The sequence below is a fragment of the Astyanax mexicanus genome, chromosome 6, assembly GCF_023375975.1.
Source record: "Astyanax mexicanus isolate ESR-SI-001 chromosome 6, AstMex3_surface, whole genome shotgun sequence".
Taxonomy (NCBI): domain Eukaryota; kingdom Metazoa; phylum Chordata; class Actinopteri; order Characiformes; family Acestrorhamphidae; genus Astyanax; species Astyanax mexicanus.
The window spans coordinates 29,388,765-29,510,660 of NC_064413.1; the positions used below are offsets into that span (position 1 = coordinate 29,388,765).

A 121,896-nucleotide genomic window follows, 5' to 3' on the forward strand; every position below is an offset into this window, starting at 1 on the left:
ACATTTGTAAATGATTTATTCACTACTTATTAGGCTTTATTCTGTGTAAGTGTTATTGGTGCTTAATTAGGGGTCTGTTATGTGGAAATGATTAACAATAGCTGTATTAGTTCTTATAGTGCACAATAAACAGTTATGTTACATCTAATAGAAAATAAAACTGCTTGATTTCAATAGAGAATAAATGTGATAAAATGTGTTTTTTTTTTTACATGGTGCACTTCTTGTTCTATTAGTGACTTATTAACCCCTTATTAACTCAGTAAACTCCAGCACAGCCATAACCTTGCCAAACTCACATATAGATCAAACTGCTGCCTATTATACACTAATAACATGTAGAATTAGCTAATAGTTAATGCTTAATAATCTGCTTAACAGGGTGCTAAAATAACTGTTTATTGTGCATTATAAGAACTAATACAGCCATTATTAATCATTTCCATAGAATAGACCCCTAATCAAGTACCAATAACATTTAAACAGAATAAAGCCTAATAAGTAGTGAATAAATCATTTACAAATGTCTAAATAAGGCTTTATTAAGCAAGTAAAAAGACATTAATTAGCGCCTAATTTGTGTTCCTTAAAGTAAAGTGTTACCAAAATCTGATATCCTGCAGTATTTCACCACGAACACCAATCACCATCCAGCATACCCTTAACCAAACTATAGTTTATAAGCACATGCTTTGTTTGTCAGTGTGCAGCAGAAGTGGTCAGATTTAGAGGTCAGTGGCTCTGTGGTGAAGTGTTCAGAGATCTGTACAGCCCCACCACAGAACACTGCAGTTACAGGATCAATTTCATCCCACTCTGCAGGAGTTGATATCCACGGAGGATTGTGGGAAATATATGTTTACTGTTGCTGACAGGTGGCTTCTCTGACACTCTAAGCATTCTAATGCAGGTCAGCCCATTAAAGCTGAGAAGACTCTGATGCTGAATCTCAACTTAATATGACTATATACTAAGCACAAATTACATTACAAGGATATTAGAGATTCTGGTTCTTGGGAAATGTAAATATTAACATTAAAATTAACATTTATAGTAACTCGACATATTCGCCCAATAATTACTCACATTCAGCAGTCGATCAACACACACCAGTGTGAAGTGGAAGCCATTTGTGAACTGCCTGCTCTCTACTGGAAACAACCATTCACCTGGAGGACTGCATCGGGAAGTAAAAATGCATAATTTTTTCAAACATTTCTCCCACAGCTGCATTCTCCACTATCTGCTCTAATTTAAACATCTAAAAGCATTCTCACACTGGTTGATGACCATTATTTATTTTCATACCATATTCTTATTCTCGCCTAAACCTGCCTCTTTTAACCCTTGTGTGGTGTTCGGGTCTGTGGGACCCGTTTTCATTTTTCATCAAATGATACAAAAAAATATTTTTTCTAACTCAAACTTATTGGCATTGGCTCATTTTTTGTGAAAAACATATATCAAAACACATTTTCAATAAACACACACTGTAACCCCCCCCCCACACACACACACACATTTATATTACATACAGTATGTTTGGCCAAGGGCTATTAACCATTGCTTCATTTGTAAATTTGAAACTAAACAAATTTTCTACTCATATCTTGAGTTTAATTCATTTTCTTTTACATTTTATTAAAAACTAATAAAAAAGAGTAGCACTTTTTAAAAGAAATGTAACATAAGAAAGGTAAAGGGCAAATATTAACCATGTAAGCTGTTTATATTGCTTGCAATTTAGGTGAAGCAAGCATGTGTACAGCATTTTAATGTAAAATTGCTTAATTTTGCTGAATTAAATACAAATAACGAAGTAAACGAGTAACAAAAATATGAACACCACACAAGGGTTAAAAAAAACAATCCAATGGCTGATTGGCCGGCCACAAACAGGTAATTTAAAAAAAAGAGACATTTCTGTCAAAAAGGACTTAACAACAGACTAAACAGACTATAACCATGTGTGGAAATTAGACTACAGCATATATATATTTTACAATGAAAGATAATTTAAAGATCAATTACAAAATAAAGTGGCCACAAAGAGTTAATGTATCTTGTTGGTGTTATATGTGTTATATGATGTTATAAGACATTGGCTGACACTGGCTGATAATGTCTCTATAAGCTATTAAGACATGCACATAACACACACTTACAGCAATGACAGTATTTGCATTAAAGATCACCTTTCTGAATGACAAATCATGACTTTAATTTTAATAATTAAAGATTTTTACTAGTATTAAGTATTAAGTGTTTGCTACTACTTCATGCGATGCAACATCTTCACCAACAGAGGGCAGAATTTAGTTACTTTTTTTAACATCTTTACCTGTTCAAACTCAAATGCCTCATGCCTCATGACTGATTGATTCATACATATTCTGACTTTTTTATACTTTACTAACAATAGTTACTAATCATGATAATAGTATTTCACTTAAAAAAAATCCAAAGGTGGACTGAAATGAATGAAAACATCTGATTCTTATCTTAAATACCTTAAATCTTGAGCGCTGACACGAGGCTGACCACTACTGCACAGTCCAGTGCTGTGTTTTAAATGTGTTTTAATGTTTAATACAGGCTATAAACATACAGTTCTTAGACCAAGCTCTTTAAAATGCTTTATGTGTCTGACAAAACGCAGTTAAATGCATCTGTGTGATAGAGGGGTGTGCTGGGCCGCTGGCCAGGCTCAGAGCTCTGATTTCCGCACAGAGCCGTGTGTTTCTGCTGAGACCGGCCCGGACCTGGCCTGCGTGCTCCGGAGATCTTGGGAGGCCTTCCGTGAAAGCGAGCTCGCCATCAGCTGTTGAGGGAGCGAGGGAGACATGGAAAGCATCCACCAGAGGATTTTCACCCGGTCACCCCAGGAATGCGCCTGACATGGCAAATGTCGGGGATTTTCCCAGCTCAAATGATTTTTCCCTCCAAACTCCTTCTCAGTGAGAATAAAACGCACAGTCATCACAAAACACTCGCAATGGACGACGTCCCGTTCTCGTCTGAGCTACTTGAGATGGAAATGTATAGGGGAGATATATATATATTGTGGAATGAACGTGGATTTATTGTGGCTACAACTTCCTGTACATATGGAAAGTTGTGTGGATGACAAATGGTGCAGTATGACTTAAATACACTTTTATTAATTTTAACTCAGCAAGAGTTCATTTGCACTTACACTCATCATCGAACAATATTAAACATTTTACTGACATACATACAAATGTAGTGTGAAATGCATGTGTAAAGCATAGCACGGTTTTGTAGAGGTTCCTAATTGTGCCCTGTAAAAATCTGTCTAATATCTAAATATATCAAATATTCATACAGTTACTCTAGGTTTTGCTGTAGGTATAGACAGTTTATTGCATGTCCAGTACTATCCCACACATTTTCAATCATGGATATGTCTGGAGATGTAGCTGACCATGGCACAATATCTGTGGGCCCTATTTTAACAATCTATAGCACGCCGGTCAATTGCGTATCACGCAGCTAGATTTAGGGTGTGTCGGTGTACCTTTGGGTGCCAAAAATGCACCTTGCGCAAAAAAAACGCAAAAGACATTCAAAAGGCATGATTAAGCATGGGTATGTTTTGGGCATAACATAAAATACACTATATATAAATAAAATCAGTTTGCCAGTCGTCATTCCCTTTAAGCGCCAGGTGTGCTCTGACTTTGGCACGTTCTTATCTTAACAGCACGGTGCTTTTGTGTGTCTCAGCAAAGGAAACTGACCTGCGTGTTCGCACTGTGAAGGTACGCCAGCAGCTTATTTAAGGGAACAGCAATGTTATTTTATTTTTATTCTGTTTATTGTTGATGTATAAGTATTAGCATGCATTTATATGTGAGTGTAATGAGCAGGGGTGTACATGCACTGAGCGCACATAGCAAGCACAGCGCACCTGACTGTTGACTGTTGTCAGGGTTTTAATCAGACAGTGGAGCACCTGTGTTTTCCACCACCCAGATAGAAAGAGGCCTGAAATTAACTGAACACACCTCGCTTCCAGACCATTACGCCCATCAGCGCAGATTTATTACTTAACTCTGAGGCTATTTTAATGGCGTAGTTGCTGTTGATGGGGTGTAAGATAGGAATGAGCACCACAACATGCCTTGCTCTTGAGCTTTTGAGACTGCAGCAGTATGATGATGAGCATTGTCCTGTGTGCATTCAGAAAAAGCTACTGATTGCTGGACCTTCTTGTATGTAACGTTGGGCTTTTGGTTAATTCCCTCTAATGCTAATGCTAGTTTTCCTTCATTTTAGAATACTTACTTTCTCTCCCTCTAGTCCTCTATGTCTTTCTGTCCACAGTAATCTCAGAAGAGAAAATATCGCTCTCATGCAGCCCCTCACAGACGATCACACTAATCCTCTGGCAGCCACTTCTTTCATGCTAGCACTCATTAGCTAATTAGCCCCTCAGGTAATGGAGACCAGGCAAGAGGTGGACTGGTATGCGGCTCTCTTCAGAAGGGTCTGTGCTTCACTAAACCCTGTACTCCACTCATCAGTCCATCAGTCTGGTAATTAGCCTGACTTACATAAAACCCTCCTCAGACACGGGGGGAATAAATTAAGATGCCTGATTGATAAAGAAGAGTGAAGAGTTACTAAATACTCCTAACTTCCCATTCAGGAATTTCACTGTAATGCTAACACTGTAATGAGCTAATATTAGCATACTAAATGTGAATCTTTAGCATTCATTATTTATATACTAAGTCAAAACTTACACAATGCGCAAGGTGTGTTGCAATGCTTATTATCTTACACCCTGCCAACAGTCTCTATTTTATGTATGCTGATTTAATTGGGTTAAGTATAACCTAAGGATTTTTTTTATAGAAGGAAAAAGATGTCAAATATTTACTGATGTGGGAACATGCAGTTTATAACAAATTACTTTCTGTGTTTTACTCACTACTTCTAGTGAAGCTAAGCTAAGTAAACATAGCTGTAAAAAAAAGACTTTTTTAAGTCAAACCAGCGCTGGATGTTAATCTATACATATTTCTCTCCCGAAAATATTTCTTTATTTGGGTGAGTAAAGTGCTTCAGTTTATTTACAGTAATCTTAGATCCCCGAATTTCTCCAGCACTAAGGCTGGAGCATTAGCATTAGTGGCTAGTCCCACGTAGCTTGTTGTAACACAATAAAAATGTGCAGGCTACAGTCCGATACATGACCTCCCATCTGAATGACGAAAGAGCTAGTGCAGTTAGCAGCTAATGCTAATGCTGCTCCAGCAGTGCTAGCCAGGGTTAGCAGCAGGCTACAGGCCTAGAGTATAATACTCACCTCTGAATGGGAAATAGCGGTTAGCGGCTAATGCTAATGTTACTCCAGTCTTGGTGCTGGAGAACTAAACTGAAACTCCTGTATAACGCTGCACTTTAGCAAAGTGGCTTTACTGCCCCTTATAACCTGACTGGTAAAATTCATACATAAGGTGCACCAGATATATGTGCCAGCTACAATTGTAAAACCTGTATTTAGGGAGCAAAGTTTAGTGCAAGGTATGATGGTATGAACTGGTTTGTTTCATTAGATAAACATGCATTATTCATTAATATAGTTTAGTTTTCTTCTACTATTATTTCTCGAGTAACAGTACCTTTTGAGTCTAGCAAAAGATAGAGGATTTTAAAAGGACATTTATATGGAAATGGAAGTTAATGGAAGTTTTAATGAGAAACTAATAAAGTTGAAGTACTTACAGTAATTACACCAGTAAATCCCTCCATTACTGTTTATTCCAGTGACCGAGAGTAATCATCTCTCATGCCTTCATTTGGAGGAGTCTTTAACCTGTTTTCTCACGAGGTTCCCCTTCTCTACACCCCCTCCATCCTGCATGTTATCAGTTGCTTGGCTGGCTGGTTACACTGGCGTTCCCCCTCTAACAGGCCAGGCTTTGTGATGCCAGTAAAATCAGATTTGTTTTTTTTTTCCTGTAGGCTGGCACAGACAAGCCTGTAGCATTCCCCCCACAACACAGGAAAGTCATGCAGCATGCCCTCCTCCGGAATGTGTATATCTGTATTACTGTACACAGCGATTGTGTATGTGTATACATGTATATTTGTTTAAGAAAGAGTAAAAAGAAAGAAGGAATTGTGTGTGTCTGTGTGTAGATTGCACATCTCCATGTCTCCATCTAAGACTCATCTCAAGGTGGAGGAACTGCGGTGCAATCGGAGTCGCTGCAGCTGCTGCAGGCCGGATGCTGAGAGCCGCACTCTCAGGGATTAGAGCTGCAGTTGTCACAGACGCACACAAGCGCCCCCTGTCACTAACCCATACAGTCAGGCTAAAGGACTGAAGTGTACACACACACACACACACACACACACACACATATAGATGTCTGCTTTCCAAACCAATACAACATTGCTTTTGGACTAGCAGTGTGGACACGTGGCAGTCATCCATGGACTTGGTTGGTTCATTCAAATCAAAAATACTTGAACAAGGCACTTTTGGCTGTTTATAGTGTTTTAGTTATTTTTATGTTTATTTAATTAAACCATGAGGTCAGGAGCGGAGTCACAGGTCAAATACTAGCACTTCACTTTTATGTATTATGTATAAAAATATCTGGCAGAACACAGAATTACTGCACAAGATCTTTTAGATTTTTGCATTAATAATTTAAATATAATCTAGCTTAAACATATATTTTAAAGCAGATTTTTGCGAGCATTACTATTTTTGCACCAGGGCTCCCACTACAGTTGTAGAGTGTATTTCACTTTTACACCACTGCTGTAAATACATACTTACATACTTAAGATGAATGCAGTACAATTGCAGGATTTGCACAAATACGTCTTGAGCATTACACAGCATTACATAGGTTTCATGAGAGGTAACATAATGCAGTAGCATCATCTGCAGCAATATCAGGTAAACTTGCTACATAAAATGAATTTAATAAAATGCAGCCCATTTATTAAACAATACATATGTGTGAAAATGATGATCTCATGCTCCCTGATTCACTCTTTCACAATTCCAGCCCCATGAATCCTGACATTGTCATCTTGGAATATGCTCGTGCCATCAGGGAAGAAAAAATCCATTCATGGTATAACCTGTTCTATATTCAGTATATTCAGATAGTCAGCTGACCTCATTCTTTCAGCACATACTGTTGCTGAACCTAGACCTGACCAACTGCAGCAATTAATCCCAGATCATTTACTTTTTATTTCTTTTTTTTTTTTTGTGGACAGGCATGGTATTTGATAGACATAGTAGTATATGGACTGGGGGCATTTTGCATATCGTCGCTGTGCAATAAAAAAAACATGTATCTAAAAAACAGCAGCTTTAAAAGGAGAGAAATAAAACCTTCTCAATTTTCAATGGAAAAAGAGTTCATTTTAGGTCACTATGGAGAATTTCTGTTGGTCCATTTATCAAGAAATTTTGTAGTTAACAAAAAAATGACAAAAATTGTCATTGGAAAGTGATGATATGAATAAAACTATCCTCAGTAGAATAGAGGCACATGGCATTTTTACTTTCCTGGACCGTGGCCTTACTGGCCCGATCAGTAATCCATCCCTGGGCACAGCCAGCCAGAACCAGGGTGTACGATTTTGTCTTAAATGAAGATTTCATCGGTTGTAAATTTCCTGCGGACTCCAGGACACTGAGTGGGATTGTTGCTGCTCTCTTTTTTCCCCTCATTCTTTTGCTTGTCCAGCGATGTGAAAGGTCTCATTTTTCCCCTCGTTCTCCCATTGCTGAGTCTGCTGGGCCTATTCTGTCCCCGAGCTCCGGCGAGCCCTTAATGCCAAAGACTAATGGTCTGCCACTCCAGATAATGGGGTTTTAGTTGCCTCAGCCATTTAGCCAATGTGACAGCGACGCGGGGACTGCCCACACAAGAATGGAGACCTTTCACACGGGCTGTGGGATGGTGTGCCACCCAGCGCGGTGTGAGAGAGGGAGAAAAAGAGAGAGAGAGAAAGAAAGAGAGCTCAAAGATGTCACTTAGGCAAAGATAGAAAAGAGGGGGAAGGGAAATAGAGGAGAGAGTAAATTGGCTCGGTCACTCAACTTCAACCAATATTTAGTTTCTGTATAGACTTCAGATTTCAGGCTGTACTTTGGTCTGTTTATGTTTGTTTTGATGTTAAATTACTAAAACTGGCAAAAAGGTGAACCCTAACAACACATAAATAGACATTTTTCCTAAATCATTGTAAAAGATCAGATTTTCTTGATTGGACGTTTAGAATCCACTTGTTTTATGTAGTATAAGTAAAGAAAAAAAATCTATTTCAAAAAACATGAACTGCGCCATATAAGAAATAACAACACTAAGACATCACTAAGACATTTCTAAGAAGCTTCTCCAAACCAGCTTAAAATAATTCAACTCATGCTTATTCTCCAGTCTGTAGTGCTCTCCTAAAGCCTGTTCTACTTTGTATTCTCATACTGTGTTGTGGTGCTGGAGTGCCCTCTTCCCCACAGTAGATGGACCTCAAGTTTTTAGTGTGATGCAGTCAAGCAGAAAACAGGCTCAGCGTGTTGGCTGCGCAGGGTGTGGGAGTTAGGAAGGAGCTTTGGGAGATGCTATGGGTCACTTGGTTCCTCTGTGCTGAATATAGAAAAAGGCAAAACACTGTTTTACCATGTGCAGAACAGTGCAATAGTTAACACAGGTAATACGAAAAAAAGAGGTGTCTTTATGTGTACATACATCTTAATAAAAGTATATTGATCAGTAGAAAACACTTACCGTATTTTTCAAACATAATGTGCTACAGATTATTAGGCTAATTAGGATTATTAGGATTATTAAAGCTAAGCTAAGTTAAATAAACAAAACTCTAATTCTTAAAAAAAATACATTTTCTTTTAAAGGCAAACGAGCACTGGATGTTAATCTACACAGATTTTTCTCCTGAAAACTGTTTATTTGAGTGAGTAAAGGCCTTCTGTTTATTTACAGTAATCTTAGATTTCCAGATTTGGGTGCAGCAGCATTGGTATTAGCAGCAGCTAATGCCACTTGATAACGTTACTCTAAGGAACCCTGAGTGTTCCGGTAAGCCAAGGCAATATCAGCTAACAGTTCTTTCCATGTAGCTTGTTTTAAACACACAGGCTATAGTCCGATATACTCACCTCTCAACGGCTAGCGAAAGAGCTAGCGCTTAACAAGGTTAGTAGTTAATGCTAATGCTGCTCCAGCAGTACTAGCCACGGTTAGCAGCAGACTACATGCCAATTATACTCACCTCTAAATAGCAAAAGAGCTAGTGCTAAGCCCGGTTAGTAGCTAATGTTAATACTGTTTCAGCAGTGCTAGCTGAAGTTAGCAGCAGGCTACAGGCTGATAATACTCACCTCTGAACAATGAAAGAGCTAGCCCTTAGCAGCTTTGGCGCTGGAGGACTAAACTGAAACTCCTGTATAACGCTGTACTTCAGCAGAGTGGCTTTAATTTTCCTTACAACCTGACTGGTAAAATACATAAATTCATAAGGTACACAAGATTATTAGGCAGACTGACAATTTTTGGGAAAATTAAACGATTTTAAGTGCGCCTTATAGTAAATTATAGTGATAGATTTTTTTTTATTAAAAAGGGAAGTTAAATGTAGTTTAGTTTAAGCTAATTAATTCTAAATATTGTTTAAAATAAATATATTAGATTATTTAAAATTATTATATTAGAAAACCATAAATATTATATGGTTACAAGTTGCAAATAAAAACATTACTGAATGTCAGAATCTTAGTGAAAACTGTGTGAGTGGGTTTAAAAAATAAATGAAAAATGTATAGTGTATTCTCTAAATTGTCCCACTCACACACAATCAAAAACTCTAAATAAAGATGCTAACTTAATAAAAAGGGCAAGACAAAAAGAGTAGTCAATACACAAAAATAGATGGTAGTGGTAAACTAACGATACACAGGGAAGGGGCGAGAGTAAGAGAGAGTCAAAAATACAAAATGAGTTGTAACAAGGCTAAAACAAAGGAAAAACATTGTAGAAGAGCTAGCTAAATAGATTCAATACTTTGTAATAAACTAAGGAAACTGAGGGGTATTTATACTGAACTGAACAGGTGTTGACAATCAGAAGCTAAGGAGGAAAGTCTGGTCTGGGTGCATGCTGGGAATTGGAGTCAAGAGCAAGCAGACTGACAGCGTCAGAACTGACATAACTGCAGTATTTCTATAAATAAACATACTTATGTGAAGCAGATTTGAAGCAAATCAACAACCACAATAACTATTAAATAATTACTTTGTTTCTGAAGTTTAAACACACGTAAATCTCAAAATCAACCACCATATAAAAATATAACAAACTCTGCTGGTGTCCTTTCACTAAAGTTCACTAAAGTCCATAGCATTCCCTGTCCCCTCTGTGACCACTGAGCCTGATCTAGAGTGATGTGGCTACTGACCTGAGTGCTCAGCCTCTCTTTGGTGCAGTCAGAAAAGGCCATGTTTGTTTAGCCTGTCACCCTTTGGCATTCAAGATCAGGCAAGGAGCTCCTGAGTGGACATGAGGGAGAGAGAGAGAGAGACAAGAACAAAGGAGCATATCCTGGACATTAACCCAGAGATCCAGTCACCCTTAACTAGCCCTTTCGGCCAGTGGACAAATCCCCCTGGCAAACACCTCCAGGGTAAACGTGTTCTCTCGCAAATCTTCCCAGAGCTTTGTGCATGTTTGTGGCCTAATTTCATGAGGTTGGAGTATGTCCGGCTTGCACAGATCCACAGAGTTCCATTGATTAGACACGGCTAATGAATGCATTTCCACTTCGTTCATAATACTACAGGGCCCTGAGGGGAAATAGGAGTTTTATTACTGTACAAAATATGCATTTCTTTGTTACTGTGGCCGGGTCAAGCATTTAGTCTGAATGCATTACACATGTAGAGCATTTAAAATTGCAATCAAATGTATTGGAACTTTTGCAGCTCCCACCATCTATTTGTAAGAGCAGTGGGAAGAGTAAGATTTTGGAATATTTTTGGAACAATTTTTTTATTGTCACAGAATTAAAACAAGACACTGGCACCCTGTCCAGGAGTGTTTTAGCCTACAAAGCGTTTTGTCTCTTGCTTTTTTTCTCTGTTTTTTTTTTCCGTATTTTGGCCCCTTTTGTGTTTTTTGACTTATTATCCCCTGGTTTATTATCTGGTTTGACCCTTGCCTGGACTCTGTTAACATTTAGGATTTTCTGGCCCTTCTGTCTCCTGTAGATTTTTGTATATCGTCGTTGTTCTATGAAAAACACTTATCTCCATTTTTGTCGATTTTTAGTTTACTACATAATTTGAATAGACAAACTGTCCCTTACACTGTGCCAAAATTTCTTAATGAATGGACCAATAGAAACTCCTCAAAATGACCTGACATAAAATATTTTTACATTGACTTCCATTGAAAGTTTACAAGGTTTTTTTCTCTCTCCTGTAAAGTTACTGTTTTGGAGATCAGTGTTTTTCATTGGACAGCGATGATATATGTAAATAAAATTCTTTTGGCTCAACCTCCACCTTCATCCATGGTTCCATGAATGAAAGCCTCCAAGCCAAGATGCAGGCTGATGATAAAGAATGCAGATCTAAAACACTATGCTAATCTAATTTCAGCAATGCGCAAATGCACATACAGTATAAAAAAAACTTCACTCTGCATCAAATCTGTGCTGACCCGATGTAAAAATATAAACCAAGTATTAACTTTATTGCTTTACTTTCATACATACAATAAAAATACTAATTCTTAGTGGGCACCGATTGGTCCAGTGGTGTAAAGCGCTGCCAGTATGATCAGGGGGGAATTGCTGTTTCGAATCTCAGTCATGCAGCTTGCCATCAGCTGCCAGAGATCTGAAAGAGCACAATTAAACTCGCTCTCTCTGGATGGTAAGATGTGCTTTTTCAACTCATCACTCCTAGGGTGATGTCGATCAGCACAAGGCGTCTGTGAGCTGATGTATCGGAACTGCGTTTTCCTTCGAGCGCTCTGTGACGCTACACTGCAATGCTGCATCAGCAGCAGTTGGAAAAGAGGTGGCTGACTTCACATGTATCAGAGGAGGCATGTGCTAGTCTTCACCCTCCTTGTGTTGGGGCATCACTAATGATAGGGGGAGTCCTAATGAGTGGGTTGGGTAATTGGCCGTGTAAATTGGGAGAAATAAAACAAAAAGTTTAAAATGTTGAGCCTGTATTTCGCTTTTATTAGAAATACAATTTAACACAGTCTTTGCTGTTGTCAAAGTAATGTTTAACTGCACTAATAAAAGCTAATTATTAAGAATAACATCTTCCCAATTATGATTAGTCAACTAGTAAAAATGTAATCCATGCATTCCACAGACAAAAGCATGACATGATGGAGCTCTATAACAGCTGCTGGAGTTGATACTACAACTCATAGCAAGCATCCGTGTTTTCATGGCATGCATGCATTTCAAGTGTTGCTCTTGATCTCCAGGCCAGACAATGCTGTCATGTCATGATGTCACCGTTCTCGTCTTCATTTCAGCACTTGTCCACGGATTCCAGGCCCCTGATTTGAGCACGGAGTGTAAGTGCTCTAACTGAGCATGAAGCATGCAGACAGGGGGGATGAAGGCCTAGAACAGTAGCAGGCCAGACTCAAGCTGAGAGAAGAGTCATGTGATATGGGGTAGGGAGAGTGAAGAGAAGAACAAAAGAACAAAATCAAAGACATTAGGAGTGAGAAATAAGAAAAGGGGTTCAGAGATGAAAAAAAAAAAACAGAGAAAGAGTAAGAAATTATGAACGCATGGGAATAAAAACATAGATGGAGGATGATCTCACTTTAGATATGCATGCTGAGTTACAGAACCAGCTGGGTCCACCTGTTCGGCCCCACAAATTACTAACACAGAACTTTTGAGATGTTACTGGACGTTCAGTATCCATATGAGAGCATAATGTACCACATGATAGTTGGTAAGGCCTTCATTTTTTGCTGTGGTCACTACAATTTTACCTTCAGATGGAAAGTCCTGGAGATGACACTCAAGAGTTTGACTCAAGCCTCTCTGCAGCTCTTAAATAGTGATGACTGCAATGCTTTTCCATGCCACTGACAGCCTTTACATTCTTGCTTAGGATCTTTGCCTGGAGCGCTGTAAAATTATAGTAAAAGGTGATTAACAAATCAAGCTAAAATGGTAGTAATGTGTTTGAGATATCTCTTTTCATCCTGTGATTTTGTAAGCAAATACCAAAACATAGAGATGACAAGATGTTACAAATATGTATTAATTAGCTCAATATTTGCCCCATTGTTGACCCAATGCCAGATTCTGCTTTATAGCCAAGTTCCTATCCAAAGAACAACATGACATTATGCACCAGTCCATTCTTGGCAACACACATTAAAAAAATACACTGACATGGCACACTGCAGTGATACAGTCGTATGAAAAAGTTTGGGCACCCCTATTAATCTTAATCATTTTTATTTTAACCATTTTTGGGTGTTTGCAACAGTCATTTCAGATTGATATATCTAATAACTGATGGACACAGTAATATTTCAAGATTGAAATGAGGTTTATTGTACTAACAGAAAATGTGCAATATGCATTAAACCAGAATTTGACCGGTGCAGAAGTATGGGCACCCTTATCATTTTATTGATTTGAATACTACTAACTAATTTTTACTGACTTACTGAAGCACACAGTTGGTTTGTTAACCTCATTGCGCTTTGAACTTCATAGCCAGGTGTATCCAATCATGAGAAAAGCTATTTAAGGTGGCCAATCGCAAGTTGTTCTCCTATTTGAATCTCCTCCGAAGAGTGGCATCATGGGCTCATCAAAACAACTCTCAAAATGATCTAAAAACAAAGATTGTTCAACATAGTTGTTCAGGGGAAGGATACAAAAAGTTGTCTCAGAGATTTAACCTGTCAGTTTCCACTGTGAGGAACATAGTAAGGAAATGGAAGACCACAGGGACAGTTCTTGTTAAGCCCAGAAGTGGCAGGCCAAGAAAAATATCAGAAAGGCAGAGAAGAAGAATGGTGAGAACAGTCAAGGACAATCCACAGACCACATCCAAAGAGCTGCAGCATCATCTTGCTGCAGATGGTGTCACTGTGCATCGGTCAACAATACAGCGCACTTTGCACAAGGAGAAGCTGTATGGGACAGTGATGCGAAAGAAGTCATTTCTGCAAGCACGCCACAAACAGAGTGACCTGAGGTATGCAAAAGTACATTTCTGCAAGAGCACACCTTTCTGCAAAAGCACACCTCAGGCGACTCTGTTTGTGGCGTGCTTCTCCTTGTTTGCTTGATTTGCTTCTTTGTTCACACAGACACTTTTAACCAGGTGCCACAGTTCACAATCATTACCACCCTCAATTTTACAAGTAAACTATCAAAATGGTGCATATCAAAAAGCTGTGAAATCTGTAATTTACTTCGCATTTTCAGACAAAAACATCTTCACAACACCTTTTACTTGAAAATTGAATTGTAAGATGGCTGTTTTGCCACTAGGCATGGATATCTAAAAGTTACACTTTAGGTTTGTGTACAGAGTGGTTGGATACCAGTGTTTTAAGTGTTTAACTGCTTAAATCTTTGCACCAGGAGTGGCATAAAGTTATCCAAAAGCAGAATGTCAGACTGGTGGAGGAGAACATGCCAAGATGCATTAAAACTGTGATTAAAAACCAGGGTTATTCATTTTATTAATATTAAACTTCTTTTCTTTGCATTATTTGAGGTTTGGAAGCTCTGCATCTTTTTTTTATTTCAGCCATTTCTTATTTTCAAATAAATGCTCTAAATGACAATATTTTTATTTGGAATTTGGATAAAATGTTGTCCATAGTTTATAGAATAAAAAACAATGTTCATTTTACTCAAACATATACCTATACATATATAGAGGCCTAAATTATATACTAAATCAGAGAAACAGGACATGCAGCATAAATATAAACTGTTCGATTGAATTTCATGTGTCTTTTTGTCTGTATACTAATTTTAGAATTGTCTGTAGTTGGAGCCAGAAGTGATGTGGATGAATTTACATTACATTATTAACAGAAACATGTTACAGATACATGTTAATTTTATCAATGGACTGTCAAGACAGCTAAATCCAATCTGAGCAGAAAAGAAATGTGACGTATCCTTAGAAAGTCAAAATGGAACTGCCAAGGGTTTTTGAAAGCTACACATGATTGACACGGTACCAAGCTCTGCCATGTCAGTGGTGGTCACAGAGGTGACTGGGCATACAGGAATCTCTGTCAAGTCAGGCTGCAGTAGGTGTGGGTGGCCTCTGCCAGACAGTCTGAGCAACCCGGTCTCAGTCCAGAGGGAGGCTGAGGTGCAGGCCAGAGAGACTCTGATCAAGAGGTTCTTTCTTATGCCCTCTCTCTCTATCTGGCACTCTGTCTGAGAGTCTTTGGCTCTTAAAGGTTGGGTCAGTGGGATCTGGAAAGACTTTAGTCCCCCGTCCACCTCTACACCTCACCCGCGGTGGCACACTGCACTGGAATAACGGAATCGATGCAGAGTGCAGAGCGTTGCTTCTTCCTGTGGAAAAGTCCTGAAGAGCTGACCTAAAAGGACCTTTCATGCAAAACAGCATGCTGGGCACACAGTCAAGGAGGCTACTGTACTGTCTTTTGTCCTAAGGCTCAGCCTGTACTGCAGCATTAATTTTATATCTTATTCTGGTACTGTTTTTCTATTGCAGCTAATGACACAACCAACACCAACAATCATTCCCCAACAAATGCTTATTTTCCACATTTCTTGTTCCAACTCCAATGTGGGAGGTTATAAATATTACACATACATGTTAGCCAATGTAGAGAATGCACAAATCACTGCACAAATCACCAAACACACATGTATTTTACAGTATTTACCTCCTTGTACAAAAAGTCTACCACAGTCTATCCACAAACTGGATAGCACTGAAGAACAACATAACACAACCATTCTAATATAAGCTAAATGCAGTAGGCTACAAGATAAAGCATACATACACATCTCTGGGGTCTGTTGTTTGATTGTTGTCTAGGTTTATTTCAGTCAGTGGCGCACCTGTGTTTTCTGCTGCGCCAGATATTGACCTGAACACACCTCACTTCCAGACCACCACACCCATCAGTGTAGGTTTATTCCTAAACTCCAAAGCTTTTTTGACGGCATGAACATTTTGTGAACATGTGAACATAGCAAAGGTGCAAGATAGCAAAAAGCATCGTGATGCGCCTTGTGCAAGGTGCAAAATAGGGCCCAAAATGTTCAAGCGAAATAAGGAAAAAACAGCAGTCCTCTACCTATCATCATTCTTCAAGAAATCCTTATTTTTATGCTTCAAAAACCATTTATTCACTAAGTAATCATTACACTCTACCATTCCTTATATTCCACCTGAAAACACTAAATTCTCAAATGCTTATACTCTCTATAGTAAATATCATTGTTATTCTTTAATCAACACATTATACATTGATCAACTGTTTTCATAAACACTATTTACTTTTTAATTGACTTTTAAATTGTAGACGAACCTACTACGGCATGTCTGCATTAGTTTTTGTCCAATAATTCCTTTTTAGAAGCTCAATAATGGGGAAATGAATTCCTGAATTCATGCTCAGAAAAAAAAAACAATTCTTTTTATATGTTACACATGTGATTACACTTTGGAACACAGTTTTAGTTTAACTATGATTTTCTGGGTGCCACGTGGCATCATCAAGGCACCATTAATGGACATTATTGCAGTGAGGAGAGTAATCAGAAGGTAAACAAAATAGTTTAGTTTAGAGTCTGCAGAGTATAACTATTTGAACTATTTGAATTATGAAAAACAAATTATATCTGGATCTGGATCAGGTGATACACAGCATTGAGAAACTTGAATCAGTTTGGGACCTGATCAAAACAAGAGAATTTACTCATTTCATGCATAAATACAGTACACTACATCCCACCACCATCGTCTTTACAATCTACATTTTTTTTTGTTTTTACAACTTGTCCACTATCTCTAACTCTCCAGTACAGGCCAGCAGGCCCAGATTCTCCCATAAGGAACACAAGGAGTTATTCTAACTGAACTGTGTTCATAACACAAAGGTGCCAACCTCTTCACTGTAAGCGCACCCCTACGGAGCGTCATAAGACTGGACACACCAGTGTTCGCCTGCCCTTTCTGCCCTGCTGCTCAGGTAGACATGAAAGAGGATAATTAGAGCCTTTACTCCAGGCTGGGTCTAGCAGGAGCCCCTGAGGGGTCAAGTTTGATCCAGAGATGTATCAGGAACGTGACTATCATGAGAGAAGTGCTTTGGGCACAGTGTGAAGTCTAAAACAAGTACTTCTGCTAAGGTGCCGCTCTAACAGAACATACCCAGTCCTTTCTACACTCTCTGTGCTCTGTTCCACATTACATTCCCCTTCACTCATTCATCCTTATTTCTTCATGCCAATCAGAACGCGTGTTCTTCTCTCCCAGATCCCTCCTTTCCTGCTTTCTATCACCACACACTGTTTTCTCCTCCCCTTGTCTGTTTCTCATCAATGCTCTGTCTTCTTCTACCTTTTCCCTGCTCATGTAATGCACCACTCTTTTCCATTATTACCCCTGTCCTCATCTCATCTCCCTTTTCAGCCTTTTCTCCAATTTCCATTTTCCCTCCTCCCGCTCCAGTTGGCTCTTTTCTTTTCTTTCCTCTCTGAGTTGCTCTCCCTGGTGAGTGCATGTCTTCATTTTTGTGTGGTTAATAATCAGATGTATGTATTTGTATAAACCAGGGCTGTTTGGTTTTGTGAAGATCTGCAAAAAAACATCATGGATACAAAGTCAATTAATTAATTAATTTTACAAAAAGTTAAAGCCTTAAATCATGGTCAAAAATGATATAAGAAATATCTGGCATGTTTTTAAACTGGTGGCGAGAAATACAGATATTCCCTTGACTGATTAAAACCATGACAACAGTCAGCCACCCGGAGAGACCTGTCATCTGCTGGTGTTGGTCCACTGTGTTATATCAAGTCCAAAGTCAGTCCAGCTTCTAGATTTTAAAGCACTTCATGCTTCCCATTGCTGATGAGCTTCATGGAGATGCGGATTTCATTTTTCAGCAGACCCACACTGTCAAATGTATCAAATCATGAACCTATAAAATATATAAGGTTATACTTTTTGAATTTAATTACTGAAATAAATTATCTTAATACATAACTTGATATTCTAATATTTTGAGATGCACCAGCACTTTGGTTCACAGTGGTACTGAGTGCTGAATTTTTACAGCAGTGCTGAGTTCGCATTTTTATAGTGGTACTGAGTACTAAGTTTTGTAGTGGTACTAAGTTTTACAATTGTACTGAATGTTAATATTTACAGTGGTGCTGAATACTAAATGTTAAAGTGATACTGATAACTGTGGTTCTCAGCAGTACTGAGTGCTGGGTTTGACAATGGTACTGAGTTCTTAATTTTATAATAATATTGAGCACTGATTTACATTGATACTGAGAACTGATTTACAGTGAAACTGACTACTGAGTTTTACAGCAATACAGTTTATTCAGTGGTACTGAACACTCAGTGATGAGTACTGAATTTGAGAGTGATAATGAATCACTCTAAAGGGTGATGTCGATCAGCACAAGGTGTCTGTGAGCTGTTGTATCAGAACCGAGTCGCTGCGCTTTCCTACGAGTACACTGTGATGCTACTCAGCCATGCTGCATCAGCAGCAGTTTGAAAAGTGGTGGTGGCTGACTTCACATTATCTTAAATGATCTTAATACCTAATTTGATATTCTAATTGTTTGAGATGCACCAATTATGCTAAAATTAAATTAAAAAATAAGGAAAAATGTAAATGTATTACAATTGCATTGAACTGCATGTATGTTACTTTGCCTTTTGTTTGTAATGGGTAGTCAGTTCTGAGAAGAATTTCAGCAGCAGGGTGAGTGTGGGCCTGATGGCTCTGTGCCATGGTCCATTCTGACACTGGCTGGCCTGAAATTCTCAGACAGTTAATTAAACTGGAAGAGGGAATGAAGCTTGCTGCATGTGTGTGTGTATATGTGTGTGTGTGTGTGTGTGTGTGTCAGCACAATAGGAGTTCATTTACAGCTGGGAATCTTTTCAATAAAACATTCCCTTGAGGCAATGTTTGGTTAGTCCTCATTATTTGTGAAGAATACATGGAAATGCTAAATATTATCAGATTCACTGAACTAAAAGAAGTCTTTTACAATGTTTATTTTACCATAAACGCAGTCAGTAGTGAAAGATGTCTGAGGGTTTCTAAGACTACAAACAAAGTTCAAGCTTTCTGTCACTTCTTCCACTATCCTTAGCTATTGAACCAGTTGTTGGTCAGGTGCTTGGTGATGTAGGTGTGCAATTAGTTGTAAGGTAACTGGAACATTTGTAAAACTAAAGTAAATCAGCACTCATGGGTGATGAATAAAAAAATATTAATATAAAGCTTTTATACAGCATTTGGATTTGTTTCTGAGACCAAGTAAAAATACTACCAAGTCAAGCCTACCTAACTACACTAGCAGTAGCAGGTTTTTATATATGTTAGTCATTTTACACTAACATCAGACCTATCAGTAAAAAGAACTTTGTAGAAAGCAACCAACAGCACAACAACAAGGGCCTTATTTTAGTGATCTATAGCACACCGGTCAATTGTGCATTGTGTAGCTGGAATTAGAACATGTCGTGTATCTTTGGTATCATAAGAGCACAAAAAATATGCCTTGTGCGTCTCAAACATTTTTTTAGTTCATTATGGGTGTGTTTTGGGTGTAACGTGAAATAAACCAATCAGTGTGTCTGTCCTCATTCCCTTTAAGAGCCAGGTGCGCTATGACTTTGGCGCATTCATACCTTAAACTTTTTGCCTGTCACAACAGAGAAAACGGACCCGCGTGTGCACGCTGTGAAGGTACGCCAGGACCAGCAATGTTATTTCATTCTTTATTCTGTTTATTTGAGATCACCGGTTCGAATCCTGTTCATGTAGCTTGCCATCAGCTGCAGGAACCCTGAGAGAGCACAATCGGCCTTGCTCTCATTGGGTGGGTTGATGGCACTCTCTACCCTCATCACTCTAAAGGGTGATGTTGATCAGCATAAGGCGTCTGTGAGCTGTTGTATCGGAACGGAGTCGCTGTGCTTTCCTCTGAGTACACTGTGATGCTACTCAGCAATGCTGCATCAGCAGTGGTTTAAAAAAAAAGAGGCAGTGGCTGATTTCAAATGTGTTGGAGGAGGCATGTGCTAGTCTTCACCCTCCTGGTGTTGGGGCATCACTAGTGATAGGTGGAGTCCTGATGAGTGGGTTCGGTAGTTGTCCATGTAAATTGGGGAGAAAATGGAAAAAAATAAGAAATAAAAAATATTTTTAAAAAGTTGTATTGTGCATTGTAGTTTTGGAACAGAGTAAGGAGATGCCCATAACAAACATCAACACCATTATCATTATTGAGTTTATGACTTAAAACTATCTCAGCTTAATTCATTTCCTTTGTTCTATTACAAATTGCTCTTCTTTTCTTACTCTGTATTCTATACACTCCTCTTTTGTATGGGCATTTATTTCATTCCTAGGACTTATGTTTTATGGAGGTGTGGGGTTACATGTAATATACAGGACAAGCACAATATATGAGCATGTAACGTATTGACACGGTAAGCTCCTAGTGGCCATGTTTCACTGTTTGGCACCAGAAACAGATTCTTTACTGTCTGCCACATAAAGCATTATCCTAAAGGGCAAGAGCTGCATCTAATATATCCATGTCGAAATCAGCAGGAGCTGAAATGAAACCAGTCAGACAGACATTCTGAATTAGGGAGGTCTGGAGGACAGTAAGGCAAAGCATTTTCCTTTCCATAATAAATCTGGCATGAATATGAATCTATCATTACCATAACATAATTACTATGATCATACAGCATGTACATCATGTACCAGGTGGCTGATTGTCCTGCAGCAAAACAACAAAAAAAGAAAATCCCATGACGGTTCACCCAGTCCTGACATGCCATCATCTACAAGGAGGTTCAACCTATGAAGCTAAATACATTCTAAAATATAAATATTATGTTGCTGGGTATCAAGAAAGGATCGTGTGTTGTAGTTTCATATTCTAAACTTTTTGTGTGATGTCACAGAAGAACCACTTTTAGTTCCTTTAAAATTGACTTAGTGGTTAATGAGCTGGATGTTTCTACATAGAAACAGAATTAATCATTTTAAAGTTTAAAGATTATCAACATACTGTACACTGAAAAAAGTTAAACAACTATGGCATTTATTTAAAGTGCATTTTTACATTGATATATTCAAAAAGTATGATTTTTCCATGATTTTATCCATTAAAACAATCTAAAAGCAGTAGTGTTGCTCAAAAATATGTTTTCCTCAAGCCAGATGTTTTCATATCATGCTTAGACAGGGTACAATTTCTGGGTGTGTGTATTTTTAAGAAGAAAGCTTGTTTTTTATATTAGAAAAATGTGGTTAGTAGCAGGAGAGACTGCATATTTTTACTTTGTAGACTGTCTGTGTTTTTCTTTGTTAGCCTGTAATCCCAGCTTGTGTTTTTTTTTTACCCAAATTATTAAATAAAATATTGTTGTATGTAAAACTGAATACATCACATATATTTTTTAAATGTTTTTAGTTTTAGATTTAAATTGTATCTTTGTGTCACACCTTAGTGTCACACCTTTGTCTGTCTTGTGTTTTTTTTGGTCCCATGTGCTCCTGTCCTCTGTTCACTTGTCTTAGGTTCCTAGCCATATGCTTTTTAAGCACATGGCCCTGTTTTGTTATTGTCCTGTCTCTGCCTTAGACCCACCTGTCTTGTTTGTTACCCCGCCCCCTTGTTACTGGTCCCATGTGTTCCTCACTCTTATCATGTACATAAGCCCCTTTGTTTCAGTGTTCCTTATTGAGTCTTTATTTGTTTGGTGTGTGCACCATGTCTGGTTTGTGTATTTATTTATTATTATTATTTTTTTTTTTTATCTATAATAGTTTTTTTAAATTGTGTTTTTTTTTTGAGTTGGTTAATTTTTTTTGGGTTTTGTTTTCTTAGTAATGTTGAATCTTTTTAATCTTCTTAGTTAAGCTTAGTCTATTTTTCATACTTGAGTTATCCCAGGCTTGCTTTTTTTGCATTGACCCATGTTTGCTTTCAGTTTTGCTTCTTTTTTGCTACTGTTTATCTTGTTTGTTTAACAAATAATTATCTACAATTATGGCCTTCCCTTCCATCTTTGTTTGTCACACTTTGATTTAAATCCCATTTTAATAATCAAGTTTAGTCGGATGCCATTGGCACATTTTAAGAAGGTTCTACAAAGAACCCTTTAAATAATAATTTAAATAAACAATAATTTGCATTCTGGATTTTTTTTGTATCTCTTTTAGACTCGGTTCTAAGGGTAACTCAAAGTTTTTGCTTTTTTTTTCATTCAGAAACCACTTTGTGTGGAGTTGATCAACAAATAGTTATGAGCTACAGGGATTTCTAATAGTAGTTTTGTGTTTTTTATTTAATTAAGCCTAATTTGAACTCTTCATGATCTACAGGACAGAGTTTCACCCTAATTTCTAGTAAAAATGTCTACTGAAATGTGATGACAGGCTCAGCACACATGAACCCTGTAGGATCTGTCGACACGTTTGTTGATTTGTTTTGCCCCTTGGACAACATGCATGCTTGCACAGAGGTGGCATTTAAATGTGTTAGAGTTGGCAGTTAGTCCACAGTGGCAGACATGCTGAAATTTAGCCCAGACTGCACAGTGAACAGTGGATGAATCCAGCTCACATCACTGGAAAGTGAATGAATGAATGGATAAAATGTGACTATAAAATATGTGAGTGTGTCATTGGTTTTTTTTTTTTGCTGTATTTCTTTTTTTAATATAATCTTATAGTTGTTCTTTAGATTTTGCCAAAACGTCAGGATGAACTGTCAAATAGAAATGCTTGGAATATTCTTACAATTTGAAGTTGTATGTTTAGTCTGTAAAATCTAAGCATTTATTTTAATTTTGAGATTTAACGATGCATTCAAATAAAATCAGTCTAAGATTTATGACTGTACATATTCATGAGCTCAGTTTCAAGTGAAAATCATATCATCCACACTCTTTATTACCACAGGCAAAATAAGTATGATAGCTGCTATAAGATCATCTCTAATATTCTTGAGGTTAGCGGTTTCCAAACCTCTAACTAACTAACAAGTCTATCATGATTTGAAGTTTGTGAATTATTGCATTATTTTAATATGCTACTCAACCTGATGCTACTCATGTTAATAACAAAATAAAGAATTGCAGGCATGAATTAGAGGATCTATGGTCCAAAATAGGGTACATAGTGCTTATATATAAAAAAATAACTAATATGGTAACTTTACCCCCTAAAAGTGTCCCTAAGTGAATCTAGATGGAGCATGAAAAAAATAATATGCCTAGTCATTAGTCAACAACATGTCCAGTAAGAAATATTTGATTAGAAGAATGTTTTGTGAACAGTTTTGATAGAAAATTCAATTTGTCGTGTTTCCCAGATGTTTATTTGTTTATTTCCACATTTGATTGTTGTTTTTCATATTTGTTCATTTGATGCGAGTTCATTGTAAATCCATTCAGTCCATATACTATACTCTTTGTAAAATAAATGAATGACACATACATTACATGTTATTCATTAGTGTGATATCATCATAATTATGTATAAGTTTTATTAATGTTTATTGTATTTTGCTTTGCTTTAATATTTAGCTTTGGGAAAGATTTTTTCTAAGTTTTTGCCTAACTGGACATAGTGTGAATGTAATGTTCCAATAACTGTCAGGTTTGCAGGAGGTTAAAGCAATTGCAAATAACATTTATTAATAAAATTTATACAATTAAGAAAACAAATAAACAAACAATAAACCAAACCTAAAACAACAAGGAAACATGGAGTAAACTTTAAACAAAGAAACATATACATATATATACATATATACTGAAGGGGACAAGAAACAAGGGGGCGGAGCTACAAAAGACACAAGTGGGAGCATTGCAGACAGGGGCAGAGACAAGGAAAACACAGAGAGCCATGTGCTAAGGACCACATGGCTAGAAAAACTGAAAATAAATAAGCACTGAGACAGACCAGGAAAGACACACTAAAAATTATGTGTAAAATTTACTTTAAAAAAGTTTCACAACTTTCTGCATTTGCTTTTTTTAAGTAAATTTAATTTCAGATAAATTTAAGTAACTTCAACTTGGTTTCAAGACTTAGATGTTACATATATTTAATGCTGAATCTTTTAATAACCTTTTCTTAATTTCTGCACACAATATTACCTAATTACAGTTACTTAATTTATACAATATTACTCAAATAATTTATGATACGTAATAAAATTCCTGAAATCTAAATATTTTTAGTTAAAACACACATATTACACTCAACACACAGATGGCATGTAATACAGAATGTTCTTCAATAACTTTTTCTGCTGTGTAGCAAAAAGAATGATCAGAGCTTATATCAGATTGTCAGCAGTGTTCACTGATGATTTCTGGTGTTCTGAACAGAAGCATATGCAGAAGGATCCTCATACTCAGAGCAGTAGAGCACTTATGGCCTCTGACCAGCTGGTGCACAGAGGGACGGGTAGGATTTGCAGAGCTTCTGAGCTGCCTAAATGAAGTTTGTCAATGGTAAATCTAGCAGTAGCTGAGAGAGTGAGAGACGGGGGGGCCGGGGGTGTTGGAACTGACCCAGACTCAGAGACAATCCCTCCAGGCACCCGGAGAGAAGCATATGCCCTTATCGTTTGTTCCACTCAGCAAACAGGTCTGAGGTCCATTCCAACACTGGCTGTAATCTGTGAGAATTGAAAACAGAGACTCGTCGGTTTGATGAGTGGTGACAGGTGGAGAAATCTGTACAAACACAAATCTTTTTTTTTTTTCTTTTTGTTTCTCAAAGGGTTATGCCTGTTTATTACATGACCTGATGTTTAGGATTACTTGTTACTACATGTCATTTTGTTACCTTAATAACAGGTCATTATCGTAAAAACGGTGCATTTTAATTTGTATTTTTTTATTATGTGACCAGATATTTTTTTACTATTAATCATTTTAAAAGACTCAAGCCAATAGTGAAATCATATTTTTCCAGAGCACTTTTTTGTTTTTACTTTTTATGTCCTGTTATGCGTGTGTACACAGTATCATGGCAAGCTGGACAATTAACACAAAAGCAAACAAACAAAAAAAAAAATGATGAAAAAATTAGTTTTTAATTGTTCATTTTGACCTTGTTCTCTTTCAAATATACTAAATATTTTATATTTTCTAAAATTCTTTGAATTACTGTCATATTTTTCCCATGACAGTGTGAACAGCTTAGGCTTTACATCGTTTTTTCATTTATTTTAAAATGTCTAGTTGTGGTCTCTAGTATGAATGAAAGAATGCCATGTGAGCCATTTTTTTGTGAAAAAAGTACTCAGGTGTTTCTATTTAGCCCTGCCTTATTTCACTGACTAGAAGTCTCTGAAGAAAGACAGGTTTTGACAGGTCATGAATATTCATTCATGCAAATATATCACCTCTGACTGGCTAACAGCACTGCAGCAGAGAACGCCTAACTGCCTCCCCCACAGAAAATTTTACAGCTCTAGAACTCAAAGAATCCCACTCCTCCCTGCCAGAGATCCGATTTAAAAACTACCTTTAAGAATTAAATTAATATTATTAATTGCACAACATGCAGCAAGTCTCTTCCGTCCCTGGAAATTAAAGCAAGGTAAAAGTTGTGATGTCACTGTTGTCAAAGATTACTTTCTTAAAGTAAAAGAGTTATCCCAAGATGACAAAACGTCAGGGAATTATTGGACACATTTAAAAACCCTGACATATTTTATAAAAATCTACAAATATTCAAAATATCTGTAAACTGTATAAGTAAAGTATATAAAATGTACAAAATGTTACAGTTATTTTAAACATTACATTCCCCCCTATTTGTAATAATGTGTTAATTCAGAGTAAATCTTGAAAAATGTATTCTCACTTAGTGTTTGTATGAAATTTACAACTATGCTGCAGACACAGAATTTAAGTTATTATTCAAGATATTGTTATTGATTGCACCTTAATACTTACATGGTCGTAGAAAGTGTTCCTCGCTTGTTCTTCAGACTCACACTCTCACTTTCTTATATCACAAAAACAGTTCTTCTAAGAATTTGCAACAATTCATTGAAAGCATTTTTAAGGAAACAAAAAGTGGTCCTTCTATGGCATTGTTCCAAAGAATACAGCAAGTGCAAGTGAATTAAATGAGCCACTGTTTTACTGACATCAGTACTTTGTCATTCCGGAGCGTTAAGTTGATGTAGTTACTGTAGTTACAGTGTTTTCCACTAAGCATGGCGTTATGATGGAATTGGTCTCAGTCTCACTGCATTACATGCCAGGATTACAGCGCAGGAAGCATTTATGCACTGCCTCCTTCCGGGCAATGCAGTGAGAGTTTACGATGGAGCCCTAAACCCTTCTCAGTTCCGTAATGAAAGCCCAAAATCCATCTCTCCACATTCACCATGGCCACTATGGAAACCCCCGTCGGTGGTGATGGGGACCTCGATTGTTCCTGTCTAACAGAGGCTGATTCACCATGACTGCTTGTAAAAGGGCAAGTGATGAGCTCATGCCAAGTGAACTATGACGAAGATTGTGTCAAATGAAGTGTATATGTGAATGTAGATCAGTAGGTAGAGCTTTAGTTTATTTTGTTTAGTGATGCACTGAAATTTAACATTTTTGCTAAAATCCTTTCTGACATTCCAGGAGAAAAGAGTTTCATTATGAAGTGTCTTCTATGCCACCCCTACTAGACAGTAACCCAAAAGATGTCCTTTCCAGTAGAGAAAACTGGATGCAGAACTAAATAGGCTTCTCCTACTGGTAAAATTATTATGACAAAGCATCTGGTTAGATAATCCTCTAATGTAAAAAGTGGATCAACTCTGTGATAAACTGTATTTGGTTTTAAAATCCACATGATATTGTTGTCAATAATGGCAAAAAGTAAAAAAAAATGCATTCCTATTCTTATGTTTACTTTACTATTCCTATTCTTTTTTACTTTGTGCCATTATTGACAACAATATCATGTGGGTTTTAAAACCAGTTTACGGTTTATGTTTTTACCTCAAGGATGAACAGGCTCCGTATCATGCATTAAGTGCCTTTTTTAATTTTTCACCACCTACCCATCAAACTGCCCACAAGTCCACCACTGTGCCTTTTTTTTTGCGGATTTGCCAAATATTTGGTGCATCCCTAATCCCTTTATAAATATCTAATTCCCTTCAGTCTGTTCATCAGTTACGCTGCACTGATAATTCACTTAAAAAAACATATCTATAAATGTTGTGCCAAGTGGTTAAACACAACTATGTGAAGATGCTGGATTAAGTAATACATACTTAACAACTTTATTAATTACACATAAGTGATTTGAGTGCAATGAAATGAATCAAATTAAGACTGGGCATCTTCCATCAAGCATCATGCTGAATCTTCTCCATAATAATTTAATGATCTGTTGTTGTTTTATTTTATGTAGAGTGAATGTGGAGTGTTTCACTTTCTTTGATTTTGCTATTAGGTATATGTTTGAGTAAAATAAACATTGTTGTTTTATTCTACAAACTACGAACAACATTTCTCCCAAATTCCAAATAAAAATATTGCCATTTAGAGCATTTATTTGCAGAAAATGAGAAATTGCTGAAATAATGCAAGGAATGCAAGAAAAAAACTTGTTTATATTCATATTTAGTTTTAAGAGTTTAGAAAACAATATTTGGTAGAATAACCCTGGTTTCATGCATCTTGGCATGTTCTCCTCTACCAGTCTTACACACTGCTTTTGGATAACTTTATGCCACTCCTGGGGCAAACATTCAAGCAGTTCTGCTTGATTTGATGGTTTTTGATCATCCATCTTCCTCTTGATTATATTCCAGAAGTTTTCAATTTGGTAAAATCAAAGAAACTCATAATTTTTAAGTGGTCCCTTTTATTTTCAGTGCTATATATATAAATGCTAACATACTCCACTCAGAACCAATGAAACTACTGTCTACTGTTCACAAACCTTTCCTCTGCTTTTTCCCCTTGTCTCTCTCAGGTGTAGCTCGTGATTGGCTGTTGGGGCGGAAGGGGGCGGTACGAAAGGGTGTGTGCGTGTATGGCGGGGGGAGGGGGGGGGGGTGAAAAGTTGCACTGTCCGCAGCGCAGTGAACATGGCATTAGTGCACGCTGTGTGGAAACTGAGGAGAGGAGGCAGAAACATGCGCTCTGCGGAGCTCGAGCTCTCTTTACTCTCCTCCACTGTGTTTGGGCATGCTGAGGGATGGATTCAGGAGTCTGGAGTGTGCGCGGGGTTTGTGATGATTAAGTGATGAGAGAGTGAAGATGAGCTGAAGGAGCTGCAGGAAGGACACTGCTGTCATTCACTGCGGTCAGGAGCGCGTCTGGAGAAAGGCGCTTTGCTGGGGACATGGCTTACATGCACTTTCTGCTTAATATGAGGATTTATACACGGACCTTCATAGCACTGGCTTTTATTTTCAGTCTGGGATTCCATAAGGTAAGAAAGAAAAAGGCTTAATTGACTTGAGTTACCACTGATGCTCTCCCATCACAGTCCTTATACACATTATAGATGTGAATAAAATGAATGTATTTCTATTTAAACCCTATAGAGCACACAGCTGAGCTCGACACAGCCACACACAGCTCATCGTGGAGATGATAAGACAACTGCTGCTGCTGCTGCTGCTGCTGCATCCTCACTACTGGAGTCCCTCCGTTTACCTTCCAACACAGGTAAGAGTTCCTGATTAAGACTCGGGTCTGACGGACAGCAGCACCACCACAGCTTAACTGTGCAACAGCAAACTCGCCCTGTTATAATTAGACAGGAAAATCCGTCCTCTCTCGGGTTTCAGAGCGTGCCAGGTCTGCAGGCAGTGTTAGAGTGTTAAATGCTGGATTTGGATCAGACACTGGGGTGGAGGGCTGTAGCAGTGAGGACTGGGGCCAGCAGGGGGCGCAACAGCCAAAGCAGCGTGAGAAAAAGCTGATGCTGCTGGATACAGTAGAGCAGTCTACCTGATAAAAGTCTCATTACTGTATTTTAAAGATTAAATTTGACCACCAGATCTTTAAAACCCTGCTCAAGTACCTGTGTAACAGTTAAGTAACTTAAGTTACATTATTATATAAAAAAGTTTTCTTTGTGTCTGAAACGCAATAAATGTTGCCTTGCTGCCCAAGGTGTAACTTAAATAATGATAACCTAAAGGTTTTTGTATGCAAATCAAAAGCCAACTATACAAAGCTACTGACTTTTCTCAAGCTAGTTAAAGAAAAGTGGCTGTGTTTAAAAATGCAACAACTGCTGACTTTACGCCCTCCTGCCCACTGCTAGCTAGTTAGCGTTTAGCATTTTAGCCCACAATTAACTTGTTAGCGTTTAGCATTTTAGCCCACAGTTAACTAGTTACCGTTTAGCATTTTAGCCCACAGTTAACTACTTAGCGTTTAGCATTTTAGCCCACAGTTAACTAGTTACCGTTTAGAATTTTAGCCCCACAGTTAACTAGTTACCGTTTAGCATTTTAGCCCACAGTTAACTAGTTAGCGTTTAGCATTTTAGCCCACAGTTAACTAGTTAGCCCACAATTAACTAGTTAGCGTTTAGCATTTTAGCCCACAATTAACTAGTTAGCGTTTAGCATTTTAGCCCACAGTTAACTAGTTAGCGTATAGCATTTTTGCCCACAATTAACTAGTTAGCATTTTAGCCCACAATTAACTAGTTAGCGTTTAGCATTTTATCCCACAGTTAACTAGTTAGCGTTTAGCATTTTATCCCACAGTTAACTAGTTAGCGTTTAGCATTTTAGCCCACAATTAACTAGTTAGCGTTTAGCATTTTAGCCCACAGTTAACTAGTTAGCGTTTAGCATTTTAGCCCACAGTTAACTAGTTAGCGTTTAGCATTTTAGCCCACAGTTAACGTTAACTAGTTAGCGTTTAGCATTTTAGCCCACAGTTAACTAGTTAGCGTTTAGCATTTTTGCCCACAATTAACTAGTTAGCGTTTAGCATTTTAGCCCACAATTAACTAGTTAGTGTTTAGCATTTTAGCCCACAGTTAACTAGTTAGCGTTTAGCATTTTAGCCCACAGTTAACTAGTTAGCGTTTAGCATTTTAGCCCACAATTAACTAGTTAGCGTTTAGCATTTTAGCCCACAGTTAACTAGTTAGCGTTTAGCATTTTGGCCCACAATTAACTAGTTAGCGTTTAGCATTTTAGCCCACAGTTAACTAGTTAGCATTTAGCATTTTATCCCACAGTTAACTAGTTAGCGTTTAGCATTTTATCCCACAGTTAACTAGTTAGCGTTTAGCATTTTATCCCACAGTTAACTAGTTACGTTTAGCATTTTAGCCCACAGTTAACTAGTTAGCGTTTAGCATTTTAGCCCACAATTAACTAGTTAGCGTTTAGCATTTTAGCCCACAGTTAACTAGTTAGCGTTTAGCATTTTAGCCCACAGTTAACTAGTTACCGTTTAGCATTTTAGCCCACAGCTAGCTAGTTAGCGTTTAGCATTTTAGCCCACAATTAACTAGTTAGCGTTTAGCATTTTAGCCCACAGTTAACTAGTTAGCATTTAGCATTTTAGCCCACAGTTAACTAGTTACCGTTAAGCATTTTAGCCCACAGTTAACTAGTTACCGTTTAGCATTTTAGCCCAAAAAACCAGAAGGCTATATTAATATACTTTAATTCAAACATGAATGCTCTTTGAAACAGTCAATATTTCTTATGTTTCAAACACAGCCGCCAATGAAAAGAGGGAGAAAAACAAGGGCGATTAAAAAAAGGTTCGCTATTGAGCTGTGGCTATAGCTAATGCTAGATACTGAAGCATTTATTAGTTTTGTTTTACAAAACTAGGTTTATTTCATGTTTTGTTTGTTTGTTTTTTTGTTTTTGTTTCCTGTTCTTGTAAAACTACTAACACATAGCAGTGAAGTCAGACTTTCTAAAACATTGTGGAAACATTAAGGAATCCTTTGTGTATCATCAACAGCTACAAATTAAAAGTCCGTAACTATCTTCATGTGCAGGACATTTTTAACAGTCACCTCAAGAACACAAGTACAGAGGACACCTGTTGAGATGCTGTGTACTTAAAATTTTATTTATATTAAATAAACGTTCTGTAAAATATAGTTGTAGAATCTGCCTTTCAAGGCAGTGAGTATTACCAATAAATGAATTCACAATGTATGTGATTGGTGTTGTGCAGTGGATAACACCACCGCCTGCCATGTGGAAGAAGAGGGTTCAATTCCAGGTCTGGGTGACTATGCTGTGTTACAGCAATAAGAGTCCTTGGGCAAGACTCCTAACACTAAATCGGCCCTCCTCTGTAATAGAAATGGTAAATGTGTTCCCAGGTTTTGGAATGAAATTTGTTCTGTAGGATATAGAAATCCATAGATATACAAATACATATAAAAGTAATGTGATGATGGCAACCAGTACATTTTTTTTAGTCAAAGTCAAAATAAGTCACTTTATATGATTTCTCCTCTTTTTCTCATCACAACCATGCACTGTCAAGTATGATACAATGCATACAGCAGACCTGGTAATGAACTGGAGATTCTGGCATTGTTAGGCTTTTATATTTTAATATTAGACCAACCATTTCGATATGTTTTCTCTTTTGACACATAAACTGAAGCAAAAGGTGCAGAATGACATATAGAAAACTCACAAAAGGCACCCTTGCCCCCTACCTCAAAGAGACCTTGTTAGGTCATTGAGAGTGTGCGCCTTAATAATGTTCTTTAAGGAAAAAATATTTTAATCTGTTGGGAATTTCTCTCCTCCTCTCTCTCTCTCTCTTTCTCTCTCTCTCTCTCTCTCTCTCTCTCTCTCTCTCTCTCTCTCTCTCTCTCTCTCTCTCACACACACACACAGACCCACAAACAGGAACACACACAGCCTGTAGATTGGCATGCACTCAACTGTGAACAAAGACAGACACTTCAAGAAGCTCTCCATCAAAGGCTCTAAATTGCTGTGTGCTGCCTAACAATATTGGTCTAGGGAACTGTATGGTTCACGTATGTGGTTGAGAGAGAGAGTGAGGATAGAAAAAGGGAGAAGACTTGTGACTGTAGTTGGATTAGGTATAACACAAATACAGCAATGTGCAATAGTGTGTATGTGAATGCATATGTGTGAGTAAGTTTTACACCAATGAACACTGTGTTCTGTTTGTTAAAGTGCTTCTAGTTGAGTTTAGCAGACCACCTTACAGCTGCACAGCTGAAGGGTCAATACATTTCAACTGTACCTAATTTGTGGACTGATGAACCAGAACGTGTACTCTACTTTCTTGGCTTCTGCATCCAGTGTTCCTGTGTGTTATTCTTATGAGAACTACACATGGTTTTCTACACATGCACGATACAGATCAAACTGTGCAGTCAGCCGTGTAAATTAAATTACGATTTCTGAATGAACTTTGTAAACCTGCAGGAGGGTGTGGGGGAACACACTGAAATGTTGATTTTTGGTTCTGCATCATTATTGGCCAAAGCTAGACATCGTTCTGCTCTCTGAGGAGGATGAAACAGTCATTTAATTTTACATGCTGTTTTGAATCGTAATTATGCTGTGTATGTACTGGCTACTGCCTGTGACTGATGTCTGCTAATTTAGTAAACACTTATGTTGTCATATTTATGATTTCAGCTTAAAACATCCAGCTCATTTCAGAGAAATAGTTACATTATTCACTAAACAGATTAGATTATGTTATAGATTAGAGCACAAATAATTGTTTCAATATAATACAGCAACATACCATAAATCACATACTTAGGTGGCAGTATGTATTGATCACAAATTGTTACCTCAGGAGATGACTTTGTTATGAGGTTGTGAGGTGTTATCTCGTTGGGTATGATAGTGGGTTTATTTACCATTCCTCAACCCACAGTGTCTTCCATGGAACATGACAAAAGTCATAGGACACGATACTAGTCCAGTATGTCATGTTATTTGTGCAGTATTGTTGACAGTAAATGTGTGATAGTGTAGGATTGAATATGTCATTTACATACTCTATAATCAATACACATTCTCTCTTCACTATTCGCTTTCTTTGTAGAGTATGAAATTGTGGCTCCATATGAGGTGGACCATAAAGGCCAGTACATATCCCATGCTGTGGCTCACCATCATCGCAGGAGACGCTCGTTGGATGGCCAGGGGACTGACCTAACCGCCACCGCTCATTTTAGGCTTCATGGACTGGGCCAGAATTTCCACCTGGAGCTGCTTCCCTCCAGTAGTCTGGTTGCCTCTGGATTTACAGTCCAAATTCTTGGGAGAAATGGCACCAGGAGTCTCCAGCCATTGGCAAAAGATGATTTTTGCTTCTACCAAGGGTCACTCAGGTCAATGGCCAACTCTTCTGTGGCATTGTCAACATGTGCAGGGATGGTGAGTAGATTATGAAGTAAACAGTTACTGTTTTTTTGTTTGTCCAGTGCATGACACAGTACACTCTTACACACTTTACATTGACATGCCAAAAGTAATGGGACTTGCATTCCCAGGTCATCCTCTGGCATAACACTTAATGATCAGTTTGCATACTGTATCCCTCGAATTTTGTCATGTCAATATACAGCTCTGAAATAAATTAGAGACCACTTAGTGACGATGTTTTTCCTAGATTTTACCAAATTTAAAACCTCGAATAAAATCAAGAGCAATATGGATGATCACAAGCCATCAAACCACTTCTTGAATTTTTGCACTAGGAGGGGCATAAATTGGTCCAAAAGCAGTGTGTAAGACTGGTGGAGGAGAACATGCCAAGATGCATGAAAACTGTGATTGAAAACCAGGGTTATTCCACCAAATATTGATTTCTTAACTCTTAAAACTTTATAAATATGAAATTGTTTTCTTTGCATTCTTTGAAAGCTTTGCTTTTTCAGCCATTTTTCAATTTCTACAAATAAATGCTCTAAATGACAATATGTTTATATGGAATACCAATAAATAGCAAAATCAGAGAAACTGATTCAGAAACTGATCTGGTCTATTATTTTTTTGCAGAGCTGTATTAGAAACCACTACCTTATGCTTTCACTCTTTGACCACTTTGTTGGTAGTGTGAGTGGTATTAGTGTAGGACAGCTTTGTTGCTGGGGGGGTTTATACAGGTCTGTGTCACTCCCAGTCACTTAGTCACAGCTTAGAACTCTGCCTGAGAAACAGATCACGAAACATTACAAACGTTCAAATTAATGAATACTGTTTATTTATGTACAAATAGTTCCTTGCTTAAATTAATTTGTGTTATTACCGATAATTACATCTGGTTAAATAGTTGTGGCCATTTAATAATACATAAAAAGAGTTGTGGCAGCAGCTGTTTTAAATATTGTACATGAGCAGCTATAGTGGTACATTGTGTTCTGGTTCAGTGGTCTTTTTGTTGAAAGGACAAATTTTACATCTCTCCAGCTCTCATGCTCGACTAGATGCCCACTCAGACCCCTGGCAGAGTCCTTATCCATTCAGACCCATGCCCTCCAGGGGATCTGCCCTGTTCTTGGGAGAGTGGGAATTCTCAGGCAAAGAAACAATTCAGGCAAAGAAACAAGCACTTTTTGGTAAAAAAAAAATTCCCCCTTACCCTAATCATAAATCCATAATTCAAGCTGTTTAGTGTTCAATGTTTGCTTTTTTAATTGTACATTGGAGCTACAAGGCTATAATAGCTAGCAAGTCATGGAGGCCTACACTTGTCTCAAACCACAGTGAGTTATTAAGTAATATCAAACACAGCAGTCCCCATGTTTACAGTCACCTGACTACTGATCATGTTCACCTGCGTTTCCTTATAAAAAGTAATTTGTTTCTTTCATTCATTGCAAAGTATTGCCAACACATCTTGTCGTTGCGTACTGAGTGTTTTTATGTCTGTTTGCTTCCTGGTTTACTCTCTTTTATCTCTGCGTTGATTGTTTACTATAACGATTCTCGCTAAGCCTAGCCCATGTTACTCCTGTACTGATTAGACCCTGCTGTGTTATCTGCCAACTCTGTCATTAAACCAACTTACATCTTGTTATTTTTCCATCTGTGAGCATCTGACTTATCCTTAAAACCCGACACATACTTTCTTATGTAATTCCTGATACTGCATGCAGTAATATGCTTTGCTATTTGTAAAAATGGGGGAAAATAATATTTTGCATGTTTTATAACAATGGTACCAACCCAAGTCTTGCAGTCTTGTAGTTTTGTCTATTTTTGATGTGCCTGGGAATGAAGGGAGAATGTGCAGTATGGGTCTCACAGTATATCAAGATATAAAAATGTTATATGCTGCTATATGAAAGTGTGTTGTTGGGCTTGGCATCATACTGAGCCGAATTCCAATTCCAATATGAGGCGCACACTGGGATTTAAAGGACCAAAATTGGAGAACATAAAAGCAAAACAAATTTAAATAGTGGCAATGTGGTCCCAGGAAAACTTTCCCCTTTCCCCCTATCAGACAGCGGTTTGGTCCACTGGGTCTTGTGGCTCATCGGGTCCTCCGCACACGGTTCCCAGTCAGCCGCTGGAGCTTGGATTCTCATGACTCCAGGCTGATCTTTATTCTCCCCTGTAGATCAGAGAAATCTGTCTGCCTGCAGAGAAAAATCCCTTTAAACCAGTGACTCACTAGCCCACATAAATTTGGGTCAGGGAATGGCAGAGTTTCTTACTGGAAAAACAGAGGCTCCATTTATAGTCTGAGAGATGGTTTCGAGTGTCCCTCCTAGTCCCTGACAAGAAATGTTTATCATGTTTGTATAATTAAGAGTTTATTAAGCTCTTTTTTGCAGTTCTTAATTTGTTTTGGATGGAGCTCACGGTGGAGGAGATGATTAAAAACCCAGCAGGGAGAGGTACAGCGCATGCAGGCCTGCTCCAAGGATTTCCTATCATTCTTACAGCTTTGCCTGTCTTCCGTAATGTTATATAACATTGTTATTTCTGTATGCTCTTGAAAAACCAAACATGAGCCTGTGGCACAGTTTCATCCAAAGCCATCATGTTTAACCAGCACTTAGCATTTTAAGTAAGCATATCACAAATCAGACCAATAGAAGGAGGGTTATTTGTAGCTCTTGCCTAGTCTCCTGGATCCTCTGAGCCAGCACATACTACGTATTCACCACTGTTTCTGTTGGTTTGCAGTTTATAGCATAGCTGAATGCTGTTTCTTTTTGGCCAGGCCAGTTACCAGCAACAATTAAAGCTTGCTATAGTCTTTTTATATTAAAATGATTGTGGTAATTTACATTTAATTTATAATAATAATAATTAATTTGTATTCATAATTTATCAAATTTATGTTTAATTAGCTAGAAGGTTGTTCTGTCATAACATTTTGGGAATTTTGGGAATTTGTATATATGTTCCTTCACCTACTTTAGTTCACGGAGTGAGGTCATGTTCATTTACTGTACGATAAATCGATATTGCAATTATTGTGATAGGCCTATACACAACTACACAATAATCACAAGATATGTATAATTTTTAGCAAATCAATATTAGACACAGAATGTTGAGCACAGATTGAAGAGTTTTTCTCTTGGCTTAATGTTCCAATCAATAACTGGACATAATGTACAGACAGTATGCAATACCTATAGACTGATACAGAAAGTATGTTTTTTGTAAATCATGCAGTATATACAGTCAATGGTTTGTATCTGCTGTAATTGTAGAAAATAATTTCCATGTTCATTTATACGGCTTGTTATACAGGAGGCTCTTGTTAACTGGAACTCAACTGCTGTTGTTTTTGTTAGTTTGTTAGAATGGTCTAAATGGTGTTGTTGATACTGGAGAGCAGCACATCACCTCCAAACACTTCTGGTTATGGAAATTCTGGAGTTACATTGTTGTTATGTGAAACTTGGTCAGAGTAAACTGGGATCTGTGATAGGCTAAAAGCTAATTTTGGGAGGGCTTATATTAGTATTGGCCAGATGTTTCATTGCATACCTTTTTTGGTCTGATTTTGGAGTCTACGCTTTTAATCATCACATGTGCACACTTTTCACACAGCAGTTTACGGGCCTCTGGTCTTTGTTCAGACTGGTTTGTAAATTTGACATCATGGCAGACATTTTTAAGTCATTGTGTAATTAACTCTCTTATTAATTAAATAATTATGACATTACATTTCAACAATTGTGTAATGTACATTAATGGTTCCACAAAAGTAATATCACTAGACTTTGCCAGGAAATAAAATGTGAATCAGAAAAATTTGTAAGCTTGTCAGACCTTACCATTTGTCACAGTAAGGCTTGAAAGAAAGACACATCACCCATGAATCAGACAGACTGAAAATGAACTTGTTGCAGCCCTTGAAGGGTTTTTCCTAGCGCTGACACAGATCCCCACTTTAAAATCACTTACAGCAGACCAATTTACTAAGAATCCGACTTCATGCACGCATCACTGGCACTTCTTCTGTCTCCTGATGGGTGATGATGGGGGGGTGCTGTTTTTCAGTCAGAAATGAAAACCTGGGTGATTCAGATCAGCAGTAGATAACTGTTGTGAATGACTGTCACACTGTTGCTGTTGGTTTGATGAGTCTGTGACTAACTTAGATCTGGCAGCGGAGCGCCGTCACCGTCTTCAGCTGGAGGTGATTAGGAGCTCAGCCACGCACTTTCGTCTGTTAACTCCTTCTCTTCAAGGGCCAAGCGCAGTGTCAAGTTGTGCCATGTTTTAAAGTCTGCGCATAAATTTGATCCGAATGACTGCAAGGGAGCTTGGCAGGGTCTTGGTGAAGCTGGCGTGGGTTTGATGACAGTAGGGAGTTTGTCATAAAAAATAAGAGCTTGGACTGGGGTCTGCAGAACAAGGAGAGGGTGACTGGCTTCATAAGCCTTTGCCGTTTTGCCGGTGAGTGTCTTACAAAAGGGTTCTTGTGGCAGCTGCGAAGCCAGTCACTTTAAGTGGGTGCATTTGGAATTGTGCACTTAAGGACTAAGGCTGTGTTCAGTCTGCAGGCAAATCATATTTGTTTCTCAAAAAACACTGTGATTTGTAAGCGATATGATCCGATATGATCGGATTCTTGACATCACAAACCTTGATGTCCAACCATCTTCATGGGTTTCTATGAAGAAGACGGAGGCATCAGTTATTGTGTTGCCTTGTTGTAGGGTCCCCACACTTCAGTCACTGTGGAATGTGATGTAGTTATATTTTTAATAGTGAGTTGTGAGTGTCCTAGCAAACACTTTGAAATCCATTTTATGTACTAAGTCTCAGATCTGTACAAATCCAAATTTCATACTTATTTCTAAATATGCAAAAGTCACAGATTTTGGTGGGCAATCTGAACATAGCTAAAGTGTTGACCACAGTATAGTTTGATAGATAGTAGGACATCTATCAAACACAATGTTTAGACGTGGCTCACTGGGTATGTCAATCAGGAGCATCATTGCTTTATTGTCAGGCTGGCTCAAAAGAGTTCCAGAGCATAAACTTAACCAGGAACAAATTCCCCTCTGAAGTGTCTGCATAGCTTCTCCATCACTAACACTAGGCTAACTGTGAATGATGTCACCTGTGAACTTTAGTCAAGCCTGGAAAATCCACCATTGAATGGTAACTGAATCCTATTCTTCCCCGCTCCATAATGGGGATTGAGAGAGAAGCATAAAAACAGTTAAATATTATGGGCAATAGTTGAGTCTGGTCAAGAGAGAGTTCTAAGCACCTTCGGCATCATTAGTACAGGAATTTCGGCGTGGACACGACTGGAGAAAACACAGGAGGGTCATGAAGGAAATGCTCCATGATGGAGGGAAAGACTATGGCGCTACAGAGCACAGTTTTGCGGTTTTAACAAGGACTTGCCCAATTGTGGCCAGCAAATTGCAGGAAGTGTTCAGTTATGATGTAATCTTATGTCGCGTACACTCAGGTTTCAGGCTGTCTGTACTGAGGTTTGGGAAGGATGGTAAGAAACATGCTGAGCTTTGGTCACAAAGCCTGCATTTCAGATGGAATTTAAATTCAGAATAGCTGATGCCACTGTAATCTAGATATAACTATCAGTGTTGTCTCTCTTAATGGAATAATATGTTGTAAATTTGGTGTCTTTTGCAAATGATTGTTTCATTTCAGTGCCCTATCGTACACCCTGTACAAGGTGTGTGGCGTGGCGTGTTGCCATTGTACACCCCTTCAACAGTCATTTTTCACGCCTTGCGCACGTGTCCTTAAAATAGCTTTAGACTTTAGGAATATATTAACGCTAACTGGTATGGTGGTCTGGAAATTGTGTGTTCAGGTAAATTTCTGGCTTATTTCTATCTTGGCGGTGGAAAAAAGACTTGCGCGACTGATCCGGTTAAACCCTGACTAAAATCAACAGTTAACCCTGCACCAAGAACTGGATCACGCACCGGTATTTTAATGTTGTGGGTACAAGGTGTAAAAATAAACTGTTGATGAGGTATAAGATAGCAACGAGCATCGCAACACGCCTTGTGCAGGGTGTACCATTGGGCCCAAAGTGTATATTAATACATAGTTCTTCTTTAGAATCTTGGTTTTTCTGAAGGTTTTACTATAAGCTTTTGACACCTTTTTGATGCACCATTTGGACTAAAATACATCAAAGGATGTAGCATTAGCATTATCACCACCAGTGGACAGTGCAGTGGGATAGAATGGTTGTGACCAGCATGAGAAAATACAAGCTTTCCCACATGTATTTTCCACAGGTCATTGCAGAGTTTTAGTTGCCACGGGATATTGCAAAAATCATGGGATACGATGCTAGTTTCTGTCCTGTGGCATGTCAGTGTATAAGCATTAATTAAACTTAACCTTCTTAGTTACATTAGTCTGCTGCCTTAGCTTCCATGCAATTCAATGCACCGAGCACTGGCTAAATGGCAAACCCAGTTTAAATTATGTGCCTTCAGGGTATATTTTGCAAATTAGATTTTCTCCAGATTTCTTTAATAAAACTACAACTTAAAAGAATAACACATGCCAGCCACCCACAAATCATTGTCTTCCTTTTTTATGTGAGAGGTGTTCCCTCTGCCTCAGAGTCTGAAACGGGCTGGTTTCACCTCTTCCCAGGGATTTTCCAGAAGCGCGTGTCAGTTGGCATGCTTCATTTATGGGACGGAGCTTTGAAAACATACTGCACAGTCCCAATAGATCCTCAAATAACAAGAAAAAAATAAGCCTGCATCCAAAAAATATACATTAATATAATTTACAAAACTAAATATGTGGTTGTGACCTGAATGGGTTGATTGAATTATGGAATAACATATTTATGATCAACTCAAAGGCATGCTATGCTATTAAAACCTGTATAGCATGATTTAAATAGAGAAAAATCAATAAAGTATGAGAAAGCAAATGAAAGCAAAGCTGGAGTAGCAGTCAGGTGACGACTAACTGCTGGCAGTAAGGCAGTGGGCTATTAAGAACCAGAACATAGCAACTTACATAAACCTTTTAACACTGCCTTATAGTCGTGATAGTGAGTGGCGATCTCTATGTGTGGTGTGCACAACTCCAGGCTTGGAGGACCAGTCTTGAGCAATTAACTTGAGCAATTACCAGTCTGGTAATTAACTGATGAGTTCAATCAGGTGTGTTTGATTAGGGCAACTACCAAATCTACTTGCATGTATGGAATTGTGCACCCATGCTCTGTGCTTACTCTATTGTAAAGGCCTCCCCATACTTTTTATGGAGACCACGTTTGCAGAAGACAACACCCATGATAGGTGAAAAAAAAGGCATGCAATTAGGGCATGTACACAACATTAGAATTTTGCATTGTATATAATGTTTCATGCTCTGCTATCTGGGCATAATAGTGTGTAGAGTGTCAATGTTTATTCTAGCTTTACTCTTAGCAGTGTTTTGGGATGGCCACCAAATTTGGTGGAAGTTACAGTTCCTTTCATCAGACTGGCTTCACCACTCACTACAATTTCATCATAGCAAGAAATAAGCAGCCGTCAGCAGCTCAAGTGATGTAATGCTAAAAAGAAGCAACCCCATCATCATCTCTCATAAACAGCATACTGTAGCTAGCTTCCCTTTTCATTGCCTGTATTGAATTGCTCTGTTCTCACTTTCACTTCAGTTCTAAATTCAGTTTCATTTGCATAGATTAACTCTAGAGCTAAGGTTAAACTCTAGAGAGATAACTTTAGAGAGGATAACTTTAGAGAGACAGATTCATTATTAAATCTGGTAGAGGGTACACTGTTTAACAAATGTTTGTGGACACAATTTCTATTTAAAATTTCTAATTCAATCAGCAAGTAGTGTTACAGGTGTGCAATGTACAAAGTGTTGCCATTAAAATAGGACTTTCGATACTTTTGTGATCTGTTGTAGGCCCGTCACTATAATTACATCGATAAATATTGATTTATCATACAATATATGGAAATGACCTCAACAAGTTTTGCTAAACACTGTATTTATTTGTGTATTTGAGCAAAGGTTTGGGCAAATCATCAGACAGACTTATTATTATTATTATTTTTGTTATTATGTTAACAAAGGTTCAGTGGCATTAAATAGTCTTAAATTGACCAAATTAAATTCTCACAGCAATTCATCAAAATCTAATAGACATCTTTCCTTGAATAGTAGCTACATGTTACTCCTAAAAGCAGGATAAACTCTTCTTTAATACCTTGTTAATTCAGAAATTAAAAACAGGGAATAAACTGGTGTCCCAATACTTTTGTACTTTATTGCTTAATTTAGTCTGACTGGACTCAGCCAGTATTTGAAGTGCATGTGTTATATCATAGAAATAAAAGTGTGATGTAATGCAGTTAAAACAGAAACATCATCATCTCTTTTTTAAATAGCCAAGTGTCTGTGATATCTTTTTATGACCTGGATTGAATTACTCCACACTCGCCAAACTTTAGTGAGAAGAGGAAGGTGTTTCCCATAGGTTTCCCTTTGCTTTATTATTACGGGTCTGAATCCATAGTACTATTTGTACTTTCACTGAGTGAGCACTATGCACTAAGTGGCATGTTTTTTGCAACAAGAGAGAAATGAGGATTCTTACATTGACCACTGTTATATTAAAGTTCATATGTGAGATTTTAATCCAAGAGGCTTTTGTAGCTTCTGGTTTGCAGAGCTTCATTTAAATACAAAAAAATCCCAATATCTGCTTGATTCGCTGACTGTGTTCGCTAGGTCATGTCTGGATCTGCCCCATACTGCTAGAAGGCACTTCAAATGATCGTTGCAGTTTTTACAACTGCTATTTACACCTCCTAGCTCTTGGCATGTAATTTGATGATCTACAGACATTTGTTTTTGGGTAAGGCCGCCAAGGAACTGCTGAAAGGAAATGCTGATTTGTGGAGGGTAACTACCAGTGGTGGAAAGTGGGCTAAAAACTGTGCTGTTGTACAAGTGCTGTTGCCTTCAAGGCAATCGACTTGACAATAAAAAAAAAACAGTCCTCTTAGAAACTCTTAGAAAGTTTTTTTGTCCTTGGCTAACTATGCTGATTATCTTAGGACAGGAATTAGAACTGCAGTTTCTGAGTGATCATTAGATGCTACACTCAAAGACAAGAGGACATTAAAGTGCTTTTCCTGCTGTTCTATAACAAAAGACTCCCAGAAGCTGGTTTTGGGTAGTGTACCTCTTGGTGAGAAATCATTGACTGATAGACATGCCTCCCGATGCACTTAAAGACGTTTTGCTCAGATGATAGAATTTGATTGGGGCATATCATTGGACTTGAGCTTAGAAAATCACAATGTTCTTTTTGACAAATAACCTGTCATTGATGCCTTCTGTCAGCCAGTCATGGAGCATTTGACAACCTATGAGTGTGCATGATCTACAGGCCCAGTTGCAACATCTCTTGGCAAGTGTGCCACAGAATGCCATATGGAACCTGTATTTCTCCTCGCACAACTGTAGCCCATCTAGAATGCAAGCAAGAGGCGGCCCATTAAATTAATAAAACCTTACATTTGTACAGATTTTCTACTAAACGTATCCTTTTGCCCTAATCCTGTACTAACTTAAATATATCATCATGACATTCACACACATAACAACTTTTCATTGGTGCATTATTTATTTTTGTCAATGAGTGATGTAATTATGGATATAATTATAAAATTATAAGGAGTGGCAAGGGAGACATCATTGTCTGGGTTTAAAAGGTGAAGCAATTACATTAATAAAGTTCCAGAAACTCATTCATTACAGCATTTCTCAAGCCCAGATTTAGTATAACAGTGAATGAGGCCTGACATTCTATAGACACTCCCATATTGTGGAATAGAAAATATTAGTCCAGACAACTAGAGCCACAAAACTGAAAAGCTTGTCTTAATTCCAAAGCATTATTTTATGTATCACCATAAAAAGGGAATCAAAACTGACTTCTCTTCAGAAATACAGAGCAAAGACTGAAAATATTACACGGCACCCTGTTAACAGTAAAAGTTCCTTGGAAAACCTTTTTTTGCAGTTCTACAATTTAAAACTATGGAAGTACCTCTTAAGGTGCTTCATGGAACCTTCACATTTTTCTTAAAAAAACTTTTCTTGAAGGTTCCTCAAAGTGTTTTAAGTGGATTCTCCACAGTTTCAAACTGAAATATTTGCGATGATACAGAACTGACCTTAATGGTTTACACAAGATCTCTAGTTTAGCAAGGAAACTGTATCTCACTCACTAAAAGCATGTAGAAGTGATGGTCTGAAGAATTTTTGACCTCGGACTGCAGGTCTGATCGGGTTAATGCAGCTGTCATAACATCTACCTTCAAGACAGATTTACAGTGTGAGTCATTGGTTATCTTTCACAAGAGAACATAAGAGCCTATGGATATACGACCGTAAACCCCTGAAGAGTTTTAAATGTTATGTCTTTCAGTTACAAAGTTCACAGAAAAGAGACCCACTTGCTGGAAAGGCCAAAAGATCAGGGGCAAAGAATTCAAACAAAAGTCATCCACAATTTGCGGTTTTACTGTAAAAGAGAACAACACCAGCGCTGCATAGTAAACAACAGGTCAGTGTTTGGAATAGCCACGCTGAACTTGCTTACAGAAAACCATAGTGCATTTGGGTCATCAGACTCTCAGTCTCTTTTGCAGTGCCCCCAATTACGAGTTCCAGGGATCCTGCAAAGCTTCGCATTCCATTGCCAAACCTCAGCGTTTTCATCTGGCTGATAAAAAGACATCAGACACACAGAAGTCAATTCAATGTTTTATAGTAATTCAAGGCTAACCTTTCAAACCCTAAGCCTAAAACTAACCATTCAGGGTATATCTTTATTTGTCTAACATTTGTAGGGGTGACTATAAACAATTTGACATACTGTTTAGAAAAAATTATACAGTGGGCTTAAATTGTTATGTCAGTTACAGAACAGATATGAGCTGTAAAACTAGTGGTTTGGATCGATTGCAGGGCTGATTTTTTCCAAAAATGGGTTGAGTTGAATAGTATTGTGTTGAGGCCTCACTTTCATGTCCATCCAGTCCATTCAGACCTTAGACCATTGGTTAGTTCATTTAGTCTACTTGTTAACTAAGGATACAGACAGCTAGCTTAATCCTAATGTGGGTAATTCTCTATTTAACTAATTAGTCATTTGATCCAGTTATTAAAAAAAACTATAGTGGCCTAAAAATGTTTAAACTAAAATTCAATAGTTTAATATGCTAAAAGCAGCAGTATGTGAGAATCTCAATTTTTTGCTCCTGCCGTCCTCCCATAGACAGGAAGCGCAATTCGTAAGGACACACTTTACACATGCATTTCTGGACAAGCTGAGCAATACAGAACCATAACTGAAAGTGAAAGAGGCATGTGGACGAATTTTACAGTACTATTACTTTTAATTACGCTTTACGTTTCATAGTTCTCTTGCAGCATTTTCCTGCCTAATTAACCATTTTAACCAGAGTTACATAGTGCAGTACAGAGTAGAAGCTATTCTCCTAATTACAGTCTGTGGAGTATATTAAAAAAATATATGCTTCAACATGTGGCTGGTTCAATATTCCACTATTGGTAAAACCTGTCTGTTGTATACAGACAACATTGAAAAAAACATTGCTATAATTACATTGAGTTCATTGCTGTCCTACATGTTGTTCTATACTGCACAGAGTCTCTGCCTGTTTACTCACTCTCCGCCTACATTGCATCACTAAGATCTTTCTCTAAGCAAAGGCTGCAATGGGTCACTATTGACAAAAACTTGGACCAGATGTAATTCTTGATACACAGCAAGACAAAAAAGGCCATGACATAAAAGTGAAGTTCCACAAAATTGGCTTTGATAGGATTAGGTTTGACAAGGACTCTCAGACCCGCCCAGACTCAGGGCCCGGGGACAGCGCCTGGCCCCAATCACGTGGAGCTGCCAGTCACGCTTCTGCTTCTGCCTCTGCCTCAGCTATGGTCCAGAAGGCTCAGCACTCTTTAGCGGTGCTTCTTTAGAGTGCCCACCTAATCTGCACCGGTAGGAAAAGAGCGTGGTTCAAGGGCTTTGGTGGTTTTGGGCCTGACCAATCAGATAATTGGACCGCTTTGAAGTTCTGGCCGTTTTGTAGAAGATCAAAAGCATGGATGTTTGACCCTTTCTCTCTCTCTCTTGGGTCTTTTTTGCTGATCATGTGCACTCCCCGCGCAACATTCTTTATTAATCTGCTTAAACCTGTTAATGATATCAAAGTTAGCAGGTGGCTCATTGACTGTGGTCCAGTCATCAAAATCGTTCTTTAAAGGAAAAAGCAAAAATATGACGTAATGTTCCTTTAGCAGAATTTGTTCAGTATCCCGCCACGTTACCTGTCAGTCCTGTCATTGTTTGTTTGCCTGCCACAGACTAAATTGCTCCAGTTAAAGACTCCACTTCCCATGAAACAATCACACCTTATACTCCGAACGTTGGCGTTCCAATTCATCCTCCTTCTAATCACACAAACCTGGATTCTGGACTATAAATACCACTCACTTTTACTCACCCATCGCCCGGTATTGAACCTATTTCTTATAGCCCTTCTACCCAACGTTCCTTTTGTGTTTTTGATGCTTTTGTTGCTAGCAATTAGGGGTGGGACAAAATAGTAATATTTTGATACATTGATACAAATATCAATATTTTTTTATAGGAATAGAGTCGTTCTAAACTCCAGTGTATCACCGAATCACAGTATCATGATATCATCGTTATTGAATGTAACTAACTATTGACAATATCATATGGTGAGATGCTCTGTAATTCCCAACCCTACTAACTAAGCTTGATGATTGCAAGCTTTAAAGGAACAGCAGTTAAGTCCCAAATGTAGGCTGCACCCTAGGTGGGCTGCATTTCTTAACTTCAAAGTCTGCTCCAAGATGTAGGACCCTTTAAATACAATAAGATTAGCCAGTGCGTTATCTGTCTTGTAGTCCTTCTGGGCTTCGAACGTTTTTCCTGCATTAAATACATTGCCAGTATTTCTAAAATCTCATCTTTTACTTCATGTTCATGGTCATGAAACATTTTGATAGATACAGAGGCGTTTATGGTTGGGTAGCATATGTGTTCCATACCTGGCAACCCAACTTGTAGAAATAGGACTGCGATGTGGGACTGGGAATATCTGTCTGTTTTGTAGAACAGGCCTGAATGTTTGACCCTTTCTCTTTAGTCATTTTTGCACATTACTGTGCACATTTCTTTATTAATCTGGTTAAATCTGATAATGAAATCAAAGTTAGCAGGTGGCTAAATGACTGTGGTCAAGTCTGCAAGATAAGTCTTGAAATTGTTTGATTTGTTCTTTGTGGAGGTTTCCCTTTGATAAGCTATTTGCGTGTGTCGCCATAAATTTTACTATTAATGCTGGTTGCCTTTTTTTCAGCCCTATAAAATCATCAACTGGAGCAGCATGAATGTCCTGCCAAGGACCTGAAATTAAGTTTAATGGTTGTGATCTAATGTGGCAAGCAATGGATAAATGATTAACTCACACTGACTGAGCCAGCCAAACATATCCTTCGGACTGACTGAGTGGATTAATGATGCAGTCATGTTTTTCAGTAATATTTAATATACACTGACATGCAGCAGAATGGAAAAGCCGTATGTAAATTGATCTTGAAGTGTTACCTTAGTGCCAGATGGATGGGACATTCCGTTTCCAGAGTTAAGTGGGCAAATCTGATTGTAGAAGGCATTATCACCCACAGTGGACAGGGTGGTAATAATTGTGACCCGCGCCGTCTGACTAGTGCGAACCACATCCACATTCAATGCAGCATTCTTTAGACTTAATGAGAAATGGAATACTAGTTCTAGTTCTCTCTTGACTTTTGGCATGTCAGTGTATGATAAATGTTTCTGGACCTCTCCTCTAATGAATACATTTACCTACTTTAAATTTCCCTAATTTCTGACAAAATTTGCAAGTGCATGCATACAGCTGGGCTAGTCTTTGCAGAAAAGTATTGCCAATAGAATAGGATGCTATAAAGCACGTTCACATTACAAGCCACATTGCTCAAATTTGTTTTTCTGCTCAGATCGGATTTGGCTATCCCGACGGTTAACATTCATAAATGTAAGTGACCTGTATGTGTGTGTAAATTTGCTCCTGAAACATGTGTATGTGTATAAACATTGCCTTTTTAACAAACAACAAAAAAAAAAGACTATTTGAGAGACGACTCGTAGCTTCGTGTGTGTAGTGCATGCGTGAAAGCAAAAAGACGCATGAATTCCGATTTGACCGTTCACATTCATGTCGCATGTCCATAGATCTGATACGTATCGGATTTAGAACCAAATTTAGAATGATGAAAGTGACTCAAAAATGATGAAAGTGACTCAAATCTGATTTGAAAAAAAAATGAATTTGGTACGTTCACACAATAATGAAAAAATCTGATCTGAACCACATTGAGCAAAACATCTGATTTGAGTCACTTCAGCCTGGTAATGTGAACGTAGCTTTAGGATGAGTTGAGGATGGCTGGTTGGGGATGAGGTAGAATAGGGATCATTCTGGACCACATTTACACTCTTGTCGCAACCAAACCCTCACAGCGATGCTCCAAAATCAAGTAAAAAGTCTTCCATCGACAGTAGAGACAGTTCCAACAAAAGCAGGATCAACTCATTTTTTTAAACCCTTGAGAAAAAAAATTAAACGAGCAGGTGTTCCAATACTTTTGTCAATATAGTGTATGTGGAAATGTGGAGTACAGTTTTGCAAAATGGCTCTGTTCCAATAATGAAATGTCAGTGGTGACTGAGTGAATCTCAGTCAGCCAAAATGAATAAAAATAACATACCCACGCAGATATAAATATGCATGCATACTTAACATGAACAATCTCTCTTTCTCTTTCTCTCTCACACACACACCACACACTCTGCTGTTGTGGCTGGAACTTAGACCACACACTCACAGAAAGCTTTGTGCTTGTCTACGTGGCTTGCTTGTTTTTCCCCCACATACACACACACACACACTGCTCACCCCCTGCTGTAAGAGCTTTTTGAAGTCATCATATGATTAAGAAGTGTTTGAAATTGCTTTGACTCAGTCCCAGATTTCCTTTGTTCTAAATAGAAGTGTATTTTACAGGCCATTGTGAGTGTTAATGCTCTGCGGTTGATAATAAAAAATTATAATTGGACCCACATTAAATTCAGAGGACTTGTTTAACTCAGCAAAGCGCTGTCATGAGTACAGAAACGGTCAGAGAGTGGAAGACAGGGGTCAGTGGAGTTCTGCCTCTGACCTCGCCTGCCCCCCAGCTAGGGGTGTTCAGAGTTCTTGGGAACTGAAACAGACCCAGAGCCAAAAAGGATGATTTCATCCTGCTGTTTATAAACAATGCAAAATATACACAGACTACTCAGCAACTTTAAATAAGGCTGTTCATCCATCAATGCTAGTTTTTAGAGCTTCGTCTATAGGGAGATTTTCTTCTAACAGAAAAGTCCTAATAATGTAGTATGTTGTTGTTCTTCAATGCATATTTCAGTTTAAAAAATCCAGGAATATTCACATTTTTTTTCAAAAGTCAATTACCTAATGCTCATGATTTCAATATTTCCCTTGTGTATCAAAGATGAAGTATTTAATTATTTGAAATGTACTGAAATAAATTATATTAGGCACATTTAATCTCCCTTTTTTAGTTTATTTATTTATTTGTATTTTATTATTGTGTTTTGTAAAAGTTTACTTTTTTTTTGTATTAATCCTATCTTCTTTTTTTTTTTCGGCTACATTGAAAATGAGGGCTGCCCTCAATGTTCTTCCTAGTCAAAATAGAGGTTCATTGATACTTCTGGTAAATGTTATGGGTGGGACAAGATATTAATATTGCGATATTGCATTACATTACTTTACATCACAATTGGCAGATGCTTTTATCCAAAGCGACTTACAATAATGATGTATATTTAGCAATAGAGGACAATAGAAATTCAATGCAAAACACATTTTCGACAGGGCCTAAAAGAGGCCAAAGGGGAATAGTGGATTGAGGAGAAAAGGAGGAGAAAAAGGAAATGAGGTTAGAAGTAGAAAGAGGTGTTAGGAGAGTAAATGCTCTTTGAAGAGCTCTGTCTTCAGGAGGCTCTTAAAGATAGCAAGGGACGCCCCTGATCTGGTCAATTTTATAATAGAGAATTGTCTGGCAAATCACAGTATTGATTATCGTGGCCATTGTATTGTGATAATATTGTATAATTAGATGTCCTGTGATTCCCACCCCTACTGGATATGTCATGCAGAATAAGAACAGAATGAAATTTCAAGTTGTAGCATGATGCATCTTAAGATGTGACCAGAGAGTGGATTTAGAAGCTAATAGTTTGTGACCAAATAACAGAACTTAAACATGGAATTAAACCGGTGTGAACTGCAAGACTCTGACCCACATTTATGTGTGTGTGTGTTTCTTTGTAGTCAGGCTTGATCCGGACACAAGAGGCTGATTACTTTCTGAGGCCGCTGCTTCAACATCACCTGCAAACGGAGAACTACACAGCACCAGCACACCACCAACCTCACATCCTCTACAAGAGACACACACTGACACACACAGCCAGAGAAAGAACCACAGATTCTAAAGAGCTTCAGGAACCCAGCAGAAAAGACGAGGAGGCTGCTGAACTGCAGAGTAACAGCAGAAGATACAGACGTTCTACAAACATACAGACAGACCCGAGCGACCACCGGCAGCAGCTTCACCATCACCATCACGACTATCAGCACGGCACTCAGCAGAGGCAGCACTACTGTGGAAGAAGGAAGAAATGTATGTAAGGACATTCTATATTATGCTGCACTGTGCTGTTTTATATTGTTAGCGTCAGTACCGTTCTTGTGAGCTAGCACACTCTTTAACCAATAATCAATCACTTGATCAATTTGATTACTTCAGGAGTGCTTGGTCAGTTGAATTTAATTCTATGTATTGTTATTATTCTGTTAATGCTTAGATACTGTATTTTTCGCACTATAAAGCACACCGAATTATAAGTTTCACTAGCAATAAACATTTATTTTCTAGTCTAATTTTTACACATTAGGTGCCCCAGATTATAAATTGCACTAGCAAAAAACATCTATTTTCTAGTCAAATTTTTATATTATAAAGGATTATAAGGCACATTAAGCAACACTAGTAAGAAACATGGGTGTTGCTATGTTTTTTTTTCTAATTCAGACCTGTAAATTTAGGCGAGACCTAAATTTTAAAGTCAAACGATTTTTGAGAAAAACGAGATTTTTCTCCTGAAAACTGTTTATTTGGGACAGTAAAGCGCTTCCATTTGTTTACAGTGGATAGATTTCCAGATTTCCATTTAGGCTGGGTGCAGCAGCATTTCCGTTAGCAGCTAACCGTCCTACGTAGCTTGTTTTAACATGGTAAACATGCAGGCTACAGTCCGATATACTTACCTCTGAATGAATGCCGAAAGAGCAGCTAATTCCAATACTGCTCAAGTTGTGCGATCCATGGTTAGCAGCAGGCTATAGGCAGATAATGCTTACCTCTGAACGGCGAAAGAGCTAGCGCTTACCTCAGTTAGCGGCTAATGCTAATGCAGCAGTGCTACCCAAGGTTAGCAGCAGGCTACAGGCCGATAAAACCTACCTCTGAATGGCAAAAGAGCTAGCGCTTAGTGTTGTTAGCGGCTAATGCTAATACTGCTCCAGCCCCGAGGCTGAAGAACTAAATAAAAACTTCTGTATAACCCTGTACTTCAGCGGAGAAGCTTTACTGCTTCTTAACTGGTCAAATTTATACATAAGGATGCACCGTATTATAAGGCGCACTGATTTTTTTTTTTTTTTTTTTTTGAGAAAATTTAAGGATCTTAAGTGCGCCTTATAGTAAGAAAAATACGGTTAATGTAAAATACTGTCACACCATGATACCATAATTTTTTCGGAGACAATAATCATACTGTAAAAACCTGATACCTTTACAACCTTAGGCCAGACCTAATCTAGATCTTCGAAACTGACACACACACACACTGACACACTGCTGACTCGGGGTCACACATGCTTACTAAGTGTTGCCCTTATTTCATTAAGGTTGAGAGCGATGAGGGCTCAGCTGTTCATGTTTACATTCCATCCTGATGACATCATCACCCACCTGTGCCGTGTTTAGTCAAGGTCACATTACTCTCACCTGCTCCGAGCTCGCTCCATGTCAACACACTGTGTTTGAAATCTGAGCCTCATTCTGTGCTGCCTGACCTCTCAGCACTGAGTTAAGGCCACATTCATCACATCAGCACTTATTAAAGCTAAGGGTGTTTAGGACGAGGAGAGTGAGAGCCCTATAGAAGAGTAGATGAGGACACGTGGAGAATATAGGCTGGTATGTGGACATTTTAATGTAGTCTGCTGTTTTTATATCCAGTTTTAGTCCATCTTAGTGCTTAAAAAGCAACAGAAAGTGCCGGCAGGGATCAGCTGACCTTGCTGAAAGTCAGCTTTAATGAATGTGTGATGGGAGATAGATGGGAGATTTGAAGTTTGTATGTGTGTTTGTGTGATTAAATGTAATCCTACTGGATTAGATGGAGGATTTGTCTCTTATACTCTGGAAATAATGTGTTTGAGTATGCATGTCCTTGTAGATTACGGCAGGGCAATATGACAATAGTGTCGCATATTATAATATACAGTATGTTGTTAACATGATACATAATATACTTCTTTTAGCATATCATATTTTTAGTTTTTTTGTCAGTGTTTAAATAATATTGACCAAATATATGTAGGTTTTATTACAAATTGTAGGGCTCCACAATATTCAGAATTATCATTGTTTTTTCTGCTACAAGTGGACTCTCTTGCACATTTTTCTTTTAATTGGCCTGTTTTTTAGCTTTAAAAAAGTTTTGTCTGTGGTACTAAAACATTTGATAGTTCTGTGTTAAGGACAAACATACATACATACTTCCGTATAAAATTTAACAGACATTTATAAACTGTGATTTTGCTCAGTTGCTTTATATGAACAAATTTATTTTGGACTTTGGACTTAAAGTGGGTATTCTCTTTAGAGATTTTCTGGCTTGACATGGCTAGTTCCTGTCTGTGTGTTTAGTTCTGTCATTTTCTCGTCACGAAATGCATGTCTGGAGAGCAAATAAACTAAAAAAATGGAAGTTCTTTATTGTTCTTGGTATACAAGTATAAGTATAGAGCTGGCCTGAGGACTCTTATTACGAAACTCACAATGACTGACAACTATCTGGCGATGCTAGCGATATTTCTGAGCTAATTGCATTTTATTTACCTACGTCACCATCGCCTACCAAAACGAGGCTGTGGGGTACAGAAGCAAAATTGGACGGCTAGTTTCCCAAATGCACTTCTTCAAAAATAAAGAAATATTTTAAAGATGTTGATGCTTGCCATATTAATATTACCCAACCAGCCAATCTAGCCAGATGAACGTTAGCATAGAGACAGCAAGCTAGCTAAACCTGGTTCTCCAACTATGACTTATTTTCTTGGTTTAACAGCAAAACGAGTGGGAGGTAACATGATTTACACTCTTACAAGAGTGTACAGTTGCATGCTTAGCTGGACTGTATCAAAATCAAATATTGTTTAAGGCACCTTAGATAAACTAGGTTTATCAGAGCCTTTTTGTATTACTATAGATGTATATATCATATTGTTACCATTGGTGTGTTGACCTAAAAGTCTACTTTTATCTCCAGCATGTCCATTTGTTGCATTTTTATTTTTGAATATTTTTTATTTCTTTCTCAGATATGCCCAAGCCGCCTGAAGAGGACATCTATATCCTACCTGATGAGTACAAATTCCTACCCAGAGGCAAGCGGGCAGTGATGTCTCAGAGCACTCAGAATCATAAGCTGAATGTGGAGACGCTGGTGGTGGTGGATCGGAAGATGATGGATAATCACGGCCACGAAAACATAACCACATACGTCCTGACTGTGCTTAACATGGTAAGTCATGGAGTCGTCCTAAAATAACTAGAACTGCTGTGTTTTAAAGGTAACTGAATAAAACAATTGTGGGTCATTTAATACAAATTTTTACTGCTACAAAAAATTTAATTAAATGTTTTTTTTTATGCTTCAAAAATTAGTTAATGCTTAGGGTGGGTGAAACGGTCCTATGATATAACACTATATTTCAGGGTATTTGCATTAACTGTTCTTAGGGCAGTGGCGATTGCTCTAAGACTGCAAGGGAAGCCCGGCTTCCCCTAAAATGTAAAAAAAATAAGTGATTAAATATATACTCTTGTGTGTACATGTCACTGATTAAATATGCGCTACACCACGCTTAACTTAGTGCAGAATCAGCTTCTTATCACTGGTAACGCCGCGGCTTTCCTGTCCCTCATTCCCGCAGCTTCACAGCGCTGCTTTAAACAGTGCGGACGCTCAGCGTCCACAGAGCTCAATAGCGGAGCAAAGCGCGCGGCGAAACGAGACGAGTCATTGGATAAATGCTTGGCTTTGTCCCGCCCATCGGACGCTCAGCGTCTCTGGGGTCTATGGGACAGTGGGCTGGCCTCGGCCGGCCCGGACGCTCAGCTTCTGCATGATGATTGGATGATCTGTCTGAGGCGGAGTCCCTTTTTGATTGACAGCGAAATGAGCGAGTCAGCGATCTTTTAGTGTAAAAATCCGTGATGGGTAATATCAGACAGTTTTAATGTTGTGGACCGTTTTTTGGAGAAGCCATTTGATAGTCTTGCTTACAAAGAAAAACTTAAGAGTTAAAAAGCAGGGCGGGGAAAAGTAACAGGTATTTTCAGCTGTTCTGGTATGATAAAGTGAGTGGGCTGACTGGAAGTGCTGTAACAAATAAAATGTACTGATGGCCATTCCTCTTGATGAAACTCTCAGGACATAAATGAACAGGAGCAAGTAGTAAGTATTGTGTCATTGTGTGTATCATTAAAAATAATTTAAATAATTTAAATTAATAAAGGGATTATTCGAGGAAATTAAAACTGTCCAAAAAGGAATTAAATTTACCTGCATTTTTTCCTTTACCAACTTTAAAAATTTTGCGGAATGTTTTTTTTTTTACTGATCATTTTATGTTTATTCATGTCATAGCGTCTTTTTTTATGTAATTGTTCAATGTAAAGAATGGGTACCTTTTTGTTGTGTAGTGAAAATTTGAAAATAATGCCTTTTGTTTACAAAAAAACATCTCAGGGAGAGTAGATTTTTTTATAAATAAAACTACATATGTTAAGATGTAGGCCGAAATTAAGCTTCCCCTCCTTGAAAGACCAGCATCCGCCACTCTCAGGGGGGTATGACAAAACACTGAAGTATTGAAGTATTGTAACATATAACATTTTCAAGCATTCAGTAGATACAAAAATTGTCTAAAACGTTTAAAAGTAAAGTAACTTTACAAAAAACTACTTCAATACTAAAGTGCAGAATATTTATTGCATGGAATTAAACTTCAAACATTCACAATTATACATTATTGATCAAGTAAATAGCAAAAAGAATACTTAAAAATAGACTTCTTTGAAACAGACTACCTGTATTATATCTTTTAAAAAATAATAACAATATTATCGTTCACCAAAATATATATCACTCCCCTACACAGGCATTAGTTTCACTATTTAAATTTGAAGCACATTTTACATTTTTGGGTATAGCAAAAAAATATATATGCTGTATCAGGTGTGTCCAAAGTTTGAATGGTACTGTACATCCGTGACTATAAATCCATTGATCCCATTGATTCACTCCCTCACTGACCCACAGACCCATCCATCCATGTGTACATTCCTTAGAGTAATGCAGGACACGTTTGACTTGGTTTGAGAAATACAATCACCGTCAAGGTGAGGTGACTCCATGTGCTTTCACTTGAAGACCCAGTTCTGCTTAATAACCTGTGGGAACCAGAACCAGCCCTGTCTGTGGTAAATACAGCGCAGGAGACACACTGGCACTACACAGAACTTCTCATCTCATCACACCCTCAGGGCTTAAAACATGGAAAATACTCATATCGCATTTCGGGCGGTGGACACAATCAGCAGTGTAAAGGCTTAGGTGTCTTGAGCACCCCGCATGGCCTGGGCGCTCAAAAGACAAAACAAGCAATGTGAAAGAGTCTGCGTTCAGGTCCAGTGACCACGGTTATGATACCTGAGCCTCTTAAACCTCTAAACCCTAAGCCTGAAAGTGGCCCCGGTGGGTATATCTTTGTTGTTGACTGTCAGACTCTCACTCTAGCATCTAATCATGTCTGTCTGCTGATTCAGCAAAAGCTCAACTTTTCAGGTGTACCACTTACTGAACCCAAGTGTTCAACAGAAAAGATTAAATCCTATGTTTACTGAGAGATGGTTTATTTAAAGCTGATGTCCATAAGTCCATAAGCCCTCTTTGGTGAGAATTGGTCATTTGAATCATTTTAAACTGTGCGGGTGTGATGCGGTCTCCTTTAGAGCAGCTAAATCCGATTCCAGGTTATGTTCAGTCAGAGAGAGAGAGAAAGAGAGTGAGCACGCTCTCTGTCAGAAAGTTCACTCTTTCATTTCTTTGTTTTTTCTATGGGTGAATGAGCCACTGAGCTCTGAGTTTCCGCTTCTGAAGTCTCCATTGCTCCACCAGCCGCTCACTTTCAGTAAAACTGAGCCGTATCCTCTTTTAGAGACTGTACGGGTGACTGTACGCGGTTTGCACAGTTACCTCCCAAAGCACAGCTCGATTGACTAGTGTGATCGCTCTGAAGCATCCCTGTGCACGGTATGCTGAATTCAGCACCCCCCCCCCCCCCCCCCCCCTTGTTAGTGATACGACGTTCCCGTAAACAAACATGGCGGGGCCAGGGCACGGTTCACTTGGACTCACACCACCGCCAACGTCATCTTGTTCCGTGCTTGGGCACGGACAGCACTCACACTGCATGCATACCATGCCCGAGCATGGAACAAGATGACATTAGCGACGTGACGTTCCCCTAAACAAACATGGTGGGGTTGTGCCGAATTCAGCACCGCCATCAGGAAAAGCACCCTATCGAGTGAATGTGCACTATGCCACTATGTATGTATCCGTGACTAAGATTTCTAAAGTTAAAGTTAAAGCAGAATATCTTGGCATTTTTTAAGAAGATGCGCTCCCGAGGGATGGTGCTTTTCATGGTGGGGGTGCTGAATTCAGCACAACACCAGCAATCCACTGAGCAGTGGGTAATGACGTAAGCATGCTCGGGCACGGATTGTTTAAACGAATCGTTATCATGATAATCATGGCAACGTATCGTGTTAATATCCTATCATAAGATGCCCTGTGGTTCCTACCCCTAATGTTATCTTTTTTTGTGCAGGTCTCCACCCTTTTCAAGGATGGAACGATAGGAGGGGATATCAATGTAGTGATCGTTGGCCTGATACTGCTGCATGAAGACCAGGTGAGGGAATGACATAATTCAGTCTTATTGAGTTGACACAATTATTAGATTTCACTACACATCCTCTTTACAGAGTTGTTCTGGGCAAGTAAACCAGAGGCTGCTTTATAGCAGCTGTGTATTTCAGTGTTTTTTTTTTTTCCTTTACCTTGAGAGACTCGTCTTTTTGGCCCATGTAGCCAGACAGATCTCATTTTACAGTGACAGTTTAATTGGACAGGCAGCATACCTCAGCCAGATGAGTTTGGTGTCTGGGCCAGAAATGACCGTTACTGATACACCTGCAGTAACACAGATGAAGTACAAGAATGCAGAAAATTACTGTCGTCTCCTATTTTGACTGCACAATTAGAGCCACTTGCCCTGGCTGACTTTGGCTCACCCTTCAGAATTAATTGGCTGTAGCCTTATGAACTGAAAAAAGGGGGTTAAGAAGGTCAGGAGGTAACATAGACACTAAATCTCATGTCAGTCTCATCCTCTCTTTTATTCTCTTCTTTTCTTAGGACGGCTTGGTTGTCAGCCACCATGCGGATCACACTCTAAACAGCTTCTGTCAGTGGCAGTCGGGTTTGGCGGGTCGCAAAGGCCGTCGCCATGACCATGCTATTCTCCTCACAGGGTTGGACATCTGCTCGTGGAAGAATGAGCCCTGTGATACTCTGGGTGAGATTTTAACCACTAATTCATGTTTAACTCATGTTTAGGCCATGTATTAAAAACATATCCTGGGTACGCATCTTTCAGCCAATTTTGGGTGGTAAAAAAGTGATATTGACCTGAGAAAGGCTGGGTCACATGACTGTTCTCAATGTACTGATGGCAACAGAGTTGTGCTGGTTTACTCACCAATGTTACTCAAATCTGTAGGTGTACAATAAGTCTATCCAAATCTGAAGAAATGAAAAACACCAGACATTTCTGCATGGAGTTTTAGAGGATTCAAATGGGGTTTAGTGATCATCCATCTAATGCAGCTCAAATATTTACGTAGTTCTTGCAGATTTTGCATTTAGGGATGGAGTGTTGGTAGCGCATACTGCAAATTTTGAATCACAGTAACTTCTGGCGATGCGAATGGCCATGGTAATGGTATACAGGGTTTCCGCCACGTTCATTTCAGTGCGGCGGTCCGCCACGCCTTCGTTCTTCCCCGCCACCCTTCGTGAAAATTCGGAGCCCGGCGTTTTTCCCGCGCTTGATCAGCGTTGCCCCGCCCTCTCTCGTTTCTGACACTGGAATTTGATCATCTCGACAGGACACCGGCTGTCAAACTGGACAACTGAATCCGAGGTATGTGGCGCTGAAATGATGTTTTTTTATATTTGTGAACAAGTTGTTGAACATTGTTCAAGGGTTATATCGGTAATATGTTGTAGACGTAGCCTACACAACACGGCTGGTTTCGCATGTTGCATCTATTTCGGGAGGCTACAGGTGAGGGCTTCTCTAGCCGTAATTCCTAAACGCACAGCTGTGTTCCAGTCCTGCACATGTAGCAGGGTGGCCGCGGGTCCTTAAAAAGTCTTAAATGGTATTAAATTTCATTTTTGTCAAATAAGGCCTTGAAAAGTCTTATTTTGTCTTAAAATTTCAACCAAAATGTCTTAAATTTGCCGGAGCTAAATTTAGGGGGGAATAATTCCGTCAGCCATGTGTTGAACTTCGGGGGTGGAAATCGGTAGTTAGTCATGCAGTGCCAACATAACGCGCGCGCGAGAGAGAGAGTGTGAGTATAGGACACAGCGAGAGAGAGAGACTGAAACATAACGCGAGAGAGAGAGAGAGAGCGAGAGCGCGCCTGTAAATAGCGAGAGAGAGAGACTGAAACATAATGCGAGAGAGAGAGAGAGAGAGAGAGAGAGAGAGAGAGAGAGAGAGACTGAAACATAATGCGCGCGCGAGAGAGAGATGAATTAAACAGTGATTAAACAGCTTCAACTTACGCAGGTGTCCACTCAGGCTCACTCACCTGGTGGAGTGAAAATCACGCTATGTTTCTGTTTCTGGAGCTGTCATAAAGCAAGGATGTAGGGCCCTAGAATAGAGGCACCCTAGAACAGCTCTGTGATGCATTTGTTTTCACGGTCCAGTAAACATTTTATTGTAATTAAATTAAAGATTAAAGATATTGATATGTATAATTTAACATTTTGTGTTGCACACTTTTACGTTTACCGTATCTGAAAAAAGAACAATAAGGATTTATTTTAAAGAAACCTACTTTTTGCAACTTTTTGTTTTAAGTGGGCATTTTTCAGTGACAGTTGGAAATAAAGGAAATAACTGGAAACATGTGTAATTGTGTTATATCGTGATATCATTAACGTGATATAAATTATCGGTTCCCAACCGGGGGGTCCTGCCACCGCACCTTCAAGGAAATCCTGGGGGAAACCCTGGTATATGTCAGATGACAGCAGTATGTGGACAAGCATTGTCCTGTTGGAATAGCACGCCCAATAGCGTGTGTTCAGAAAAGATGAGGTCACTGGTTGCAGGACCTCAATAACATAAACTTGATCTGTCAACGTTCCTGTAATGAACCTCAAAGTTAATTTGGCGGGAATCTCTACTCAAGATACTCTGCAACCATTTCGACATAACTACCCACCAAGTTTTATTCCTGTCACTTAATTACTTCTGGGTGCAACAGTCATTTGGATGAATGAAATGGCAAAACAAAATCCAGACCAGTTTGATGATTAATGGTCCAAAGATTTTGCACAGTCTTTAATAAAAGTGGTCAAATAAATATAATGTTTCCATGCACTGTTTGTCTGGAAGCTATTTTAGCTCTTTTTCTATTGGACACCTACGGTATACCGTACACCATAATACTCAGTTTCCTTTCCTTTTGTAATATCAGAAGATTAGGTGTGCTTATCTATCAGTAATTGCTGTGCTTTGTTTTCCTGTGAGAACCGTGTTTGTCCCACCTAGTTCCACCTCCTTCACTTCAAAGCCGCTGGTCTCGGTAAACCAATAAGCTCCATTAGCCTGCTCACCTTGCCTTCAGCCACCAGGCCACGGTTCAAAGGTGCTGGGAACCTGATGGTTGGGGCTGGGGCTGTGATTAACTCCTCCCCAAACCCTAGAGCTAGCAGGCCAGAACCCTCAGAAGTTCAGGTGAGGAGGAACTAATGAGAATCTCACGCCAGCCAGAGGTCAGAGGAAGATTAAAGACCAGTGCTACAGTGTTAAGTGTCAAGGCAGGAATACAATAGAAGAATCGTCTGAAATAAATGCGAACAGCACTGTAGGGGTGTAGTTTTGATTTAAGAAGTTCAGGAACACTAAGAAGTTGACCTGTTTTGCAGAAATATATGCTTCTTCATGTTTACATAGGACAGGTGTATTCTTTGCCAGAAAAGGGTGTAATGTCACTATAAAAACTGGTTTAGGTCTAACATAACCAAGAAAATGAGTGTACAATAGATGCACTGCATATTTGACAACAAAAATATTTGAATTCAGTGTTTTACTGAATAAGTGAAAAGACTGTCTGATTTATACTTGATTCCAAGACACAAAACAGAGTCAGAGTTAGCTAAAAAAAAAAAAAAAGATAGGAGAGCTTCCTTTAGCCATCGGGCAAAGTAAAAACTCAACTCACACAGGGAATTCATTTTATCAACTCAGTGATTAATCCAGCTTGAAAAAACAGCTAGCTAGTTTCACAACTAAAGCGCTCATTTCCCTGACCGACTGCTGTCTGTCAGCAACAGCCAGATTTTAAAATGGCTTTTTGTTTTAAAAAATGTTTTTATTTTTATTTTTTTAATTATGATATTAATCCCAAAATAAATAAAAAAGGAAAAAAAGTACAAAATATGTTTCATATGTTGCGACATATTATGATACTTTAATCAAGACAATATATTTATTATATATAGATAGTAAAAAAAAAGGAAAAAAAGAGTTCTCTTTTTAGCCAATCAGAACAACAAATCTATAGACAAATTATAACTCTGACATCTCACGGTTGTGTTTAAACACAACACAAAATTAACCACTGTCTGACACCAATCTATACAAGTAAACTAATGATTAAAAATAGATGTTGAATGTTTGAGAACCAATAGAGTAATGCAAATAATACCACAGTTAGTTCCGACCCTTCAATGCGATTGGCTAAGAGGCGTTCTGTGAGTGCCAGTATCAGCTGGTAATGCACTGTAACCGAAGCTCTTCATGTATTACTCCACCACATACAGATAACCTAGCAATGATGCAGGGCCTTTAATCCAAACAGCGCAGCTACAAACAGAGCAGCAATGAAACTATTTTAACTCGCGAAGTGTTTATGACGAAACAAATTGTATTTTCTTATCCTCTTAAACTCAAAATCTTTCAATAAACAGCAAAAAATGGAACTGTGGTATAGTTGCAATAATACATAGGATGTTCGTGTTATAAGGTGTAATATTGGCACTTCTGTGCTGTGGTCGTAGGCACGAGAATGCAGCTCGAGTTACACATTATAGCACATTATAGCACAAACCTCAAGTGTATTATTGCTTAAATATAATATTGAATATACCGTAGCTGTGGTATAGTTGTAGGTGCATTACTATGGTAATGCGGGTAGCAGAATTACTGTATGTCTATTGTAGTTGGATTGTCATCAGTCTGTATGCCTTTATTCAAATTCTATATTCTATGTTTTTGTATGTTTTTTTGTGATTTTCCTCGTAACATTAAACTAACTTTAGAAACGTGGGTGTGTGATAGAAAGCATATGGAAAACTGTTCTGTCCCCTAATAGCAGAGTGTAAATCAGCTTTATAAATCCATCCCATGCTCTTCGTACTGTTGCTTTTCCAGAGTGTTTTGATTTGGACCCTATTTCCTTGTCAGTCTTGTGTTATTTATGAGCTCAATAACATTATCTCTCACACATGTCGTGAGACTTTCATATTTTTTCATAGTTCTGATAAAAAGCAAACAGAGCAAACTGTAAAACAGTCTGTGCTCCCTCGACACCAGCCACACCAGCCAGAGGCCTGCAGGCCAGACTGTGTTGTGGAAGGTGTTCTCCGCTTTATCTGATGAAACACACATCAGTGACCTTGTTTTAGCCTGGCTTTCTAGGATCTGGTGTAGAAAAGAGGGAAATCAACTGTGATGTCTTTAATTTTGATGTTTATAAAAAGTAAAAAATAATGTTTATAATCTTGAGTATTCATCTTCAGCAGATGGAATGAAACTGGGCTGATCCCAGCATTTACTGTTATTTGATATCTGTAGTATTTGGTGTTTTATTTTTTTAATAGTATGGGTTTGTTGGAGCTATACAATGTACTCTGGATGGTTTTCCAATGCTACCCTGTATACACCTACATTAAAGGTCTCATTTTAACATTTTTTATGCATTTAAAAATTTCTGGTTGTGATCTCTAGTATGAATAAATGCCATGTGAGCTGTTTTTTGTAAAAAAAAAAAGGGCTCCGGTGCTGCTCCCCCCACGGCATTGATAACATTTCTTTCAGTTAGACTAATGCTACTAAACTCTTACCTCAGACTTGGTGATTCGGTGCTTGGGAAGCCCCAGAGTCCGCTCTATATCCTAAAAACTGGTGCGTTGCCTGGGTTTCTGTCGAGTTGTGCTACCTTTTCAAACTGTGCTTCCCTAGTGAATATTTAAAGTCTCAGTAAAACACGGAATCCACCGGAGATCCGATTCAAACCTATAGTTACTTATACAAGATAGCTAACATTAACTAGCTGGTGTAAACAGAAGCTGTAAGCTCTTTAGCTAGCTGACAGTGTCGGCTCTGCTGTAGCCTGGCGCTGCCTGTGGGCGGTCCAAAGCCAGGGTGTGAGAGGCCATGAACTCACTGGTTAACGTAGACACAGTGCTTTTCCTGATGAGGATTTTCTTTTATTAGCTACTGCAGACAAGGGAGGTTAAGGAACAGTTTCATATGCAGCATAACTATACAACTCAGAGAGACCTATAGTATTTCACAAAGAACAAGAAAAAGTGGATTTTAGCAGAAAGAGCTTTCACAGAGCTTTCAGTGATAGCAGTATGTAAAGGGATCATAAAGTATCACCTCAGGAAATGCCTATACCTGTATAAGTATTGATGTGTTATCTTGTGAATAAAGCTAAATAATTTTCAGCATGTTCATGGCAAGGGAATGTGAATTGTCAAACAGACAAAGAGAAATAAAATTTTAATTCTACTTTTAATTCAGGAGCTCCCACATGTCTATTCTGCAGGCCAATGCAGTGTTTATTACCTTCCATGTGGACTTGCTATTTAGTGTTATGTGTCTCTACTCAGGCTTTGCTCCCATCAGCGGTATGTGCAGCAAGTACCGTAGCTGCACGATCAATGAGGACACGGGCCTGGGCTTAGCCTTCACAATCGCTCACGAGTCTGGCCACAAGTAAGTGTTCCTCTGTGTTAGCTGTGAGCTGTGTGTGTTAACTGTTATCTTTCCTGAGATCAGTCTTCCTGCAGGAGTTTGGTCCAATTTCTAAAGTAATACTTCAGACTTTTGATCTCTGTTTGCAGCATCGGTATCATAAGCTTGATTACTACGGACAGTATGCTTAATTTACCTAATGGTAATTAACCTTATGCTACAGATGTGGTGTAATTCATTTGAAAAAAAAAAAAAAAAAAACTGAGATATTACTTTAAACTGTCAGAACTGATCCAGTTTGTAAGTGTATCTAAAGATCACACTAATTAGTTGGATTGGAAATAAAATAGTACTATATACAATGTGTCATTTGTGTCATTTATTAATCACAAAATTGGCCTTTGCAATACTGATATCACATAAGCATTTAATTAGCTAATCGTTGAATATCCAAAGAAAATCATAAGACCTGAAAGCTTAATAACCCTTATTGTTTTTTTTTTATTAGAAATTCAGTACAACATAGATACACCAATTTTAATTTCTTAATAAATCAATATAATCATGGTGCATAGTTTTGCCCATATCGTGCATCCTTAAAATGACCTCTACAGGAAGATTGATGTCCAGTTGGATTGTGTTGACCTTTTTTAATAACTGACATACATTGTGTATACAGTACGTTTTATCAAATATGTTTGTTTATGTTCTTTCGCTCCAGTTTTGGAATGGTCCATGATGGTGAGGGGAATGTGTGTAAGAAGTCTCTTGGCAACATCATGTCCCCCACACTGGCCGGCCACAATGGTCTCTTCTCTTGGTCGTCCTGCAGCCGACAGTACCTCAGTCGCTTCCTTAGGTTGGTGCCCATTCACTCTCTAACATCCAGTTCAATTCTTTTGAGGTTTGTCCAAATTAAAGTTAAATGTCTAAGGAAGACATAGAGAGCAAAACCTGAGTTTAACTTAGCATAGTTGAGTAATAAACAGTTGAAGAGTACATGAAATGTGAAATGTGAGTATGAAAAGTATAAAGTAAGCTGTAAACCAGGCCAAACTCAAACCCTTAAAACTGTTATGTAACAATCTTTAATGTACGTTTACCCATACACCCTGTGCTGATCGACATCACCCTAGGAGTGATGAGGGGAAAGAAGACCATCTACCCACCCAAAGCGAGCAAGGCCAATTGTGCTCTCTCATGGGTTCGGCAGCAGAGGGCAAGCTGCATGAACGGGATTCGAACCAGCGAACTTCCGATCTTAATGGCAGCATTTAAACCACTGGACCACTTGGTTCCCCCTATAAATACATTATTTGTCAAATACATTCAACTACATGAAACAAGAATGTGCTGAAATTTGCTTAATAAGGCTGTGAAAAAACTTTTTGGACATTTATTCTCTTCTTGCAAACTTGCACCTTCTATAAATAAACACATTTATTAAAACAACAGTTGGCTGATCCCCAATCAGCTAAATGTTTCAGCAATAAAGAAGTAATAACTATATACTGCTCACTTCTAGTGATGGGTTTCATATAAACCACCCTAGCAGATTCTTCATTATAAACTCATATGACCAAAAATTGATGTTTACTCCAGCTTTTTGTTTTTTAACCTGATGCAATGATCTTGCTATCTACCCACCCAGACTATGTTTTGCTCTCCAGTAGTAATCCAGAGACTAACATAACACTAGACACCCTTCAGAAAGACTAGCCACCAGTCACATGCTACCGCTATTAGCAGCCCACGGCAGGAACAAACAGACTCGTGCTCGAAAACTGTCCACTCAAATTAACATCTCTGCCCTTTACACAGAGTCCTCTCGACCATCCGTCATACATTTAGGATCACAGGCCGAGGTGCCCAGTGTCTAGACACAGCATCATCCTTTATAAGTGCTATTCATGGGGGTGTTGTGTGGAAATAGAGCCAAAATGGCCACTGTTCTAACATGCAGCGTCGGGCAGCTCAGGCCAGTCTCAGGTTTCATTCGAGCCAGTTCTATGCCTGTGTGTAATGTGACCATGCCTGCCCCGCCAGCCCTAAATGAACCTGCTAGTGAAATGAAATTCAAAATATCTACTTCCTCACTGATGGGACTGATTTAGTGAGGCTCTTATTAGTTCATACAAACGCCATGACCTCACCCTCGTTAGAGCATGTCAGGGGTCTGGTCTGTGAGCGGTAAGTGGTGTCATTGAAATACTGGCTGGGGATGAGGATCATGTGTCGACCTAAAGTGTGTGTGTGTGTGTTGGCTGGTTATAAGCGACATCCATGCGTTAGCCTCTAGACTCACTACTTTATAGGCCTCGTATTGACAAAAAACACTTACTCTTCTAACACCTCTAACAACCTAACAACTTCTAACCCCATCCCCTGCTCACCCCCTCTCTTCCTTCTCTATCCCACATTTCCCATTTGACCTCCTTCAGGCTCTGCTTAAAATGTTTTGCCTTAAACTTGTATGTCCTCTATTTTTAATGTACCTAATTATTTGTTAGTTGCTTTGAATAAAATAACCCACTCAATGAAAATGTAATGATCAGCCATAACATTAGTACCAGGTGAAGACAGGTGAAGAAAAAACATTGATTATTATATGCCATGTTATATAGTTTTTGAATAGCTCTTAAATAAAACAAAAAAAATATTGTCATTATTAATATTGGCAGTAAGCCAATAAAAAAGTATCCATCAGCTCTTGAGCATGTGAGGTCTTGAGTAGTGAATGAAGTGAATGAATGAAAGGATGTTAGAGCAGTGCAATGTGTGAAATGTTACTCATCATTTTTGATGGTTCTTTTTAGTCGATTCCAGCCTACTAAATGTCAAAAAATATCATCAGTATCATGATGTCATATTGATGGCATATTGCCCAGCTTTACACTTGAATGATCTACACTGAAAGGGTGTCTGGGCAAACTAGGAGTCTGTTCATTCTCCTGCACTGCCCACCCAGAGCGAAGGTAAAAAGAGGATAAAGAGAAAGTGTTGGCCAGGCCAACACAGTGTAAACTGCTTAAACAACTGCACAAGAAGAAATCATTACAGTTCACAACACCCACACTCACGCACACACACATGCACTGCCTCTCTTTCATCTCTGACTCTCACAAAAGGAAAGCAGAGAAAGCCTAGAAGGAGAGAAGAGAGTGTCTCAGCTGACTGAGGCCTGTGCTCCTGCTGCGTGTTGCACCAGCACTTTAGCGTATCTTTAATGTGGGAAGCAGCTGAAGGGAGGTGACAGAGCAGAGCGAGGATGCGCGGCTCTGTCAGATCCAGCTCCAGATGCAGCTGAGCCGGAGGAATCGGGGCTAATTGGAAGCAGATAGGGAGCTGCGTTTAGAAGAAGGGATTCATAAATCAGACGGGGTTTCCGCAGAATGGAAGCGGGGTAGCCAGACCTGTGTGTATATGCAGCAGTTTTCTCAGGCTCAGAGCATGTGCACAACAGAGTGTCACTTCCCTGCATAACCCGCTCTGATGCTGTCCGACATATTGTTAGCTCTTAAAACTGGAAAAGGCCTTGACGGAATGAATGCTTTGTGAAGCTGCTAATGTTAACATTTTTTTAGCAATTATACCAACATTGATGTGTTGATTTTGATTGTAGTTAACAAGATCTGGCCTAGTTGCTGTTGTTGACTCAGTTGAGAGCTTACCCTGGTTAGCTAAACCAGACTTAAAGGGGGCGATGTAAAGAGTGGTCAGACAGAACAGGGTCAGTGCCGATAAACAGGAGCCAACAGGGAATGACATACCATGAACGATGTAACAGTCCAGGGTCAAAAACACAGGCAAACACAACCAACGAAGGGCAGACAAAAGACAAAAGTCAAGGTACACTGGAAAATAGGTCAAAAACAGGTAATCAAAACAAAGCAAGGAAACGCATGGATAAACCAAACAATACCCGGCCAGGAGTAAGTGAACTGAGAGGGTATAAATACAGAGTGGAACAGGTGAGGCTAATCAAATTGATTACTTCCTTAAAGGGCCATGTGCAGAGTCATGTGATTGGGTGAGTCATTGTAATCCAAGTGTGGTGCGTTCTGAGTACTGTAGTTCAGTGACTGAAGAGTGCAGAAAGACCTGAGTGCGAGGGAGACAGAAGCGTTATCAGTTATTTACTTAATAACAGAACATGGAGAATTCCCAGTGGCTCAGCAGGCAAAAGCTGTGTTTGGAATGGTTCACTCATTAAGATAAGGTAAACCTTTATTAATCCAACAGCGGGGAAATTTACAAGCAGTTACAGCAGTGCAGAAGACAGGAGAGAAGTGTCAAGAAAATATATTAGGCACATTCCACAGAATTGGTGCCACACACACATCAGTTTACACAGACACTGTTGTGTGAATACTACAAAGGTAAAATGTGTACCATTGAAGCCCCATTTTTTGTCCCACAAAAGTACAAATACATGAAAATGTTCACACACAGCCCCCCCACACACAACTTGGCCCTATATCCCAGTCAGAAGTTCTGTTAAACTCATCAGATCCCTGACAATACAATACAGTATTTCTGATCATGTAAACCGTAGCATATTAAAAGCCATAAAGCGTTTCCTCATGATCCCCCACTATCATGTGACGCTGCAGGACCCGACAGCCGGCCCTCTCCCAGCAGCGTTCAGTGACATACATCATAATAAACTGTCAGAACGGGTTTGGGAGAAAAATTGCTAGCCCCGTAGCAAAGTGCTGAAGGTAATGTTTTGTTTCCATGGCCACTGCCCCGCACTGTACTGTGGGAAATGTAGTTTTTTTATGATGTGAGAGAGTGATGAGTAGTGGTTGTCCTTTCTGTGTCCAGCACGGCCCAGGCCACCTGCCTGTCAGATGAACCCAAAGCAGTGGAGGAGTACAAATACCCAGAAAAGCTTCCCGGAGAGCTGTACGACACCGACACACAGTGCAAGTGGCAGTTCGGAGAGAAGGCCAAGCTCTGCACACTGGACTTTAAGAAGGCAAGATTCACTGGTTTTCTACACTTACTGTTTACCTTGTACTTACACCTTAGTTGGTACAGTACAGATAACTTATCAATTGATGCATAAAAAACATTCTATAGCTTGTCATCAAGTTGCTCCAGACTGGATACCTTTGGGTAGTAGACCACTCTTTAACCACCAATGAGGGTGGGTTGATAATGATTTATTATCATAACAATATATGGTTAACAGAACTGACTAATGATTAATGATTAGCCTAATGTTACATGAACAAGGTCCTCCAATTTGTGCTATCAGATTTATTTTTTCTATTGGTTTTTATTTTTGATTACAGTTACAGACATTGTCTTCTGGGTGCAACTATTTTTGCAATGATGAGTGTATTTTGTGGATATAAAGTCTTATATACAGCTCAACAAGTTCATATTCATAAAGTTTCAGAAAAGAGTTCAGAAATCAATATTTGGTGGAATAAAAACCCTGGCTTTTAATCGCAGTTTTCATGCATCTTGGCATGTTGTCCTCCACCAGTCTTACACACTGCTTTTGGATAACTTTATGCCACTCCTGGTGCAACAATTCAAGCTGTTCAGTTTGGTTTGATGGCTTGTGATCATCCATCTTCCTCTTTATACATATTATATTCCAGAGGTTTTCAATTTGGTAAAATAAAAAAATCATTTTTAAGTGGTCTCTTTTTAGTGTCACATGAAAACAAACTTTTTCTGGCCTATTGTTTTATTTAAGCACAGATGAATTCCGAATGGTCCATATCCTACATACAAGTTAATTATTTGTCTGCTTATAAATATTTGTTTGGATTCATGAACTTTAAACAGAGCAACTACATTTTTTTATATTTTATAACTTAACAGCTTCTCAGATTTTTTGTTTTTTATCAAGCTGATTTGTGCCTTCAAAATGTGTAAATGTATTCAGTTCGGACTTGAAGCCTCATTTAAGTCAAGCAATGCTAAATTAACTACTTAAATATACAGATAATGCATGTACTATGCATTTTAAGTATTTAAAGCCTGATTCTAAAATCCTGATTCTAAATCTGGTGTAGAGTTTCTCTTTGCTGCAGCAGACAACGGATTCTATGAAAGCGTCACAGACAGATCACACATCTGTTTTGTGGCTACTGGAGAAAAACACAGACAAGGATTTGGCTCACCACTGGACAAATAGTTGTTTGTGTAATGTAAAGTATTTGTATCCAAATGGCACTCTCATAAAATACTCTTTTGGAGCTGGCCCTGTCTGCCTCATACAGTAAATCAACAGTTTTTTAGCATCAGTTGTAAGATGAGATTAATAGGCAGATGAATGTAATAAATAAATGGTTGATTTAACCATTTAATGCAAATAAGAATGTATGACATTTAACTGGCTTCAGAAGAGAATGGGACATAACTGAGAATAAAACGCAAACATAGTCTGTAGGCATTGCTTGCTGTGTTGGGAACATGTCAGCTGGACAAATCCGAATTTGACATGGTTGACTTTGAGGAGCACTTCGAAAAAACCAATTCACCAAAATTATAATGAATTTTTCATGAACTTAAAAGGTAAAACACAGAAGTATGCTTACTTATAAGGATGCAAAGGCACCGTTGGCTTCATTCAGAGCTTATGAACATTTCACAACACGTATACTGAGGCCTTAAGGTGGAGAAACTTTTGAAACATTTTACCGATGGTGGCATTATACCACAGCCTAAAACACTTTCTTTAATAACAATAATTACTTGTTTAAATGCAAACAGTTTTGCTATTAGAACCATTACACTCCAGAGATCAGTTACTGTTTGCAGAACTGAGCCAAGTGAAGGGCTAAGGGGTTCTGGAAGTTGAGTTTTGTGTGAACAAGAAATCACTTGCTTAGGAACTCTCACATTAATGTAATTTTATTGTAATTCTAGTTAAAGTGGTGGTCCATATTATTTTGTCTATAAACTAAAAGTGGAAATAGGATAAAATATTGTGTTGAATGGTACCAGTGTGCTGGAACGACCATTCCTGCTAAGCCTAATATATTACTTCTAAGAACTGGGGTGTCGGGTCGCTTTTCACGGGAGTTCTCCTGGCCATGTCACACGTTTTTATGTACTTACGTCACACATACAGCCTCTAAAAGAGGATCCGGCTCAGTTTTACTGAACACTAGCGACTGGTGTAGCAATGGAGACTTCAGAAGGGTTAATTTACCCATAGTAGAAACAAAGAAAATAAGGAGTGAAGCAAGCTCTGAAGCCAAAAAGGAATGCAATAGAGTCTGCACTAAAACCAGGATTAATATCGGATTTGCCTTTAAACGGTGGAGAGAGCTCTCTCTCTTTCTGACTGAACATAACCTGAAATCGGATTCATCTGGTCTGAAAGGAGACCGCATCACACCTGCCCAGTTTAAAATTATTCTTCCGCATGCTCCATGCAATTACCCATTCTCACTAGAGAGGGCCCTCAATCCCAAAACCTACGGACATCATCTTTAAACAATGTAATGAGCAGTCAACTGCTCTCTTAATCAGTTTGTTCAGAAAGAATCAGTAAATCCAACAATTAGGAAAGGTGGCTAACTGTTCTCTAATACACAGAAATCTTCACCTTTACATGCTGATTCATTCCACTATGGCCAGAATTGACACCACAGCTGCTGAGTCAGCACATTAGGTACAGCAGGGTTATCATCATAATCACCAGCCTGTTCATCCTGCTGATGGATGAATTTATTGATATTAGGGCTGATATGGTAGCTGCAAATTCAGCATATTAAACAGCTGTGGAAGCTCCAGCTCCCATAACTAACAGGAGGAATCAGCCTCTCCTCAGGCTTTTGGCAAAGGGGAGAGAGAGAGAGAGAGAGAGGGGGAGAGAAAGAAAGACAGAAAGAGAGAGCTTCAGCTTTAAGCATACGCTCTGTGCTCTGCTGGAGGTGATGCATGCGTAAAGTTGGGTAAATACTATTTTGGAATGTCACGTTTTCTTTCTCTCTCTCTCATAGTCTGGAGCTAAATGAACTGTGACTTTAACAGGCAGCTGGGTAAGCACACTGTGGGATTTGAACCATAATCACTTTGGCAAGCGGCTGCCCTACTCTCCATCTGGGCTCTAAGTGTTGTCAAAATAGCATCCAATAATGCAGATGTGAACATGTTAAGTATCAGATCCTGGCTGGAATAAGCTTCACGCTGTCCAATTCCATATTTAGAAAGTAAGAAATGACGCTAAATACAGTGTAACACACTGATGCTGTTTTTCTGTTACAGTTAAATGTCATAATTAATTATCTAGCTATTAATGCTAGGCAATTTGACCTCAAACATATACAGCTCTGGAAAAAAATAAGAGACCACTTCAGTTTCTGAATCAGTTTCTATGATTTTGCTATTTATAGGTATATGTTTGAGTAAAATGAACATTGTTGTTTTATTTTATAAACTACGGACAACATTTCTCCCAAATTCCAAATAAAAATATCTAATTTAAAGCATTAAGAAAATGGGAAATGGCTGAAATGACAAAAAAGATGCAGAGCAGTTCAGCTTGGTTTGATGGCTTGTGATCATCCATCTTCCTCTTAATTATATTCCAAAGGTTTTAATTTGGTAGAATCAAAGAAACCCATAATTTTTAAGTGGTCTCTTATTTTTTTCCAGAACTTTAATATCACTGTATATTGAGCTGGTAAAACATTAAATATCTTGTGTTCTTACAATCTGTCACTCCCAACTTTTTCTGCTTTAGCGTTGTACAGTATTTACACTCCACAACATTCCATGTAAACTACAAAAGATAATAAATCCAGTTGATTTAAATTAAACCCCAAAAAGCAGGATCTGATAGTGAATCCACAGCCATTTGTCAAACACAACAGCTGATTCATTAAAGCACTTTATGAGTGTCAGGTCAGAACTCCACTCTTATCTGATCTGATGTGGTTCAGATGAGGATACATTTTCCTCTTTTAGACTCGGTTCCTCTCAGCATTTTTCCTTTCTGCTCTTTGGGACAACATATGTTGGAAGAAGCACTGAAAGAAACCTGAACTGAACTCACCACTGCATAAAGCCTGTTTTTGGGGCATATTTATGAGCAACATGTTACTGTGTGTGTTGCATCTGTAATATATATATATATGTTTACAAATAATGAACAAATTAAATAACAAAAAATAAGAGACCACTAAAAATAATGGGTTTTTTTTATTTTACCAAATTAAAAACCTCTGGGAAGTAATCAAGAGGAAGATGGATGATCACAAGCCATCAAACCAAACTGAACTGCTTGAATTTTATACTGCATAACTGCATAAAGTTACATTACATTACATTACATTACATTTGGCAGACACTTTTGTCCAAAGCGACTTACAATAGTCAAGTACAAAAGTAATAGAAGTTACGATAAAACATTTTTTAGATAGGGCTTAAGGAGGTCGAAGGGAAAAAAGGGATAGAGAAGTGAAGGAGGGGAAGAAGGAAATTAGGTTAGAAGTAGTTAGTGTGTTAGAGGTGTTAAGAGAGTAAGTGTTCTTTGAAGAGCTCATTCTTCAGGAGTTTCTTGAAGATAGCGAGAGATTCTCCTGATCTGGTAGTGGAAGGCAGTTTGTTCCACCACAAGTTATCCAAAAGCAGTGTGTAAGACTGGTGGTGTAAGACTGGTGATGCCAAGATGCATAAAACCTATTGTAAATGCCTTCATGACGGAAAAATGCAAGTCTGAATAAAGGATTTAGGATTTAAATGTTTTATTTACATTTTTTTTAAGAAAAAATGCTTGTTCTTATGCGTGTCCATCACAGAGCTAGCATTGTCTCTATCACAAGGATGAGCTCTTAAAAATCTCTTTCTCTCTCTCTCTCTCTCTCTCTCTCTCTCTCTTTCTCTCTTCCAGGACATCTGTAAAGCCCTGTGGTGCCACCGGGTCGGCCGAAAATGCGAGACCAAGTTTATGCCAGCTGCTGAGGGCTCTGTATGTGGGCCAGAGATGGTGAGGCACAGTCACAAGATCCACCATCTTCACCTAAAAATACAGCAAGTCTTGCTCTTTATTCACAGACGCTGCAAGGAGTTTTAAGAACTTATTGGGGTTAAAGGGATTCTCAGGGCACTGAATGTTTTTGCACATTTCTCGTCTTTCTGCAGTAACACACTGTATTTAAGGCCTTTTTGGCCTGAGTCAATCTAGTGACCTGGTGTGAAATACGCAGCTATACAGTATGGACAAAAGGAACAGCTTCTTATTTATTACTTTTGTGATATTAAAGGTATTAAAAAGAGATGATAGTATTTATGCTTAAGTAACTGTTTCTAATGTCCAGGGAAGACTTTTCTACTAGATTTTGGAGCATTTCTGTGACAATTAGTAAGGTCAAGATTTTGAAGATCCACAGCTTGATTTTATACACCTCTGTGATGGCACAGTAATTTTGAAAAAATAATCTGGTTACACATTACTGATTACACCTTTAAAATGTAATGTTTGTTACTTTATGGATCAGTTGCTTTTAAAAGGGACTTGGGAATTGTTCTCTATGCATGCCACTGCTCCAAACGTTTATTCAAATTTAATGGTGTGTTTTCAAAGCTAGTTAGCACCTGATTACCAGCACAGAGTGAACAACCAACCTTGATATTATCTTAACATCTTTAGCTGATACAAACTCAGAATAGTGTCAAGGAAACGCACATCTCTCTCCTCCCTCCAGTATTTTAGTTTGTGTGGCTGAGTGGTGTCACATGTGTTATGCATAGGCCAGATGTGACACTCGTTGTGTGAGTGTGTGTGTTCAGCCCGAGTGCTAGTTTTAGCCTGTTAGCTTGTAAGCTTGCTAGCCTGTATTAATTTTGGTGTGGTTGCGGCTGACAAGAACCATTGTAAGTTTAAGCAGTAAAGCTGTAAACGACTGTAAACATCTTTTATGTCCATCCTTTCAACGCGTCCAGTTAGACGCAACAATATATTTTTAATAAGGAAAATGACACAAACGTAACACACTGACTTGTATAAGTAACTTTAAGTAATCTGATTACTGCATCGGAAATAGTAACACATTAGATTACTCGTTACTGACATTACTGCTCTAGACCATGTCTGGCATTGAGCATAGTGATAGTATGTTCCTGTTTATCTGCTTCTCTACAGGGCCTAAAAAAGTTAATATGGATGGCGTGTATCCATATCTGTGTCAGCAATAAGAGCATCTTAAAATAGCTAAAAAATAGAATTTATTAGAAGGACTGCCCACCAACGTTTAGACATAGAGTTTATGTTCTGCAGTGCTGTGGTCTGTATCTAGTCCCATTCAAAAACCCATTCACAAAATAAGCAAAAAGACGCTTTGCTTTAAAGATATCAACAGTTGTTTGTCATTTTGTAAAAGTAATTACTCATCCCTACACATCAGTGCCTATCAATCATGTAACCAGTATTTATAATCATATTCATAAGGATTGGAACTGATCCCAGCTCAGCACACTTGCTCAGTTGAGCCCCTTGATCTTATGAACTATGAGAGTGCAACCTCAGCCTCCCAGAATTCCTTTCCTGTGAGTCAAGCTCGAAGTACCTGTGTGTTTGATGACCTCATGCTAGAGGGGTGAACAGTCTCCTGAACTCTAGTAGGGGACTTTTCTTAGGACATAAAGGTAATTGGTGTCCAGTTCTGGGAGGGATCTCCCCAGATGAATACATTCCTTCCCCCATGCACCAGATACACAGGCTGTATTTTTTTTAAAATACAGTTAAAGAGTATGAGCAATCAGTGTGTGTGTGTGTGTGTGTGTGTATGTGTGTGTGTTTCTGCCCTTTTCCTGCCCTAAGTTTAGGGTTTGGTTTGAGGATATATTGGATATGAAGGCTTAATCTGGTCCACTCCCACTGAGGGCTAATTACGCAGCTCCAGGATGTCCAGCCATGCACTCTTTGGAAATCTCAGCAACAGAGCAACTGGTGGACACAGTCCCGAAAGAGCTGTTATCCAGATTTAAAAGTTAATGTGAATTGTAGTCTGGAATAGAGTTGTGTATGTTCAAGAACTTAGCCATATAACATGTAGCACACAGGGCTGCTAGCAAATTCAGGTGAGCTTTCACTCTTAACCAACACCAACAATAGATCTTCTTTAGTGTCCATTAAAGCAGAAGCGTAATTAGTAGCGTTAAGTGGTTTCCAGTTGTGTTCTAATCAGTAGCTGGCAGTTTCTACTGTAAAATAGGCTTATATTGGGTTTATTCATCTCATGTCTCAATGTTTTCCATTTATCATTTTTGGGGTTATTTAAACTAAACAAAAAAAAACAACTCACTTATGTGTGTCGCATACATACCACCCCCTATCCCTGCCTACCTCCCAGCCACTGTAATGTATTATTATTTGCTGTAGATAAGACAATATATGGCAATTTTAAATCATTTTAAATAAAATATTTGGAAAATTCTCATGGTATAAAAACATCTCACCATTGGTTGTCCATTGAACCTAAATAAAATAAATGGAATCTTTATGCAGTTAGGACAATGGAATTGGACATCAGACACAGTGCAACACTGCTATGTAGCAGTTGAGGGGTTTAAACACAACACAAAAAAAGAACCAGTTACCATTAATCTTTATATGTAAACTAATAATAAGACACTAATACTGGTGTTTCGGGTACAGATATGTTACTAGTTTGTTTACACACTGTGGACTACTGTGGATATTTGATATTTATTTTTATATATAGTGTGTTCATCAGATTTTTTTTCGTTCAAGGAGACTTGCTAAATAAGTGCTATAATATTCAATGTGCATATCTTTATATTCTATATCTATACTTTATGTTTTGGTACTCTTGCAGTGGTGCCGTCGTGGGCAGTGTGTGAAGCAGGGAGACGATGGTCCGCACCCAGTGCATGGTCAGTGGTCCTCCTGGTCCAGCTGGTCTGACTGTTCCAGGACCTGTGAGAGTGGAGTAACATACAGAGAGAGACACTGCAACAACCCCAAGTGTGTACTAACTGGAAACATTAAGAGACCACTTCAGTTTCTGAATCAGTTTTGCTATTTTGATTTTGCTATTTATAGGTATATGTTTAAGTAAATTAAACATTGTTTTTTTCTATAAACTACGGACAACATTCCAAATAAAAATATTGTCATTTAGAGCATTTATTTACAGAAAATGAGAAATGGTTGAAATAACAAAAAAGATGCAGAGCTGTCAGACCTCAAATAATGCAAAGAAAACAAGTTCATATTTATAAAGTTTTAAGAGTTCAGAAACTAATATTTGGTGGAATAAGCCTGGTCTTTAATCACAGTTTTTATGCATCTTGGCATTTTCTCCTCCACCAGTCTTACTAATAACAGTGATCAGGATCATCTCAGTATTAAAATCTGGATTTTCTGGCTGTTGTATCTGAAATCTTCAATGTGGTAAAGCTCCAGGACCAGGATTGGGCATATCTGTTGTAGAGTGTTCTATGCATCCTGGAGGATGTGCTATGTGTCCTGTAGCCTCTGTTATGTGTCCTATAGTGTGTGATGTGTCCTGTAGAGTATATTATGTGTTTTATAATGTTTTGTGGTCTGTATTGTTATTATGCTGTAATGTGTTACCTTTTTCTTAACCTTTCTCTTTTTCTTAGTTTTTCTTTCTTCTTTTAATTGTCTCTCTTCCTCTCTCTTTCTCTCGCTGCCATCCAGGCCGGCCTATGGGGGCAGGTTCTGTGAGGGCCCGTCTCGCACCTATAAGCTGTGTAACACAGAAGACTGTCCGCAGAACGCTGTGAACTTCAGAGATGCCCAGTGTGCAGAGTTCAACAGCAAGCCCTTCCGTGGCTGGTACTACAGCTGGAAGCCCTACACACGAGTAGACGGTGGGTGGCCTTGATTTCCACAAGCACACAGACACAAATACACTCCACATGCAGATGAAAAGTAGGCTTTTTGTTTAGTAAGCAGGAACAGTTATAGAGGAATATCACAAAGCTTCAGAAGAAAGAAGAAAATGTGAATTTATTCCTAGAATATGTGCACATGCTTTCAATAGCAGTGAGGGACTGCAAAGGCTGTGTCACATAAATGAACCATGAAATACAATAAGTCTTTGAGTATAAACAGTTTTGGCCAAAACTGAGTTCTACAAACTCTTTACAGAGCTTTTTTTTACGTAGAAAGAAGCAAAGTGAAACCTGGTGATATGTGCACTAACCTAAACAGGTTATTTTTTCTTTATTCATGTTTCTAGTATCTGAATTGTATCCTGATAAGATTTTAGTCACATGCAGTAAAACACTTGGCAAACTTGGCAGTCAAAATCAGTCCCAGATGTGTAACTGTGTATAAGTGTGTGTAGTTACTGTGTACAGGTAACCTAAAAACCTTGTTTTTCCCAAATGTTCCAAGAATTTAAGCAAGAAAAAAATATTTGTAATTCAAAGTAAAAAAGATTAACTTACGTAACATACAGAGAAACAGAAGGACTACAGTCTTTCTTGTAATTATGGATTTACAAAGTGTCCTATGTGACCAGTGAAGCCAAACAAATGATGTTTTCTTTAACATGACGGCAACAATATGTGTTTATTCCCAGATCAGGATGTGTGTAAGCTCTACTGCTTTGCCGAAGGCTACGATTTCTTCTTTGCCCTCTCCAGCAAAGTCCGGGATGGAACACCCTGTACCCAAGACAGCTCAAATGTTTGTATTGACGGCATATGTGAGGTAATCGTCTTGTTCTTTAAAGGTCTCATCTATCTCGTCTATTGTTTTTTAATTCATTTTAAAATGTCTGGTTGTGCTCTCTAGTATGAATGAATGCCATGTGAGCTGTCTTTTTGTGAAAAAGAGTGCTCCAGTGTTTCTGTTTAGCCCTGCTTTAGTTTACTGAATAAGTGGTCTCTGAAGAAAGACAAGATTTGGGCTCTTGTTCGTGAATATTCATACATACAATCATATTGCCTGTGATTAGCTAACAGCACTGCAGCAGATCTGAGGCAAACTGCCTCCCCCCTACAGTCAATTTTGCAGCTTTAAAACTCAAAGGACAAAATGTTTTCAGGCGATGTTATTAATGCCACGGGGTGAGCGGAGGCTCAGTTGACGTAGACACAGTTCTTTTCCTAATCAACTTGTTTTTCTGAACATTTTCTTTTATTAGCTACTGCAGACAATGGAGTTTGAGGAACAGTTTAATATGCAGCATCATATACAACTCAGAGAGACCTACTGTATTTTACAAAGCAAAAGAAAAAGTGGATTTTACCATCATTTTTTTCCAATTGCTAAAACATAATTTTGTAAACTAGTCTGTTTTTTAGCTTTTTTTATACACAGATGCTGTGTATACACACATGCTGCTGCTTTTTTTTATTTTTCACCAAACACGGGTACAATCTAAATGTCAGGATGACAGATGTAACAGTAAAACAGCTGAAGTTGGGCTGCACTTGGTCCAGACTCTCACATTGTCAACCCATGGTTGATTTACTCTGATTTCATTCGAAAATGGTCTTCTTTGGACATTACTTCTCTCATTTTTCCTCCCCCTCTTTCTCTTTCTGCAATGTATTCCACTGTTGTAAAAAGAGGCTCATTTGTGGTGTTTTTATAGTGCAACAATTAAACAATGATCTGTTTGGCCAAGTGACATATACAGCTCTAGACACAATTTAAAGAGACCACTTCAGTTTCTGAATAAGTTTCTCTGATTTTGCTATTTATAGGTAAATGTTTGAGTAAAATGAACATTGTTGTTTTATTCTATAAACTACAAATAACATTTCTTCCAAATGCCCAATAAAAATATTGTAATTTAGAGCATTTATTTGAAGAAAATGAGAAATGGCTGAAATAACAAAAAATACGCAGAGCTTTCAGACCTTAAATAATGCAAAGAAAACAAGTTCATATTCATAAAGTTTTAAGAGTTTAGAAATCAATATTTGGTGAAATAATCCTGGTTTATAATCACAGTTGTCATGCATCTTAGCATGTTTTCCTCCACCAGTTGTGTCTTGTGCAGAGAACTGTGTTCAGCGAATTAAAAAAGTGCTGTTTTAAATTGCAAAGTGTGTCTAAAGAAGAGAATATGTTTTGGAGACTTGGAAAGAGGTTATACCTTTTGTGTGTTAGTTTAAATAATTATGCTACACATCATTTTAGAGTGTTAGCAATTGGAAAAAAACTGGAAGCACAGTATATAACGGCTTAAGGGTCATGTGTGTATTTTTGTAGGTGTGTTATCTGTCATTTGTGATGTGTTAAGAGTCCTGTTTTATGTATTTTTTGTGTCCTGTATTGTGTTATATGTCGTTTGTGATGTGTTAAGAGTCATGTTTTGTATTTTGTGTCCCCTAGTATGTATGTGTAATGCGTCCTGTGGTGTGTCATGTATCTTGTAGTGTCTATTTTAACTGTAGTTAGGGAAAGTGGTGTGTTTTCTGTGTCCTGTGACTTAACGCTCACCGGTTCATGTCCTTTGGTGTGTGCTGTATGCCCTGTGGTTTGTTATGGGTCTTGCTGTGTGTGTTATGCAGTCTCAGAGGTAAATTATGGGTCCCGTGGTGTGTGTTATGGATTGTCGGGTATGTATGTTTGGTCATGTGGTGTGAATTACATGTTGTGTGGTGTGTTTTGGTTACGGTTTTATTTGTCCTGTACTTTGTGTTGTGTGCTTTGTAGTGTGTTATTGGTCCAGTGATGTGTTATGGATCCTCTGGTGTATTGTGGGTCATGTGGTGTGTGTTATATGTCCTATAGTTTGGTTTGTTTTAAGTATCTTGCAGTGTGTTATTTGTTATGGCTCCTCTGTCATGTTTTTGTGTCTTGTGTATTTCTCTTGGATCTTTTGGAGAAATATTGCCGAATGTGTCTCTTAGCAGCAGTATAGGAGACATTACACATTATTATGCTGTACAGGTTAAGTGTTGTTGATATTATGTACATCTATAACACATTCAGAGCCTTCGTTCTTGGATGTACTAGTGTTCTTTTGCTCCATTCTTGTGATCGAAGAAGCATTGACAGCTGATTTCTATAGACTTTGGACAACCAAAAATTGTACTATGCTGTTGTAGTTGCCTAGTAATCATACAGCAAATTATTATTCACAAGTCTTACTTATCAAGTCTGTAAACCCAGTACGCTGAACGTGCCTTTTTTAATTAGAAAGCATTTAAGACTTTAAAAAAGGAAAGAGGAGATTAAGAAGAAAAAGAAGAAGAAGAACCATCGAAGAAAAAAAATTACACACAGGAAGCGAAAAAGAGCATATGGTAAAGAAAAAAAGGGATAAAAATAGGGGATGTAGAAAGATCAGAAAAAGAAGGAAAGGAGGAGGAAAAGAAGAACAAAAGGAAGAAGAACAAGAACAAGAAGAAAAACAAGAACAAGAAGAAGTAGAATAAGAAGCAGAAAGTAAAGCATGAGACAGAAGGACAAAAAAACTGACAAAAGAAAGCTGAAGAAAGAAAAATAATAAAGGAGAAGACGAGGGAGACAAACGTGCTGCAAGAGAACAGATAAGGAAAAGTAGGAGAATACAGTGAAGAAGATGGAGAAGAATGGGAAAAAGAAAAACAAGGAAGAGAAGAAAGAATAAAAGGTGAATATAATGAAGGAGAACTTAGAAGAAGAAGGAGTAGGAGAAGGAAAATGAGAAAGAAGAACATGGAAAATAAGGGGGTGAAGTAGGAGAAGATGAAGAAGGAAAAAGAGTAAGAAGTAGAAGAAGTGAAAGAAAAAGAAGAAGAATCTTTCATCTCTCTGCGTGCAGTAACTGTGCCTCTGTGTGCAGTGTAATATGCCCTTGAGCTCTGGCCAATCACTAATCTGTCCCGAATCCAGAAACAAAAGCTCCCTTTGGACGACTCTGGAGGACTCTGGATGCAAATCAATTTCATGCCTCGTATGTTTGCCCAGAGACAGCCAGCTCCAGTTCCATCTAATTTAATTTTACTGTGAGTGGTGTATTTCAGCACTCAACTGTTTACCTTGTCAGAATGACATGGCCTGCCTTTGTCTAATGAAAGAAAGAGAAATCATTCTGACGTTAAATGATGGCATATTGCAGTGGAGTGGATAAATGTTGTTTCAGTTCATGTGATTTGCACAAACAGTTGCTGTGACTTTTGGATGTGGCTCATTGGTATTGCGCTTCTACTCCAAATGATCTGTTGGAGAACTACATGGAATTGGGGTTGCTTTAAAAAATAGTATAAAATATACAGAGGCTCTGGTGGTCCAGCGGCTAAGGCCTGCCACTATGATCAGGAGATCGCCATTTCGAATCCTGTTCATGTAGCTTGCCTTCGGCTACTGGAGCCCTGAGAGAACACAATTGGCCTTGCTCTCTCTGGGTGGGTAGATGGGGCTTTCTCCCCTCATTACTCTAAAAAGTGATATTGCTCAGCACAAGGCGTCTGTGAGCTGATGCTTTGGAACCAAGTCGCTGCTCTTTCCTCCGAGTGCACTGTGATGCTACTCAGCAATGCTGCATCAGCAGCAGTTTGAAAGAGGCAGTGGCTGACTTAACATGTATCGGAGGATAGTCTTCACCATCCTGGTGTTCGAGTATAACTAGGGGAAGTCCTATGAGTGGGTTGGGTAATTGGTTGTGTAAATTGGGGAGAAAAAAAAAAAAAATATATATATATATATATATATATATATACAGTGAGTCCAATAAGTATTTGATCCCTTGCTGATTTTCTTTGTTTGCCCACTAATAAAGACACTATCCTTCTGCACTTTTAATGGTAGATGTATTCTTACATGGAGAGACAGAATATCAAGACAAAAATCCAGAATATAATTTTAAAGAATATATTTTAATTAATTTGTATTTCAATGAGGAAAATAAGTATTTGATCCCTCTTGCCAAACACACTCAATACTTAGTGGCAAAGCCTTTGTTTGCAAGCACAGCGGTGAGACGTTTGTTGTAGTTAACCACAAGTTTAGCACACACACCAGGGGGAATTTTGGCCCACTCTTCTTTGCAGATCCTCTCTACATCATGAAGGTTGGTGGGCTGTCGCTTGGCAACTCTGACCTTCAGCTCCCTCCATAGATTTTCGATCGGATTGAGGTCTGGCGACTGGCTGGGCCACTCCATGACCTTAATGTGATTTTTCTTGAGCCAATCCTTTGTTGCCTTTGCTGTATGTTTAGGGTCGTTATCATGTTGGAAGACCCAACCACGGCCCATTTTCAGATCCCTGGCAGAGGGGAGGAGGTTGTCCCTCAGGATTGTGCGGTACATGGCTCCATCCATCTTCCCAGTGATGCGGTGAAGTAGCCCTGTACCCTTGGCAGAGAAACACCCCCAAAACATTATGCTTCCACCTCCATGCTTGACGGTGGGCACAGTGTTCTTGGGGTCATAGGCAGCATTTTTCTTCCTCCACACATGGCGGGTGGAGTTGAGGCCAAAAAGTTCAATTTTGGTCTCGTCTGACCACAAAACCTTCTCCCAATAACTTGGTTCATCTTTCAAATGATCATTGGCATACTTGAGGAACGCCTCCACATGTGCTCTCTTCAGCAGGGGTACCTTTCGGGCACTGCAGGATGTGAATCCATTGTTGCGCAAAGTGTTGCCAATTGTTTCCTTGCAAACTGTGGTCCCAGCTGCCTTCAGGTCATTTGCTAACTCCTGCCGAGTGGTTGCAGGACGATTTCTGACCGTTCTCAGCATCATTGCCACCCCACGAGGCGAAATCTTCTTTGGAGCACCGGGCCGAGGTCTGTTGATTGTCATGTTATACTCTTTAAACTTTCTGATAATTGCACCAATAGTTGTTACTTTCACATCCAACACCTTACTAATCTTTTTGTAGCCCATTCCAGCTTTGTGAAGGTCAACAATTCTGACTCTGAGGTCCTGTGACAGCTCTTTGGTTTTACCCATGTTGGAGACTTGAAATCTGTGTGATCTGTCTGATTCTGTGGACAGGTGTTTTTCACACAAGTGATTAGTGAGAACAGGTGGCTTCAGGTCAGGTAACAAGTTGATTGGGAGTGTCTAACTGGTCTGTAAAAGCCAGAACTGCTAATGAATACTAAGGGATCAAATACTTATTTCACTCCATGAAATACAAATCAATTAATATATATTCCTTAGATTTATTTTCTGGATTTTCTTTTTAATATTCTGTCTCTCCATGTAAGAATACATCTACCATTAAAAGTATAGAATGATCATGTCTTTATTAGTGGGCCAACGAAGAAAATCAGCAAGGGATCAAATACTTCTTGGACTCACTGTATATATATATATATATATATATATATAGGCCATTTTAGGTGAGGTATGACATCATACTGTCTGTGTTATTCAGAGCACTGTCAGCACACTGGTACCATTAAACACAACATTCTGTCCCTTCTCCACTCAGAAATGCTTCTGCTTTCAGTTTAGAAACAAAATAATATGGACTGCCACTTTAAATTATAAAATGTTCTTTACATGTTGGGAACATTTCTTGATGAGTTTAAATTTCAAAATGATTTTGAATTAAATTAAAGCAGGTAACTAATAACTGGAATGTCTCCTGCAGAGGGTGGGCTGTGACCGGGTGCTGGGGTCTACAGCAGTGCCAGACATGTGTGGCGTCTGCAATGGCAACAACTCTACCTGCAAAATCTACAAAGGGCAGTACACCAAACAGCACCAAGCAAATCGTGAGAAGTTTGTTTTGCCCCTTATAACATATGCATGTGCATTTTTGCATTTTCGCCATCTTCAGTTTTTTTTTTTTAATTTTCAGTTCTTAATCTCAGTACAGTGTTATTTTTGAGGTTACTTTAAAAGCTGATTTTAAACCTGAAAGCAAGTTCAAATTTATTTTACTTTTCCACTGTTTTTGTGTGTATTAGAGTATTATGGAGTGGTTACTATCCCGTCAGGAGCTCGCAGCATTCGTGTTGTAGAGCTAAACACCTCCAGTTCCTACCTGGCTTTGCGGAACAGCCACAAGAAGTACTTTCTTAACGGCCGCTGGATGGTGGACTGGCCAGGCAGGCACTCTATTGCTGGGACTGTGTTCGACTACAAGAGACCCTACAATCGTCCAGAGAGCCTGACCTGCACAGGACCCACCAACGAGACCCTGGTGGTGGAGGTAAGGGTTTTAAAAGTTACATCTAACCAAAAAACAAAATTATATATTGAAATTGTATTGATTTTACATACACATGGCTATAACATCAAAAATGCTGTCGTGACACTGGTCTAATATTGGACGCATTTTGATGCAAGAAAAGTTTAGAAAGAAGAAATAAAGTGTATCTTATTACGTATTATACATCAATTAGTTCCGACCTCACAGTCTGATTGGTTGAGAAGTGTTCTAACTCAACAACACGTCCGCGGAGTGATCCAGATTTAGTGTGAGAAGGCCGTGCTGCCTTCTCACACTAAATCTGGATCACTCCGCGGACGTGTTGTTGAGTAACGGCCAGCAGCAGCATTAGCTTAGCACAGGCTAGCGGCAAAGTCTTTTGCGGAAAAAAAGGAATGAAATTCCATCAGTTACCTCGACCCCAGTCTGATAGCCGAACAGTAACCAGCCAGGCTAGTAAGCTAAGATAAGCTAATGCTAAGATAAAGTTAAGCTAACCTAACCACAGTCCAGCAGGTGCAGCTACCCTGAGAGCTAGTTAACCAACACCACCCGGCAAAACAGGCAGAAATCCTCTGAAACGTGCAGCTTTCACACGAAGACGAGGGGACAGTTTCAGCGTTATTTCACGGTCTTGTTTTTCGCTTTTTCCCAATTTTAATTTCAAGCTAATGTTCGTGGTGTTAGCCTATATAAACCATAAACCATTTTATAGTTTTAATTCTGTTACAGTTCACTTTTTGTGGAACTACTTCTTGACTGAAGGCACAGTCTGTAAAAAAGCATATTCATTATCAATTTCTTGAGGTTCCCTGATATATTTTCTTCATACATTTTTGTAAAAAGAATTGTTGAATAAAAGCAATAGAACACTTGAGGTTGTGTGTTATCGTGAACATCACTGTGTCATAAAATCTCCCGATTCAATTGATAAGTGACTGGAACTATTTAAACATGTACTATTAACCATATCCTGATGCACCACTCCAATGATTTATAGTCTTTCTGGATTATATGGCCTCTACTGTATATCCTGATCTGGCTTTGATCCAGCTGGACAAGAACAGATGGATTGGCAGCAGCACAGCACAGCAGGCAGAGTGCTGAGATCGCTGAACTAATGACTTAACTCAGGCTTCATAGACACATTAGTTGAGATCATCCTCTTTTCTATATTCTGAGACATGTACGTAAAGATGTGTTTTTTGTTGCTACTGCTGTTTCATCTCATAAAGAAGCTCTCAGAAATCTATACATTTTATATGATCACATGATCGTTTGTTAAAGATTCAGTGTCAGCGTGATTTATTCAGTTTTATTCAACTTTGACAGACAGTATCTCAACTCCAGTGTTGTTCTTGTCCAGCCGGCTCACTGTCAGATTTGAGTATAAAGTTTCTATCATAGATCCTGGCATCTAAAGTCTTATTTAAACCAGGCACTAAAACAGGTGTGACGTAGATTACCTTGGACTGTGTAAAGTAATAGTTTTGTTTAATTTCATATCAATTTGTTTAATTAGATTAACAGTTAATGCTTTCTGCAGTATAATTGTATGAGTTCATTTACTTGTTCAAAATAAAATACAATAGAAATCATTAAATTTAGAATGAATTTACTTTTTTAATTACTGGTACAAGAAATAGTAATATTTTTTCTTCCTTGTTATGACCAATACCTGGCATTTGTCTAGTCATACTCTAAAATAAATCGGCAGGAATATATCTGTATAATCTTATTTGTTTTCTTTTCCAGATTTAAGACATGAAATTAACAGCATTAATTAGGACTGCACAATATGGGAAAAAAAATATTAAAATAATATTTTCCGAGATACATACAGCTATGGAAAAAATAAGAGACCACTTAACATTGATAAGTTTCTTTGATTTTACCAAATTGAAAACCTCTGGAGTATAATTAAGAGGAAGATGGATGATCACAAGCCATCAAACAAAGCTGAACTGATTGAATATTTACACCAGGAGTGGCATAAAGTTATCCAAAAGCAGTGTGTAAGACTGGTAGAGGAGAACATGCCAAGATGCATGAAAACTGTGATTAAAAAACAGGGTTATTCCACCAAATATTGATTTCTGAACTCTTAAAACTTTATGAATATGAACTTGTTTTCTTTGCATTATTAAAGGTCTGGAAGATCTGCATGTTTTTTTGTTATTTTAGCCATTTCTCATTTTCTACAAAATTTTCTACAAAAAAAAAATAAAAACATACAAAAATGTTCAACTTGTTTATCTAAGATTGGAGTAAAATGGCATAAATAGCATGTATTTATGTATTTAAAGACAAAAAAAAGTTTTTAAACTAGTCCATGGAACAGTGTCCATTATTACAAAAGTATGTATTTTTCTAAATGCATTGAATGCCCCAGCCATGAGCTAACATTTTACACTCATTTGTCAGTTTAGTCATTTTCAAATCCCACCCAGTAATAAGGACTATTACACATTGCTTCCACTACTGTGCTTGAAGACTAATTGTTCTTTAACAAATCTAAAGAAAAAGCCCATATAACCGTAACATATGTTCAGTGAAACCTGTAAGACTGTTCCCAAACTCACAGATTTCTCTGCTGTCTTGTGAAATTTCACTCTGTCTTATCTAAAAGTTATATAAACACTTCATCCTTTTCACTTATTGAACTAGATGGAATATTTCCTAGAATAATAATTGAGTGTACTGAAAGACATCCATACAAAATATTATGCAGATCTACGAGGCCTTCTGATTTACAAAAACAGGAACAGATCTAGAAATCAAATTATAACTCAGCAAAGGCCAAAACTAAGCCGACTGAGTGTAGTGATGGGAATTATTATGTGTAGGTTTATGTTAGCTTTGCTCTGTTCATTATCAGGAGCTGGATAGAGTGCTTCCTGAGCTGGAGATTCTGACTCTGCTACAAACAGCCTTCTTAAAAGCTGTAGAAAAACAGTGATAATGGAGTTTCCAGTTAAAAGATTAGTTAAATTATGTGTAAAAAAAATGTTTTCTTAGAGATTAACTTGTAACTGAACAAGTACAGTGGCATGAAAACTTGTTTGCCCCCAACAGATTTATTTTGTTTTTGCTTTTTTGTCATACTGATTTTTTTCTGATTATCAAACAAACTTTAATACCAGACAAGTAAATATAAAAGCACTTTTTAAGTGATTTTGTTTATTAAAAAAAGAAAAAAACTATTCAAAAACAATCTAGCCCTGTGTGAAATAACTTTAATAACTTGGTTGTGCCACTCTTGTCAGTGGCAACAACTGCAATCAAGCTTTACTGATAACTGGTAATGAGTCTTTCACATCTCTGTGGAGGAATTTTGCTCCACTCTTCTTTTCAGAATTGTTTTAATTCACCTACATTGGGGTTTTTTGAGAATAAACAACTTGTTTAAAATCATGCCACAACATCTCAATCAATAAGCCATTCAGAGGTAAACTTGTTTGTGTGTTCTGGGTCATTGTCCTGCTGCAGGACCCAAGTACGCCTAAACTTTAGGTCTCAGACAGATGTCGGACATTCTCCTTCAGGATTGTCTGGTAAACAGCGTAATTCCTGGTTCCAAATATTATAGCAAGTTGTCCGGGTCCTGAAGCAGCAAAGCAGCCACTACCACCACCATTTTTTACATTCATTATGCTGCTCTTTTTCTGAAATTATATGTTAGTTTTACGCTAGATGTAATCATGTAATAATCATTTAAAAAGTGAAAAACATTGAATGAGAAGGTGTCTACACTTTTATCTGGTACTTTAGGTCCACTGTACAGGCGCGTGTAGTCCATTTGTTACAGTTGTTTTTGTTAGTGTTTATGATCTGTTGTTGGACTGTCCTACATGGTATTTGTTTGTGCTTTGTGTGCAGATTCTCCTGCAGGGTGTTAACCCAGGCGTACGGTGGGAGTACAGCCTCAGCAAGGCTGAGGTCGCAAAGGAAACCCAGACCAAACACAGCTACACCTGGGCCGTCGTCCGCTCTCAGTGCTCTGCCACTTGTGCCAGAGGTATGTAATTGTTATGCAAAGCAACAAAGAGAAAAGGCAGAGAAACACTAAAACTAAAATCCTACTTAACATTTAAGCAATTCATATTATAACATTCAATAATTCATATTATTTTATAATATTTCAACCGTACCACATAAAGTTGGACAGACCTTCTTATTCAACGTTTTTCTTTATTTTTTTATTTAATAACTTTTCTTCATTGTAGATAAATATTAAGACATCAAAACAATTAAGGGACACATACGGAATTACATAGTAAATAAAGTTGTTGTCCTCCACAATCCCCTGACCTAAACCTGATCAACTGAGATGGTGATTTGGGATGATCTTTCCTTCACAGTGTGAAGGAAAAGCAACAACTATTGTTCAGCACTTCCAGGAACTCCTTCAAGACTAAACTAAATGTTGCTTCTGAAAAGATACAAAGTATAAAACATATTCTATTGATGTACAGCTTTAATATCTTTAATATTACATTTACAATATAAAAAAACTAGAATGAGAAGAGATGTGTCCAAACTGGTACTGTGTACTAATGCAGAACTAAGAAATTAATGTTAATGTTAAAGTTATGTTAATTTGTCAGGAATAGAAATGGTGTTAAAAAAATTCTAACAAGCAGTGTAAATATTAACTCCATTACTTATTATTCTATCAATATTTAGTGCATTGTTATTCCCTACCTCTAACAGGTAAAAGTTCAATTAGGATAATTCACTCGTTTTTCAAAAAAAAAAATTGTTTTATGTTTTACTACTTTATTACTTTTAAAAGACCAACATATAAAACACAATAGTTATACGTAACATTGAAACATAACATTGCAATTTTGTTTTAGTTTTACTTTTTGCAGGAGGTGGCTGCAAATATGTTTAGATATTATATGTTGATTACACTAATTAAGGCACACAGAAGTTTCATAATGAAAAATATTTAACCATTTTTCCTCTTCAAAAATCCTGAAATAATACGTTTTTTTTTTCTTTAAAAAATGAGATAAATGTTTATTTATCTTTATATTATGAAAGAAATGCTTGAAATGTCATTTTTTAAATCATTAGTCAGTTACATATAATCAAATAAATAAAGCTTCTCCTTAACAAATGGTGTTGTCTCAAGTCTAAGAGGCCTCAGCCTATATTAAACCTCTTTTAAACAAAAAAAAAGGTAACCTGGAAAGGTGAAAGATGCTAATGTAATGATTCTTTTGTAATAATGTATTAATTGATGTATCTATGTTTTGACTGGGTATTCCTTAAGCCTTTTATTTGGCCTAACCTTAGGAATGAAGCAGAAGCTTCCCTATGTATCAGATGTTGCTGATTATCTTTTTGGCTGTCTCTGGTGGGCTGTGCTGGTCTGTACTAATGAGAGCCTGACCTGCGCGAGGCTCCAGAACTCAGTCTGTTCCCATACTGTGTGAGGAAGTGATTGAGTGGGAGCATCCTCGCCTCTTACCTGAGTCTGTAATTACTGCATAATGACCTGCAATTAGACAGAGGACAAGAGCTCAAAACAAGGGTCAAACAGCCTCTGGCCAGACTTTACAGACTTATTGTTATTTATTAGCTGTACTATAGGTTTACGTTTAGTGCTGACACTGAGTTTTAATTGAAGTCATTAGGTGTCATTACTGTGAGCGGGGATGACATTAAACAGTCAATTTAGCTCTTTGAGTCATCAATTGGCTATTTCATACTGGTTTTTAGTTTCATGCTTTTATATATTGTTGACACATAATGTATACAGTGTATAACAATGTTTGATATAGCTATTAAATGTTCCTAAATTTACTAGGCTTTTAAGAACATTTTTTGTGTTGTCTGTTTATGTACCACAGGTGAGATGAATGTGAAGGCAGCATGTTATAAAGATTTCAGAGTGCAGGTGAATACCTCCTACTGTAATCCACGCTCACGACCCAGAACCGGCATAGTGCCCTGTAACACTCAGCCCTGCCCTCCCAGGTAAGACTACACTTTTAATCCTGTTAGATTAGATACAGTGTATCACACTATTTGTGAAATGTACAGTGTTTTGCAAAAGTTTTAGGCACCAAAGCAAATTACACTAATCCATTTATCTCAGCAATATAAGTGTTTTGCTTAAAAAAGCACCACATATGAACAGATGCAAATAAACAAACATACAGTAAAATGTAACAAGGAATTCTCATTTTTAACTAAGTATGTTATATCCTGTGAGCCAAGATGAAGAAATAAGTGTAGTTCCAGATTTCTCCTGGATGTGTATATGTCCAGTTCCAGCAGCAGCTCACCTGATGTACCAAATTTACCAATTTACCAAACCAGGTATTGATATGATGAGAACTAGAAATAACTGTATTAAACTCAGATGAGGAGAGATTAGGAGATGTTTTAAGGAAGACAGGGCTGTAAAAGCTCTGCTTTTTGTAAAATTGCTGTTTGTATTTATTGTAATGCTGGTGTTTTCCTGAACTAATAAACACTTACTTCACAGATAAGAAGCTTTTTCTTTACTACAAATTTACACAGGTGCCTAAAACATTTGCACAATACTGTATGTATCTCTGATTCAGCATAGACTTTGCATTTCCCACAAATGACAAAATCAATAAAAAGTGTAGATTTTTCAATACTAATTATTTTATTAGGATTATAACTGTAATGATTGTGTTACAGCTACAATTACACTTTAGCTCAGCTCATTTGGCTAAGGACCAGTGCATATCTCAGAAGTTTACTAATTATAATTCGCTGTCTTTAACTGTTTTTTTTTTTGTTTGATTTTTACAACAAAGGCCTTAATTAGTTATATCAGTCAATCTGTAATGCTGTTGAGACAGCCATTAGCTCAGTTAAGAAGAGCCCTATCTTTATTTTACTTTTTTATGTAATTTTTTTTGGAATTCTTGTTTTCCTATTCATCTTGTAAATAAATAAATTAAATGTTTAAATTCTCAACTACAATTTAACAGTTTATGTTTATTACTAAAAATATGACTAAGCATTTAAAAAATAGACACTAAAAACTATAAACACCTATACCTCGATAGTTTGATTTAGCAGTTTGGATACACTTCTGTTCTGAAACACTGCGTTATTCAGCGACATTGGAATACCCAAAACTAAATGGAAATGGAAATGTAATCCCAATAATGCTATTCCCATGCAATTCACTGTGATGTAACGAACAAATACAGAAGCATGACAACATGGTTAATAAGTTAAGGTGTTAAAAAAAACATTCGTTTTTGTATAATTCACAATATCTTATTTAATTTTTTTTGCATTTGTGTCTTTTTATCTAAGAAAGTTTTTATGCTTCAATTCTGCATTTCTGTGTGATTCTCTGCATCACAGCTATCATATTGGGTTATTGCTGAAGATAACAAAAGCTTGGTATTACCCCTGGATTTATAAGGCTTAAACCTTAGGCTTAAACAAAATGAGTGTCAGATCAGGGAATTATTTCAATTATTTCTTTTTGTCAGTGTCTTATTCATAAATCTGCTCATTAGAGGGTTTATGATGATACATGTAAGTTCATGTTTTCCGTAATTCTATAAATATATCACTATATTAAAATTAGAGGTGTACCATGTTTTCTTTCACTATATAAAATATACACAAAGCTTGTGTTTATTGTGTTTATTTGAAATATTTTTTAGCTTAGATTTAGATTTAGCCGACCTTTGTCTATCTTCGGTGCGGAGAGTTCCCTTTAACAGAGAGACAGTTTTAGTGCAGATGGCCTCCAGCATAGAGCCTGATTCACGCAACCTCCATAAAAGACAGCTAATCAGACTGGGGAGTCTCTTTAAACCATTAAATACTTGAACCTGCCGTAAAACCTGCCTGATTGCAATGCTGATTTGGTCCCGAGTGAGACTGAATTCTGTTTGGCTGCAGCGTTTTTTAGTTCCCTGTATCCAGCTAAGAGCCCCCCAGGTGGATTACAGTGCATTAGAACAGCTTTGTCTGTGTGGGGCGTGGGTTGGATTCCTCACAGCCACCCAAATGATGTCTGGACTGGTCAACAGAGCTCTAGTAAGATACAGACCAGTGACCTAACACACTTCCTTCACGAAAAATGTGTGAAGTGCAAGCTGGAATGTTTTTTCTGAATAAGTAATGAGTTTACTTTTCTTCTCTCTCTGAACGAAATGAAGCTTATACAAATGAACTAAGCCTGCATCTGTTTTAAGCTTGCCAGAGCAAAGTCTGAGGATGTTCTTGGTCACCTCTTTTCACATTGGATTGTCTGAAGACATGATTTATTTAACCCTAAGGAGCTAAACCCTAAAGCTCATGAAGTATCATACAGCTGTGCAGTGACATACAGCTCTGGAAAAAATAAGAGACTCTTAAAATGATGAGTGTCTTTGATTTTACCAAATTGAAAACCTCTGGAATATAATCAAGAGGAAAATAGATGATCACAAGCCACCAAACCAAGCTGAACTGCTTTTTTTGTTTACACTAGGAGTGGCATAAAGTTATCCAAAAGCAGTGTGTAAGACTGGTGGAGTAGAACATGCCAAGATGCATGAAAACTGTGATAAAAAAACGCAGTTATTCCACCAAAAATTGATTTCTGAACTCTTAAAACTTGAATCATGAATATGAACTTGTTTTCTTTGCATTATGTAATGTCTGAAAGTACCTCTTTTTATATTTAGGCATTGCTCATTTCACAATATTTTTATTTGTAATTTGGGAGAAATGTTGTCTGTAGTTTATAGAATAAAACAACAATGTTAATTTTACTCAAACATATACCTATAAATAGCAAAATTAGAGAAACTGATTCAGAAACTGAAGTGTTCTCTTATTTTTTTAAAAGCTGTATATTGAACTTTCTGAGTGCATCACAGGGGAGTGTTTGAATGTATGTTTGTTTATCTGATCTTGTTAACAGAATGTAGAAGTGCTGGGTTAGTGCTTGAGACAAAAACAGCTCCACCTTTTTAACAATTCAGATGCTTTAATAAAATATTTATATGTTGCATATATCTAGTTCTAACAAGCTTCTATAACAAAATGATAATAAATGATAATAGTTATGAAAATGTGTTATTTAAGTTACATTTGGATTTTACCATCACAATAAGAAAAATCATAAATGAGCTGCTTGATTAATTAAACTGATTCAATTCAGTTATTTTGTATGAATATTCAGAACTAAGTCTCTACCCATACAGGGTTAAATGACTTGATGACTTCACAATGCGTTAAAGCCTTGCTGACAGATTTATTTATTGCTGCTGGAAGAGGTCAGTGCCCACTTCCAGCTGAAATACCCTGCCACTCTGGGCACTGCAGAAACAGGGTGTGTTCGGGGGGTTTTCGCCCATGAAGCAACAAGTTCACTCAATTTGAGGAGCAGGGAGTGTCCCCCTCCATTACTCAGAGACTGGCACCCTGAAAAGGTCACCCCTCATCTTTTCCTGGGTCAGTGACAGTGCTGAACTCATAGCACAGATCCAGTGCAAAGATAAGGCCTGGGAGATGCACTAGCACAGTTATAAAGAGGCTAGTATAGATAGATTTACAGTGTATGTATATCTTCTGTTCAATGAAAAAGGGTTATCTCCAAAACAGAAACTTTACAGGAGAGAGATTAAACATTCTTAACTTTTAATGGAAGTCAGTTTTGGAAGTTTATTTCAGGTCCTTTAGGAGAATTTGTGGTGATCCATTCATCAATAATTTTTTGCAGAGTGTAAGAGACAGTTTGTGTGTTCAAATTATGGAGTATATAGAGATACATGGACAGCGATGCTATGTATATATGTATGCATATTAGTATGGATAGTCTCCTCAAGCAACATTACATTAGCAGGTATAGTATATATAGGAATAGTAAGGGACAGGCAGGGTCAGTAACAATAAGGCAGCAAATATAAACAACATACCAGAGGATGTTGCACAGTAAATCCAGTAACGAAAAGGCTAAGGCACACAAAAATTGATAGGCAATGGAATAAACAATAGAGAGGGCAAGGCATAAATCGAGAGTCAGAAACAAAAACAAGTCAATAAACACGTTGTAGAAGAGCTAGATAACTAGCTTTATTTCTCAGCAGGGAACAGAGAAAACTGGGGGGTATTAATACTAGACAGACCAGGTGGAAACAATCAGTAACAGGGGGAGTGGGAACGCTGTAGCATCAGGTGATCAGCAGAGTCAGAGAAGTTAATTGAAGTACAGTATCTCTGCAATGAGAGGGTGTTTAAACATTCACAACTAACACAATTAAAGTGAAGGAATTGCTGTATATGTGCTGGCTCTGTGCAGAAGCTGTGATTGGGTTATTCATATTAGGAGTGTGTTGAAAGCCAGCATTTTAATCAGCTTAGTTTATTAGTAGTCAACACCATATTTAAATGGGATCAACTCTCCCATTTCTTTCATTACTGCTCCATATATTCTTTCCATTCCTCCTCCTTTTCTGTTTCTCTCTTCTATTTCTCCATTTCCATGTTCCTCTGGGATAGGAGAGGAGCTATGACTACGACACCAGCCATGCTTGTTAACTGTTCTTTGATGTAATGATAAATGAAAGAACAAAACAATACAAAACAAACAAAGATCTCTCTCTCTCTCTCTCTGATTGGATAAATCATGCCAAAGGGTTCATGGACTGATTTCAAGTCAAGTCAAGTCAAGTCAAGTCAAGTAGTTTTATTGGCAATACTGCATATGTACAGGACATACAGAGAATTGAATTACGTTACTCTCCTTCCCAAAAAATACAGCAAGTACAGAAAATAGATATATAATATAAAAGAATGGGAGACACCATATGTACAATACAACAAAGACACAACATAGCCATGGACATGCGTGAGACAGAAGACAATAGTGCAATAGTGATGGGGGTGAAAATAAGATATATAATATAAAAGAATGGGAGACACTATATGTACAATACACAAATAGACATACGTAAGACAGAAGACAATAGTGCAATGGTGATGGGGTGATTAAGAGGGACTGAGAGTACAAGTATAAACAGAACCCGTATAAAAAGTAGTGCAAATATGGTATATAGCTTAAGGCTGGTAAAGTGAATGAGTGCGTGAACTTCTTAAAGTTCACAGTTTATGGTGAGTGTGTAAAGTGTGTAATGCAGTGCAGTTATAGCAGTAGTGCAGGTATGGGATGTGTAGTGCATGTGTAGTGTAGTTTATGGGATGTGTAGTGCGTGATTTTGTTTGTCAAATATTGAAGAGAATGAGCTCATAGGGTGATGATGAGGAAAGGAGTATGAGAGGTTTGGGTGGACATGAGCTGCATCAGTGTGGTGCTGACAGGTTGGATGTTTTGGAGTGATGGGGGAAGTGAGCGATTTGGTGGCTGAAGGCCTAGACTGTCTACCACAGAGCCGTGGGAGCGAGACAAGCAAGCAGAGGGGAGGACAGCAGGTTGATGTCCAGTAAAGTGAAGCACAGAACAAATCACAACAATGCCTCCAGATGGGTGGACCTGGACCTCCACCATACATATGTGTGTATATATGTATATGCCCTTTCACTTTGTCTCTTTAGTAGTGGATAATCTTCTACTACTGACACTACATACATACATAGCCATAAATCTGGCACTTTTAATTAAATGCTCAGAAATATCTCTTTCTGTGGATCTTAGTTCTGTCATCACGCTTTTCTTTGCAGCTCATCAAAGTAGCTTGCTAGTTCAGTCATCGTTTAGTCATCAGAAGCGTCTAGCAGAATACACACACACATCTTCATGCTCTTGAAATATATTGGTCCAGTGGAAGCTGAACTTAGCTCTCCCCAGTTTCTGGAAATATGGCTCTTCAGAGACTGCTGTAGTTATTTCATGTCTGACTAAAAGCTTGAGAAGCTCTCATTGTGTCTGCTGAATGGTGGCCTGTCTGTTAGAATAACTGAATTACAGCATGGAATCATCTAAATTGTGAGAGTAGAAAATGCCATTGCTTTCAACCAGACTTGTGAGAGAGAGTGAGTCTGACAGTGTAACGTTTTGTTTCTGCTTTGGAAAAATTCCTGGTTACTATGAGATCTCAGTCACATTTCATTTAATACCCCATCTTAATGGCATTACCTGAGTCTGATGTGTCATTTGGTTGGAGTGTGCTGTGTAATATGGTTGTCTGGGGATTTGTGCTGTGTGTGCACACTTTGTGTAGTTAGTAAGACTGCAGGGGTGCTATCTGAATCTACAATATTGGTAAAATAAACTAGCATTCTGATATACTGTTGTGTTGCTATACATCAGAGGTCACTAATAGGCGGACCGCGGTCCGGGTCCGGACCCATACGTTGTACAATCCGGTCCCAAACCGATAAAGTACTGAGAAGGATTTAATTCTGACCGTGTTCATTTAAAGCGGCGGAACGTTTATTGTCTTTTTGGTTTACTTGCTTTACAGCGCAGTAAACTTACAGACCAATCAAGTGTGCTGTAAAATCACCAAACGCTCTCCTCTGCCAATCAGATCTGTGCAGATGCGAGAGCACGAAGCCACACAGGCGGAGCAGGCGGTAAGAAGTTGGAGAATAAAGCGAGAAAAGATGATAATACAGATGGCGCGCACCAGAAAAAAAAATTAAAATACTACCTTTATAAAACATATTAACAGTAATGTAACCGAGCATTTTTAATTAAAGAGAAACAACCGAGACAAGAGTGCAAAATATTCCACTTTACTTCACCTGATCAGAAAGAAAAAAACTCCCTTGCTCGCAGGCGTGCTCTCTTTTTACTCCCAAAACAACCCTACCTCAAAACTAAGGCAACTTCCAGGGGCAACTTCCCCCATCAGTTTTACTCACAACATAATAAAGTCTGATACAGTAATAATATTAAATTAAATAAAACTGCTGCTTTTTAAAAAAGCTGATATTTTGGCCAGGTTCAGCAAACATTTCTCCATATATTGTATACTTTGTCATACATGTAATTATCATGACAGGCAGGCGCAAATCTAATATAAATAAAATTAAATAGAATAAATATAGCATTTTGAAACAAAGTTAACATACAGATTTACATTAAATGACTCGATAAGTTAAATTATTGAGGGTGTTTTCATTTATTTTATGATAGATTGATAATGTAATTATTGTGACAGGCCTATTTAAAACAATACATATTGTTTAAATATACTAGTATGTGTAATTTGTTTTGTCTTTCAGTTGTTACATATTGCCTCTGGTAGCATGATGTGTATGATTTAATTAGCCATAGGTGAAATTCCACATTCTGCAGTGTGACATTGAGCATGTCCACATTTCAGGGACTATGCTGAAACATTATACTGTGCAACCCTGGTGTACTCTAGGTAGTATACATGTTCTATCTAAACATGCTATCTGAGTGTACACTTTGAGTGTATGCTTTTAGTATGGATCTTCTAGGAAAGTATACAGTCTGAATACAGTATATGATAGAGATGTAATGGTACATTTATATGAACCATCACAGTACGGAGGTCACGGTTTGGTTCATGCAAAGGCACGCAGAATACACGGTACAAGCAGTCTATTGTGGAACCAATAAACGTAATGCGAAACTAATGTTCACTGGAGTGTTGCACCTGGAAAGTGTAACTGTAGCACTGTTGATATTAGCAACTCATTACTGCCCTGAGAAGTTTAGCTCTGACTGGAAACAGTGCACTGCATATGATTCAAATTGTCCTCACACTCTCGCTGAGAGAGAGAGAGAGTATTTGTAGTTTAAGCAGTTAAAATAACTTGTAATAATTTGTACATTTGTTCTTAATAAAGCACCACTATGAGACTCATTGTTTGTTTGTTCCAACAAGATCCAAAAGATGGAGCCTCTCATGATGACAGCACACAGCAAATTCACAAATCTGAAGTTAAACAAAAATGTGTGAAAGTGTTAAATTGTGTGAGTTTATTCTCCAATATAAACTAAAAGTTGAGTGGAGGGGGACTCTTTGGTGGTGTAGTTTTTTTTTTCAGAGTTTATTCCAAGGTGTTGAGGAGCGTGACTGAACTCTCTAATGGGCGTGTTCCCTAATCCTAGCTTACCATCAGTGAGAAGTCTTGTCCACTTGGGCTACCTTCCATGGGGTATTCCATTATATTTTATATAATGGTTGTTTGCTTTGCCAATGTGTGGTTGGCTAAGCAAGTTACAATTTTCTGCACTGTTAGGTATGCGCTGAGAACTGCAATGCAGGATGAAAAAAATATACACTGGCATAAACTTGTTGAGTATGAAATTGTTATTGTAATGAGTAATGATGCTTTTTGTTGTCATTTTTATTCCTAAATGTTCCAGGGTTTAAAATATTAGTTTAATAACACAAACATTTGCATTATTTTTTAACACTGTAAAGGAGTTTATGTTAAAATGAACTCCAGCTGAGAGCTGTATTTTACTCTAGATGGGATAAATATTTTAACTCCCACAACAGTTCAGATTTACCACCTGAACAGAGTTACTTTAACTCTGTTGTAGGGTTTATTTAATGGTCACACACACATATACACTTAAAATAAGTTGATAAACTCTCAGGGAGTTTATTCCAAAAAAACAGAATTTGCTGTGTAGGAGAGAAAACCCTGGTTTCAAGCATTAAATAAAAGAGCTCGAGCCCCGTTACAACATTTCATCCCAAAATACAAAACATTCTACACATTTAAAGGTAATTTTGCTTCATACATTTTAACACTGCCCTTTTATAAACACAGAATCACTGTATCATTCTCTTCCTGTGTCTTCTACAAGTATTTTGTAAGTGTTTTAGGCTGCAATGTAAAAAAAAACAGTTGGTTTGAATAGAAATGTTTTAAGCTACAATGTAAAAATAGAGCAGAGCATCACCAGTGAAGAGTTTTTCTGGATTGTGTATTCTATAGCCTATAGATATGCTGTGTGAATGTTCTCACTAAAGTCGTTTTCACACTTTACCCGGTTACTTTTACTGGTAATGTTCCAGTTTTGCGTCATTCACACATGTAGCTCTTGAACAGTACTTAACTGGGACACACACACACAAACACACACACACTCATACTGGCTGTTAAAGTCTCAACAAACTGTGTGACGTCCTCAGCCTGAACATCTAACAGCTTCCTCATTTCTGAAACATCTGCAGAACACACTCTCGCTGGAGTTTTCTCACACAAAAAAACAGAACACGTTACTGTAAAAACACATTAGCATGATCACATAGTCACAGAAGCTTCTGTTTAGAACCATGTAAAAAAATACAGTAAAATGTCATTCAGTACCAGTCAAAAGTTTGGACACACCTCAAATTCAGGATTTTTTTTAGTATTATACAATGTTCTGCACTGTACATTAATAGTTAAGCCTTTGAAACTATGAAGAAAAACATATGGAATTATTTATTAAAGAAACCAGAATATGTTTTATATTTTAGATTCTTCAAAGTAGGCGGCGCTTGATTACACGACAGCTTTGCACATCTTGGCACATCTTCTCAGTCAGTTTTATGAGGTTGTCACTTGCGATGGCTTTCAGTTAACAGCTGTGCTGAACTTGTCAAGAGTTAATTATTTAAATTTCTTCTCTCTTAATGTGTTTGAGAGCATCAGTTGTAAAGTTGTGAAGAGGTAGAGTTGGTACACTCTAAGAAATATAAGTACAGATTTGTACTTAAAAGAGTACAAAGCTTGTCGCTGGGGCTGTACCTTATATTGAGGCACAAAAAAGTACCTTTCAGTGAAAGTCCTTTTTTGTACCCATGGTTTTTGTGGCAGTAAAGATTATAAAGATTATAAACATTATCATCAACTAAATATGGCTCAAAAACTTGATGATACAAAATTGTCTGGCTTTCAAATAAAAAAATGTGCAAATAAAATATATATTGTTCATTAGTACAGTGATGCAGAATACTGAATGTACCCTTTGGCTGGTTAAATGGTACAAATTTGTACTTATTGCTGTTAGAAATGACTTTGTACTTCAGAAGGAACAAATCTGACCCTGTAAAGACCAATATTGTACCTTTGAGGGTACAATTATGAAGAGTGTACCTTCGAGTACAAAAAAGTACTCATGTCGTACCTCTGTTTTTTAGAGTGTACACAGTGAATAACCTCATTTGAATAATGTTGTAATCCATATTATGGCGAAAAATACTTTAAGAAATGAATGTCAGTCAATCCGAAAAATTTTAAGAACATTATGATGAAACTGGCTCTCATCAGGACCACCCCAGGAAAGTAAGACAGAGTTACCTCTGTTTTACAGAAAGGTTCATCAGAGTTACCAACCTCAGAAACTGCAAGTTAACAGAACCACAGATAAGAGCACCTAAATGCTTTACAGAGTATTTTTGGTTTGTTTTTAATTTTATTACATGATTCATTATGTAGTAAATTCATTAAAAAAAGAAAAATATTGAATGGGTTGGTGTGTCCAAACTTTTGCCTGGTGTTGTATTCACTTGCACTTGTGAGCGCTTATAGTACTTTACTGGATTACTTACTCCTGCATTTGTTCACATATAACCCCTTTCCATTTAATTACCAGTAAATGTCTGAGTAAAAAGGGCATGTGTGAAAGGGGTGAGTGTACGTCTTCTGTGTGCATTGGCTGTGCGCTTTTACATTGCCTATAAATGTAGTCTATAAATGTGCACTGAGCTTGCTCTATGCATCTGTAGTCTACATACACTCTATTATTGTGCTGTAAAAGTACAGTATTCATATTAAAAAAATAGTAACAGTGTGAGAATAAAATGATTATAGTTAAAGAGCTGTACAGCTGTTTTGAACAATTGATTAAAGGCTCTTTTAAGCCAAGACCAATGCTTACAGAGAAATAAATTACGATTTTGAAAAAGAACACAAATATATCAATAATGTCTTTCACAGTTGAAAACTGATGGACTGCGATTGCGCTATTTTTTATTAATGAGGGACTGTTCGATTTTCTGTCAGATGCGTTGAATTCAGGCTGATCAATCAGAGCTTGGTTGTCATGGACCAAACTAAAGAGCATTAAGATGGCAGCAGATCAGCTGATCTAGTTAAAGTTAAAACTTTAAAGAATCCAATGTTAAAGAAAATATCTGGCAACACAGAGCCCAAAAGAGAGCAAAATCGGACAGGGAGCTGAGAAAAAAAAGAAGTGAGTTAATCAAAACTTTCTAGTTCCATTTACAGAGCACAAAGGCAAAAGAACTTGAAAGTTTCACTACATAAAAAATCATGTTTATTTCCAAAAAAACATACTTGCTGTGAGAGGGTCCTCACTCTGTCAGAATTAGAAAGACTGAGTTGGTATTCTCTTAAGCACGCAGATCTATAAACTTCTAAGCAGTTAAAACAACCCATAAAATACACCAACTCAAAGTGAAATAAGAGCAGAAATAAATGAATGTCATTTTGCTTAAAATGTTGAAACTAACATTTGGTTTTTATCTTAAGGTCTTTTGAAGATCTGATCATCCCTAAATATTTATTGGGTCCCCCATGTAGTTTCCGACTTTCATAACCAAAACTAGATTGCATGCACAAAATATTATTGTTTTATTTAAAAAAAAAATAGAACTTTTAAGTGAATTTCACTGTTTTAATGCACAGTTACAGTCCCTGCCTGATTGAATGTGAGATTTGACCTCGTGCTAAGGTTTGGTTGATTTCAGTGGACTCAGAGGACGTCAGCAGCAGAGAAAGAGCACCACAGTTTACACAGATTAAACTGAAATAAACAGAATTATGTGTTTTGCCGCATTTTGGTACACAGAACAGATTCCAGAGAGACTGGCCTTGTTTATGCTTGGAGGCAGTAAAGACATGCAGGGACGATCCAGGGGTCCAGAAGGGCGCTTGTGATTCACCCAAAATGTTTAGTTCTTTTGCTATGGGCCAAACATTTGTTCCTGACAGGTTTGGGACATTGTGTGTTGCATGTATGCAAACGGCACGGAGCAGCCACATCATAAAAAGCGTCATATGGTCTGTGGTCGAGGAATGAATGATTGTAATGATGCTGAAGGGCTTTTTTGATGTGCTGCAGACAGCATTTCAGACAGTTTGTTGTTTTTTGAGAGACTATGTCATTTTCCATTCAGTTCTGTTTAATTCTTTAAGCATTATTGACAATTTTATGACTTTTTTAACTATATTACCAAGCTGCTGTGAGTTCTCTCTCTCTCTCTCTCTCTCTCTCTCTCTCTCTTTCTCTCTCTCTTATGAATAGTCACTATTAGAGAATGATCACAGTCACTAATGGTGCTAAGGGAGTGCAGGGTCATGTATATGATTTGTAACCTCTGCTGAGGCAGGGGTTAAAAGTCATCCAAACTTGGCAGTGGAAACATACACACACACACACACACACACACAAAAGCACCCACACACGCAGCTTCCAGGGCTAAAGGCCGCCAAGTCTTTAATGGCACTGACGCGTGGCTAATGCCCTCTGTAAACTCAGCACACACAGTGTTACTTTAGTACCACGCTCTTTTATTCGCCTCTGTATTTCCCCGTGATATCAGGTTTTTGCATTTGCAGTAAGACATTATTACATCTGACCATTTCTCAGATATCATCTAATATTCATCATGCAAGTTTTACATTGAGTTCTCTCTGCTTATAAACCTGCCCTGTTTCTGATTTTGTGAGAGCAGCTCACATTACATATGCAGAGTACTCTCATCTTCTGGAAAAAATACTACATTCTAGGAAAATTGTAAAATTGTACTGAACCTTTATATTTTATATTTTGCACCTATTAAGGTTTGGGGGTTTCCCAAGCAATCCCTTGTGGTACTGCTATCCCATGAATTTTGGCATATCATTGTTTATTAATGTTGTGTACATTGGTACGTATTAGTGTGTATCAATGTTGTGCATAAAAGCAGCATATCCATTAGATTTTATAAAATATATTTTTTTACATTGTAAATGTATACTGAATTCATCCAGACTATAAGGTACATGTAGTAAAATTAAAAGTGTTAAACAAATCAAAATACTCTGTAGAGCATTTAGGTGCTGTTAACTTTTAGTTTCTGATGAACTTATTCTATGCAGCTCTTGGTCTTCTTTTCTGGGGTGGTCCTGATGAGAGCCAGTTTCATCATAACGTTTTCGTATGGTCTTTTTGGCTGCACTTAAGGATACTTTCTAAGGATCCTTAAGGAAATGTGTCTTTTTTTAAGTATGTTTTTCTTTACTTGAGTTGAGTTGAGTTGTCCTTGCCATAATATGGAATAGAACATTACTCAAAAAGGACTATTCACTGTATACCAACTCTACCTCTTCACAACTTTACAACTGATGATCTTAAACACAGTAAGAGGGCAAGAAATGTAAGTAATTAAATATTGTTCAGCACAGCTGTTAACTTAAAGCCATTCCAAGTGGCTCTACCTCATAAAACTGACTGAGAAAATCCAGCCAAGATGTGCAAAGATACCATCTAAGCAATAGGTGCTTACTTTGAAAAATCAAAAATATAACATGTTCTAGTTTGTTTGAATTTAAATTGAATTTAATGTGTGTCCAAAACGTATGACTGGTACTGTAAATCATCTGTATCCATCTGTATTGTAAACTAATCTGGTCCTAAAGTTGTCTGCATGTGCACATTAATGCGTTTATACATGTTGCCTTCAACACCAGCAGCAACAACAAATGCCAAATTTCGGAGATGTATTAAAACTGGTAAAATCGATGCGTTAGTAGATCATGTGTGTTTTGCATTTTACTCAAGAGGACAGCAAACAGCCCTTCGATTGTGTATAATCATGTCAAGAAGGCAAAAGAAGCCAGCAAGATTGTTTTCGCAGTTATAGCTGAAACTGCTGTACCAAGACATGCATACAGGCAAAAAACATGCCCAGTAATCAGATGTGTATTCAATCTAGGACCACATTTAGGAGTCGTACGTGTTACAGTCACACTATCCAACTCAACCAATCCTGAACAATTTCCCCATTCCTATTCACCTGAATACTGATCATATTCACCTGTTTCTAAATAGATCTGTTTGTATACATTCCAGTTCAGGCATCTCAGTTGGATTCTCTTTTGTTGCGGTAGCCTGGTTGTTGTTAGTCTCTCTGGTTTCTCTCTAGCTTGTATTTGCTTTCTGTCTTGGTTTTCCCCTTGTTGGTGTTGGTTACTTGTTGTACTGGTGTTTTTATGTGTTCACACAGACCTGAAAAAACTGATCCGTTTCAGATTTTAGGTCACTTCAGGCTGGTAGTGTGAATATAGCCTAAATAATAAGAAATGCACTTGATTACTTGCTAGTTTTGACACTGCTATCTATAGATATAACCTAAAGTAAGTAAAAAAAACTGAACAGTAGAAAATAGAGTCATCTTGAGCTTTGCCTGTACAAGTGTGTGACGATTTAAGCATGTTTATAGGATATAAGCTTACTTGGATACACTGGTCATGTAATTCTAGTGCAAAAATTAAAGAGCTAACTTCTGACACTAAACATGTCTTGGCTGATCGACTGCATTTGGGTGATGAGGATATTATGCGAGCATTGCCTTATGATGTCCAGACTGTTCCTGAGTCTCAGTGTAGACATAGGGAGGGTTTCACTGACCAAAACAGAAGCACACAAACAGAAGAACATGTTGGCTGTGGATCTCAGCAGGACTGGTATTTTTGAACTTGGCATCATTTCATCAAGTTGTGCTGCAGAGGGAGTGCCAGGGAGGACCTTAAGGGGCCATTACATCATGGAAATAGGTGTCTGCACATTTATGAGTGACATCAGCCTTAGGGTTGGGGTTACAGTGGGATGCTAATAGCCTGTCATCCTCTATACATAGTTATAAACACACACAAACACTGACACACACTGCATGTAAGTGCAGATCATGACAGATCCTTTGGGAAATCCAGAGTAAACTAAACTTTATTTTGATATGTTGATGTTGATACATGAACAAAGTATGAAGAGGCATTTTGTACTTAACTTAAAATCAATAGTTGCACCCAGAAGGAAGTGTCTGATTGCAATTCTAAGATAAAGATTACCAGAAACAGTAAAATGATATGAAAAATATAAAAAAAACACATATACACATTAATTAATTTAAGGTGGCAGTAATAAAAGATGACATAACAGAATGTTGACTAAAAAACAACGAGGGTAACAGAGTTGATTCAGCATAATTTTACAGTGTGATCAGTTTCCGGGTTGTGCTTGGCCAAAATCTACCTAGTAAACTAGACTTGGTGTCTGATTCCTGTGTATAAATATCAGCTCCTTTCTGAAGAAGCTGAAAGAAGATGGATGTTCTCCAAGCTTTTTCTTTAGCTCAGAGCTTACCCAGACCACCACAACAGACACAGCGGAGTGATGCACAAAAAAAACACAAATAAAGATAAAAAGGAGGAGTCTAAAGTATCTCAAGTATAGGTTGAGGAGAGAAGTTGTAGAAGCAGAGATTTTGTGGTGTTGGGAGATAAGTAAACAGTTTTCAGGAGAGAAATCTGTGTAGATTAACATCCACTTTACTTAATTTAGCTTAGCTTTACATCCAATAGAGACCTGCTGAATTAGAAGGGAAACATGTCGACACCTCTGTTCCTTCATATAATGTGCCTTATAATCCGGTGAATGCATGAAAAAAAACCTTATAGTGACTCAACAAACTGCACTGGACTATGCTGTTTGAGATGGTGGAATTAAATCATCATGCTACTACATTTAATTCTAATTTGTGGAAGAATCATACTGTCGAGTGTCTTCTCTGAAGAAATGAAATCGATGTTACAGATGTCCTTCTTCTTGTAAATCGCAAATTGTTTCCAATATATCAATATTTATTGATAGTCAGTCTATAGTTCTATCAGTCTATTAGTTACATGTATACACCATTATTGTATCTAATACATGCAGGTAAAGGGTTTGGGTATAGCTGTACATCATTATTAATTATTAATAAATATTTCGTATAAGTGTTCTCAAAGTCTTAATCAAATCACCCTTTTTGTTAATTTGTTAAGTGAAAACAGCTGCATGTTGTAATTCACAACTGTTTATTTGCTTAATTTGTGTTTGTGTGTGTGTGTGTTTGTGTTGACTCAGCTGGAGCCTTGGAGACTGGAGTGTGTGTAGTCGCACCTGTGGGTCAGGAGAGCAGAGTAGGCAGGTGCAGTGTGTCCAGAAAAGCAGCTCCAGTCAGAATGACGTTGTGGCCGATGTCCAGTGCGCACAACCCCCTCCGTCCCGCAGGCAGCCCTGCAACATACACACCTGCCCACCAGCATGGAGCACAGGACCGTGGTCTCAGGTGAGTGAACACAAAAGTGTGCATCTAACAAGCCAGAAAAAAACTTTTCAACTTTTTCAGGTATGCTGCTTATTGAACACATTGAAAATGTTGAATGATAGATGGAAAGATTGAATTGAGAACACCCAGTACTGTCGCTTTTCTATTCACATGGACAGTTCTTGCCAGACACCACCAGTCACAATCATTACCACACACTACGTTGTTTACTGTGGGTGGTAGATAGGTGGTATTGCCTTCTATGTGGTATTCCCGATACGTGTGTGGCACTGTAGACACAGTCGCGTGTGGGAAAGAAGGAGAGAGGGAGAGACAGCCGCACCACTTGTGTGCATATTGAGGAGGCGCATGCAAAACAGAGAGGGTTCTGATTGGCCTGTTCTCTGCAAAGAGTGTGCAAGTCGGCTAATCAGTTTTTAATGTGGGCGGGCGGGTTGTGTTTTTTTCCTCTGCTGGATGGGATGTGTTCAGGAGCATCATGGCTCCCATCAAAACTCATTTTACCACTGAATTCTCTAAAGCAGGGGTTTAAACTCGTGCCCCTCTCCCCGTTTTCCAGCACAACGCATCCTATTCATTTCAGTGGAGAAAGCCGCTGCACCTGCAGCCCCGCCCTCCGAAAAAACGTTTAGCAGAGCTGTGACTTCACACCCACATAGGAGCCTCACACACACACAGAACAGTAGCCTATTAACCACGAAGGAGAAGCTGAAAATAGCGTAATATGGATTTATTTAACAATAGATCAATGTGAGATTGATTAAAAAAAGTCCCTGAAATTCATTTTTGCAGCTTGGGATGTCTGATATTGGACCCCACTTAACTAGGTTTCCAAGCCCATTCACAACCACAGAAGACAGACCAGAACATGCTGAACACAGTCTGCTGTTCGTTAATCTGTATCCACTGTGATCTTGTGTTCAAATGATACAAAGGAATCTGCAGATGTAGTGCAGCTGTACTGCCGACTGGACAACTGCTGTTCAGATCTGTAATATATTTAATCAGGTTTCAGATTCAGAGCTAATCAGATCATCCAGACCATTAAACAGTAGGAATTTCAATAGAAAATGCTTTAGAGGAACTCACTGCTCTAGCTTTTCTTATACAGTACCGGTGAAAAATTTGGATACACCTTCTCAGTGTACATTAATCATTAAGTCATCAAGACTATAAAGGAACACATAAGGAATCATGTAGAAACTTAAAAGTGTTAAACAAACTAAAAATACTGATTTAGGTAAGAGCATTTATGTGATCTTATCTGGGGTGCTGTTTTTTTGCAGTTTCTGAGGCTGGTAACTTTGAACTTATCCAGTGCAACAGAGGTAACTTTTTTAGGGCGGCCCTGATGAGAGCCAGTTTCATCATAACGTTTTTGATGGTCTTTGCAACTGCAGATGAGGATACTTTTTAAGGTTCTAAGGTTTTTACAATTGGCTGACCATCATTTTTAAGTATTTTTTTACTTTACTTAGTTGAGTAGATTTTAGATTTTAGATTAATCAAATAGAGCTATTCACTGTATATCAGCTCTTCCTCTTCACAACACAAGTGATGCTCTCAAATTCAAGTAATTAAATTTAGTTTAGCTTCCTAAATAAATTCATATGTTTTTCTTCATAGTTTGGATGACGTTAGTATAACTCTACAATGCATAACTTTTTTAAAATAATGAAAATCCACTGAATTTAGATTTTTGATTGGTACTGTAAATAAAACCCTTTTTTCGGCACCGAATGTCTGAAAGAACACTTACTTTACTACTTCTTTGCTGAACTCTACAAAGGCAGTTTACATCACTTCCTCTGAGTCCACACACTAGGTTTGGAATGGATATCAGAGCAGTGGGGTGTATAAAGCCATTCCTGTGTCTAGAGCAGTGTTAACTTGCTCATTTCCAAACGCCAGCCATTGCCTGGCACAAAGCAGTCGTCTGTACAGGTTCTTTAGGTTTCCTCTACAAAAATACTTTAAGCGTATCAGACAGAGCTCATTGTTCTGCTCAATCTGGGATATACAGTTTCAGTCAGACCTCTGATTAAACAAATGTGTGAAATAAAATGTATGTCTGTTATATAAATGCTTATACTGAAGTATATGATATATGAATAGTTCTGTTGATGCCTGTGTGTAAGAACATTTATGCCCCACTCTACTGATGTCACTCTACTGATCATGACTTTATTTTAAGATGGCGGCGCCTGGAGATGTAGGTTACTCTACGGGATGTAAACAGTGTTTTTTAATAAACTTCTTATGCACTTTTGAAGTTCTTAATGCCAGAGTTCTTAAATGTCAGAGCTCTCCATATTCTACCAATAAGGTGTGGAGCTACTTTGAGTCTTGATAACGATGTAAAAAGCGATTTATCTGCAGATGCAAAATATGCCCTATTAAAACCCATTCTAGCCTTTTTGGACAAACTACACAAAAGTGCTGGATCTCAGAAAGCTGCAGGAGAGCTGCGGGAGGTGGCATGTTCAACAAAGAGTAGTACTCTTTATCATTTTTTACACCCAAAGTCAATTTCACACCGGAGTTCTCCTTTAAAGTAGGTCTGAAATGGTTCTTTTTCTGTTTTGTTGCTCCCAGTGCTCTCGTAAGTGTGGTAAGGGTGTAAGGAAGAGGACAGTGGAGTGTGTGAGCAGTACTCCAGGATCCCGCACGCTGCCGGACAGCTTGTGTGTGCTCCTGCCCAAACCTCACAGCCAGGAGAGCTGCATGCTCAAACGCTGTCCCAAACAGCACAAAGCCCAGTGGACCGTCTCCAGCTGGCAGCAGGTAAACAGAGCTACACTGCTGGACTTAACTCTCAGTTAGAAGGCATATTTTTGGGCATGTCAATTTAAATAAAATAGTTATTGAATAAATCATTTAATTACATCATTAGTTGCATAGTTCTGTGATAGATTACTCTTCTGTTGAGTTTAAATTTTATACTCTGTATGAGCTGTATTGAATCAGGGTTTTTTTATGGTTTATGGTTCTAAACTACTAATGTAGTTTCAAAATGTCTGTATTGGATTGGATTACATTTATGTTCAGTTCACACTCTGTATGAACTGGATTGAATCTAGATTTAGTTAGATTTTAATTTAATTTAGATTTACTTTCTGTATCAAGCTTCAAGTCATACTTATTCTATTTGCTTTAAAATTGTGTTTTTTTTTTATTCTTCCCTAAACAATACGTTTTTTTTTTCTCTAACTAACATAATAACATAACTCCTAACCTGCTCCTGTCCTTCTCTTCCCACCCCTGCTCCAACAGTGTTCAGTAACGTGTGGTAAAGGTACTCAGGTGCGGTTTGTGAAGTGTGTGGAGAAAGACGCTGCTGGGAAATTCAGGGATCTGGCCTCGAAGAAGTGTCAGCATATGCCCAAACCCTCAGACGAGCTTCAGAAAGTGTGTGTCCAGCCAGACTGCCCCAGCATCCACCGTATTCACAGGCCAGACTGGTACACCTCACCCTGGTCACAGGCAAGTCCAGCAGCAAGGAGTGACCTAAATGCCATAAAACTATAACTCTTTGAGAATGCTTGTGTTAACTGTGTGTGTGTGCGTGTGTGTATGTGTACAGTGCACAGTGTCGTGTGGTGGAGGCATCCAGGTGCGCTCTGTTCAGTGCCTTGTACTCGGCCGTCCATCGACAGGCTGTTCCCCTCAGCTGAAGCCAGCTGTGTCTCAGGCCTGCAGCACAACCTTCTGTCCACAGCAGCAAAATCAAGGTAAAACTCTCACACCATTCTCACACCATACACCAGTATGAATCATCCCAACCCAACAGACAAAGACACACAGAAATCAAAGATCCAGTTCTAATATTCAGAATCTAATATTACTCAAATAATATTGTTATTGAACACAAGTGTTTTATTTGTGCAGACACACAGCTTGTACAATGACATCAGTTGGGCTAGTATTGTGACCAGACTGACAGTTCTGGCCAGGCGTCACTGATCACACTCAATACCACCCACTGCACTGTGCACTCTGGGCAGTAATGCCCTCTATGACATATTACCAAAAACCTGTGACAGTGTGGATCAAGACATGTCAATTGGCCTCTTAATATGGAAAACTATCAATAAAAAACATCCTAAAATTATTTTCAGTGTTTTAATTAATCCATTTTGCTTTCATCACCCTTACAAAAGAGAGCAAAATTTTGCCTGAAACAAGAGATATATTAACCACTCTCTTTGCATACGAGACAGCCCATATTCATATGTCTGCTTTCTGCTTTATAGATAGCGCTTATACAGTAAATGCACTTGAATGAATAATTGCATATAAATACTTAGGTAATACTTTACAATAAGGGTCAAAAATAATATCACTTTTAACAGAAATAAATGTTATTGAATTTGTTAAGTAATGTCTCAACTAATTATAAATTGACACTAGTTAAGACATTATCAACCGTTACTAAGTTACAATGATTAAGAGTGTTGTAAATAGTAATGATACATTGATAACTGATACATTTTTAACTGATACATTAGTTAAAAAATGTTTTAATGATTAATAATATCTTAACTCGTGTCAATTAATAATTAGTTGAGACATTCTGTCGTAATAAGTAATGTTAATTAATGTACCCTTATTGTAAAGTGTAATGTGGTCACATGTTTTTTTTTTTGGGGGGGTGCACAGATTTTTCCCTCTAGAATGACTGGTGCAACCTCAGGTTTTTTAGTCGCACCATTGAGAAATTAGTTTGCCTGTGCGCCCAAATTGGTTACATTCTAGAGCCATGATCTGGCATCCACTATCAGGCCTGGATCAAACACAAACCATAATTCACAGTGCCTTGCCAAGAGCAAGCTGGCCAGTGTTAAACAGGAGTGGACATTTCCAAGCCTTGTCCCTAGTTAACTCTTTACATACCGCCATCTCAAGACTTTCGGCATGCCAGTGTACGTAATTTAAACATTTTAAGAAGAGTAAAGGCTGTAGAGGCAACAAAGAGGGACTCACTTTTAGTACTTTAGTACTGGTTTCAGAAGAACCATTGGATGGTTTCTACAATCTTTTGGAGACAAAATAATGTACTGTATTCTGTGCAGCACACCATTCTACTACATCCCAGTTTGTCACTGATTTAATCTTGTTATATTTTTTTCCTTCACAGAATCTGTCTGTAAGGATTCTTTCAGCTGGTGTTACCTGGTGCCCCAGCATGGAGTGTGCAATCACAAGTTTTATGGGAAGCAGTGCTGCAGATCCTGCTCACATCCAAATTTATGATGGACGTTTGCAAGCTGCTGGAACTGTGCAGTGGAGGCAGCGGCTTAAGCATGTGAGACTGCAGGCAGATGAGGATCACAGCAGTGTTTTCTAGTGACTGGAAGCCGACAAGATGGCGTGCAAGTGTGAAAGTGTGTATGTGTGTGTGCGTGTTCCACTTTGGTTTGAGCCGCTCAGCTCTGTCGCCTTCTGTTGAAAGGCGGGTGTGAAGATGTTTACTGAAACCCATGGAGGAGAGAGAACTCTGAGCTCCATCTGAAGGAGCTGAAGGAGTATTGGCTTTCAGAACAACCTGTGGACTCACAGATCTGGAGAGATGAGCATGAAGGGCCTGGTTGTGCAGCTGCACCTGCTTGGGGATTAGGGTCGGACCCCGTGAGCTCGGTGAAGCAGCCTGAGATCTGTTTGGATCAGCTGATGAAGCACATATCGGACATTAAACTGTTTTTAAAAAGAGGAGGAGAGATGTTTTTCAGGAATGTTCTTCCCTGTGTTAGCCTAAACTTACTTAATTCTACTGCTTTTCACTGCTTTGCTCTCTCATCACTTCTCTTTGTTTTCTTTACCTCTTCCATTCTGCTAGTCTTCTTTATTTGGCACCTTTACTTTCTTAATTCATGTTTTGGTCCACTTAATTTTCTTTAGGAATATACATTCATTTCTGCCCTTCAGGTCTGCAGCACATTCTAAATTATTTGGGATGGTAAACATTAATTTTTTTTTAATCTTGCCATTCCTTCTATTAACACTTAAAATACATTTTATGTGTTATTTTGTCCTGTACGAGACCTAATTGTCATATTTTTGTCCACACAATCTAAACTGCAGGCAGGCCAGTCAAGTTCCTGTATCCTTGTTTACCATAGACCTGACTGTAATGTGTGCAGCATGACACAACCCCATAGCATTACGGACTCTAGTTTTGAAATGTGTTGCAGGCCTGACATGGAGGAATGTACATTTATTAACAAATAAAATGACCATATTTTTCGCACTATAAGTCGCACTTAAAATCCTTACATTTTTCCAAAAATCGACAGTGTGCCTTATGTATGAATTCTACCAGTCATGTAGTAAGAAGCAGTAAAGCCACTCCAGTGAAATAAAGAATTATACAGGAGTTTCACTGAAGTTTTTCTCCAGCTCTGAGGCTGAAGCAGTATTAGCATTAACTGCTAACCGCAGCGTTAGCTCCTTGGCTGTTCAGAGGTGAGTATATTGGACTGTAGCCTGCATGTTTACCATGCTAAAACAAGCAAAGTGGGACGAACCACTAGTTGATAGCGCCCTGGCTTACCAGAACAGTATTCCTCAGTGTAGCACTGTCAGCGGTAAGCACTGTTGCTAACTGCGCTGTTGAAAATATTGAAAATGTAAACTTACTGTGAAAAAACAGAAGTCATTTACCCACCCAAATAAACAGTTTTTAAGAGAGAAATCTGTGTAGATTAACATCCAACGCTCATTTTTAAAGAATTAAGGTTTTGTTAACTTAGATGCTTTCCCATTAAAAGAGAAACATGGCGACACCCCTGTTCCTTACTATTGTTGCTTAAAATGTGCCCTCTATTGTTGCTTAAAGTGCACCCTCTATATGAAAATAGACCAGAAAATAGATGTTCAATAATAGTGTGCCTTATAATATGGTGTGCCTTTAAATAAAAAATGTTAAGCTAACCAGACAAATGATGAAATATCTTGGGTTCACACTGTCTGCAATCAAATAAATGACAAAATAAAAGTAAGAAACACTGATTTTTTTTTTCATACTCTTCTATTTTTCTATTATTTCCTGTATTTTCTTTGTAGGTTTAATTACTCTCTGCCTGTTTCTTTGGTGTTCTTGCTTTGCAGGTTGTGTTGAGCTGAGGGCAGCTGCGTGTGTGATGGCTCTTATACAGACAGTATTTTTTTCATGGTGCTACACATTTCCTCTGACACTTAACAAAAGGGGCTTGGGAGCCTCTTAAGTGTGTTGAATTAACAGAAAAAAACTGAACTGAGTGAATCATTGTTTAGAACTTTGAAACTGATCCACTTATTTATTAACAGCACTCTCCTGTTACTCTGAATGTTAATGATGTGCTTATCATTTTGGCATGTATCTGTCAAACTGAATTCAGGGTTATCCCCTCATAAAGACACTTGTTATTATTTTTGTATGTATTGTATAGTATTATATGGTTACGCCTTTGCATTAAATGTACAATAATAAGTATTTGATGTATTTTTTGTCAGTTGTATTACTTTACACAGTGGTGTAAATTGAGCTTTTTTGTATCAGCCTGAGAAACTTTAAAGACCAAACACAGCATTGTAATTATTGAAAAGCTCAATATGATCTTGTATGGTTAGAAATGTAGCTCAGTGGATGCAAATCTACATTAATTTTTCTTCAGTGCTTAATCTATGGTCAGAGCATTCTTTGCTGCATGAATCACTAGACCTGTTACAGCAATAATGACCGTATTAACTTATCGCTCAATATTTGGAATATTTGCTGGCCTCAGCATTGCCCATTGTGTTTATGTGTATGTATTTTAGCAGAATTTTTTTTTTCAGTCCAGTCATGCTGTTTGTTTCATTTTGTTTCTCTTGTCTGCTGAGGCAAGGACGAATCTCTGACCTGACAGGAGAAGAGTGCAATGCAAGCAATGCCCATTAAAATCGCACATTAAATAATCACAGCAGAAACTAGTGGGTAACTTAATGGTGCAAACTGTGCACATCTACAATAATTGACATGTAATGTGTTTGGAACACAAAAAAGTGGGCAAGAAAATACAAAGAAAGTAAAATAAACATGTAATAAATTAACAATACAAATGGAAATAGAAATAAAATAAGAATACAACATGATTAAAACAATATATTAAAAAAAGGGAAATTTGTTTCCTTAAAAAAAGTTAAAAGAAAACACGAGACATTATAATTAAAAGAATATTCAAGTAATGGAAACTAAGAACAAAAAGCAATATAAGAAATAAATTACTAACAATGTGCAAAGCTAAGCAAGTTAATAAGTGTGGAAAGCTAAGTCATTTTAAAGGAGATGGAATTCAAAGTTTATACCATTTTTCTGTAATATTATGCTGTAATTGTCCTATTGCCCCCTTCCATCCAAAGCATGACACTAATTGGTTTATGATGCAGCCTAAACAAACAGTATTTTTTCAATCCAAAAATGAGCATCTTTAAAGGCTGTAATTAAAAATGAGTGCATATTGAACACTGTTGTGTCAGAACTCATAAAGGCCCAAAGCTATAGAAGTACGCAGTGATTGCTAACAGTGTGGTGCACCATGCTAATGCTGACTAAGTGATTTCTCTTCTGTTTCCAGATTAAGCTGTGCTGGGAAAAAGAGAGTTCTCAAATTTTGGCGTTTGTTGAGGGATCTTAGACTACACAACCATGCAGAACACTGGCAGATCCTTGATATCCTTGGACATTTGCTTGTTCCCTATTCAATACACACAGGTTTTCAATTAGGTCATAATCCAGAGCCTGGGAATGCTGTTGTAGTCCTTTGATTCTGTGTTCCTGTAGTCATTCTTTGTGGATATTCTGTGTTTGTTTGGGGTCATTATCTTGCTGAAAGGTTCGCCCACGTCTAAGAGTCAGTATCAAACAGTGACAAAGCATCAATGATCCACCATCGTTGACAGGTTCTATCAAGAGTTTTCTAATGTATGCAGTCTCTTCTGTTTCACCAAATGTGTTGTTGCTGATTGTTACCAAAAAGGTTAATATTTGTCTTATTTGACCACAATACATGATTCCTTTTGGAGTTTCATAGACATCTTGTAATGCTGGGTTGCAAGGTTTTGTGAGGTAAGGTTTCTATAATGGATCCCTTTCAAGACGTCTGAGAGAAAACCCCAAATGGGTTTCTAATCATGTGTTCCCATTGTCATAGATCTAATCCAGAAGACAGTTGGGACCACCGTGCTTTACATGTGGTGGAGTCAGCAGTGTGTGTAGCCTAAATGTATCTCTATTGAATCTGTGCTCCTGCCTGTGTGCACTGTTCTAAAACCATATTGAATGCCACTATTATCAGGAGATTGCTGGTTCGAATCCTGGTCAAGCAGCTTGCCATCAGCCGCCAGAGCCCCGAGAGAGCATAATTGGCCTTGCTCTCTCTCTGAGTGAGTAGATTCTGCTCTTTCTCCTCATCACTACTAGGGTGATGTCGATCAGCACCAGGTGTCTGTGAGCTGATGTATCGTAACCAAGACGCTGCTCTTTCCTCAGAGCGAGCTGTGATAGCTAAGCTAGCTAAGTTTGCTTAGCTTAAATGTAAATTATCTGTGAACATCACCTTTTTCCATAAAAAGAATGAAAATGATGTATAAGAAAAAGAAAAGTTGACAGTTCAAAGGAAAATAAAGAAAGCTAAACATCTCCTATCATTTACAGTATATGTTCATACTGCATGTTCTGCAAGTGACTCACATAATGGACACAGAATGGATTCAGCTTTGCAAGCTGCTCCTCATTAATTCAGAACTGACCAACTCCTCGATCCCTCGAGTCATGGGACCACTGCACCGGCTGAACATCTGGATGAACTCACGCGAGAGACTGACAACAAGGAAAGAGAAGGAACCAGAAATGTATAGAAGAGAGGATGAGTAAGGCTGATTTATAGCTGGTCAGCTGAGGCAGTAGCGGGTGTTTATTTACCCCCTGCAGGCTGCCTGCCTGGGCTTGACCAAGCCAGGGCTGATGTCAGCTCTTCCAGACCACACTAATGTCTGAGCAGTTCTGTCACTGTCGCAGTTCATTCCAGCTCAGTTTTACAGAGACTCTAAGAATATAACAGGTGATGTTTAAGCCAAGTTCTGATTGTGTCATATTAATAATCATAATAACTAATCGTTTCTGAATGAATTAATGAAGTTGCACTTATATAACACCTTTCTAAAACCCAAGGATGCTTTACAATTTACATGTAATACACACAACCTTTTATACTCAGCACTCATCCGCACACCGGAGAGAAGCAGCAGCCAATAGTGCACAACATACTCTCAACCGGAAACAACCGTCCACCTGGAGGACTGCATTGGGCACAACAGCGTTTACCCAGTGCCAATCCATATCTGGGCACAGTCATATATACACAATCATAAACATAGAAATACAAATCAGTTTAAAGTATCCAATTTACCTAATCTTTATGTTTTTAAACTGTTGAAGGAAACCCACACAGACTCCCACTGCTGGGAGGCGAACATGCTAACCACTAAGCCACCATGCTGCCCAACAGCATACAACACTCATACAACACTTTTTACAGTCTTTATACCGTCTTTAAAATGTGATGAAATTCCATACAGTTCTCAAAGTCTTAATCTCTATTCAGACATGATTAGTTTTACATATTGTAATTATTACCTCAGAGATTCTTATCAGAGTCATTTTTTAACTGCACACTTCCATGTCCTTAAGGATCCCAGCACCTTTACCTACTGTAAACCAAGCTGTAAAAATAAACTTTATTCTCAAGTACAGTGTCACTTGAGAAGGCATTTAGTCCTACAGTGGATGGCGTGGTTATTTGACTGTGGCAAATCTCCTACAACCCTCAAATCCAGAAGATGAGCCAAAGGACTTCTCAGAGATAAGCTAAGTCATTGTGTAACGTGAAGGCCTATAGACTTCATTTGTGTTTTGAAAATAGCAACTAAGTAGGGTATAAGATTGGATGTTTTGTGTAAATCGAGTAGCCACTCCCATCTCCCATCTGAGATGTCCATCCGAATAGGGCTTTGTACTGTCTTCCTACACCTAATACAAACCTTCACACAGTCTTATACAGTCTTTGTACAGTAACACATAGAAAGGCACTATATAGATGTAACTTTATTCATTCATTCACAATCTGATACACTGACATGAAAAAAAAAACATGGAACTAAAATTGCCATTACCCCATGGAGGCTTAAGAACAATGCACTGACCTACAGGTACACTGTTGTGCATGTGGAGCCTTCTGGATCAAATCTAGGTGTGATTCACCTAGTCACCTAGTGAGTCACTTGTTGCACAGACAATTCTAGAAAGTCACAATCATTACCCCACTGTGCTGTCTACTGACTTTTGGCATGCATTATCTATTCTTATTGTACAATATAGTCTTCATGCAGCCATTTACTCTCATCCAATTCTCACAGTCCTATACTGTCTATAAACAGCAATGGAGTCTTCTTGTGGTCCTTTTATAGGTTCTTAGTCCTTGATAGGTTCTTATACAATCTCATATATTTTCATATAGTTTCAAAACTCTCAGAAACACAGATGTTCATCACACAGTCTCTTACAGTCTCATTAAAACTTCATGCAATCAGTTTCCAAAGGTGGTTACCATGCTTCTCCAGCTTTAAGAGCTTCATGCAAGATGTGCATCAGACACTGTCAGACCTGAAAACCAACACTGTTGCTTTGTCCATTATCACTACACCCCACCCTTCCCCTGTCCTCGCTCTCCTAGCTGGACTGCTACAAGTGTTTGCTCTCCAGCCTCTCCACGTGCAGTTAATCCTTCAGTCAGTTCTTTAAACAGAGAGATTGTCTTTGTTGCAGTGAGGCGCTGACCCATGAAAACCGGAAACTCGACTTCAGGAAAGAGCAATCATCATGTGGATTGATGGCTGGAACAGCACGTCTCTTCTCCTCCAGGCTAATGTCTCACAATAGCCTCCTCCTCTTATCTCTTCTCTCTTTTCATGCGGATCAGGACGGCTGACCTCCTACCTATCTCCCACCTGACCCCAGCATGCTCTACTTCCTCCCCTCTCTATTCTTTTTACACCCTTCTGAGTGAGTGTCTTGACTACCCTTGAGTTTGGAAAGCAAACCGAGGGCCGGGTTCAGACACAAGGTTAACACATCATGCAGAATCATAAGTGCACAAAATATACACCTTGCGCATTTCAAAACACGCAAAAAGCAATACTCCAACGCTTTTTTAATGGTGCTGGCACAATGCATGAATATGCATTAACGGGGTGTAAGATAAGAATAAGCATGGCGAATCTCCCTGTGCTGGGTGTACAATAGGGCCCATACGGTTTATCATACTGTTCCAAAAGTGTGTCAGTGACTCACAAGCGTGTGTCAATCATGCATTTTTATTGAGAACACAGTGTCAGAAACAGGCTGTCTCAAACTGAGGCAATGCCGTTGCTAGATGGTTGCTATGATATTCCAGGTGGTTTTATGGTGATTTGGTGAAAATGATGAGTTGTTGCTAAGTGGTTGCTATGTGGTTCCTATGGTACCCCAGAAGGTTGCCATGGTGTTGCTGAATAGCTGGTTGCTGGTTGCTTCGGTGTTGCTAGGTGGTTGATATGGTAGTGCTAGGTGATTGTTTTTGTGGTTCCTGAGGTACTGCTATTGGTAGCTAAACTGTTGATTGATAGTTGCAAAGGTATTAATATGGTATAGATCTTTGTTGCTAAGGTGTTGCTTGGTGGTTGGTATGGTCTCCAAGGTGGTTACTATGGTGTTGCTAGGTGGTTGCTAAAGTGCTGCTTGGCTGCTTAGGTATTGTTATGATATTGCTGTTGTCGCTAAGATGTTATTAGGAGTGAATAGGAGGTACAATGGATGAAAAAATGATAAAAAGATGAGAGTGCAGGTCAGTATGACTGTGGATTAAAACGTTCAGCTTTAGCACAAAGCTCTGCATCTTCTGAAGGGTGAATTTCAGCTAGAAGTGAATAATGAAAATGGCTGCGACACTGTTTTGTAGGTGTGGAGTAGAAGGCCATTTCTGATTAAAGGGCATGAGGAACGCAGAGTTTAATAGAGCTCTTCAGAGTGACAGGACCTTCATTCTATTTCCTCCATGTGAACAGTCTGACACCGCCCTCTGCTGACAAAACACTACTAATACAATGAAAAATAGTTCTCTATTTTGTTTTGTTATAAATTGTAGAATTGTTTATTTGTTTGTTTGTTTTACAATACTAAAGTTTTTTATGATATTTAGGACATGATATGATATTAATTAATCTAAACTTAATAGTGCCAATAGTGATTAAAAAGCTAGATTTAATGGAAAGGGAAGGGAAATGGAAATGAACTGTTTTCTGTATCAACCACGTATTACATCTGTTTATTTTTATAATAAACATATATTTTTATCAGTATCTGCACGTGTCTGCAATTCTGTGCTCATCATGACAGGAAATATGTTATAACAGATGTCAAACATTTATTTAAGAAAATTTGGAATGGACAAAACAAACAGAAAAAATATATAAATCATATAAATAAATAATTAAAAGTATTCATTGATCCTGGTTTGTTTGTTATAGTCTAGTTATCAAGAATTCTGTGTTTTTCTAATGGTATGATACAAAAGATTATGGTTGACCAGGTTTAAGCACATTTAATAGAATTCTAATGAGATTTAATGTACCGTATGGGAACAAGTTCCTAACATTTAGAAAGCAAAACAGTTTTGATTATATATCCTTTATAAACATTTACAGGTTTTGTTATGTATAATTATGTAATGCATTGTGTTTTTGCATTGTGTTATATAGAAACACAATTTCTCCTTAGTTACAAATACAAATATTGCCATTTAGAGCATGTATTTGCAGAAAATAAGAAATCAACAAAATAACAAAAAATGTACAATGCTCTCAAACCTTAAATAATGCAAATAAAACAAGTTCTTATTAATTTAGAAACAACAATGCTAGTATTTTAAGAGTTCATAAATCAATATTTAGTGGAATTACCCTGATTTTTAAACACAGCTTTCATGCATCTTGGCATATTCTCCAGAAGTCTTTCACACTGCTGTTGGATGACCTTATTCCACTCCTGGTGCAAAAAATCAAGCAGTTCAGCTTGGTTTGATGGCTTGTAACCAATTTCTCACATTAAGATCATGAAGGACCCGTTCCATCCAAGCCATTCCCTGTTCTCACAGCTACCGAGTGGAAGGAGGCTCAGAAGCTTGAAGACCAGAACCAGCCGGTTCCGAGACAGCTTCTTCCCCCAAGCAACCAGGCTGTGGAATAGCCAGTAGAACGGTGTTCTGCCCAACCCACCCCACTGACACCCATACAAACTCTGCACCCTGCACTTTACTTTACACTGCATCTATCAGACTTTCCCATATTATACAGCATTCTGCCCCCTGCACTCCCCACTCAACTCATTCCTTACCTGCACTTACTCATAGCTATACTGTCACATACTGACTACTTCCACACTATCCGCATATCTACATCTGTGCATATCTGTTCTGTGCAATATTTGTCTATAGTGTAAGTTATCATGTTTATTGTAATTAAGTGTATTGTAAATAGTGTTTATACTGTAAGTTATCTGTATGTCCTATTTTTATATATTTTATATTATTTTATTACTCTCTTGTAAATATTATTCTTTGCGCATTGGTGGGAATCTGCACCCAAGTTTTTCACTCACATGTACACCTGTACTCTGTGACGTGACAATAAAATCTTGAATCTTGAATCTTGAATCTATTACATTTAGAGGTTTTTCTAAAGGAAAAAAATGTTAGACCACTTCAAAAGTTGAACAGTTTTTTAGGTATATATTT

At 38.1% G+C, this 121,896-nt stretch overlaps 1 protein-coding gene across 1 annotated transcript; it reads left to right on the forward strand.

The window, feature by feature from the left end:
- Window positions 1-28,427: 28,427 nt before the first annotated feature.
- LOC103024154 (A disintegrin and metalloproteinase with thrombospondin motifs 16) lies at window positions 28,428-114,692 on the forward strand. The gene is made up of 23 exons (XM_007254528.4): window positions 28,428-28,784; window positions 28,900-29,023; window positions 33,401-33,735; window positions 50,310-50,661; window positions 53,652-53,854; window positions 57,234-57,317; window positions 57,824-57,983; window positions 63,611-63,716; window positions 64,417-64,554; window positions 68,523-68,676; window positions 73,561-73,656; window positions 76,508-76,656; window positions 77,356-77,528; window positions 78,245-78,375; window positions 84,213-84,336; window positions 84,532-84,776; window positions 88,656-88,794; window positions 90,638-90,764; window positions 106,846-107,050; window positions 109,646-109,834; window positions 110,324-110,533; window positions 110,634-110,781; window positions 112,188-114,692. Exons 1-23 carry the CDS (start codon window positions 28,695-28,697, stop codon window positions 112,301-112,303), a joined length of 3,798 nt encoding a protein of 1,265 aa, XP_007254590.3. The 5' UTR covers window positions 28,428-28,694; the 3' UTR covers window positions 112,304-114,692.
- Window positions 114,693-121,896: the final 7,204 nt, after the last annotated feature.

Bases quoted from the DNA above. Each gene is read 5' to 3' on its own strand.
- LOC103024154 (XM_007254528.4), top strand. From the start codon at position 28,695: ATGGCTTACATGCACTTTCTGCTTAATATGAGGATTTATACACGGACC. The intron at 63,717-64,416 runs GTAAGTGTTCCT...CTTTCGCTCCAG, and splicing joins GCTCACGAGTCTGGCCACAA to TTTTGGAATGGTCCATGATG. The intron at 77,529-78,244 runs GTGGGTGGCCTT...GTTTATTCCCAG, and splicing joins GCCCTACACACGAGTAGACG to ATCAGGATGTGTGTAAGCTC.